Genomic DNA, 144,179 nt, shown 5'->3' on the forward strand with positions numbered 1-144,179 from the left:
GCTGAAAGTGGATTTGATGGTGGCAGCGGTGTCGTTTAGTTGAACATGTTATCTGTGGTTCTTAGGAGCAGTGTTATGGTCCTAGTGCCTTTATATAATTCCTAGTTCTAGGAACAACCTTTTGCAAACTTCTAAACTCTCAGTATATGTTATGTTTATGGCATCCTTAGTATGCCTTAGTATTCTGTTAAGTATATTTATGGATGACTGTACCAGTGAATTCCGATATGTATACTACTCATCTGATTGCTCTTTATTATTATAACTGTGATGTTTTAATTTAGTAGTATTTAATTGGGACGCCACACAATGTCCTATATCTTCAAAATAACAGTCTTGTCTCAATGTCTCTATTTTCTATAATTAAAAAATTGATAAATAATTATCAATTTCTTCCTTAAACAATGTCATACTAGTCACAAGTTGCAAAATGATTTCTTTATTGTTGTAGAGGGGCAACACTTCCCATTAAATAGGCGCAAAATCAATGCTAAAGCAGTATCTAAATAACCTTGATGCGCCCAACGAGTATCCGTAGTCAGCTTCATCACTCTTTGAATTGCCAAGGATACAAAAAATTATCTAATCTATCCCCGCCAAAATATGCTCTCAAATAGTATCCCAGATAATCAACAGCCACGATCCGAATGAAGCCAGTGGATCTCCGTGCTTTATAACTCTTTGTATAGCCACAAGCCAAAAGAAACCTCTAACACTCAGTCAAGTAATCTTATTTTTCATCTTCACCATCAGAAAGCAGAAAATCTTGTATTTGTTCCCTGAAAACAAGAATATTGCCACATAATCTCTGATGTCATGAACAAAGGTCAAGACATTAAGTTCCTATCATAAAATAAATAGCATCTTTCAAGCATACTTCAAAGAAATCCATAATCACAATTAAAATATTGACCATAACTCGAGCAATGTGCATACACCGAAAAGATGCATAGGTATATCAAGTAATGTCTTCAGTGTAACCAAAGGCATCAACAAGAGAAATAATCCTTTAGGTAAGAAACCCCAAAGACTGGACAACCTGACCTAAATTAAAGTATGGCTGTTTCCTAATGATAGTCAAAACAATTTGATTCAGGAATTTCATTATCACAATTTATTCTAAGACATGGAGTCAAGGCGGGTCGGTATTTTGACGAATACTTGCAAAGCCAAAGAAACAGGTTATCCAAAATTCTGATATTCATATAATTTCTTTTACCATTGCTTGTACTTTCACTTAACAATGACATATACTAGTCAAAATTATCGATAAGAAAACAGATTATGTCAACAGATTTGTAGGAATCAACAAGGCTAGAAGTAACCAAGGTCTGAGTGGTACGAGTTATTAACAAATTTGAAATACAATCAACTGATATTGATAGCAAAACAAGCTCTCACCTTAGCAGACTCAAATTACCATCGCTAGATTGCTTTGCTCGGCCAACCATTGATTGAGGTAAATCCATATAAAATTGTTCAATTGATGTTGAATCACTTGGAAGAATCTGAAACTGACAACTTGAACAGCAGGTATTGTAAAAATTGTCACTACTTCTGTGGCTATCCATATTGCTCCGATCAACAATCTCACTCTTGTTGAGTGGGCTGTTGCAGAGAGTACAAAAAGATTCAGAGGAAACAGACTCATTTGATTTGAGATTATATCTCTTCTGTCGTCTTCGAGTCGCCAAAGGAACATTTCCATCAATGATCTCTGGTATCCTATTGAATTGAAAAGGAGTGAGTTTACCAGCTGTTCTTACAATTGTGCTCTCTCGAGATGGGTTTTCTTCCTGCAAAATAGGTATTCATCTACTTATTTTCTCATTAAATTTAAGTTCCTGCTAAAGTAAATCATAAAAACAAAAAAGGCATCTTCCATAAAAGCAAGCATTAAGCCACACAATATGCAAAACCATAGCCTAAAACATCAAGTGGGAGAACTTGACGCAAAGGCGAGTCATAAAAAAACGATGGCTCATATTAAAACACCCACAGTCACAAGAACTGACTTTCTTTATATATCATTACATGTCTCCAGGATATATAAAAGGGTTAAGGGCACACCAAAGTATACCTGCAATAAAGACACAAAAGACGATACCAAGCTATTAATGCTAGAGCACGGACCTGTAGACAACTTCACAGTCTTTAGACTGCCCTGCCAAAAAGAGATGAGACACATACATTAAGTAAGATTTATATAATTCAGTCGACAAACATAAAAGACCACACATGCAAAATAAAGTAAAATTATACAAAACTTATAACATAAACAAACAAAAACACCAATCTCTATTCTCGTCAATGTTTAACATGTCTGGAGGACTACAAACCCATCAAGGTGGCAAAGCATGTTTATCTCTTGGGCAAAACAGTCACGCAGAGGAAGTACAACAGGAACTTCCAATCTAGCATCAACATATTGTATATCTGCAGGCAATGAGTATCCTTGACCCTGTTAAAACAAGACATCTGAATTGATTATACAAGGACATTCCTTATTTAGAAGGAAAGAGAGAGTAAGAATATAGACAAGGTCCCAAGGATTACTAGTATAATTTTATCAAGAGCAATGAGCCAATGACACAAATCCTAAAATAATCCACATAGTTATAGAAACCTTAACTTGCAAAAAAAAAAAAAAAAACAGAGAGAGAGAGCTAATAGTATTAGACTTTTTGATTTCATGTCACCTTTAACTCAGATTGCTCCATTCAATACTTCAAATAGGCAAAGTTAACACTCAGCATGCATTTTCGATCCAATCATATCGAGGATCACTTTTCAGAGAAAGCTTTTTTATTGCAGATCAGGCAATCAAGAATATAACAGCTGAATTCTACTAAGCAAATGAAGAAAAACAGCAGTGATACTCCCCATCAGTAAACACAGCAACCAGATAACATTTCTCCTTAAACAAAACTTTTAACTGTCTAAGAGACTCTTATGCACTTCACCAAATGTATATATGGGGAGTTAATGCATCAAATGAGAAGCATATAAGAGTATGTGTATAATTTCAACAACTAACTCTTTAAATATAATGCTTCAAAATCTATAAAGCTTGGTTGCGTCAATGGGAAGCCGTTTCCTCACTTCCAATGCACCACTTACATGGAGACCCTACAGGTGCAGTACAACATGACGTCAGACACATTATCTTGTACCGCACGTGGCCTAACCTTTGAACTGCTGGAAGTGACGCAGCCAGTCCTTGAAAACGCCGAAAGTGATGCAGCTCAACCCTTTGGATGTATTGCAGTGGCACAGGAAACGACAGAAGTGAGCCTTTTTGGTGGCAATGGAAGTGATGGCGGTAAGCCTTTGCAATGGCTTTGTTGTGTCTCCTCTTCACATCAGTGGCTGATAAGTGTGAAAAATACTGATTATTCATGTTTGATTAAACCTCTTAATTGTATTCATTCATATGTTTTGTGGAAAGATTTAGAATGTTTTTAGGTTTCTTTTAAGATAGATATACTTTGTCTTTTTCTGGGGATTATTGTATTGGATATTGTATTGGAAAGTGAAGGATTGGAGAAGAAGAGAGAGTTGCACTGTTAGGACCTTGTCGCCCAACAACCTTTTCAGTTCCCCCAGAGAGAATCTCATCTTGCCCATCGAGAAGACAATTTCTAAAGTGGTTAAAGTTTCAAAAGTTACACGAAATAGGAAGTTATGGAGTGTGGGAATGCAAGAGACTGAAAAACACGGGAAAGGCTACTTTAGGGCAAGAAGAGATCAAATTCTTTCATTCATTCCATCAATTTCATCCAACTTTTGTGCTTTAGATGCTTAGGAGTGACTAAACTCCTCTTTCATTGGGGTTGGATGTAACGAACTTTACTCTTTGTACATATGTTTTATCTCAATTATTCACGTGCATGATGACAATCTTTGCTATTTGGTGGTATCTAATCATTGGAAAATGAATTGGAACTTAACCTTTGATAGCATAGCCATGAGATTGGATTCTAGGAATAGACATAATATCTAGGTCATTCTAGACATCGTATCTTATTGCAAGTCTTGTGTTAAAATAGTTAAGGAATTAATGTTTTGGCACATTGACTTAGAACTTGCCTCTAAGGAATTAGGACTAGTATGCTTATGATGTGGATGTTTGAGCAAGATAGAGATATTGTGTAGGAAATATTGCATTAATTTATAACTTTAATGTTTAGTAATTGTCTATGTTATTCTAGAGAATCAAATCAACCATTAATGTCTATCACCGTTACTAAAATCAGTAAATAATTATAATTAGACAAACAAACGCAAATCCCTTGGGAAAACAATACTTGGACTTCCATTTTACTACTTTTAACAAATTGGTACACTTGCCAAAGAGTAAATAAGTTTTTTGTGTCGTTGCCAAGGATTTGTTTGTTTTTGTTTTGTCTGATTGTGTTATTTACAAGTTTAGGCTTATACACTCATTTGTATATTCATCTTTTTTTGTATTTGTGTATATATGTATTTTGTATCTGCTTACTTGTCTTTTTAGTGTTTCTTGTTCTACATGAGAAACAGGACTAAAGCTGATAATCTACTATTTAATCTTGAATTGAAAGAAGAGCTCATAGGAACAACAGTAGAAGAAGAAGGCAAAATCAAAAGGTTAAAGAGGAAAATGAGACAGCATCTACTTTTGAACAGTCTATCTTCTCCTCAACTGATCAAGAGGAGGAAGAAATGGTCGGTGATGGTCATGGTAAGAGACAAGTCCGACGTGCTATGGAAGATTATGCTTCATTCTTTGCACCTCATAACTTCAGCAACATTACAACTTGTGGTAAATGCTGCCAACATGGAGATGAAGTCGGCCTTGATTCATTTAGTCCAGAGTAACCAGTTTACTGAACTTTCACATGAAAATCCATACACACATGGCCACTTTTTTGGAGATATGTAACACAGTTAAGATTCACCAAGTGCCAAATGAGGCTATTAGTCTTTTCTCTTTCGCTTTGGTTGGGAATGCCAAGGTTTGGTTGAACTCCTTCCCAGAGAATAGTTTAATTGACTAGGAGGATGTTCTGGCCAAATTCTTGAACAAGTACTTTCCAAGATCAATAAAGGGAAGCAAGAAATCTCATCCTTTCAATAAGAGGCTTACGAGTCAAACATGGAATAGGTTCAAAGGTTTGTTACGGAAAACCCCTACTCATGGTTTTGACATGCCTGCACAACTTAATCTCTTCTTAGAAGGTTTGCAATATCATACTAAGTTAATGTTGGACACCTTGACTAGAGGCAACACCACCACCCCCCCACCAAGATTCTGGCCTGCCCCGCCAAGAAATTTACTCATCAAACTTGGGTCCCATCATGAGAAAATCATCAGGTGTGTTAGGAAATAGCCAAAGACAACTTATGTAAGTTGTCCATGAGACAATGTGTACTTCGTCGAATTGCCTGCTATCCTCCTATCTAGCAAACATGTGGCCCATAGCTGCTTGAAAGGAACCTTCAGAAAAAGTAGAGGAGCCACAAGATGAACTCAAAAGATGTGATCGAGCAGTAGCTCTAGGTGTAGGAACAAGATTAACTAGTGGGTTCACACAATGCTTGGAGATGAACCTGCTAATTATGGGGGTTGGAGGCTAAGTAGCACTGGTGTGTCAGAAACAACACCTTTTGTCTTGCATAAAGCAGTGATGAGTGTTGGAAAACCCAACTTGGAAGCAATACTAACAATGATGGCAATCTCCTGTGAAATGATAACCCCAATATCAATAACATATATGATCCCATAAATCAAATAAGAGATATTTGAGTATTGGGAGAAATGTTGGTATAGGAGAAAACACTAAACATTTGTGTCAAGCGAAAAGTTAATTACGGATCTTCGTCTCATGCTTCTCAAATTGATTCCATGGACGAAGACGTTTCCTTTTAGTATGACCAACATAAATTTACATCCGAAGATGTTGCAAAAAGATTTCATGAGATCATACCTTTCAGGATCTTACCAAAGAGGCTTGTCAAATTGAAGGAGGGGGAGTTTGATGACTTCAGGATGGAGTTAGGGAGACGACAATGGCATCGAGTGTTGGGGAACCTTCCCAATGAGATTGATGAGGTTCTAGTTAAAGAGTTTTATGCCAATGCTTACAACTCTGATGGTTATTTGCCTCGCCAAGCCAAGGTCAAGGGTGAAATGATTAAATTTTACTACAAGGCATTAAATACTTTCTTGCGGACTCTTGTATGGTGTGTTCCTATCAACAGAAAATACAAGAGTCCGCAAGAAAGTATTTAATGCCTTGTAGTAAAATTTAATCATTTCACCCTTGACCTTGGCTTGGCGAGGCAAATAACCATCAGAGTTGTAAGCATTGGCATAAAACTCTTTAACTAGAACCTCATCAATCTCATTGGGAAGGTTCCCCAACACTCGATGTCATTGTCGTCTCCCTAACTCCATCCTGAAGTCATCAAACTCCCCCTCCTTCAATTTGACAAGCCTCTTTGGTAAGATCCTGAAAGGTATGATCTCATGAAATCTTTTTGCAACATCTTCATATGTAAATTTATGTTGGTCATACTAAAAGGTAACATCTTCGTCCATGGAATCAATTTGAGAAGTATGAGACGAAGATCCGTAATTAACTTTTCGCTTGACACAAATGTTGAGTGTTTTCTCCTATACCAACATTTCTCCCAATACTCATACATCAAATATCAATCTTGAGCGCTCTTATTTGATTTATGGGATCATATATGTTATTGACATTGATATTGGGGTTATCATTTCACAGGAGATTGCCATCATTGTTAGTACGGCTTCCAAGTTGGGTTTTCCAGCACTCATCACTGCTTTATGCAAGACGAAAGGTGTTGTTTCTGACACACCAGTGCTGCTTAGCCTCCAACCCCCCATAATTAGCAGGTTCATCTCCAAGCATTGTGTGAACCCACTAGTTAATCTTGTTCCTACACCTAGAGCTACTGCTCGATCACGTCCTTTGAGTTCATCTCGTGGCTCCTCTACTTTTTCTAGAGCTTTCTTTCAGGCAACTATGGGTAAAATGTTTGCTAGACGGGAGGATATTTGGGATAGCCAATGGGCAATTCGACGAAGCACATGGTGTGTCGTGGACAACTTACATAAGTTGTCTTTGGCTATTCCTAACACACTTGATATTTTCTCATAACGAGACCCCAGTTTGATGAGTATGTTTCTTGGCCTTAGGGCAAGCCAGAATCTTAGTGGGGGGTGATGGTGTTGTCTCTGATGATGATGTTGATGATGATATTGATGATGATGTTGTTGTTGAAGAGGATCCTCCTGAGGATGATGCCTGAGATTTCTAGGGATAAAATTTGTTATTTTTAAGATTCTGTTTAAAATGCTCCTTGGTGTTGTTTAGTTATGTGTAGTTTCGTTATGGGTTTAGTACTTTGACAAGTGTGAAAAATACTTATTATTCATGTTTGATTAAACCTCTTAATTGTATTCATTCATGTGTTTTGTGGAAAAATTTAGGATGCTTTTAAGTTTCTTTTAAGATAGATATACTTTGTCTTTTTCTAGGGATTATTGTATAGGAAAGTGAATGATTGGAGAATTAGAGACAATTGCAGACCTTGTCACCCAGCGAGAGTGGTTTGTCGCCCAATGGGCTTGTCCGTTCGCAAGCAAGAATCACATCTCACCCAGCGAGAAGACAGTTTCTGAAGTGGTTAAAGTCAAAAGTTACTCAAAACAGGAAGTTCTGAAGTGTGGGAACGCAACAGAGATTGAAAAACATGGGAAAGGCTACTCTAGGACAAGAAAAACTCAAATTCCTTCATTCATTCCATCAATTTCATCCAACTTTTGCGCTCTATATGTTTAGGAGTGACTAAACTCCTCTTTCATTAGGGTTGGATGTAACGAACTTGCACTCTTTGTAATTTTCCTATGCAATATAATCTTTGTCTTTGTTCATATGTTTTATCTCAATTATTCATGTGCATGATGGAAATCTCTGCTATTTGGTGGTATCTAATCATTGTAAAATGAATTGGAACTTAAACTTTGATTAAACAACCATGAGATTGGCTTCTAGGAATAGACGTAATCTCTAGGTAATTCTAGACACTGTATCTTAATGCAAGTCTTGTGTTAAAATAGTTAAGGAATTAATGTTTTGGCACATTGACTAAGAACTTGTCTCTAAGGAATTAGGACTAGTATGCTTATGATGTGGATGTTTGAGCAAGATAAAGATATTGTGTAGGAAATATTGCATTATTATGGTTCATGAAATTCAACCTTAGTGAAGCATACCCTAAATTATTTTATAACTTTAATGTTTAGTAATTTTGTACGTTTTTCTTGAGAATAAAATTAACCATTAATGTTTGTCACCGTTGCTAAAATCAGTAAATAATTATAATTAGACAAACAAATGCAAATCCTTGGGAAAACGATACTTGGACTTCTATTTTACTACTTGTAACGAATTGGTACACTTGCCAAAGAGATAACAGTGGCAAATGCTGCCACCGTGGCTCTCTTCTTGTGGGAAGGCGTAGTGTCCTTAGATTCAAAGATGGGACTCCAATGGGACTTGTTGTGACATGATCTAGGAAGGTAGGGACGATGGACTGCATGATGGCAGGGTGGTCGCTGGCATGTAGGAGCTAGAAACCAGGGTGGGGTTTCTGCCCACAAATTCCTCTTTTATTTACATTTGTTGCCACTATTTGTCCTTTTATATGTATTAAAAAATTAATTTTACTAATCAATCTATTAATTATGTAAAAAACTAGATAAATGACTAATTCAATATGTAGTTATCTTCTTAATTAATCTTTGAAGGTAAAGAAAATCAAATAATTTATGAAATAGATTTTATTTAAATTGTCCGAGCTTCTTAGGTCGAAATTGACAGAACAAAGCACATGAGAAACTCCTCAAGCAAGCAATGCTTAGAGTGAAGAACATTCAATTTGGCAAGCTGATTCACAAATCATGAAAATAATTCTTAATCAGTCAACCGACAATAATGACTGACTAAGTAAAATCCAGTAACAAACCTTCACGGTGGCTGAAATGACATGGCAAGCAATCCTAGAAATGCATGATCCCAAAACGATCCTGTTATACCCACATTCTGAAGCAACCTGTACAATCATAAAATTTTTCAAACAAACTCGTTTTCATATAAACAAATGTATGTCTACAAGCTTCAGAGGCAACGATAGTAAGCTATGATGTACATAATAGTAAGCTATGATGTACATAATAGTAAGCTATGATGAACGAATATGATAAATGTATTGTATATGATATTTACAAGATACATTTATTTTAAAAGTAATAGAATACATGATAATGATAAATATATGATTGTTATTATGTAAATTCAAATTAAAATTAACAAATGTATGAAACGTTGTTGTCAAAATAAATAAATAAATAAATAAATATATATATATATATATATATATATATATATATATATATTATTAAGTAAGACAGTCATCCAGAACCAGAAACATACCTTTTGCAGCGCCAACATTCGCATACACAGCAACATATCCTCCCTTCCCGTCGGATCAGTGACCGTGTTCATTACCTTGATTAGCCTATCCTTCCCATCACCAGAATCCGACGAGTAAATCGTCTCAATGGGAACAATATGCAACTCCTTCCTCGGCGGAACTAAACAAGACACAACCTCTCTAATAAATTCAACAGCTTCCTCCATTTCACTGGAAGGAATAGACAAGACGGCACTCTCATCAATAAACACAACTCCAACACCAAACACCGGCAAAGACCTATCCCTACTCGCATCAAAGTTCCTCTGAGCCCTCTCTTGCATGTCATGCACAAATTGCAAAGCTACCCTAAACAGAAAAAAAAAGAAACACACCTTTTATTCTCCATTAAATACAATAATCAAAATTTAAATTAGCCGAACATTTCAAATAATAAATTAAAGACATTTAAAGAGAAAAATAAAATAAAAAGGGGATTGGGTTTTGAACTGACCTGGAAGAAGGGCCACCTGAGAAGGCAACGAGGACCTTATCGGTGGGCGTGATCATGGCGTTTGAAGTGACAGCAAAACGAAACTTTCCGAATAAGTTGGTTTTGAAGCAATCGGCGCAGAAACGGCCGTCGTCGATTCCGCCGTAGCCGGAAACAGCGACGTTGATCTTGCACTTGATGCAGACATTGGTAGGGATTGTTGAATCGGTTTCTTGGGATTTGATTGGTTGGTTAGATGTTGCGTCTTCGTCTTTGTAGCAAGAACCGGATTGGCACCCAGAGCCATTGCACGCCATCGCGGTGATTGCACTTACCTTGTTAGGGTTTTGCGGGGTTTTAATTTCGACTATTTTAAGAAAACAAAATTAGGCATTGCAGCAGCAAATATTACAAATTTTTAGGAGACGTTCTTTCCTATTATTTTAGTTTGTATTGAATCATTAATAATTTGAGTTCCATTAATTTTTAAATGTTTTTCAAGAAATAATTTAAGTCTTAAAAAAATTATTTAGGTTTATTTTGGTTTAATTTTTTATATTTTGTTATCTCTGTTTATCCTAATTAATTATATGATTTGTAATTATAATGATAATCGTATAAATAGAAGTAATCGATGTATATAATGTAAGAAATTTAAATTGAAGTAGTTAATTTTTTAGATAACTAATTTAAAAACGATTGTTGATTGCTTAAAACAAAATTGTGTGAAAACTCAATACTACTCTTATGGTGATTACATTTTTTGTTATATGATTGATCAATTATATATAGATAACAAATAACATGATTATTATTTTTATATTATATAATCTAAAATTTATTTTTATCATTGATTTAAAAAAATTAGAATATATATTATAGAGCTTTTTATTCTCAACTCTCCTCGTCCAATCACTGAAGTGTTCCCCTAAGGAAAAAATATATAATATTCCATAACAAAGGAATAATAACTTAATTATATTAAGTTTTTAAATATGTTGCATTCCAAGTTCTTGGTTAAAAACTTTATGGGTAAGATATCTGAGCTTGTGTTTTGAATGGAATCAACAATTTGATATTAAGCATTCCAATTTGTTGCAACCTTCCATTATTTCTTGTATGACTTTACCAAAATTTATTAATACTGTCACCTTTATTATTTGTTTTTTTAGTCATGTGTTATAGCACATAGCTACTATATTTTTAGTAGTCTTTTCTCCTAAGTTTGTCTCATTTTCAATTTCGTGGATTCATCTAGGTATCGTTATTTTTGTCAAATAAATCTCTTAAGATATCTTTCTTAGTTTAAGTAAAATCATGATTCTTGTACCGTATGATTCTTGATCAGGCGATTCAAGGATAAGCGATCGAAGGTCGCCCGTTATAGATGGATAATTCTGTGGGTTGTTGATTTGACAATTTCTCTAGAGTGATTTTAAGGAGCTCACGACCCGAGCGGCCACCACCGTTCATTCTAGTGGAATTTTGTCACCATAACATAATTATGAGACATTCAACAGCATGCACGACCCTTTAGTCGAGCGGCTGCACCCAAACTAAATCTGTAAATTAAAGTAATACAAATCGATAATCAAGTGTTAAAAATAATTAGACCGTGATTAAGAAAAACATAATCAGAGACTTATAGACAGGTACCCCGATCGTTTGAACAACCGAGCGGGACGGAACGAAAGGAGATCGAACGGGAGTTAAATAAAGGAAAGCGAACGATAGGAACTGCAACGAATAAAAAGTAAAAACTGAGTGTTTTTAGATAGATGCTAGATCCATGTACCCGAAACAATATCCAACTCATATATACCTCGAAAAAGTTTTTCATAATAATAGATGACCGAGAGAACAATGATAACTCTAGAAAAATCTACATAGTAGGTATTATCTATAATATTAATATATATTTATAAACTTTTATCTTACATTGACAAAATTAAATAAAAAATAAATAATTATTTTCATTTTTAAATAAGTACGTAAATATAATTTTTTCATTTTTAGTTTATTTTCGAGTTAATAAAAACCTACAATTATATTTAATTTTAATATTTATAAAAAATAGCGTGCATATATATAAATTAAGTAATTTGAGGTGGCGTATAAAAATAGTTTTAGTTCATAATAAATATTTTCTGGGTACTTAAAATCTACTAAGATCAATAAAAACAGTAACAATATTCAAAAGTATTAACATCTCATATAATGAACATGACATTTGGATGGAAACACAAAAAGCTAAGATAAAACCAAACGAAAATGGAGACTTGAAATATGAAAAATGATACTTTTTTTTTGCTAAGGTTTAAAAAGTTACCCATATTTATATTTAAAAAATATAATTATTTATGCGGTAAATGTTTTACTATATTTACTTATATAACTAATTAGGTTAGATAATCATTTAACTTTAGATAAATATAATAAAATATTTATATTTTTATTACAATAGAATAATTAATTAAAACAATACAAATTCTATATTTTGTAAAGTAATTTTTTAGTAGTTAATTTTCTTAAATATTTTAAATTCATTTAATTATTTTTAAATAATTTTTTATATTATTTATAATCTTATAAAATAATCATTTTATAATTACTAATTTTTGAATTTTAATTCATAACTGTTTTTACTAAAATTTAAGTAGAATCATGTAGCAGTTTTCTTGGTAGCTTTATATAATTAGTTTTCTTTATTTTTGTTGGGATTTCAAAGACTTATAAACGTACCCTTTTTTTTCTAAGTAGAAGGCTAAAATATTTTTTTTATTTGGAATGAAAAAAAAGGCAAAATAAGTTTATCATACAAAAAATTTGACAATTTGTTTTGGTTTTGTATAACAGTTAAAAATGGACTAGTTTTCATATAATAATTTTTCATTTCTATTTGAGTTTTAACTAGTTTTGTTACATATATGGGTGTCAACAGGCGAATATGATATGAATAGTAACTTTCACGTGCTGGATAAATATTTGTCACGTACTCGTACCTATATGTATAAGTATCTGTTATCGTTATGTGAGTACTCGCATATTATTTTAATATCCACGGATATCCATATATACTTGCGAGTATTTACAAAATGAGTATTTAATATTTAATAAAAAAATTAACCATAAATTTAAATAAAAATACAATGCATAATCTTTATAAAGTTCAAACAAAGTGACAATAACTCATTTAAATGATGAATAACAACTTACAAATAAATGGAGATTTTTTAAAATCAACTGATAAAAACTAACCCATTGATAAAAAATAACCAATTTAAAATCAATGTGTTAATGATTTAATAATTTTTTTAATTTAAATTAGAGTATAGCGGATACATGTATTCAAGGATCGAATACTATAATACTCGTATCCATTACCTGCGGGTATCAATGTCCAATATCTATTTCCTATTGTTGCGGGGTTTTTTTTTCATGGATACTCGTATATATAGATTTTGTTGACCTCCCTAAGTACCTAAGTATATTGTTAATGATTGCATGGAAATTGTTTATTTAACGTGCTTTATTTTTTATATATCAGAAGTTTTTGTTTTAATACAATTTGTTTCTAACTTAGGCTTTTAATTCTGTAAGTAATATTTGACGAATGTTATTTCATTGCATTTTGGTTTGTAAACCATTAAGGTACGACAAAATATTAATTTAATAACGTTTTATTACCAACTAAATTTATGATAGTTTTTAGGATTAATTATGCTATAAGTGTTTGATAAATTTCACAATTTCGAATTGAATTTTTAATATTTTTTTATAGTCAGATTCAGTACATAAATTTTGTTTCAATTGAATCTTTGTTATTAACTTATTAGTGATCTGAGTGATAAGTGGCTGATGTGATCATTATCTTGCTTATCAGTGATGTGATTATTACGTGACTGACGTGGTTATTATGTTGCCATGTTACCTTGTTCAATTATCGTCACATATAATTTTATAATTTTATTATTTTAAAATTATAATTTCATAATTTATAATTTTATAATTCTACAAGACAATTTTATAAATATGACACAATGTGACGATGCGACAATATGATGACATAATGATATAACGATAGCATGATATAACAATATGATGATATAACAAATGATTATATAACAATATGACAATATAATAATATGATGATATAATGATATGACGATATAACACTATGAAGCTTACAATATGAAGATATAATGATACGATGATATAACAATATGCACATACGACAATATAACGATATAACAATAACACAATATAACAGTAAGACGATATATGATATGACGATATAATAATATCACAATATGACAATATATGATAACACGATATAATGATAAGTTGATATAATGATATAACGATATAATTGATATAATGTTATGACGATGTGACAATATGATAATATTACAACATGATAATATACCGATATAACGATATACCAATATAACTATAAAATTTTAAAATTATAAAATTATAAAATCATAAATTATAAAATTATAATTTATAAAAATTTAAAATTAATAAAATAACATTGTGACATAGCAAAATAATGTTAATCACCTAACAACTACATTACTGAGTTAACAGAAAAAAAAAAGTTATCTGCGAACATTCAATTCTTGAATTCTTGAATTTTTTATTTATTATGTATTCAGTAAGTTATTAAAATTTATTATCAACTCAATTGAAATTTTTTAAATTATCATGAACTTAATATTAAGCTTAATTTTTATTTTTTAAAAATTACTTAATAAACAATTTTTTTTATTATAACTTAATAAATTAGTCGCTAAAAACCGCAAAACGTATTAATCATAGAGTTCAATTCCTTTTTATTTTTTTATTATTATATCTTGATTTAGTTTTTTAAAATTACAAGAATTTGTAATAAAAACTGAAAATATTCAAAACGTATGAAAAAAAAAATGGAATTTGGCAATGTTAATCTTAATTCTTCTCTCGTAATCGACTACCTTTCCCTTTATTTTATAGAGGAAGTAATGCAGTGGTCTTTTATTATGAAAAAAGATTAACCAAACCAGAAAGAAATTTTCTAATTATATATTCATAAATGCTATTAACGTGACACTCTTTTATATTGATTATAAATCACAGAAACTGGAACTTTCATATCTTCTTCTCACTATTTTAATATTGTTTAGCACTACTTGTACGCTTAAAACATCATTACAATCTTAATAACAAAATCGTAACTTCAATTACAAAAAAAACAGAGATCAAAGCAACATAGTGGATCTGCGGAACCTGTGGTAAGTTTTGTGCAAACGTAAGACCAAGTACAAACTACTGACGCTTTTCAATGTGGAACACAAATTCTAAAAGCAAAGAATCTGTCTGGAAGCTAAAAGTCCTTCCACCACTTCAAAATGAAAAAATCTCAAACTTTCTCTCTCATCCTCATCATCATCATCATCAGATATTCACTCCTCTTCTCTCTCCTCTACAACCACTTTTGAGGAAATCCACTTCCACCAATCAGATTTCAAGAGACTCCATCGCATGAGAACCCAACAGATAGAGAGATATAGCAATGGTACTCTAATAGATAGTGCAAACAAGGACGTGTCATCCACCTTGTCACTCTCTTACATAAACACTGTGACACTCACAAAAGCTCAAAATTTTTTAATTTCTTTAACAATCCATTGGGCCACGTGGTCTTAACTCTCACCACCAACTGAAATTACTAATTGTTTCAATTCTCTGCTTCTTATTTTTCTCTCAGTTTCATCCACACAAAACACATAAAATCCAACAGCTACTCATGGTTCCAAGAACCCACATAAGAGAAAGAACACACACCTTTGAAAAGGGTGCATAACTTTCGGAGCAGAACTGCACAAGCTCCTGAGTGCCCCAAGTTTTTCTTTCAAAGCAATTTTCTCTTTGCTTGACTTGTTTTCCTTTCCCTTCTCTAGTCTTCAATTTGTTGTAAGAGGAATTTGTTGTTTCCTACATAACTTGATTATCAATGGCTTCTTTAGTATCTTCATCGCTTACTCTACCAAGCTCTAAACCTGACCAGCTTCATTCTCTTGCCCAAAAGCGTCTTTTTCTTCATTCTTTCCTTCCCAAGAAAGCTGGTTATAATGGTAGCTCAAAATCCTCTCTGAGAGTGAAATGTGCTACCGTTGGCAATGGTCTATTCACCCAAACCACCCCAGAAGTTCGTAGAATTGTCCCAGAGAATGACCAAAACTTGCCAACGGTTAAAATTGTGTATGTGGTTCTTGAAGCCCAGTACCAATCATCTCTCACTGCTGCAGTCCTGGCTCTCAACAGTAAAAGGAAAGATGCTTCCTTTGAGGTTGTGGGTTACTTGGTTGAGGAGCTTCGAGACGCTTCAACGTACAAGACTTTCTGCAAGGACTTGGAGGATGCTAACATCTTCATTGGGTCTTTGATTTTTGTGGAGGAGCTTGCTCTCAAGATCAAAGCTGCAGTGGAGAAAGAAAGGGACAGGCTTGATGCAGTTTTGGTGTTTCCATCAATGCCTGAAGTGATGAGGCTTAACAAGTTGGGTTCTTTCAGCATGTCACAGCTTGGCCAATCTAAGAGTCCCTTTTTCCAGCTTTTCAAGAGAAAGAAGCCTCAGTCTGCTGGCTTTGCTGACAGCATGTTGAAGCTTGTGAGGACATTGCCAAAGGTTTTGAAGTATTTGCCAAGTGATAAAGCTCAGGATGCCAGGCTCTATATACTGAGTCTGCAATTTTGGCTTGGGGGATCTCCTGATAACTTGCAGAATTTCCTGAAAATGATTACTGGATCTTATATTCCAGCACTGAAAGGTACAAAGATCGAGTATTCTGATCCGGTTTTGTACTTGGACAATGGAATTTGGCACCCTTTGGCTCCTTGTATGTACGATGATGTGAAGGAATATTTGAATTGGTATGGTACTAGAAGGGATGCAAATGAGAAGCTGAAGTCTCAGAATGCACCTGTCATTGGTTTGGTTTTGCAAAGGAGTCATATTGTGACTGGTGATGATGGACACTATGTGGCTGTGATCATGGAGCTGGAAGCTAGAGGGGCTAAGGTCATTCCCATTTTTGCTGGTGGACTTGACTTTTCTGGGCCAGTGGAGAAGTTCTTCATTGATCCAATTACAAAGAAACCATTTGTGAATTCTGTTGTATCCCTCACTGGCTTTGCTCTTGTTGGAGGGCCAGCAAGGCAGGACCATCCAAGGGCGGTTGAAGCTTTGATGAAACTTGATGTTCCTTACATTGTTGCTCTGCCACTGGTGTTTCAGACAACAGAAGAATGGCTCAACAGCACTCTTGGTCTGCATCCAATACAGGTTGCTCTTCAAGTTGCTCTGCCAGAGCTAGATGGAGGCATGGAGCCAATTGTTTTCGCTGGTCGAGATCCTAAAACAGGTAATCATGATCTCTTTTCTTTACTACCCACTTTCAACTTTTTGAGATGGCTATTATGATGCAGATGTCTTAAGTTTTATGTTTTAAGCATTAATCTTTAAAAAGGAATCTGGGAGAATTTTCTTTTCAGAACTAATAAATCAACATTTCCATAAAAGCATGATATTGGAATCATTTGAGATATTCAAAATTTATCATTTTTCAGATTTTCTCTGTTGTTTATTGATTAATTGGGGTAATTTCAGGAAAATCTCATGCTCTTCATAAGAGAGTGGAGCAACTCTGCATCAGGGCAATCAGATGGGCTGAATTGAAAAGAAAATCAAAGGTATTTAACCAAGCCTGCTACATATTTTGCAATTTTGCGAGCAATAATCCTAAACTTGTACCATTAACTCATGGTTTAGTATCTATTTTGTCCCTACATTTTTTCAGATTTCTGTTTTTATTCCCTAATTTGAATTTTGACTAGTCAAAGTCCAGAGCTTTTTTCTGTTACCACATGTATTCCTTGCTATAAAGTAACAATATCAATTAATGACGTAATAGTGATTTTGGCAGCCTGGTGACTTGCCATGTGATCAAGGAGTTTGACGGAATAACCATGTGTACTTTTTAATTTCTCATCAACTAGTTTGATGTCATTAACTTGTCTGAACATGTGAGATTAGAAACATAGTTTATATAACAAATTACACCTGAGAATCCTGCAAGACTTTTTGATGATATGACAAGTCGCTTGACTAAATAAAGTGTTGATTTGTCAAAATTTATATTAGGAACTAGAATAAGAAATCGGAGAAAAGTTCAGACAAATTATATAAGCCCTTTTCTTTTATTTGTTTGATACTCATTATGGAAATAATCTGGTAAAGATTTAAGCTGATACCCAATACGACTTTTCTTTATATTTTCTCTGTATCTATTATGAAGTTAATTTCAATGAAATAGAAGATAATGTCTTAGAAAAAGTATTTTCCTTTGACATATACTCAAAGGAGAAATGACTTGCATGTAATGTCTGAGTGAGAATTCTGTTGTTTGAAAGCATAATTTACAATGTCTTTTTACAGTAAAAGACAACATGTACATTCTATTTAAGTCTATATTTATTTTGTTCTGGATTTGCGAGTATCATTGAAGTCTTATCTTTAACCTCGTTGTTTACCAAACAAGTATATAGAGAAATAGAGAAGTATAAAACGGTAGAGACTAAGCTGGGAAACAGGGTTTCCTATTAATGAATTTTTGTTTTCTGCTATACTTTATATTGCACTCCTGTAGTTGTATTTGACTGGTTACATGCTTCAAGTTTCAACCTTGTTAGCTCTCTATTCCTTCTCCTTTTTGAATAGAAGAACATCAATACTAGGAAATAAAGAAAACTAAGTTGTGGAACAATGTTAATTTTTTCATGTATTTTGTTTTTATGGTGTCAAAAAAATTCCCCCATCTTATTGTCTTCGATCTTGGTTGTACTGTAATCCATCTGTATGCAGTGAACTGAAGTAATTCTTTCTTACATTCATCAGCATTTTGAATTTGCACCATTTTATCATCTATGCTCTCTGGCATTGTTAATGGAATTTGCTAAATAAATCGCATCCATGCAGGAAGAGAAGAAACTAGCAATCACCGTCTTCAGTTTCCCTCCGGACAAAGGAAATGTGGGAACTGCTGCCTATCTCAATGTCTTTGCCTCCATATACTCAGTTATGAAAGAACTAAAAAAAGATGGTTATAATGTTGACGGCCTTCCAGAGACTCCAGAAGCTTTGATTGAAGATGTAATTCATGACAAAGAAGCTCAATTCAGCAGTCCAAATTTGAACATTGCTTACAAAATGAACGTCCGAGAGTACCAAAATTTGACTCCTTATTCCACGGCACTAGAAGAGAATTGGGGAAAACCCCCTGGCAATCTGAATGCAGATGGAGAAAATCTGTTGGTATATGGGAAGCAATACGGTAATGTCTTCATAGGTGTTCAACCTACATTTGGCTATGAAGGGGATCCAATGAGGCTTCTTTTCTCCAAATCTGCTAGCCCTCATCATGGATTTGCAGCATTTTATTCCTTTGTTGAGAAAATCTTCAAAGCTGATGCTGTGCTTCATTTTGGGACGCATGGTTCCCTTGAATTCATGCCTGGAAAACAGGTGGGGATGAGTGATGTCTGTTATCCTGACAGTCTAATTGGTAATATTCCAAATGTGTATTACTATGCTGCAAACAATCCTTCTGAGGCCACCATAGCCAAGCGCAGAAGTTATGCAAACACCATCAGCTATTTGACTCCTCCTGCCGAAAATGCTGGACTTTACAAAGGTCTTAAGCAGTTAAGTGAGCTCATCTCCTCATATCAGTCCCTCAAGGACACTGGCCGTGGGGCACAAATTGTGAGTTCAATTATCAGCACAGCTAAACAGTGTAATCTTGACAAAGATGTGACACTGCCAGATGAGGGTGTAGAGATCCCACCTAAAGAGCGTGATCTGGTGGTTGGAAAGGTGTATGCCAAGATCATGGAGATTGAGTCTCGACTGTTACCTTGTGGGCTTCATATCATTGGAGAGCCCCCCTCAGCTTTGGAAGCAGTTGCTACACTGGTGAACATTGCTGCACTTGATCGTCCTGAAGATAATATTTCTTCTCTTCCAGCAATATTGGCCGAAACTGTTGGAAGAGATATAGAAGATGTGTATAGAGGAAGTAACAAAGGAATATTGAAGGATGTAGAGCTTCTTAGGCAAATAACAGAGGCATCACGTGGAGCAATCACTGCCTTTGTGGAGCGCACTACCAATAGTAAGGGTCAAGTTGTTGATGTAGCTGATAGGCTTAGCTCAATCCTTGGATTTGGCATAAATGAGCCATGGATTCAGCACTTGTCAAACACCAAATTTTACCGAGCTGATAGGGAAAAACTTAGAGTCTTGTTTATGTTCCTGGGAGAATGCTTGAAGTTGGTTGTGGCTGATAATGAAGTGGGAAGTTTAAAGCAAGCTTTGGAAGGTAAATATGTGGAGCCAGGGCCTGGTGGTGACCCAATAAGAAACCCTAAAGTTTTGCCAACAGGAAAGAATATTCATGCCTTGGACCCACAGTCTATTCCTACAACTGCTGCAATGCAGAGTGCCAAAATAGTGGTAGACAGGTTGATTGAGAGGCAGAAAGCTGAGAATGGTGGAAAATATCCTGAGACAATTGCACTTGTATTGTGGGGAACTGATAATATTAAAACCTATGGTGAATCACTGGCTCAAGTCTTGTGGATGATTGGGGTGTTGCCGGTTGCTGATACCTTTGGGAGGGTAAACCGGGTGGAACCTGTAAGTCTTGAAGAGCTTGGAAGGCCTAGGATTGATGTTGTTGTTAATTGCTCAGGAGTGTTTAGAGACCTTTTCATCAACCAGGTATTACTTCACTTGCTTTTTTTCCATTAATGAAGGTTTTAAGTTTGGCACAAGATCTTTGTTATATTTATTTTATTAGGCTTTTAGTTGCTACATTGCTTTGGTTGCTCATTTATTTATTTATTTGTTCATTACTCAGATGAACCTTCTAGACAGAGCAGTGAAAATGGTTGCTGAGTTAGATGAACCAGCAGAGCAAAACTATGTAAGAAAGCATGCGTTAGAACAAGCTCAAGCCCTTGGAGTTGAAGTTCGAGAGGCAGCAACAAGGATCTTCTCCAACGCCTCCGGCTCCTACTCCTCAAACATAAACCTGGCTGTGGAGAATTCCTCATGGAATGATGAGAAGCAGCTCCAAGACATGTATCTTAGCAGAAAGTCTTTTGCCTTTGATTCTGATGCCCCTGGTGCTGGCATGACTGAGAAAAGAAAAGTCTTTGAGATGGCTCTCAGCACAGCAGATGCCACATTCCAAAACCTTGATTCATCAGAAATTTCCCTCACTGATGTTAGCCATTACTTTGACTCAGACCCAACTAATCTGGTTCAAAATCTAAGGAAAGATGGGAAGAAGCCCAGTGCATACATTGCAGATACAACTACTGCCAATGCTCAGGTATAAATTGTTCCATTGAATCTCCTATTTTCAAGCTTGGTTTGACATTTCTCCAAACTATAGAAAATATCCTCAGATCTCACTGAGTCTTGGATAAACTGTGCAATAAATACCTACAGGAGAAGTAAAATTAATTAAGCTTCTCTATAAACTAAAATAAAAACTTACACACTTCAACTAAGAATTTGTTATGACCTTGTGGATACATAATGTTTTCAGGTTCGCACACTTTCTGAGACAGTTAGACTTGACGCAAGAACCAAATTGCTGAACCCAAAGTGGTATGAAGGCATGTTGTCTACTGGGTATGAGGGTGTTCGTGAGATTGAGAAGAGACTGACCAATACAGTGGGATGGAGTGCAACATCAGGCCAAGTTGACAACTGGGTGTACGAAGAAGCCAACACAACTTTCATTCAAGATGAGCAGATGCTGAACAAGCTCATGAACACTAATCCAAACTCCTTCAGGAAGCTGGTGCAGACATTCTTGGAAGCCAATGGACGTGGTTACTGGGAAACTTCAGAAGATAATATTGAGAAGCTCAGGCAGTTGTATTCGGAGGTGGAAGACAAAATTGAAGGCATTGATCGTTAAAGTTCATAGCTATATTATTGAAAAGAGAATACAACATTGAAGAAAAAAGAACACCTTTCTAATGTGATTTTGTTTACTTTTCTCAATTTTTTGAGATCAATTCTCTGTGCAGTGCTGAACTCCAACCCATGTTAACAAATAAAGGTTTCGGTTCAAAATTGATGGCTTCGATTAGTTTCTTGCATGAAAAGAATTTGATAATGAGTATAAACTTAATTATTAATTTTAATAAGATAATATTAAACTTTGTTAGGAATAATTCATGTGTGAGTCAAAGTTTCACATTAGATAAAAGTGATAAAATTATACATCATATAAGATGAAAGATCCATAAGTTTATTGTCGGTTAAAAGTAGGTCATATCACATATATAAAATCTCACCCACTGAAAATCGTTATATATAAATCCATATCTGGTATCAGAGTCGATGGTTCAGAATAACTGGACCACTATAAAAGTACCACCACCATAACCACAAGAGTATAAGTAGGTCACCATACACCTGGGAATATATACCATATGAAAGAGAGACTCACTCTTGGATCTTGGAGGGAGATTGTTGGAAAATCCTTCTATGAAAAATATACCCATCAAACTTTCACATGTTATCTACTAAAAAGACAAATTTTCTGCACAACAATGGTTGATACAATTAAATGTAACTAATTGTTAGCGTTCTATGAGTTTCTTTATCAAATCCATCCCAAATGGTTCTTAATCTCATAAAGAAGTATGTGAAACTAAGATCTCCTTCCTTTAATGATGATGCTTCCATTTGTAGTTCCGAAATTCTCAGAAGATTTCTTTGGAAGAACTACTCCTCAAATCTACTCCTCAAGTCTGTGACACGGAATGCACGATCCAAGAAACGATCATATTATTACATCTCTTCCAAGCCTGGTAAGAAGCATCTTCTTTTGATGCCTCGGGTGCAGTACCATTAATGAACTCTGACTTGTTCTTGGCGCTTCAAGCCATAACAAAAGATCTGCTCCAAGAATGGTAACTAGAGGTGTCCAGAAGGATTCTCTCCAGGGTGAAGATAAAGATGACTTTGTAAAGAAATGGTTTGCACTAGTTGAGTGGGATTAGGCTGCACCTATTCTGCACTCATCTTGGAAAAGAGAGAAAAAGAAAAGAGAAAAGAAACTAAGAAAGCAAAACAAGAAAAAAAGAAAAAGAAAAGAACAGCGGATGCACAGCAGAGCCCTTCAAAAGAAGAGCTCTGAAACCATCTCAACCATCCTTGATCCAGTTTGCATGACCTTGTCGAATTCCATATGCAAGTGCTACTGATTTCAGTGTAAGCCATTGTAGACATGAGGGAAAGAACGAAAACAGAGGAGAGAATGAACATGAAAAAAAGACGTGTATTGTTGATGTGAATAAGAGTATATGGTCTCTCTTTACAAAAGAAGAAGGAGGACATATATATAGGAGATGGAACCGGTCAGGAAAAGAAACAAACACCAAGAAGGTTTATTTCGTAAGATGATTTTTGATCTCCTCACACAAGTATCTCTGCAGTTCTGAATACCAATCCCTGTGAACAAATAAAGGTTTGGGTTCAAAATTGATGGTTTCTATTAGTTTCCTGCATGAAAAGAATTTAATAATGAATATAAACCTAATTGTTAAGCTTAATAGGATAATATTAAACTTCCACATATTTTATCTACTAAAAAAACTAAAATTTTCTGCATAACATTGGTTGATAGTATTTAATGTAACTAATTGTTAGGATTGAATGAGAGTTTGAGTCCCACTCAAACAAGATAAGTAGTATATAAAAAACGACCACAAGCCTATTGTTTTAAGGATTTGAATCAATGTGTCTTGATCTTTTAAATCATTTACTACCAATTGGTACCAACTTTTCCTGATGTTCATTGTTGTATTGAACATGGAACAAATGAAGCTTTGCTGCCATAGTAGTCCTAGTTAACTTAAGTGTCCATTAATTTATTTAACATTTTAATTAAAAAGAATAAACAAGAAACTTCTTAAAAATATCAAGTAGAAAAATGAACTATTAAAAAACATAAAATACTAAATTGAGAATTTTAAAACTCTCTTAATCCATTTAACGTTTTAATTAAAAAAAAAATCAAAATAAACATTATAACAAATCTAAAATACTAAATTGATTGACTGTCATAAGATATACACTAAAAGTAACACTTAGCCTTAAACACTGAAAAACAAATTGACTTTGACTCAATTGGTTGACTTATCATAAGACTATACTGGTGTCATAGACGTGGAGGCACATTCCTCACAAACATAAACTTCTATAGCAAATACTTTCTGCTCTTTCACTAAGAACATGGCTGAATATTTTGTCTTCGAGATCGCTGAATCACTGTTAGGGAAGCTTGCGTCTAATCTTTATGAAGAAATATCTCGAGCCTTTGATCTGTATGAGGATGTGAAAAGTTTCAGAGACACCATGTCAATTGTAAAAGGCGTGCTGTTGGATGCTGAGGAGAAGAAGGACAAGAAGCATGGGTTGCGTGAATGGCTCAGGCAGATTCAAAACGTATGCTTAGATGCTGAAGATGTGTTAGATGGATTTGAGTGCCAAAACCTGAGAAAACAAGTTCTCAAAGCTTCAGGCACCACCAGCATGAAGGTAAACCACTTGTTTTCTTCATCTAATTCCCTTGTTTTCCGTTTTAGGATGGCCTGGCAAATAAAAAATGTCACACGTAGATTAGATAAGATAGCAGCTGATGGGAACAAGTTTGGTCTTGAGAGGATTGTTTTTTATCACAGCCCTATGCAAAGGAGAGAAATGACTTATTCTCATGTTGATGCTTCAGGGGTGATTGGAAGGGAGAAGGAGAAGGAAGAAATTATCAAGATTTTGATGCAACCCCACCCTCGTGGTGATGGTTATGGAGATCAAAATGTTTGTGTTATTCCCATAGTAGGTATCGGAGGGTTGGGGAAGACCACACTTGCAAAGTTGGTGTTCAATGATAAGAGAATGGATGATCTTTTCCAGTTGAAGATGTGGGTGTGTATCTCTGATGACTTTAACCTAAGGCAGATAATTATTAAAATCATCAACTCTGATTCTGATCCAACCATTTCTGTTGTTCCTCAAGAAAGCATGAACAACTTAGATATTGAGCAGTTACAAAGTCGTCTTAGACACAAACTTTCTTGTCAGAAGTATCTACTAGTCTTGGATGACGTATGGAATGATAATCGTGCAAAATGGATAGAGTTGAAAGATTTAATTAAAGTTGGTGCGTTGGGAAGCAAAATCATAGTGACAACACGAAGTAACTCAATTGCTTCAATGATGGGCACCGTTCCCTCCTATGTTTTAGAAGGTCTTTCTGTGGAGAATTGCTTATCTCTGTTTCTGAAATGGGCATTTAGGGAAGGTGAAGAAAAAGAACATCCAAATCTAGTGGATATTGGAAAAGAAATAGTGAAAAAATGCCGAGGAGTTCTACTAGCAGTGAAAACTTCAGGAAGTTCCCTGTTCTCAATTTTTGATTCGGAAAGATGGGAAATTATGAGAGACCACGAGCTATGGAACCTGAAACAACAGGAAGATGACATTTTACCTTCTCTAAAGTTGAGCTATGATCAAATGCCATCCTATTTGAGGCACTGTTTTGCTTTCTTTTCTCTTTATCCAAAAGATTTTGGCTTTACCAGTGCTGAAATTGCTAACTTTTGGGCCACACTTGGATTACTTCGATCTCCATTTGGAAGTCAGAAGATAGAGAATGTTGGAAAACTATATATTAATGAGTTACATTCAAGGTCATTTTTGGAGGACTTTGAGGACTTTGGCACAGTTTACTATTTTAAACTACATGATTTGGTACATGATCTTTCGCTGTATGTTGCGAAAGAGGAGTTTCTAATGGTGAACTCGCATACTAGCAATATACCCAAGCAAGTAAGGCATATATCAGTTGTTGAAAATGATTCACTAAGCCATACTTTGTTCCCCAAGTCCAGAGGTGTGAGAACTATAATATTTCCCGTTGATGGAGTGGGTGTTGGCAGTGAATCTCTTTTGGAAACTTGGATAAAAAGATACAAATACTTGCGGCATTTAGATTTAAGTAATTCCACTTTTGAGACACTTCCTAATTCAATTGCTAAATTGGAGCATCTGCGAGCTTTCAGTCTTGATAATAACTGCAAAATAAAAAGACTTCCGAATTCTTTTTGCAAACTCCAAAACTTAGAAATGTTGTCTTTAAGAAGATGTTTGGGGCTTGAAACATTGCCTAAAGGATTAGGGATGTTAATCAGCCTCCGAAAATTGTATATAACCACAAAACAGTCTATTTTGTCGGAGGATGACTTTGCAACCTTGAACAATCTTCATACTTTGATTTTTGAATACTGTGACAATTTGAAGTTTTTGTTCCAAGGGGCAGAAGCTCAACTCTCGTCCCTTGAAGTTTTGATCATTCAATCATGTGGGAGCCTAGAGTCCTTACCTCTGCATATTCTCCCTAAACTTCATGTTCTGATAGTAACAAGGTGCGTGATGCTAAACCTGTCATTGAACAGTGAAACAGCTATCCAAAGATTGAAGATGAAATATCTGCATATTGAGCAATGTCCACGGCAACAGACGCTGCCTGAATGGATTCAAGCAGCTGCCAACACTTTGAGAACATTGATAATTTTAAATTGTCATTGTCTTGAGGTGCTTCCCGAGTGGCTTAGCACACTCACTCAACTTAAGATGCTCCATATAGTTAACTGTCCTCAGTTGTTGGATTTCCCAAGTAACATGCACTGCCTAAGAGCCCTTGAAGATTTGATCATAGATGGTTATCCTGAATTGGGTCGAAAATGTGAACCACGTTCTGGTGAGTACTGGTCCTTCATTGCTCACATCAAATGTGTTTCCATTGGAAAAACAAGGAAAATGAAACTCCTTTTTCAAATGCTTTCACGACTGGGCTTGAACTGCACTCAGTAAAATTGAAATGCTCATTGAGGCTGCATTTAAATTCTTATAATGTATGAAGTCATCTAACATAAATATTATTTTGTGGCTATCTTGACAGATATTTACACTTTTATGGCTCATCTGTTGAACGTTACAACAATTAATTTGACATAAAAGATATGGGTTAGTTGGATTTTTTTGTTGTGCATGTCTCTCTTAACATGCAATCTGTTCTGCTTTGATTCTGTTAGATTCATATTCTTCCGAAATAACAAAAAAAGAAGAAGAGTTCTATCTTTGAACTACATATTATAGATTTCGATTCTATTCATGTCATTAATTTGTTCAGAATCCTTCCATTTTAGATCTGCTGTGTGATTGACTTGCATTAGTTATCATAGTTGTCTTAGGATCATAGTTTTCGCTATTTCATTGATAGATTCTTTTTTGTTCAGCAAATAGAAGGAAATTTGATGGGACAATAATAACAATAACCAAAAAATAATAAAGTATGCAATGTAAACAATTCTCCCATAATGAAGAGAAATCTAAAACAAAGCAATGACTTTCTCCACCAATAATGTTGAAAAATTAATCTTTCAAATTATTTTAGTTTGATTTTAATTTAGAAAATAATGGGCTAATGGGTGGAGGAATCGGTTGGTCTGTCTTAGGCTTACCAATTTGACTGAGGCAAGCCGGAAAAAAGGACTAGCCGATTGAAAATTCCAATCCCAGTAAACTTTATTTTGGCATCTGACAAATTAGCCCACAATCCATCATCCATTTTTACCTCTAACTTTTTATTAAAAAAATGTAAGTACAGGATTTGAATACTAAATGAAAAATAATTATTAAAAAAATAAAAATGAGAAAAAAAGAAAAGAAAAGAGGACTTATAATTCTAAAGACAAATATTCATGCCAAGAAGACAATTTATGATAGTAAAAAGATATAATTAAAAAAAAATTGCAAATATTCTTATATTCCGAAATATCATATATCATTTGCATTCCAAAAATTCACTTACAACTTTTTTTCTTGAATTAACAAGTTTTTTAAATCAATGATTACGAAAAATACTTATTTTACCCACAAACAAATATATGTAAGAAATAATGCATGAGAAATACTTCTTTTACTCGTGAAAAAAATATTCCTGGAAAATGTTGCATAAAAATATCTTTTTTATCGATGAAAAAATATTTATGAGAAAAAAATATGAACTTTTTACTAGTAAAAAAAAAATCTGCGAGCAATAATCCATGGAAAACACAATTGTACAAAAAGAAATCGTGGGCAAAATTGAGTGGGTGATAAAAATTTTTCTTGTAATGAATCATTACATTTTATTAAAAATTATATAAATAAATTAAATAGTGTAAAAATAATCAATTTTATAAACTTTAAGTTTATATATATATATATATATATATATATATATATATATATATATATATATTAAGTTTTTATAATATGTGTTGCACGACACAAAGAGTAACTGTATTATATTCAGGTGTTTTTTATAATTGATACTGTTGTTCGTAAGCACTCTATATTTTAATGGATTTTTATTTTTGTCATACGTGATCATCACCATCATGCTATGCTAGCTCACTAGACATTGAAAACAAGGGAGAAAAATTGCACATTGAGTTTGAGAATGTCTAAATATAAGATTAAAATCAATTTAAAATTCTTAAATAGTCTAATGTGTTATATGTATTTGAAATTACATTAACTGATGGAAATAAAATATGTAGATAACAAAAGGTTCATAAAAAAAAATATGCAACCTCAAACATAAAAACCGAAATCATATAGTGCACACTGAAATATTTAAGTATAAAATGGCATACTGAAGTTGTGTATGTATATAAATATTAATGACCCACAAAGCAAAGTAGTTAAAAAAGCAAATATACCACTATTACACAAATATATCATGCAGTCTCTCTAATTTGCAATGCCATATAACTAAAAGCTCCAACTAATTTTCAGCAGAGAAAAAGTGGAAAACCATAAAAAAAAAAAAAAATTATGGAGAACTCATCCAGAAAATAATAAATGAAGAAAATAAGGAGCTTCTTATTACTCCCGCTCTTCCTCTAATCCTTCTGGTTCATCAATGAAAATGTTTTTGATGTGTGATATTCTGGGCCAAAACTTTCCAACATGAGGCGCATATTTTTTACATAAGTCAGGACAACCTTCAATCCTCAAATTTTCAAGCGCAGAGAGGTGAAGTATATTATCTGGGAGAGATACAAACTTTGGACAATTTTTTATAGTAAGTGTTTTCAGATGAATCAGAGTTGCTAACCAATCTGGAAACGTTTCTATGTTGTGGCAGTTGGAAACATACAAGCACCGTAACGAGTTAGCAGCTTCCTGAAGCCATTTAGGCAAGACCACCAGCTGTGATAAATTTATAAACCCAATAAATTTTAACTTCAGCTTGGAGCTTTCTTCTTCATGGTCGCCCTTCAACAGTTCCAAGTCCAAATTTCTACAGTTATTAACCATTAATGTTTCTAACTTAGGAAAATTTTGATCATTTAGCAACAAATATTTTAGAGTCTGACAGTGCCAAACAAGCAATGTTTTAAGAGCAGGAAATTTCACCCCTCCAAAGATGGACTCCACATTATTGCATGATTCGACAGTCAAGAATTCAAGGGACCCCAAGTTGGCTATCTCACTAAGAGGCAAAATAGATTGTTTTGTGCTAAACTGAAAACACCAGAGACTGATTAGTTTTCTTAATCCTTTGGGCAATGCTTCCAGCTCCATGCATCCGTTGACTGACAACACTTGCAAACTTTGGAGCTTGCAAATAGAGTCGGGAAGTCTCTTAATACAAGGATTTCTGCTGATGTCCAAATATCTTAAATGTTTCAACTTAGTAATCGTACGAGGCAAAGTCCTGAATGTCGAACCATGTAAATCCAAAACTCGCAAACATTTGAACTTTGACAAACATATATTTAGTAAAGCTTCATTGTTGGTAACTGTTGCACCAATTGGAAACAATACGGTTCTCACAGCTGCTGTTTCTTTAGTGACTAAATTTTCAAACAAACTGCTTTTGGTAAAAGACAGATGCCTAACATTATCTGAAATATTTTGACTGTCAGAAGTTACCTGTAGACACTCATCCTTTGCAACAAATAGGGCGAGATCATGCACCAAATCATGTATTCTAAATCCATAAAAAGTGTCGAAGTTTTCAAAATCTTGAAGAAAGGATCTTGAAAGAAGTTCATGCAAATATTGATTGCCCACATCTTCACGTGTCCTATTCGTTGTTGGTAGCGCAATTAGTCCAAGTGCCTCCCAAAGCGCAGTTATCTTATAACTATCAATTTGATGATCCTTTGGGTAGAGGGAAAACAATGCAAAACATTGTCTCAAATAGGACGGCATGAGATCAAAACTTAATTTAAGGGCAGGTAAAATGTCATCTCTTTTCTGAGGCAAATTCCAAATTTCGTTGTCTCTCACATATTCCCATTCACTAGCCTCAAATTTCAAGAATAGTAAACTCCCTAATGTTCTCACTGCCAAAGGAACCTCTTTGCATTTTTTCACAATTTGTCTCCCAATATTTAGTAAGTGAGGATGTTTTTCTTCCTCTCCTTCTTTAAATGCCCACTTGACAAACAGAGACAATGAGTCCTCCTCAGAAAGACCTTCTAAAATGTGAGAGGGAACTGTGCCCATCATGGAAGCAATTGAATGACTACGTGTTGTCACAAGGATTTTACTTCCTGCTGCACTTACTTGGATTAAATTCCTCAACTCAACCCATTTAACACGGTCTTCGTTCCAAACATCGTCCAAGACGAGTAAGAATTTTTGACCGAAAAGTTTGTTTTTCAGTTGATTTTGTAGTTGTTCCAGATCCAACATGTTCAAATTCATTTGGTGAGAAGGAGCATCAGCCGAAGCTGAATCATTGGCGGAATTGATGATTTTGATGGTCAGTTGTTTAATGTCAAAGTCATCAGAAACACACACCCACATCTTCAAAGGAAAATGCTCCTGGATCCTGCTGTCATTGAAGACGAACTTTGCAAGCGTAGTCTTTCCCAAGCCTCCAATCCCCACAATGGGGATAACAGAGATACTTGTATCATCATCATTAGGATTTTGCTGCAACAAAAGCTCTACGATCTTTTCTTTGTCATGTTTCCTTCCTATCACATCGGAATCACTCACACGGGAGTGCGTCATATCTCTCCGATGAACAACACGAGTGTCAACATCAATTGTTTGAAGACTAAACTTATGCCTATCAGCTGCAACCTTGTCTAGTCTGCTGCTGATATCTTTGATTTGTTGAGCCATTTTGTAACGAAAAACAAGTGGATTAGAGGTTGAGAAGAAGTTACTCACCTCGTCTTTGGTGCTACCATGGGCTTTGACCACTTTGTTTCGCAGTGTTTGGCACTCAAATTCATCCAAAAGATCTTCGGCATCAGAGAAGACAGTTTTGATCTGAGTGAGCCATTCGCGGAGCTCATGGTTGTGCTCTTGCTTTTGCTGAGCATCTAACAGGACAGCCTTGATTAAAGAGAGGGTCTTCGTAAGGTCTCGAAGATTGTCATATAAACCAACCACTCGAGAAGCTTCCTCAAAAGCACGAGAAACGAGCTTAGCTAAGAGCGACTCTGCGATGCTGAAGAGAAATGATTCCGCCATAGATCTTTGAGATGCAAATGGCAGAGATGAGATGGGAATGCAAAACAGTGTTTCTAAGTCAACTTTGTTGACGAATGGATTCCAGAAACTGCTCAATTATTAATGCCACTTGCTTTGCTGCCACTTTTCTATTTATAATATTGCAAGAGGAACAAGACCATGAAACAAAGCAAAGCAAAACATTTGCTGACACTGTTTTCAGCAACGGTTAAAAAGAAATAAGAGGACAAATGATAAATAACTTGATATTAGTCCCACAAATTTTTATAATATGATTTTCAGCAAATAAAAAATGTTAAACAAAAGAATTTTGATATTAATTTATTTTTAATTAGTAAATTAGTAAATTTTGAAAATTATAAAAAGGATGCAAAGAAATTTATATTTCAATAAAGAGATCGGTTAGTTTCTTTAATCACTCTGTAAGTATTTTCTAATCCAACTCAAAACAAAACAAAAAATAGAAAAAATAATTGTAGCTTTAAATAAAATTAATTTTAAGAATTCATATATTGATATCCCGATTGCGATTAAACAATCGTTTGAGCAATATTATTCTATTACAACCGAATATTTTGTGGGACTAACCCTCTTTAGTACGAATATAAAAATAGACGGAAGGTAGTGGCAGAAAGCCTCACGATGGAGAAAACAATATTCTCTCTTGAACAAGTTGGAAATCATATTCATGATTATTATGTTAACTGTTTGATGTATATTTATGACTCGATTAACAACTAAACTAAAATTAATAGTCACAATGCATTGTGGCTAAGTGCACCTATCTTTTTTACAGAAAAATTAATGCAAAACAATAGTTGTAATGTTTTAACTGAAAAGCAAATGTAAAATCAATATTGTCATAGAACAACAATTAAAGTTTATCGATTTACGCTTGTATTTTTAATGTATTTGTCTTATCCTATTCGCACTAATCTATCATTTTGTTAAATAACAAAAAAAAAATTCAAATATGAATCATTTGCCCCCGAGATAATTATAAAGAAAAAACTTGCATTCATCTCTGTTGAAACGATAATAAATGATATAATTTAGAGTTAAATATGTTTTTAGTTTCTTAACTTGTAGTGAAAATTGGAATTAGTTTTTTTTTCTAAACTTTAAATCAATTTAATCTCCCATTTTTAAAATCTAAGTGGATTTATTTTTTTAACCAAATTTTGGTAAGTTTATTTGATATTTTAAACGTGTTTTTCAACTAATATTAAAGTGAAAATGAGTTAAATGATATAAATAATTCAGATACTATCATGAAACACATTTGAAACGTTAAATAAACTTCAAACAAATATGATTAAAAGGATTAATACGCATCTCTACAGTTGGAGACTAAATTAGTCTAAAATTTCAAAAGAGGAACTATTTCTAATTTTCGTTAAAAGTTAAGGGACAAAAAATATATTTAATCCTATAATTTACTTTTGTAAACAATATATTTCGATACACCTAATAAATCTCAGATCCCTTAGGAGTTGATGTAAATATTCTATTAAAATTATTGTAAACTATAAATATTATTAATACATTTATAAAAGTATAATATCATATTTTTTATAAGATAAATATAAGTTATTTTTATATTTATTCAATTAATAGTTATTTAATTAATATAATTATTATTAGTTTAGTTTTGTATACTTAATACATGAATTGAAAATTATTTAAACTTTTGTTGCGAGAGAGGAGTTTGTAATGGTGAACTCCCATACTCGCAATATACCTAGGCAAGTAAGGCATATATCAGTTGTTGAGAATGATTTACTAAGTCATACTTTGTTCCCCAAGTCCAGAGGTGTGAGAACTATAATATTTCCCGTTGATGGAGTGGGTGTTGGCAGTGAATCTCTTTTGGAAACTTGGATAAAAAGATACAAATACTTGCGGCATGCATTTAAATTTAAGTAATTCCTCTTTTGCGACACTTCCTAATTCAATTGCTGAATTGGAGCATCTGCGAGCTCTCATTATTGACAGAACTTCAAAATAAAAAGACTTCCTAATTCTATTTGCAGACTCCAAAACTTACAAAAGTTTTCTTTTAAGAAATTGCTTGGGGCTTGAAACATTGCCTAAACGATTAGGGATGTTAATCAGCCTCCGAAACTTGTATATAACCACAAAGCAATATATATTGTCAGAGGATGAATTTTCATGTTTGAACAATCTTCATACTTTGGTTTTTGAATACTGTGACAATTTGAAGTTTTTGTTCCAAGGGCACAAGCACAACTCCCGTCCCTTGAGGTCTTGATCATTCAATCATGTGGGAACCTAGAATCCTAACCTTTCCATATTCTCCCTAAAGTTGAGGTTCTGATAGTAACAAGCTGCTTGATGCTAAACCTGTCCTTGAACAGCGATAGACCAATCGAAAAGTTAAAGATATTTGCATATTGAGCAATGTCCACAGCAACAGATGCTGCCTGAATGGATTCAAGCAGCCTCCAACACTTTGAGAACATTGTCAATTTTAAATTGTGATTATCTTGAGATGCTTCCCGAGTGGCTTAGCACAATGACTCATCTTAAGATGCTCCATATTGTTAACTGTCCTCAGTTGTTCCATCTACCAAGTGATATGCATCGCTTAAGAGCCCTGGAAGGTTTGATCATAGATGGTTGTCCTGAATTGGGTCGAAAATGTGAACCACGTTCTGGTGAGTACTGAGTACTGGTCCTTCATCGCTCACGTCAAATGTGTTTCTATTGGAGAAACAAGAAAAAGGAAACTCCTTTTTCAAATGCTTTCCCGATTGGGCTTGAGGTGCACTTAGTAAAATTGAAATGTTGCACAACATGGAGGCTGCTGTTGAATTTCTGATCATGAATGAAATTGTCTAACAAAAGTATTATTTTTTGGCCATCTTAACAGATATTTACACTTTTATGGCTGGTCTGTTCAATGTTTCAAGAATTAATTTGTGAAAAAAATATATGGGTTAGTTGGATTTTTGTTGTTGTGCTTGTCTACCTATAACATGCAACCTGCTATGCTTCGATTCTGTTAACTTCATGTTCTTACCAAACCACACAAAAATAGAGTTCTATCTTTGGACTACATACTATGGATTTGGATTTTATGCATCTATGTTAATAATTTGTTCAGAATCCATTCATTTTAAATCTGTTGTGATATGCTTCTGTTTTCTGTTATTAACTGATATATGCTATCAGTTTTCTCTTCTCGTATATTTGAAGGAAGATTCTTTTGTAAGTTAATTTTTGATTCACAGAAATAAGAATTTTCTTTCCTTTTTCTCTCTATACGTTTTCTATCACAGTAATAGTGCTCATCAGGTTTTATAGGTGGTTTATAAAGATCTAATATAATTAATTACCATATCCAATAAGGTACCAGAGCCAGTTAAATCTTGCTCTGCTTCAATTGTTATGTTCTTCTCTTTTCTTACGGAGTCTCAGACCACGGAAACACTCAGCGCCATGGATCTGTTGTTACGAAAAGGTTAACCCGTACCGGGATACAAAATTCCTTTACAGGATTATGCCGTATTTCCTATTATTTGCATCCAGGAAAAAACCCTGGAATGGTTCTTATAAAATTAAACCTGTTCAGAAAAAACTGCCTAATGATTCATATATTATAGCTGATTACGCTGGAACTATCAAATTCTCTTAAGATTTTATCAATTTTATCGAGAGGATGTGGTTCCATATATTTATATGATATTAGTCTTATGTATATAAGACATTTGACACTACTTTAACTCAAAAACCTTAAAGCAATGATATTATGAGTTTTTATTCTTATATAGTGTTTAACTTTGTCTATTCTATCAAATGTGGGACTTTAACTTACACTTAGACTATTCCCAACATTTTCCAAGTCCAGAGGTGTGAGAACTATAATATTTTCCGCTGATGAAGTGGGTGTTGGCAGTTTATCTCTTTTGGAAACTTGGATAAAAAGATCCAACTACTTAAGGCATTTGGAGTTAAGTAATTCCTCCTTTGAGACACTTCCTAATTCAATTGCTAAATTGGAGTATCTGCGAGCTTTCAGTCTTGATAATAACTGCAAAATGAAAAGACTTCCTAATTCTTTTTGCAAACTCCAAAACTTACAAATGTTGTCTTTAAGAAGAGGCCTGGGTCTTGAAACATTGCCTAAACGATTAGGGGAGTTAATCAGTCTCCGAAAGTTTTATATAACCACAAAACAGCTGTTTTGTCAGAGGATGAATCTGCAAGATTAAACAATCTTCAAACTTTGATTTTTGAATATTGTGACAATTTGAAGTTTTTGTTCTGAGGGGCACAAGCACAACTCCTATCCCTTGAAGTTTTGATCATTCAACCATGTGGGAGCCTAGAGTCCTTACTTCTTCATATTCTCCCTAAACTCAAGGTGCCTCCAACACTTTGAAAACATTGTTAATTTGAAATTGTGATTGTCTTAGGATGCTTCGTGAGTGGCTTGACACAATGACCCATCTAAAGTTGCTGCATATAGTTAACTGTCCTCAGCTGTTGCAATCCCAGGTGACATGCATCGCTTAAGAGCCCTTGAAGGTTTGATCATAGATGGTTGTCCTGAATTGGGTCGAAAATGTGAACCGCATTCTGGTGAGTACTGGTTTTTCATCGCTCACATCAGATGTGTATCCATTAGAGAAACAAGAAAAAGGAAACTCTTTGTTCCAATGCTTTCACAACTGGGCTTGAACTGCACTTAGTAAAATTGAAATGCTGCTTATCATGGAGGCTGCAATTTAAATTCTGATAATGTATGAAATCACCTAACATAAATATTATTTTGTGGCTATCTTGACAAATATTTACACTTTTATGGCTCGTCTAACAATTAATTTGACATAAAAGATATGGGTTAATTGGATTTTTTTGTTGTGCATGTCTGTCTTAACATGCGATCTGTTCTGTTTTGATTCTGTTAGCTTCATATTCTTCCGAAATAACAAAGAAAAAGAGTTCTATCTTTGAACTACATATTATGGATTTCGATTGTATTCGTATGTCATTAATTTGTTCAGAATCCTTCATTTTAGATCTGATGTATGATTGACTTACATTAGTTATCATAGTTGTCTTAGGATCATAGTTTGCACTATTTCATTGATAGATTTTTTTTGTTCAGCAAATAGAAGGAAATTTTGATGGGAAAACAATAACAATAACCAAAAAATACTAAAGTATGCAATCTAAATAATTCTCCCAAAATGAAGAGAAGCCTAAAACAAAGCAATACTTTTCTCCACCAATAATATTGAACAATTAATCTTTCAAATTATTTTAGTTTGAATTTAATTTTAAAAAGTAATGGGCTAGTGAGTCGGGGAATCAATTCTCTGTCTCAGGCTCACCAATTTGGATGACTAGGCAAGCTGGAATAAAAGGGCTAGCTGGTTGAAAATTTCAAATGAACTTTATTTTGACAATCCGACAAATTAGTTCACAATTCACCATTCATTTTGTTACCACTAATTTTTTATTGAAAAAAAATGTAAGTACAGGATTTGAATACTAAAAAAAATAGTTATTAAAAAAATATATAAAAAAATAGAGAAGAGGACTTATAATTCTAAAGACAAATATTCATGAGAAGACGATTTATGATATTAAAAGGACATAATTAAAAAGAAAAATTACAAATATTCTTATATTCCGAAAAAGAAATATCATATATCATTTGCATTCCGAAAATTCACTTACAACTTTTTCTTGAATTAACTAGTTTTTTATATCAATGACTACGAAAAATACTTATTTTACCCACAAACAAATATTTGTAAGAAATAATGCATGAGATATACTTCTTTTACTCGTGAAAAAAATATTCGTGGAAAATGTTGCATAAAAATATCTTTTTTATCCATGAAAAAATATTTATGAGGAAAAAAAAGCACTTTTTACTAGTAAAACAAAAAATCTGTGGGCAATAATCCATGGAAAACACACTTGTACAAAAAGAAATCGTGGGCAAAATTGAGTGGGTGATAAAATTTTTTCTTGTAGTGAATCATTACATTTTATTAAAAATTATATAAATAACTTAAATAGTGTAAAAATAATCAATTTTATAAACTTTAAGTTTATATATATATATATATATATATATATATATATATATATATATATATATTAAGTTTTTATGATCTGTGCGTTGTACTTGCACGACACAAAGAGTAACTGTGTTGTATTCAGGTGTTTTTTATAATTGATACTGTTGTTCTTAAGCACTGTATATTTTAATGGATTTTTATTTTTTGTCATACGTGATCATGACCATTATGCTATGCTAGCTCACTAGACATTGAAAATAAGGGAGAAAAATTGCACATTGAGTTTGAGAATGTCTAAATATAAGATTAAAATCAATTTAAAATTCTTAAATAGTCTAATGTGTTATATGTATTTGAAATTATATTAACTGATGGAAATAAAATATGTAGATAACAAAACGTTCATACAAAATTTATATGCAACCTCTAACATAAAAACCGATATCATATGGTGCACACTGAAATATATAAGAATAAATGACATACTGAAGTTGTGTATGTATATAAATACTAATGACCCACAAAGCAAAGTAGTTAAAAAAGCAATATACCACTATTACACAAATATATCATGGAGTCTCTCTAATTTGCAATGCCATATAACTAAAAGCTCCAACTAATTTTCAGCAGAGAAAAAGTGGAAAACCATAAAAAAAAAACATTGTGGAAAACCATAAAAAAAAAACATTATGGAAAACACATCCAGAAAATAATAAATGAAGAAAATAAGGGCTTCTTATTACTCCCGCTCTTCCTCTTATCCTTCTGGTTCATCCATGAAAATGTTTTTGATGTGTGATATTTTGGGCCAAAACTCTCCAACATGGGGCGCATATTTTTTACATAAGTCAGGACAACCTTCTATCCTCAAATTTTCAAGCGCAGAGAGGTGAAGTATATTATCTGGGAGAGATACCAACTTTGGACAATATATTACAGTAAGTGTTTTCAGATGAGTCAGAGTTGTTAACCAATCTGGAAACCTTTCCATGTTGTGGCAGTTGGAAACATACAAGCACTGTAAGGAGTTAGCAGCTTCCTGAAGCCATCTAGGCAAGGTCACCAGCTGTGATAAACTTAAAAATCCAATAAATTTTAACTTCAGCTTGGGACTTTCTTCTTGATGGGCGCCCTTCCACAGTTCCAAGTCCAAATTTCTACAGTGATAAACAATCAATGTTTCTAATTCAGGAAAATCTTGACCATTTAGCAACAAAGACTTTAGAGTCTGACAGTCCCGAACAAACAATGTTTTAAGAGCAGGGAACTTCACCCCTCCAAAGATGGACTCCACATTATTGCATGATTCGACATTCAACATTTCAAGAGACTCCAAGTTGGAGATCTCATTCACCGGCAAAATAGATTGATTTGTGCTAAACTCAAAACACCAGACACTGCTTAGTTTTCTTAATCCTTTGGGCAATGCTTCCAGCTCCATGCATCCGTTAACTGACAACACTTGCAGACTTTGGAGCTTGCAAATAGAGTCGGGGAGTCTCTTAATGTAAGGATTTCTGCTGATGTCCAAATATCTTAAATGTTTCAACTTAGTAATGGCACGGGGCAAAGTCTTGAATGTCGAACCATGTAAATCCAAGACTCGCAAGCATTTGAACTTTGATAGACACGTATTTAGTAAAGCTTCACTGTTGGTAACTGCTGCACCAATTGGAAACAATACGGTTCTCACAGCTGCTGTTTCTTTACTGACTAAATTTTCAAACAAACTGCTTTCACTAAAAGACAGATGCCTAACATTATCTGAAATATTTTGACTGTTAGAAGTTACATGTAGACACTCATCCTTTGCAACAAATAGAGCCAGATCATGAACCAAATCATGAATTCTAAATTGATAAAAAGTGCCGAAGTTTTCAAAATCTTGAAGAAAGGATCTTGAAAGAAGTTCATGCAAATAGTGATTGGCCACATCTTCACGTGCCCTATTCGTTGTTGGTAGCGCAATTAGTCCAAGTGCCCCCCAAAGCGCAGTTATGTTATAACTATCCATTTCATAATCCTTTGGGTAAAGGGAAAACAATGCAAAACATTGTCTCAAATAGGACGGCATGAGATCATAACTTAATTTAAGGGCAGGTAAAATGTCATCTCTTTTCTGAGGCAAATTCCAAATCTCGTTGTCTCTCACATATTCCCATTCACTAACCTCAAATTTCAAGAATAGTAAACTCCCTAATGTTCTCACTGCCAAAGGAACCTCTTTGCATTTTTTCACAATTTGTCTCCCAATATTTATTAAGTGAGGATGTTTTTCTTCCTCTCCTTCTTTAAATGCCCACTTGACAAACAGAGACAATGAGTCCTCCTCAGAGAGACCTTCTAAATTGTGAGAGGGAACTGTGCCCATCATTGAAGCAATTGAATGACTACGTGTTGTCACAAGGATTTTACTTCCTGCTGCACTTACTTGGATTAAATTCCTCAACTCAACCCATTTAACACGGTCTTCGTTCCAAACATCATCCAAGACGAGTAAGAATTTTTGACCGAAAAGTTTGTTTTTCAGTTGATTTTGTAGTTGTTCCAGATCCAACATGTTCAAATTCATTTGGTGAGAAGGAGCATCAGCCGAAGCTGAATCATTGGCGGAATTGATGATTTTGATGGTCAGTTGTTTAATGTCAAAGTCATCAGAAACACACACCCACATCTTCAAAGGAAAATGCTCCTGGATCCTGCTGTCATTGAAGACGAACTTTGCAAGCGTAGTCTTTCCCAAGCCTCCAATCCCCACAATGGGGATAACAGAGATACTTGTATCATCATCATTAGGATTTTGCTGCAACAAAAGCTCTACGATCTTTTCTTTGTCATGTTTCCTTCCTATCACATCGGAATCACTCACACGGGAGTGCGTCATATCTCTCCGATGAACAACACGAGTGTCAACATCAATTGTTTGAAGACTAAACTTATGCCTATCAGCTGCAACCTTGTCTAGTCTGCTGCTGATATCTTTGATTTGTTGAGCCATTTTGTAACGAAAAACAAGTGGATTAGAGGTTGAGAAGAAGTTACTCACCTCGTCTTTGGTGCTACCATGGGCTTTGACCACTTTGTTTCGCAGTGTTTGGCACTCAAATTCATCCAAAAGATCTTCGGCATCAGAGAAGACAGTTTTGATCTGAGTGAGCCATTCGCGGAGCTCATGGTTGTGCTCTTGCTTTTGCTGAGCATCTAACAGGACAGCCTTGATTAAAGAGAGGGTCTTCGTAAGGTCTCGAAGATTGTCATATAAACCAACCACTCGAGAAGCTTCCTCAAAAGCACGAGAAACGAGCTTAGCTAAGAGCGACTCTGCGATGCTGAAGAGAAATGATTCCGCCATAGATCTTTGAGATGCAAATGGCAGAGATGAGATGGGAATGCAAAACAGTGTTTCTAAGTCAACTTTGTTGATGAATGGATTCCAGAAAGTGCTCAATTATTAATGCCACTTGCTTTGCTGCCACTTTTCTATTTATAATATTGCAAGAGGAACAAGACCATGAAACAAAGCAAAGCAAAACATTTGCTGACACTGTTTTCAGCAACGGTTAAAAAGAAATAAGAGGACAAATGATAAATAACTTGATATTAGTCCCACAAATTTTTATAATATGATTTTCAGCAAATAAAAAATGTTAAACAAAAGAATTTTGATATTAATTTATTTTTAATTAGTAAATTAGTAAATTTTGAAAATTATAAAAAAGATGCAAAGAAATTTATATTTCAATAAAGAGATCGGTTAGTTTCTTTAATCACTCTGTAAGTATTTTCTAATCCAACTCAAAACAAAACAAAAAATAGAAAAAATAATTGTAGCTTTAAATAAAATTAATTTTAAGAATTCATATATTGATATCCCGATTGCGATTAAACAATCGTTTGAGCAATATTATTTTATTACAACCGAATATTTTGTGGGACTAACCCTCTTTAGTACGAATATAAAAATAGACGGAAGGTAGTGGCAGAAAGCCTCACGATGGAGAAAACAATATTCTCTCTTGAACAAGTTGGAAATCATATTCATGATTATTATGTTAACCGTTTAATGCAAAAAATAGTTGTAATGTTTTAACTGAAAAGCACATGTAAAATCAACATTGTCATATAACAACAATTAAAGTTTATCGATTTACGCTTATGTTTTTAATGTATTTGTCTGATCCTATTCGCACTAACTCTATCATTTTGTTAAATAACAAAAAAAATTCAAATATGAATCATTTGCCCCCGAAATAATTATAAAGAAAAAACTTGCATTCATCTCTATTAAAACGGTAATAAATGATATAATTGAGGGTTAAATATGTTTTTAGTTTCTTAACTTTTAGTGAAAATTAGAATTAGTTTCTTTTTAAAACTTTAAATCAATTTAGTCTTCCATCTTTAAAAAACTAAATAGATTTATTTTTTAACCAAATTTTGGTAAGTTTATTTAAAATTTTAAACGTATTTTTCAACTAACATTATAGTGAAAATGAGTTAAATGATGTAAATAATTTAAATACTATCATGAAACACGTTTGAAACGTTAAATAAACTTCAAAAAAATATGGTTAAAATGATTAAATATATGCATATCTACAGTTGAGAGACTAAATTAGTCTAAGATTTCAAAAAAGAATTATTTCCAATTTTCGGTGAAAGTTAAAGGACCAAAAACATATTTAATCCTATAATTTACTTTTGTAAACAATATGTTTCGATACACCTAATAAATCTCAGATCGCTTAAGAGTCGATGTAAATATTTCTATTAAAATTATCATAAACTATAAATATTATTAATACATTTATAAAAGTGTAATATCATATTTTTTATAAGATAAATATAAGTTATTTTTATATTTATTCAACTAACAGTTATTTGATTAATATAATTATTATTAGTTTAGTTTTGTACACATAATACATGAATTGAAAATTATTTAAACTTTTGTAACGTTTTTTTATCCTCAGTAAATAAACAAGGCTTGAATAATCAGAAACTCAAAAGTTACATGGTCTTAAGCTCATCAATTAATTGAGTTATGGTGAATAGGGTTGTGCATAATTTACTAAACTATACTAAACTATAGTTAATTGTACTATATTAAATTAAAATATACTAAACTATTCATAATAATAATTGAACTGTACTATAAAATAGTTCAGTTTTAAGAAACTAAACTTATGTTAAGTTAACTAAGTTAACTATTGAACTATAGTAGATTGAAAGAGCAAAATACCTCAAATAAAATATTGGTATTAGGATAAGAATTGAACTTATGTGTTTTATGTCTTACGTTCTATTCTTTCTCTTTCATATTGAAATATTTATTTTATTTTATCTTAATTTTTTTCTTTACTCTTTCTTTGAGAAAATATAAAATATTTATAATTAATTTATTAAAAAAAATTATAAATTAATTCAATATCTTATTTTATTTTGAAAGAATTTTACTATGTAATGTTATTTTTATGTTATGATTTTACAGAAGTTATTTTTAAAAATTAAATTTTGTGATAGCTAACATTTTTATAATTTTTTATTTATATTAAAGTTTTTTGTAACTTAAATATTAAAATTAGTATAATAAATATAAATATTGGTACTAACGTATTTTTTATTTTAAAATCTTATGTAATATTATTTTTTAGTTTTAAAATATTTATTATGTGGCATCAACTTTTTTAAAGAGAAATTATTTTAAAAAATTCTTAAAATATTAATTTTAGAACTTCATAAAATTTCTATAACATTTTTCACACAAATATTAATGAATACAAATGTTAAAAAAAATATTAATTTTCAGAATTTTCTAAAATAAATTCTTTTAAAAAATTTTACGCAACATAATAAACATTGTAAAAGTAAAAAGTAATATTACATAAGATTTTAAAATATAAAAAATAATTTAATACCGATATTTATATTTATTATATTAATTTTAATATTTTAATTACATTTTAAGTTACGGAAAAATTTAATATAAATAAAAAAATTATAAAAATGTTAATTGGTGTATTGAAGTATGATGCATATTTCAAGTATTATTTTCTAAGCACTTTCAAATTATAAACTTTAAATTATTATTGTGTAGTACAATCATATGTAATTAGTGCAATTCGATTCAAAATAGTGTAATTCAGTTCAAAAATAGTGTAATTAAATTCAAAATCAATGCAATTCGGTTCAAAAATAGTACAATTCAGTTCAAAAAGAGTGAAGTTTATTCAAAATCAGTGCAATTCGGTTCAAAAACGGTTCAAAAACAGTGTAGTTAAGTTAAAAATTAGTGCAGTTCAGTCCAAAAATAGTGCAGTTCAGTTCTGATGTAGTGCAATTCATAAAACAGTTCAGTTTATAACAGTTCAGTTCAGTTTATATTATAGTGCAGTGCAGTTCAGTGCAGTGCAGTTCAGTCCAGTTTATTTTTAAAACTAACAGTTCAGTTCAGTTCATCTGAATTGTTTTTCAGTTCAGTGCAGTTCATGCAAACAGTTTTTTAGTTTAGTGCAGTTTTTGGTAGTGTAGTGCAGTTTGGTTTATTTTGCCCAGCCCTAATGCGAATCTTCTCATCGTGGCTGTAACCATTGTGATTTGTGAATCTTTTAACCGTCAATTTTCAGTATATTTGCCTCTTTTGTGATGTACATGTACTTCACATTGGAAGCAATTTATCAGGTAAATTTATTTAGAATACTCATGAAAATATGTTTTTCTTCAAGTTTTTTCGATTTTTTCACAAGAAGATTCATTGAAATTAGTACATACATCCTTCTCAAGAAGATTTTTTAGTACTTTTATTAGCATTTCCAAATTGTTAGGTTTCCCTTCTCTAACCTCATAATGTTGTCTCAAATTACAATTAGGACCTTGGATACTCAAGCATTTTGGCCATAATGGATCGAAAAGGTAAGACTCTTTAGTGGCTATCATTCCAACCAAAAAGGCAGATTCTTCTTGCACACTCATATGAAAAAAGTTTCCATTTTATCTTTTTGAATTGTGTTTGTGCAATCTAAAATTCATTTTTAACTTTTACGATCTGAAAATCTGAAAAGAGTAAAATGAGAAGTTTATTTATAAGGGAGTAGAGGAAGAAATATATGGAGGTGGGGGAAGAAACTACCCCATGCAATCCTCGAAGATTAAGCACCGTGTAATTCGCTATTAAATATTAATTAAGAATTGAATAAGAACGGTTACTCTAGGGTGACATGTGTTTTTGGTGGAAGAGTAGAATTGCGTGAAATAATATTAAACTTCCACATATATTATCTGCTAAACAGACAAATTTTCTGAGCAACGTTGGTTGATACAATTGATTGTAACTGATTGTTAAGGTTCTATGAGAGTTTGAGTCCCTCTCGATCAAGATGAGTAACATAATCTATTGTCTTAAATTTTTTTTGGATCGTATGTTTTTCTGTCTCTTAAGTAGTTTAGTCATGATTATTGAAAGCAAATTTTTCCTACCGTTCGTTAGTGCGGGTTGAACTTAGAAGGAACCGAGGAAGCTTTGTTGCCATAATCCTTGACTTGTGTGTCCTTTAATTTATTTAACATTCTAATTAAAAAGAATACATATGAAATATCTTAAAAATATCAAGTAAAAATAATGAACTATTAAAAAACATAAAATACTAAATTGAGAATTTTAAAACTCTCTTAATCTATTTAACGTTTTAATAAAATAAAAATAAACAGTATAAACCATATAAAATACTTCAGACTAAAACTCAACAGGTTGACTTTCATAGTATAAACGACAAAATGTACTTAACCTTAAAGTGAAAAAAGTTGCCCTTGAGAGACATCTAATACTATATACAATTGGGAACTAACAAAAGGTAAGTTTTTCAATTGAATAATATATCTGAGCTACTTCTCATTTCAAATTTTTATCTACAAAAGGAAAAAACGCTGATGTGTCAAGCTCTCAGCATTTTGAAGGTAGAAAAAAAATTGAAAAACAAATGGAAAAACGAAAGTTTTTATTCAAACTTCATTCTCTCTCTTCCTCACTCTTCTCACCTTCCGCATTCTCAATTCTTTCTCTCTCTTTCTCATTTTCTATGCTTCCGCCTTCTCACTTCTTTCTCTCTCTTTCTCATTCTCTCTGCTTCCGCCTTCTCACTTCTTTCTCTCTCTTTCTCTGTCTCTGTTGCTCCGCGTTCATCATGGTTTCTCTGCCTTTCTTAGCTTCTTATCTAACATCTTCTTTTGTTCATCTTCTTCTTTTGATCGAGCTGTTTTTAAATCGCAAAAAACCGACTATGGAGATGCTTTATATTTTTTTCTGAGCTTTCTTCTGTTCATCTTCTTCTGTTCATCATGTTTTTTTTGTTTACAGGCTTCAACTGAAGATTACAAACACATGCATGTGAGATTTGCCGTTCATAATGAGAGATTTTGTTTTTTTGGAGATCTTTATGTTTTTTACTGAGATCTAAGTGATTCTTGGCTTGATCTTATGTTTCAGGTGTTTAAATCCTTGAAATGAAGAGTACAACCACATCCATGTGTTTTAAACTGCAAAAACCGACTATGGAGATGCATTATTTGTCTAATTTCTTCAGATCTGTAGTTATTTTTGTGGTATCTCTGTTTTCGTCATTCTTCGCAGATGAATGAAATGAGAAGATCTGAAGATATCGTTTTTTTACTCAGATCTGAAGATGTTGTATCTTTGTTTTCGTTTGTGTTTTTACCTTTCTCAATACTTTCTCAGATCTAACTTTTTTGTTTTGCGTTGATGGTATTTTTCTTTTTTTACAGGTCTAATATGGGTCACTGCGACATATGGTTTTTTTACCCAGATTTCGTTTTTATTTTCAGTTTTCTGAAGCAAACAACTCATATTCTTCTTATATTTACTTTGATCTAACTATTTTTTGCGTTGATGGTATTTTTCTTTTGTTGACAGGCTTCCAATGAAGAGTTCAAACACATGCAAGAGTCTTTTTCGCTGTACAACTTAACTGGTACGTAATTTTTTGGTTTGGAGTGATGTTTTGCTCTCAAATCTACTTTGTATTTGTTTTATTTTTGGTTTGGAGTGATGTTTAGCTCTCAGAATCACGAGCACTGTCAAGAACACCAAAAAGGTAAAAACTTTTCTACTATTTTTCGTTCTTCTACCATATTTATCTTCTTTTCTTTGTCATATTTATCTGTTCGATGGATGTATTGCTCTCAGATCTACTTTTCTTTGTATATGTTTTGCTCTCAGATTCATAACCATCAAGAACATTAAAAGAGATTTTTTCTTCTTCTCCAAGATCCGAGTACTTTTTTATGTTTTTTTTGTCTTTGATGGATGAATTTATTTGACAGATGAATGAAATGTGTCAAGAACACAATAAAGGTTAAAGGTTGAAACTTTTGTTCTTCTCGCAAATCTTTTCTTCTTCTCCCATATCTGATAATTTTTTTATGTTTGTTTTTTCTCTGAAGAATGAATATTTTCTAGCAGATGGATGAACTTTCCAATAACACAATAAAGGTAGGTCGAAGTTTTTTTATTCTTCTTACTAATCTTTTCTTCTCCAGATCTGAATATTTTTTTTATGTTCTTTTTTCTCTGATGAATAAATGTTTTCTGTAAGATGGATGAACTATTGAGGAACATAATAAAGGTAGAAACTTTTGTTCTTCTCGCCAATCTTTTCTTCTTCTTCCAGATTTGAATTTTTTTGTGTGTTTTTTCTCTCTAAATATATGCTTTCTCGCAAATGGATATGTTTCAAGAACGCAATAAAAGTATAAGTTTTTGTTCTTCTTGCGAATCTTCTCTTCTTCTCCCAGATCTAAATACTCTTTTGAAGTTTTTTTTTTCTCTGAGGGATGATTTCTTTATGTCAAATGGATGAAATGTTTGAATAACACAATAAAGGTACAAACTTTTCTTATTCTTGCGAATTTTTTCTTCTTCTCCTAGATCTCAAACACATTCATATTTTTTTTAATGATTTTCACTTTCGATTTTTTATTTATGAATTTTTATATTTTTGAATTTTTAGTTCTCTTTGACTGAAGTTTTTGTTCTACCAAAACGAAGGTTATCTTTTTTTCTTTTCTTCATTTTCTACATTAGAATTTGTTTTTTCCAAAGGTTCCATTTCAAATGTTTAAATTTAATTTATTTTTTTATTATTCGTTCCATTTTAATAACTCTAACGTTATTATTTATATTTATGGTTGGAATAGTCATATCAACACATTTATAATTTTGTCTTTATATTTGAATTAAAATTAATTTATTTTTGTTTATTTATTTAACCATAATTTTTGCTATTTAATAAGTTGTGTAAGTGCAGGATAAGCAATAAATATGAACCATCATGGTGTACAATTGTGACTGTTAGAATAACCATCATTATCGTATTCTTTTTATATAAACTACGAATGTTGAAATGTATTTATATCTCTCAATCTATTCGCATTCTATGAGTAGCAATCTTCTCCCACTTCATTCTCCATCTATAAGTAACAATCTTTTCCGTCTTCTCTTACTATTCTTCTTCATTACCAATCTATTGTTATGGTTAAATATCAGTTAAAATTAACGTTTTTTTATCACTTTTTCTATGTTGTATACTGTCTTAAAAGTCGTAAATTATGAATAAATTTATCAACACTTATCTGTATCCATTGTAATCAAAGTAATGCCAAGAAATAAATATTTAAATTTAATTAACTTAATTAAATATTACAAGTGAATAAGCAAAATAAATAATTAATAAAAATAAAGTTTGGATGAGAAATATTTATAACAAAATAAATTCTTAAGAAGAAATAAAGTTTGGAGATACCTTTATTATGATGTATTCATATTTGTCAATAACGTTTAATGGTTAATAACGTTTACAAAGTTTAGTGGTCAATAACGTTTACAAAGTTTGAACTTCAGGAACGATAATCGCTGATTTTTTAAAGTGATGAAGACAAAATCAACAAAGATATCATAGTTATTTATCTGTTTGATTAATTTTTTCTATTTCGTTTATTTTTCATTGCAAGTTTTTTATTCTTATTTAAAAGACCTTTTATGTTTACAATGTTTCATGTTTTCTATTTTATATTTTAAAATAATATTGTTTTGAATTCTAATTTTAACCATTATTTAACCATTATTAACTATTTTATATTACTTACTTTAAATACATTTATTTACCAAAATAAAAATTAAGACTTTTATGTTTTGTTTTACCTAGCTTATTGAAGAAGCTTTTTATACTTTTCAAAACTTAATTTTTCTCCTTCAAAAATTAAAAGATATTGAGAAGAATAAAAACAACTTTTCAGTTTCTCCAAATACTACTTCCAAGGTAAACTTTTGAGAAGAATAAAAACAACTTTTCAGTTTCTCCCAACACTAATTCCAAGGTAAACTTTTGTCTCTTCCAACGTGTTTTTATCATTAATTTGCATTAATTATGAAGAAACAAATGACTTTTCATGTGTCTCAATGCAATGTTATATTTGAATTTATTGTATTATAATTTTAAATGAAAAATGTTTTAAAAGATTTACCTACCTTTTTGAAAAAATTTTATACTGGTTTCAAAAATCTTCTCACCTTCCCATAAAGTAAAAGTCATTTTGAATTATCAAATCTCTAATGATATTTGATCTAATATGTAATACATAATATTGCAAAGCTAACAATATTATTCTGAGTCATAAGTTTAACCATTATTAATCGTAAATATTACAAATAAATAAATAAATAGTAAATAGTAGGCAATAATTAACTTATAATAAAGAAGAAAGATAGAAAGAGAAATAACAAAGAATAGACAAAAATAAAGAGTTGAAAAACTTTGATGATTCTTAATAATAAAATAATATGTTATAATTCATAATAATATTCAATAATAATATAATAATATATTTTGCATTAAATTAGTGCACATATTTTCATGTATTGATTCTAACACACACATTAAATAAATGTTGTTTTCTAATATACGCCTTTTTCCAACACACATTCTCCCATCTCTACCAACCATAAATATTTTGTATGAACATTAAATTTTATCAAAAAAAATAGATATGCACTTTTCATTTCCTTTTTCATTTTTTCAAATGTTTGATACAATGAACTTTTATGCATAGATGTCCAACGTTTTTTCAAATTCCATTATTTGGTTTACAAGGTCAAATTTATTCTTTTATTCTTCTTTCTTTGATTTCTTTGATATGTGCAGAAAATATGGGTAAAAGACAAAAACAATGCATACTATTTTGAAATTCAAAGCATTGTTAGTGGCTTTCCTCAACAATATTTTTCAAAATAAATTTTTTTAGTACACTTAAGATGCATATTACCAAATTTAAAATTCGAAGTGGTAATAAAGTTTGAATTTGAAATTTAAAATCGCAAAAAAATATAATAATATGATAACAAAGATTGATTAATTGTTTAATTTTAAATTAATTGATTTGGTACAACATAAAGTCAATATAAATTAATTCTGACACTGACATATTTTAAAAGTATGTTTGTAAAATAATAGTCTCATTTCTCTATGTATAAGTGTTTGAAAATGACAATTTCATAATTAAAATTTTAATTTTTTTAATATTATAACTGATTATTCAAGTGTTTCATAATTTAAGTTTTTCATAATTTAAACCTTTTATTTATTTATTTTACGACCTTCGTTCATTTATTTTACAAACTTTCAAATATATACGACATTCATACATACAAATTCTAATATATGTTAAAGGCATTGTAAAATGTATTTTGAAACTAAATATAAATAGTTTATTGACAACCGATATGTTTTCTGCTTTTTAAATTAGTTTTTTGAAACTAAATATTTTTTGATATATAAAATAATAATGTTTGGATTTAAAATTTGAAATTGTAAAAAACCGTAAATAAAATTAAATTTAACATTTAAAATATAAAACATGTACAAAAATTTAAAGTTTTTCTAATAAATATTCTTAATGTTTCTCATAAAAAATACAAAAATTCATAACGATATAATAATTATTATAAAATATAATAATATTTAATAAAAATATAATTATAAAATAACATAATGATATCAACCTAATAATAATAATTAAAATATAATGTAAAAATTACAAATTTTTTTAACTTTAAAAATATGAAAATACTCAACATTTAAATTTTAATCTTATTTTAATGTGAAATTTGAAATATATATAGTAATAAAGTTTGAATTTGAATTTTGAAATTTCAAAAAGCTATAAAAATATTCCACTTAAGCTACAAAAAATATTTCAAAATGTAAAGTGAAAAGGCAAGGAGAGGTAAAATGGCCGGGCTGGTACGTTTTGACACCCTACAAAAAATTGTAACATTAAAGCCTTTTTAATGAATTTTTAAATGTTTTTGAACAACTTTCACATATTTTTGACATTTCACAAAAGCTTAAACAATAATTTAAAACATAATTTTTATAACATAGACATACGTGTATCATTGCAAAGTGAAAATTATAAATTCTTGAAACTTTTAAAGATTTAAAATTCACTAATGATTTCAATTTCAATATTTTTTTTCTAAATTAAGATTCATATTGACAAATTTAAAATTCAAAATATAAAGTAATAAAGTTTGGATTTAAAATTCTAAACTGTAAAAACTATAGAAATATGGTAACAAAATTTAAATTTGAAATTCAATATCCAAAAAGAAATAGAAAAATGACTCCAAAAGAATAGTCTATTCTTTATATCTTTCTACATTGGATTTACATATGTAGTTTTTGATCGTTTATATCTTGATGTTTTGTTTGCATCGTCTGTCTAACCTTTGTATTTTGAAAGAATCCATTATTTACATTTATATACACGGCCTATCATTTATAATTTTATATTGTCTACTCTTTATATTTTTTTATTGTCTATTTTTGTATTTTTATAGAGTCTGCTTAACAATTTATATATCGTTCATCATCTTTGTTATTAAAAAATTAACTATTACATTTTTCTACATTATCTATTAAATATTTTATTTAATTTCTTAATTTTAATTAACTCGATTTTAATATATTATTTAAAATAATTATATACAATATATTTTGTTAAAAAAAATATATAAATAATTTAAATAAATTTTTATCATAAAATTAATTAAAAATTTATTTAGTTTTATAAAAAAAATTATTAAATTTAATTATATTTTTTAATTTTTTAATTTTTAAAATCTTGTGCCCCGTGCATTGCACGGGTAAAAGTACTAGTAAACTCAATTGGTTGATTTGTTATAAGACTATACGGGTATAATGGACGTGGAGGCACAACCCTCACAAACATAAACTTCTATACCAACTACTTTCTGCTCTTTCACTAAGAACATGGCTGAATATTTTGTCTTCGAGATTGCTGAATCACTGCTAGGGAAGCTTGCATCTAATCTTTATGAAGAAGTTTCACGAGCCTTTGATCTGTATGAGGATGTGCAAAGTTTCAGAGACACCTTGTCAATTGTTAAAGGCGTGCTGTTGGATGCTGAGGAGAAGAAGAACAAGAAGCATGTGTTGCGTGAATGGCTCAGGCAGATTCAAAATGTATGCTTAGATGCTGAAGATGTGTTAGATGGATTTGAGTGCCAAAACCTGAGAAAACGAGTTCTCAAAGCTTCAGGCAGCACCAGGATGAAGGTAAACCACTTCTTTTCTTCATCTAATTCTCTTGTTTTCCGTTTTAGGATGGCTCACCAAATCAAAAACGTTAGGCGTAGATTGGATAAGATAGCAGCTGATGGGAATAAGTTTGGTCTTGAAAGGATTGAGGTTGACAACAGACTTGTGCAAAGGAGACAAATGACTTATTCACATGTTGATGCTTCCGGGGTGATTGGAAGGGAGAGTGACAGGGAAGAAATTATCAAGCTTTTGATGCAACCTCACCTTCGTGGTGATGGTTATGGAGATCAAAGTGTTTGTGTTATTCCCATAGTGGGTATTGGAGGGTTGGGAAAGACCACACTTGCAAAGTTGGTGTTCAATGATAAGAGAATGGATGATCTTTTCCAGCTGAAGATGTGGGTGTGTATCTCCGATGACTTTGACATAAGACAGATAGTTATTAAAATCATCAACTCTGCTTCGGATCCAACCATTTCTGTTGTTCCTCAAGAAAGCATGAACAACTTAGATATTGAGCAGTTACAAAGTCGTCTTAGACACAAACTTTCTTGTCAGAAGTATCTACTAGTCTTGGATGACGTATGGAATGATAATCGTGCCAAATGGATGGAGTTGAAAGATTTAATTAAAGTTGGTGAGTTTGGAAGCAAAATCATAGTGACAACACGAAGTAACTCAATTGCTTCAATGATGGGCACCGTTCCCTCCTATGTTTTAGAAGGTCTTTCTGAGGAGAATTGCTTATCTCTGTTTCTGAAATGGGCATTTAGGGAAGGTGAAGAAAAAGAACATCCAAATCTAGTGGATATTGGAAAAGAAATAGTGAAAAAATGCCGAGGGGTTCCACTAGCAGTGAAAACTTCAGGAAGTTCCCTGTTCTCAATTTTTGATTCGGAAAGATGGGAAATTATGAGAGACCACGAGCTATGGAACCTGAAACAACAGGAAGATGACATTTTACCTTCTCTAAAGTTGAGCTATGATCAAATGCCATCCTATTTGAGGCACTGTTTTGCTTTCTTTTCTCTTTATCCAAAAGATTTTGGCTTTACTAGTGCTGAAATTGCTAACTTTTGGGCCACACTTGGATTACTTCGATCTCCATTTGGAAGTCAGAAGATAGAGAATGTTGGAAAATTATATATTAATGAGTTACATTCAAGGTCATTTTTGGAGGACTTTGAGGACTTTGGCACAGTTTACTATTTTAAACTACATGATTTGGTACATGATCTTTCGCTGTATGTTGCGAAAGAGGAGTTTCTAATGGTGAACTCGCATACTAGCAATATACCCAAGCAAGTAAGGCATATATCAGTTGTTGAAAATGATTCACTAAGCCATACTTTGTTCCCAAGTCCAGAGGTGTGAGAACTATAATATTTCCCGTTGATGGAGTGGGTGTTGGAAGTGAATCTCTTTTGGAAACTTGGATAAAAAGATACAAATATTTACGGCATTTAGATTTAAGTAATTCCTCTCTTGCGACACTTCCTAATTCAATTGCTGAATTGGAGCATCTGCGAGCTTTCAGTCTTGATAATAACTGCAAAATAAAAAGACTTCCGAATTCTTTTTGCAAACTCCAAAACTTAGAAATGTTGTCTTTAAGAAGATGCTTGGGGCTTGAAACATTGCCTAAAGGATTAGGGATGTTAATCAGCCTCCGAAAATTGTATATAACCACAAAACAGTCTATTTTGTCAGAGGATGACTTTGCAAGCTTGAACAATCTTCATACTTTGATATTTGAATACTGTGACAATTTGAAGTTTTTGTTCCAAGGGGCAGAAGCTCAACTCTCGTCCCTTGAAGTTTTGATCATTCAATCATGTGGGAGCCTAGAGTCCTTACCTCTGCATATTCTCCCTAAACTTGATGTTCTGATAGTAACAAGGTGCGTGATGCTAAACCTGTCATTGAACAGTGAAACAGCTATCCAAAGATTGAAGATGAAATATTTGCATATTGAGCAATGTCCACGGCAACAGACGCTGCCTGAATGGATTCAAGCAGCTTCCAACACTTTGAGAACATTGATAATTTTAAATTGTCATTGTCTTGAGGTGCTTCCCGAGTGGCTTAGCACACTCACTCAACTTAAGATGCTCCATATAGTTAACTGTCCTCAGTTGTTGGATTTCCCAAGTAACATGCACTGCCTAAGAGCCCTTGAAGATTTGATCATAGATGGTTGTCCTGAATTGGGTCGAAAATGTGAACCACGTTCTGGTGAGTACTGGTCCTTCATCGCTCACATCAAATGTGTTTCCATTGGAAAAACAAGGAAAATGAAACTCCTTTTTCAAATGCTTTCACGACTGGGCTTGAACTGCACTCACTAAAATTGAAATGCTGCTTATCATTGAGGCTGCATTTAAATCCTTATAATGTATGAAGTCATCTAACATAAATATTATTTTGTGGCTATCTTGACAGATATTTACACTTTTATGGCTCGTCTAACAATTAATTTGATATAAAAGATATGGGTTAGTTGGATTTTTTTGTTGTGCATGTCTCTCTTAACATGCAATCTGTTCTGCTTTGATTCTGTTAGCTTCATATTCTTCCGAAATAACAAATAAAAAAGAAGAGTTCTATCTTTGAACTACATATTATGGATTTCGATTCTATTCATATATGTCATTAATTTGTTCAGAATCCTTCCATTTTAGAACTGTTGTGTGATTGACTTGCATTAGTTATCATAGTTGTCTTAGGATCATAGTTTGCGCTAGATAAAATTAGTGCTTTGTTTTTCGGGTTTCTTTTATTGTTGGAGAAAATTATTGGTTTGTTTTAGATTTCTTTTCCTTTGTTTTCGTATATGAGAGAATTATCATTTTAATGTATTGGCCATTTATATGTACTTATTTGTGTTTTTTATTTGACTTTCTTGTATTTATATTTGATCTTAGTAAAACTTGATTTAACGTTGAGTTGGTGATTTTTACTTCCAACATTAAAAGTATTGGTATTCTCTTTGATGATTAATGTTGTCATCTAATTTTGTTGTTTGTTCCTCATAAATTCTTGCAAGTTTGAAAAAATTATTTACATCAAATACTTTAGTATAATATAAAAAATTTAATCTTTCAAATTTAATTAATTTAATTTTAATTTAAAAAAATAATGGGCCAATCAGTTGGAAAATTAGTTGCTGAGCCTTTGACTCACCAATTTAGCTGGCTAAACAAACCGGAACAAAAGGGCTAACTGGTTAACTTATAGCCTACAAAATCCAATTTTATCATTTTTAATTTTTTATTGAAAAAAAAATGCGTATGTAAAGAATTTGAATAAAAAAAAGAGTAGTTATTCCAAAAATAAAAAAATGGAAAAAGAAGAAAAGAAAAGAGGACTTAAAATTTTAAAGATATTCATGCCAAGAGGACAATTTATGATAGTAAAAGCACATAATTCAAAAAAAAAAATTACATATATTCCAGAGAAGAAATATCATATATCATATGTATTCCGAAAATTCACATACTACTTGTTCTTGAATTAACAAGTTTTTTAAATCAATGCATAAATATAATCAATTTTATAAACTTTAAGTTTATATATATTAAGTTTTTATAATCTGTGCATTGCACGACACAAAGAGTAACTGTATTATATTAAGGTGTTTTTTATAATTGATACTGTTGTTCTTAAGCACTATATATTTTAATGGATTTTTATTTTTGTCATACATGATCATGACCATCATGCTATGCTAGCTCACTAGACATTGAAAATAAGGGAGAAAAAATGCACATTGAGTTTGAGAATGTTTAAATATAAGATTAAAATCAATTTAAAATTCTTAAATAGTCCGATGTTGTTATATGTATTTGAAATTACATTAACTGGTGGAAATAAAATGCAAAAAATAAAATATGTAGACAACAAAACGTTTATAAAAAATTTATATGCAACCTCTAACATAAAAACAGATATCATATAGTGCAAAAAGTAGTTATATATGTGTTTGTATCATGTAATGTGTGCCCATGAAGCTCGCGCATTCAGACTTCTATGTCTGTCTTCCATTTTATCGTCTCAGAAGTGAAGACAATATCATCTGACTTAGGCACACCGAAATATATAAGTATAAATGAATAAATGAAATACTGAAGTTGTGAATGTATATAAATATTAATGATCCACAAAGCAAAGCAGTTAAAAAAGCAAATATACCACTATTACACAAATATATCATGGAGTCTCTCTAAATTGCAATGACTTAACTAAAAGCTCCAACTAATTTTCAGCAGAGAAAAAGTGGAAAACCATAAAAAAACAACAACATTATGGAAAACACATCCAGAAAATAAATAAATGAAGAAAATAAGGAGTTTCTGATTACTCTCGCTCTTCCTCTAATCCTTCTGGTTCATCAATGAAAATGTTTTTGATGTGTGATATTTTGGGCCAAAACTCTCCAACATGGGGCGCATATTTTTTACATAAGTCAGGACAACCTTCTATCCTCAAATTTTCAAGCTCAGAGAGGTGAAGTATATTATCTGGGAGAGATACCAACTTTGGACAATATGATATAATAAGTGTTTTCAGATGAGTCAGAGTTGTTAACCAATCTGAAAACGTTTCAATGTTGGGGCAACTGGAGACATACAAGCACTGTAAGGAGTTAGCAGCTTCCTGAAGCCACTTAGGCAAGGTCACCAGTTGTGATAAACTTGAAAATCCAATAAGTTTTAACTTCAGCTTGGGACTTTCTTCTTCATGGTCGCCCTTCCACAGTTCCAAGTCCAAATTATTACACTTGTCAACAATCAATGATTCTAATTCAGGAAAATTTTGACTATTTAGCAACAAAGACTTTAGAGTCCGACAGTCCGAAACAACCAATGTTTTAAGAGCAGGGAACTTCACCCCTCCAAAGATGGACTCCACATTATTGCATAATTCAATATTCAACACTTCAAGCGACCCCAAGTTGGCGATCTCACTGAGAGGCAAAATAGATTGCTTTGTGCTAAACTCAAAACCCCAGAGATTGCTTAGTTTTCTTAATCCTTTGGGCAATGCTTCCAGCTCCATGCATCCGTTAACTGAAAACACTTGCAGACTTTGGAGTTTGCAAATAGAGTCGGGGAGTCTCTTAATGTAAGGATTTCTGCTGATGTCCAAATATCTTAAATGTTTCAACTTAGTAATGGCACGGGGCAAAGTCTTGAATGTCGAACCATTTAAATCCAAAACTCGCAAGCATTTGAACTTTGATAGACACGTATTTAGTAAAGCTTCATTGTTGGTAACTGTTGCACCAATTGTAAACAATACGGTTCTCACAGCTGCTGTTTCTTTAGTGACTAAATTTTCAAACAAACTGCTTTCAGTAAAAGACAGATGCCTAACATTATCTGAAATATTTTGACTGTTAGAAGTTACATGTAGACACTCATACTTTGCAACAAATAGAGCCAGATCATGAACCAAATCATGTATTCTAAATGAATAAAGAGTGCCGATTTTTTCAAAATCTTGAAGAAAGGATCTTGACAGAAGTTCATGCAGATATTGATTGGCCACATCTTCACGTGTCCTATTCGTTGTTGGTAGCGCAAGGAGTCCAAGTGCCCCCCAAAGCGCAGTTATTTCATAACTATCCATTACATAATCCTTTGGGTAAAGGGAAAACAATGCAAAACATTGTCTCAAATAGGACGGCATGAGATCATAACTTAATTTAAGGGCAGGTAAAATGTCATCTCTTTTCTGAGGCAAATTCCAAATTTCGTTGTCTCTCACATATTCCCATTCACTAGCCTCAAATTTCAAGAATAGTAAACTCCCTAATGTTCTCACTGCCAAAGGAACCTCTTTGCATTTTATCACAATTTGTCTCCCAATATTTAGTAAGTGAGGATGTTTTTCTTCCTCTCCTTCTTTAAATGCCCACTTGACAAAAAGAGACAATGAGTCCTCCTCAGAAAGACCTTCTAAAATGTGAGAGGGAACTGTGCCCATCATGGAAGCAATTGAATGACTACGTGTTGTCACAAGGATTTTACTTCCTGCTGCACTTACTTGGATTAAATTCCTCAACTCAACCCATTTAACACGGTCTTCGTTCCAAACATCGTCCAAGACGAGTAAGAATTTTTGACCGAAAAGTTTGTTTTTCAGTTGATTTTGTAGTTGTTCCAGATCCAACATGTTCAAATTCATTTGGTGAGAAGGAGCATCAGCCGAAGCTGAATCATTGGCGGAATTGATGATTTTGATGGTCAGTTGTTTAATGTCAAAGTCATCAGAAACACACACCCACATCTTCAAAGGAAAATGCTCCTGGATCCTGCTGTCATTGAAGACGAACTTTGCAAGCGTAGTCTTTCCCAAGCCTCCAATCCCCACAATGGGGATAACAGAGATACGTGTATCATCATCATTAGGATTTTGCTGCAACAAAAGCTCTACGATCTTTTCTTTATCATGTTTCCTTCCTATCACATCTGAATCACTCACACGGGAGTGCGTCATATCTCTCCGATGAACAACACGAGTGTCAACATCAATTGTTTGAAGACTAAACTTATGCCTATCAGCTGCAACTTTGTCTAGTCTGTTGCTGATATCTTTGATTTGTTGAGCCATTTGGTAACGAAAAACAAGTGGATTAAAGGTTGAGAAGAAGTGACTGACCTTGTCTTTGGTGCTACCATGGGCTTTGACCACTTTGTTTCGCAGTGTTTGACACTCAAATTCATCCAATAGATCTTCAGCATCAGAGAAGACAGTTTTGATCTGAGTAAGCCATTCGCGGAGCTCATGGTTGTGCTCTTGTTTTTGCTGAGCATCTAACAGGACAGCCTTGATTAAAGAAAGGGTCTTCGTAAGGTCTCGGAGATTGTCGTATAAACCCACCACTCGAGAAGCTTCCTCAAAAGCACGAGAAACGAGCTTAGCTACGAGCGACTCTGCGATGCTGAAGAGAAATGATTCCGCCATAGATCTTTGAGATGCAAACGGCAGAGATGAGATGGGAAGGCAAAACAGTGTTTCTAAGTCAACTTTGTTGACGAATGAATTCCACGTCTACTCAATTATTAATGCCACTTGCTTTGCTGCTATCTTTCTATATATAATATTAAAATCCGAGAGTTTGTGCGGTTGTGTCCCTCAAATTTTTATAATATAATTTTCAGCAGATAAAAATGGTTAAACAAAAGAATTTTGATATTAGTTTATTTTTAATTAGTAAATTAGTATATATTGAAGAAAAAAAAATGCAAAGAAATTTATATTTTAATAAAGTTATCAATTAGTTTCTTTAACCACTCTGTAAGTATTTTCTAATGCAACTCAAAACAAAACAAAACAAAAGATAGTTAAAGTAATTGCAGCTTTAAATAAAATTAATTTTAAGAATTCATATGTTGATATCCCGATTGCGATTAGACAATCGTTTGAGCAATATTACTCTATTACAGATTATATGTAGAATTGCGATGCTGAACCGAATATTTGGTGAGACTAACCCTCTTTAGTGCGAATATAAAAATAGACGGAAGGTAGTGGCAGAAAGCCTTACGATGGAGAAAACAATATCTTCTCTTGAACAAATTGGAAATCATATTAATCAGGGACAGGGACAGATGTTAATTAAGTAGTTAGATGTTAATTAAGTAGTTAGGAGAGAGAATGATGTTAGTTAATTAAACCAAAGCAACACAAAGCAGATGCAGAAAACCTGGTTAAGAATAAAAGATGTTGAAGGATGAAATTTAAAAATCAAAGGAAATAGCTGAGGTCTCTGTGCTGATATCTGTCATAAGTAGAATTTAAATACAATCATGTTTATTTCACAAATTTATATTTAAGAGACAAACGCTTGAAATTAAAATACCTACTAATAACGGCTTTACAAACGATCAACTATTTTTTATATACAAGTCATTGGTGTAAAGTATCCATTAGTTCTATTCCTCCATACTGTTTTGTGGTCTCTAAGGATGATTTTGATGCTACAAATCCTGCAATTTCAAACGAATCTGCTTCTGCATTTGGAAGAGGAGTTTCCCTTCTCTTGTTTCACCAATGGAAAGGTGTTTGATATGAGCAATGAAGGACCAGTACTCACCAGATTGTGGTTCACATTTTCGACACAACTCAGAACAGCCATCTATGGTCAAATCTTCAAGAGCACCGAGGCGATGCATGTCACTTGGGAGATGCAACAGCTGGGGACAGTTAACAATATGAAGCATCTTAAGATGAGTCAGTGCTGTAATCCACTCAGGAAGCATCTCAAGATTATGCAAATTTGAAATTAACAACGTTTGCAAAGTGTCCGCAGCTCCTTGAATCCATTGAGGCAATGTAAGTTGCCTTGGACATTGCTCAATGTGAAGAAACTTCATCCTCAATTTGTGGATAGGATTTTCACAGTTCAAGGATAGATTTAGCATCTCACACCTTATGACAAACAGAACCTTCAGTTTAGGGAGAATATGGAAAGGAAAGGACTCTAGGTTCTTACATGATTGAACAATCAGAACTTCAAGGGATATGAGTTGTTGTTCCCCTCGGAACAGAAACTTCAAATTGTCACAAAATTCAAAACTCAGTATGAAGATTGATCAAGCTTGCAAATTCATCCTCCGATAGATTAGACTGTTTTGTGGTGATAAACAATTTTCGAAGGCTGATTAACATCCCTAATCCTTTAGGCAATGTTTCAAGCTCCACACATCCTCTCAAAGACAAAGATTGCAAATTTTGGAGTTTGCATATGGATTGAGGAAGTCTTTTTATATTGCGGTTATGTTCAAGACTCAGAGCTCGCAGATGCTCCAGTTTAGCAATTGAACTTGGAAGTGTCTCAAAAGAGGAATCACTTAAATCTAAAATACGCAAGAATTTGTATCTTGCTATCCTTGCATCCAAAAGAGCTACACTGTCAACACCAACTCCATCTGTCGGAAATAATATAGTTCTCACACTACAGGACTTGGGTAACAAAGCATGCATAAGTGAATCGTTTTCAACAAATGATAAATGCCTTACTTGCTCTGGTATATTCCGGGTGCCTGAGTTTACCACAAGAATCTCTTCATTTGCCACATACAGGGCAAGATCATGTACCAAATCATGCACTTTGAAAAAGTAAAGGTGGCCAAAGTCCTCAAAATCCTCAAGAAATGATCTCGAATGTAACTCGTCTATATACTGTCTTGCAGCATTCTCCAGCTTTTGACTTCCAACCTCAGATCGAAGTAACCCAAGTGACAACCAAAGATTAACAATTTCAGCACCAGTAAAGCCATAATCTTTTGGGTAAAGAGAAAAGAAAGCAAAACAGTGCCTCAAATAGGAAGGCATTTGGTCATAGCTCAACTTAAGAGCAGGTAAAATGTCATATTTTTCTTGTTTTAAGTTCCAAATGCCATGGTCTCTAACAAATTCCCACCTTTCTAAATTAAAATTTAAGAACAGAGAGCTTCCTAAAGTTCGCACCGCTAATGGCACTCCTCTACATTTTTTCACAATTTCTTTTCCGATCTCTACTAGATTTGAATAATTTTTTTCTTCGCCTTCCTTAAATGCCCATTTGTTAAACAGAGCATAACAATTCTCCATGGAAAGACCTTCCAAAACGTAAGAGGGAACAGTGCCCATCATTGAAGCAATTGATTTACTACGTGTTGTCACCAAGATTTTGCTTCCTACTGCACCCACTTTAATTAAATCTTTCAACCCTGTCCATTTTGCTCGATTATCATTCCATACGTCATCCAAGACTAGCAAATACTTCTGATCAGAAAGCCTGTGCCTGAGACGACTTTGTAGCTGCTCAATATCAAAGTTTTTAATGTTTTCCTGGTGAGCAAGAGCAATAGTTGGAGCAGAAGCAGAAGCAGAAGCAGAGTTGATGATTTTAATAAGTATCTGCCTTATGTCAAAGTCGTCAGAGATACACATCCACATCTTCAACTGGAAAACATCATCCATTCTCTTATCATTGAACACCAACTTTGCAAGTGTGGTCTTTCCCAACCCTCCAATACCCACTATGGGAATAACACAAACACTTTCATCTCCACAACCATCACAAAGAGGGTGAGGTTGCATCAAAAGCTTGATAATTTCTTCCCTATCACTCTCCCTCCCAATCACCCTCGAAGCATCAACATGGGAATAAGTCATTTCTCTCCTTTGGACAAGTCTATTGTCAACATCAATTCTCTCAAGACAAAACTTGTTCCCATCAGCTGCTATCTTATCCAATCTACGCCTAACATGTTTGATTTGATGAGCCATCCTAAAACGAAAGACGAGAGAATTAGATGAAGAAAAGAAGTGATCTACCTTCATCCCTGTGCTTCCTGAAGCTTTGAGAATTTGGTTTCTCAGGTTTTGGCAGTGAAATCCATCCAACACATCTTCAGCATCGAAGCAGACGTTTTGAATCTGCCTGAGCCATTCCCGCAAGCCATGCTTCTGTTCCTTCTTCTCCTCAGCATCTAACAGCACACCTTTAACTATTGACAAGGTGTCTTTGATCCCTCGAAGATCCTCATACACACCATAGGCTCGAGAAGCTTCTTCGTAAACATAAGAAGCTAGCTTGTTTAGCAACGATTCAGTAATATCAAAGACAAAACACTCGGCCATGATCTTCAGGAAGTGCTGAAACGGAGTTGTGTTAAGTGTGATGTACACTTGTTTTAAGATATATAAAATGCACTGCACAGGGAAATACATAATTGTTTTGGGGTATGAAATATTTTCTTGAGGTAAATAACCAATTTATTTTATTTTTAAGAGTGCAAATAGCTGATAATTTATTCTTAAGAGAAAAAATTACCTTTTTTAGCACACATAATTTTTTTTTATATTTTAATATTTAATGACTAGTTTTTTTAGAATCAATTTAACACTAACTCGTAAAATTTATAAAATTTATTTATGAAAGTTTAATTAACATTTTGATCCAATATTTATTAAATTTATTCAATGTGATTCTATATATTTTATTTTTTTAATTCAGTTTTATTTTATTTAAAAGGATTCCATGTTTCGCATATTAAATTAGTTCATTAAATTGGTACTAAAATTGTTTGGATTTTTTATTTTTTTTCTAGTCCTTTTTTTTAGTTGTTTTCTGGGGATCTTTCTTCCTACACCTCCAAGCATTTCTTTGCACCTCCAAATTTTTTTTAAATTCCCAAAATACCCTTTGACTATTTAAGGAAATTCACGTACATCACACCCCCAAAAATACTTTCGGAAGTCGACTTTCAGAAGTCAAAATATATGACTTCCAGAAGTGAAAATATATCACCGGAAGTCGATTTCCGGAAGTCAAAATATTGTTGACAAAAAGAAGAAGATGAACATCTTCCTCTAATAAGGAATTTTGATGATGATGATGACTTATGAAGAAGTATGGAAGACTTGATGATGATGCATGGAAAATGTTGAAGACTTAAAAGAATGCTTCGATTCAAGAGATTAATTGAAGACTTAAGAGTTTAGTTGTTTAAAGTCTTGTAATATGTGTACATTATTTAAGATAGTTAAAATAGTAGGTCAAGAGTCAAAAGGCAGAACCCAAACAACAGAGCACTGAGAGAAAATTCTTATTTTTACAAAACGCACTGTGATAATCGATTATCACTTATGATAATCGATTATCATAAGTTTTCTTTTAAATTTTTCAGAAACTGCTCTGAAATAATCGATTATTTCAGAGGATAATCGATTATCAGTACGAAACAATGTTTTTCAGAAACTGCTCTGGAATAATCGATTATCACTTATGATAATCGATTATCTATGACAGTTGTGACTTAACCTTTCATATTCTTAACCTAATTTCTAAATAGGCCTCTATAAATAGAGTGGTTGGCTTCCATTGTAAATATACAGAAGTTAGAGAAGTCTGAGTACTTGAGAACTCTCTGTGGGAAGGCTTTGAAAAACCTAGTGTGGGTAGAGCGATAACTTTCATCAAGTGGGATCTTGAGGGATTGAGTGCTGCTGCTGTTGCTAGGAGAAGCCGATCATCCTTTGTGTGATTCAAAGGAGGTGTTCATTCCTTGTGTGATTCAAGGAAGGTGTTTTCATCCCTTGTGGATTTCAAGGGAGGTGTCTTCATCTCTTGTGTGATTCAAGAGAGGTGTTTTCTAAACCTTAATCTTTCTTATCATTGATTGTAAGTTTGGTTTATTTTAGTGATTTAGTTAATCTCGTTTTTAAAAGATTAACAACTGGACGTAGGGTCTTTTGATCCGAACCAGTATAAATATCAGTGTGCTCCTCTTCCCTTAAACTCTTTATTTATCTGCACTTGTATTTAAAGTATCTATTACTTTAAGTTAATTAATTAAATTTTGAGAAAAATTTTAAAACCTGTCAAGAATTTTTAAAAATCCAATTCACCCCCCCTCTTGATTTTTGACCATTGTTTAGTCATTCCGCTGCGCGATACCAACAATTGGTACCAGAGCTTGCTTTGATAGTTATTCAAAATTTTCGAAAATGGTTGGACAAAATCAAACCTTTGCCGAGGGTGCGTCTATCAACAGACCTCCTCTATTTACTGGTGAAAATTATCCTTTCTGGAAAGTTAGGATGCAAATTTTTCTGGAATCTGTTGATCGAGGTATTTGGGATGCTGTTTTAAATGGTCCATTTGTTCCTGTTAATATTGTAAATGATGTGCAGGAACCAAAGCCATTCTCGCAATGGACAGCAGACGAAAATAGAAGAGCCCAGTATGATGTAAAAGCCAGAAATATAATATCATCTGCACTAACTCTTGATGAATTTTATAGAATTTCAGTTTGTACAAGTGCCCAGGAAATGTGGGAGATTTTACGAGTAACCCATGAAGGAACAGATGATGTTAAGCATGCAAGGAAGAACTCATTAATTCAAGAATATGAGATGTTTCGAATGCAACAAGGCGAAACCATTTATGATGTGCAGAAGAGATTCACCCACATCGTTAATCATCTCTCTGGGTTAGGTAAAAATTTTGATATAGATGAATTAAATATTAAAATTTTGAAATCTTTGAACAGGACATGGCAGCCAAAGGTTACGGCGATCACTGAATCTCAAAATCTTACAACAATGTCCATGGCGGCTCTTTTTGGTAAATTGAGAGAGCATGAACTTGAACTTGGGCGTTTAAATGAAGAAGAGGACCAAAGAAGGAAAAAGAACATAGCTTTCAAATCTGAGATTGTAAAAAGCAAAAGCCTCAAAGAAGATGATGACTCTGATGATAAGAATATGAGTCTAATGATAAAGAAGTTCACAAAGTTTATGAAGAGCAATGGCAAAGGTCATCACAAAAGGTATAAAAACGAAAACCAAAACTTTGTTTCAAATTTCAATTGCTATGGATGTGGTGAAACAGGTCACATAAAAGCGGACTGCCCAAATGCTAAAAAGGGTAAAGAAAAGAAGGGCAAAAAGGTTTTCAAGAAAAAGAAATGGGAGGATAACGATTCAAGTTCTTCTTCAAGTTCTTCTTCAAGCTCATCCAGCTTTAGTGAATCTGATGAGGAAGCAAATCTATGTTTGATTGCTGAACATGACTCTTCTGACAGTGAGGTAAGTTCTTGTAGTAATGACAATGATTATGATTCTTTGTATGGTGCATTTCAACAACTACTTCATAAATCTAGTAAGTTAGATGCTGCTCACAAGAAATTAAAATATGATTTTAAGGAGTTACAAAGTAAGTTTGAAAAATCTCTTGAAGAAGAAGAAATTTTGAAAAATAAAATTTCAATTTTAGAAAATAAAGAGACTGAAATTATTGAATGTGCATCTTGTAAAAGCTATATGTTTGATTTAAATATTCTAGAAAAACAACTTGAAGATGCATTAGAAATTAAAAGTGTTAAAAAGCCTAATTCTAAGAAAAATGACTTAAGTAACAATAAGCAAGCTCCTAAGAATAAGAATAAAAGAGCCCATAGGGTATGGGTAGAAAAGGTAAACCTTATTCTAGGAATATAAATTGTGTAACATGTTTTTATTGTATGCTAAAGGGGCACACTTCAAATAAATGTAGAATCAAACATTTTGATGTCCCTAATGGAAGATATGCTTGGATTCCTATTATAAAGTAACATGCCTCTAACCTCAAAGGACCCAAAGAAGTTTATTGGGGACCAAAATTTTATTGTTCTCTATCTCACAGGTTATTTAAAAAAAAAAAAAAATCAAGAAAGTCCCTTTGGATGTTCAAAGATCTAGTATATTTATCAAACCTTTGGTATCCTGGTGAGTTATATGATCTTATAATGGGTTTGAGAATATTAGATATGTGAAAAAGTGGTAAAAATCATTAATTTCAGTGTTTTCCGAAAAACTCCGCTGTGATAATCGATTATCTCAGGTGATAATCGATTATCAGTAATCGATTATCTCAGGTAATAATCGATTATCAGCAAATCTAGAAATTTTTGTTCATGGGTATGAACCAATAATCGATTATCTTAAGCTGATAATCGATTATCTTGCATAGTAGGACACATATTTTCAAATTTTTTACCGTTTGAGTGAGCTTTTCAAAAATTTAGACCATGAGCAACAACTAGGTACTTCGTAAATGCAAATTAAACGTTGGAGTTCATTTTGTTAATATAACATTTCCTTTTTTAAACCCATATTTTTTAATCTTTATAGTCTCTCTTTCATTTAGGGGGAGTCTTTGATTAAGGGGGAGTATTTGTTCTTGAAATGTTTGTATCAAAAAGGAGTTTTTATATCTTAAACAATTTTTTAAGGGAACTTAAGTTATCTGATTTAAGGGGAATTGTCTAAAGAATTCATTTTTGATTATGATCAAAAAGGGGGAGATATATTTGTGTTATTATCTTGTGATAAGTTGTACCTATTTAAAGGGAAGATATATGTTTATTGATATCTTGTAATATCTTATGTTTTAAAAGGAGAGAAAAATTAATTATCTTTTATTTTGATTAACTACTCTTTTCTCTTAAGTTGTTTATTAAGAACAGGACATATCACAAGTCTTCAGTAATTTTTGATCATCATCAAAAAGGGGGAGATTGTTGACAAAAAGAAGAAGATGAACATCTTCCTCTAATAAGGAATTTTGATGATGATGATGACTTATGAAGAAGTATGGAAGACTTGATGATGATGCATGGAAAATGTTGAAGACTTAAAAGAATGCTTCGATTCAAGAGATTAATTGAAGACTTAAGAGTTTAGTTGTTTAAAGTCTTGTAATATGTGTACATTATTTAAGATAGTTAAAATAGTAGGTCAAGAGTCAAAAGGCAGAACCCAAACAACAAAGCACTGAGAGAAAATTCTTATTTTTACAAAACGCACTGTGATAATCGATTATCACTTATGATAATCGATTATCATAAGTTTTCTTTTAAATTTTTCAGAAACTGCTCTGAAATAATCGATTATTTCAGAGGATAATCGATTATCAGTACGAAACAATGTTTTTCAGAAACTGCTCTGGAATAATCGATTATCACTTATGATAATCGATTATCTATGGCAGTTGTGACTTAACCTTTCATATTCTTAACCTAATTTCTAAATAGGCCTCTATAAATAGAGTGGTTGGCTTCCATTGTAAATATACAGAAGTTAGAGAAGTCTGAGTACTTGAGAACTCTCTGTGGGAAGGCTTTGAAAAACCTAGTGTGGGTAGAGCGATAACTTTCATCAAGTGGGATCTTGAGGGATTGAGTGCTGCTGTTGTTGCTAGGAGAAGCCGATCATCCTTTGTGTGATTCAAAGGAGGTGTTCATTCCTTGTGTGATTCAAGGAAGGTGTTTTCATCCCTTGTGGATTTCAAGGGAGGTGTCTTCATCTCTTGTGTGATTCAAGAGAGGTGTTTTCTAAACCTTAATCTTTCTTATCATTGATTGTAAGTTTGGTTTATTTTAGTGATTTAGTTAATCTCGTTTTTAAAAGATTAACAACTGGACGTAGGGTCTTTTGATCCGAACCAGTATAAATATCAGTGTGCTCCTCTTCCCTTAAACTCTTTATTTATATGCACTTGTATTTAAAGTATCTATTACTTTAAGTTAATTAATTAAATTTTGAGAAAAATTTTAAAACCTGTCAAGAATTTTTAAAAATCCAATTCACCCCCCCTCTTGATTTTTGACCATTGTTTAGTCATTCCGCTGCGCGATACCAACAAATATATCATCGGAAGTCGACTTCCAGAAGTCAAAAATCGTTACCGGAAGTCGACTTCCGAAAAACAAAAATCATTACCGGAAATCGATTTCCAGAAAACAAAAAAAATTACCGGAAATCGGCTTTCGTAGGTAAAAAAATTAAGTGATTTTAAATATTTTTAATTCTTTCTCAAATGTATATTTTCTAACTTATTTTATTTTATTTTTTAAAAACATATTAAAAATTATAAAACATATAAATTTTTAAAAGAATTACTTTAAAATTAAAAAAAAAGTAATAAAATTATTAAATAAAAAATTTTAAAAAAATTTTAAAAAAATTAAAATAAAATCATAAAACTTTAAATTTTAAAAAAAGTGAAAAAAAAAAATATATATATATATATATACATAGGAACCAGAAGTCGGACGTCCGTGTATATATATATAAACGGAAGTCAAAATCTGTTTATATATATATATATACCGGAAGTCGACTTCCGTGTATATATAAATATTTTTTTTTAATTTTTTTATAATTTAAAGTTTTATTATTTTAAAATAAATTTAAATATTAAATAAAATAAAATGAAAGAGAATAAATAATAAAAATATTAAATAAATATTGAAAATATATATATGTATATATAATTTTTTTTGTTTTTAAGTTAATGATATTATTTTAATTTAAAATATTTTTCAATTTTATTTTTTTTTATTTATTTTATTGATATTATTATAATTTCTGTTATTTTTAATTTGTGTTATTTTAATTTTTTAATTTTGTTTAAAATTTAAATATTTTATTTTAATCAAATTTTTAAAATCATTTCAATTATATATCTTTTTATATTTTTAAATTTAAATTTATTTTTATATAATTTATTAAAAATTTAATAAAAATAAAAAAAAAATAAAAAAATCATATTTAAATTAACATATATAAATAATGAAATTTAAAATTAAAAAAAACGAATATATATATATATATATATATATATATATATATATATATATATTTGTATATATATTTTCTTTTTTATCTTTTTTTTAATTTAAAGTTTTATTATTTTAAAATGAATTTAAATATTAAATAAAACTAAATGAAGCAGAATAAATTTATTATTTTTTAGTTTTTTTATTTAAAGTTTAATATTATTTTAATTTTACTTATTTTTATATTTATATTTATTTTTTAGTATATTAAATAAAAATAAAATTATATATATAGATATTAATATTGAAAAAAAAAGTATATATTAAGAAATTTGAAAACATAAAAAGTAAATAAAATAATAAACTAAAAAAATCATTAAAAAGTTAAAAAATATAAGTTTTAAAAAGAATTAAAAATATTTAAAATAAAATTTGATTTTTGACTTACGGAAGTCAACTTCCGTAGAATTTTTTTAACTTCCGGAAGTTGACTTCCGGGAATATTTTTTGACTTCTGGAAGTCGACTTCCGGTGATGATTTTTGATTTTCGGAAGTCAACTTCCGGTGATATATTTTGACTTCCGGAAGTCGACTTCCGGTGATATATTTTGACTTCTAAAAATCGACTTCCGGTGATATGTTTTGTCTTCCGGAAGTCCACATAATTTTGGGGATGTGGTGTCTGCGGGTCAAAGGATTTTTTGGGAATTTAAAGAAAGTTTGGAGGTGTAGAAGAAATTTTGGAGGTGCAAGAAGAAAGACCCTTTTCTGGTCATTTAAAAAAAATAGTTTTTTTTTTCTCTTTATCTCCGCCTGTGCCTCTACCTCACACTTCACTATTGTCCACTCTAAAGGTTAGGTTAGTATTGCAAATGGGTTGTGATGATGATTTTGGTCATCCTCTTGGACCTCGATTATAGTTATTTGTTAAAAATAGTGTAAGTGTGAGTCAAAAAGTTTCATATTCGATAGAATAGACAAAGTTAAACACTATATAAGAATAAAAACTCATAACACTATTGTCTTAAGGTTTTTGTGTAAAACTGGTGTCAAATACCATAAAATTAATGTCATATGGAACCACAATTTCTCAATAACTATAACCATAATCCATATATATAAACCCAACACTATTAAAAGCAGACCTTATCATCGGATGCAAAATCAATTCCACTTCAAGCTATGTCCTTTATGTCCTTTAGAAGGTCCACCAAATTTGTTATTTTCTTAGAATGGAACAAAAGTCAAGTCCACCACAAATTTCACTCTAGAATTCTTCTGTGGTGTTTTGTTAAGATTTGTATCCTTCAATAAATAAAGTGTAAAGGGTAAAGAAACCCTAAATGAAGGAAAAAGGAAAAAAATGATGGTGAAGAGAAGGAGAAAGAGAAAAAAGATGGTGGAAGGTGAATGGTGGAAAAGAAAAGAAGAAAGAAAATAGACATAGAATCAAGAGTGTGATCCATATCTTATGTCATAAAAAGAAAATAATTTTGGATAAATGTTTTCTTCCAAAAGTAATACTATTTTTACAAATATACAAAAGATTAATTAAATAATAAATTAGTAAATATAAAACACAATAAAACATTAATAGTTAAAATTTTTAAAAAGAAAGTGTCACGTTTAAAAAAGAGAATTCCATTAATTTGACATACAAGAGATTAATCATTTTTATGATCACTTATATTTTAAACAAAAAGCAAACATATCAAATCTTTAAATACATTATATATATATTTTTTTGGAGCAAGCGAAACAGTATAAAAGGAAAACTTCCTTAATTTGGCAACCAAATAGTAATGTAATTAATCGTTTATTACTATATTGCTTCCCTTTTTCTTTTTCTTGTTAGCGTCTCTTCTTTAAAACACATGGTAAGTATCACATAATAGATGGTCCAAATAGTCAATAATTATGTTTTCTTCTGCTCAGATTTTCTTTATGCATTTTGACTTTCATGATTTTAAACTTGAAGCCTTCAATGTGACAAGTTTTGTAGATCTGTCAGATATATATATTTTTCATAAAGTATAGAGAAATATTTTCAAATATTATAATTGTTCAGATAAGTTTTCAAAGTCGTCAAACGTAGCGTATGGTTTAATAGACACGACATATGCAAAGTTTGTAGACAAAGAAGAAAATTCAAACAAACTATGTCACCTCACACGCTATATGTATATGCATAACATGCGATTTTTTTACAAAAATAGTCGCTTTTGAACAATTTATTACAAAAATGCGATAGTTAATTAATAAATTATACCGTAGAAGATAAATCACGAAGATCTAGTACAATTTCTATACTAAAGTCTTTATAATATAAAGATGATTTCTTCACGAAATTAAGAGAAGGTGAACTTGTCATTGAAAATAATGACTTTTGTGAACTACTCTTTAACTACAATTGTCATAATTGAGAATGACATTAAATTTGAAAGAAATCGTTAGGTATAATAATGATTTTTGACTAACTATATTATTTGATTTTTTTTTATTTTAAGATTTTGTAGAGAAGTCATTTACAATTAGGGGTGACAATATAGGTTTGTTTGTCGGACCAGCCTATAGACCCGTAAAAATAACGTGTGGTTTTCCATGATAATGAACCTATAAGCCTGCAACCGTGTGCGGGCTGTCTCACATTCTGCACAGGTTGACACATAAGCCTGTATAAAAGAAAAAAATTTGCACTTATGTATATTATTTACTTTTTTTCTAAACTCTTGCTAACGTTTCAAATTCTTGTATAACTGTAAAATACAAGTATTATGTATTTCTTAATGTGCTAAAATTCAAGTAATCAAATTATATAAAATTAAAAGAATATATATATATATATATATATATATATATATATATTAAAATTATGAATCGGAAAAGAGAAGTCGTACCCTTATGCACAACTTCTGTGTAATTAAACAAATAATACAAAAATAATAAAGTCAAAAATCATTAAAGTCATTAAAGTGTGGATATCGTTAGGTTACATGATGAATTTCATTTTAAATTTTCAAATTAAATGTCGTCACCACGATGACTTTAGCTCAATGATGATTTCAATTTTTTTTTAATTCGAAAAGAAGTTGTCTCACGTTATACAACTTTTATGTAGTCATGACTTGTCTATAAAATGTAATCTAATAGTTAATAGGTATTTTTGTGATAAATGGGTCATACCATTCTTATAAAATCCCATAATGTAATGTTCGTACTATGTGCTAATACAACTAATACTAATACTTAAAATGAATAATCATCTTCCCTTAAAATTAATCATATTAAGTATATCTTGAATCTAACACATTTTCTGTCCTTTATATCACTAAAAAAACGAATCTTACTAATGATTCTTTAATCTTCAATGACAAATTACTTTCTCCTTAAAGAGTAATAATACTAACTAAAAAGTCACACTACAAAATTTCTGTTTAATTTTGCCAGAATATTAAATCACACAAAACATTTTTTATTATAAAACTGAATTTACAACGGTTGTTGTTAGGGATGTCAAAAAAGATTCGTATCCGCTGATGTTCATGGATAAAATCCGCAACGGGTAGGAAACAAGTATTAAAAATGGATATTCGCTATTCGCGGGTACGGGTATTTTTGATACCCGCATGTTAACGGGGCGGGTACGGGTATCATAGTATTTGTACCCGTGGATACTCGTACCCGTTAAACTTTAATTCATAAAAATATCCTTACATATATATATATATATATATATATATATATATATATATATATATATTAGCAAAGAATATTTGGACCTAATTTTTTCTAGGTCGCACAACCCATACTCGTTGTCTTCTTTCAGGTACATCCCTTGACATTCATTTTTCTCTTTTTTTTTTTTGAAATTGGACATATTATCAAACTCTATATAGATAATGAAGTTTATGATATGCTTGTTGTCAATTGATGGAATCAAAATAAGAATACTTGTCACGTCACGTGACAATTGAGGTTTATTATTTATTTATTTTGTTTATTTTTCAGGAATCAATTGGAAAAATTGAGTTTGTTGATCAAAACACTAATTAAATTTTTTTTATTGTGTTGAACGTCATTTTATATTTCTTTTATAATCATTTGGACTTATATGAACTTGAGTTTATTTAAACTTTATTTAAAATTTATGACTGTGATATATTTTATTTTATTTGAATTTATGATTAAATATTTATTTTTAAAATAATTTTGTAAGGTATCCGTGAATACCCGTAAATATGAAAAAAAATAGACGGGTATCCACATAACGAATATCCGACGAACGGGTACGAGACGAATATTTATTCAACGGATAGGATAGAGTGCGGGAGAACTATTACCCGTATTCTATACGCTCCGTTCACATCCTTGGTTGTTGCCATGAAAGAATCCATACAACTTGAAATTATATGTGAGAGAAGGGTGAGTAAACAGAATAATGAGGTATATTAAAGTCACTGATTACTATGACTTTAAATTCAAGATATATCATATTATCAATCAAACTTGTATACCAACTCTGTTTCAGCATTTTCGTGAAGAACATGGCCGAATATTTTGTCTTTGATATTGCTGAGTCACTGCTAAGGAAGCTTGCTTCTTTTGTTTGTGAAGAAGCTTCTCGTGTCTGTGAAGTGTACGAGGATATCAAAGGGATCAAAGATACTTTGTCAATTGTGAAAGGTGTGCTTTTGGACGCAGAGCATAAGAAGGAGCAGAGACATGGATTGCGTGAATGGATCAGACAGATTCAGACTGTATGCTTGGATGCTGAAGATGTGTTGGATGGACTTGAGTGCCAAAACCTCAGAAAGCAAGTTCTCAAAGCTTCAGACAGCACAAGGATGAAGGTAGCTCACTTCTTTTCTTCATCTAATTCTCTTGTTTTTCGTTTTAGGATGGCTCATCAAATCAAACACGTTAGACGTAGATTGGATAAGATAGCAGCTGATGGGAACAAGTTTGGTCTTGAGAGAATTGATGTTGACAACAGACTTGTCCAAAGGAGAGAAGTGACTTATTCCCATGTTGATGCTTCGGGGGTGATTGGGAGGGAAAGTGATAGGGAAGAAATTATCAAGCTTTTGATGCAACCTCACCCTCATGGTGATGGTTGTGGAGATGAAAGTGTTTGTGTTATTCCCATAGTGGGTATTGGAGGGTTGGGAAAGACCACACTTGCAAAGTTGGTGTTCAATGATAAGAGAATGGACGATCTTTTCCAGTTGAAGATGTGGGTGTGTATCTCTGATGACTTTGACATAAGGCAGATACTTATTAAAATCATCAACTCTGTTTCTGCTTCAGATCCAGCTCCAACTATTGCTCTTGCTCACCAAGAGAACATTAAAAACTTTGATATTGAGCAGCTACAAATTGTTCTTAAACTAAAGCTTTCTGGTCAGAAGTATTTTTTAGTCTTGGACGATATTTGGAATGATAATCGTGCAAAATGGATAGAGTTGAAAGATTTAATTAAAGTGGGTGCAGTTGGAAGCAAAATCTTGGTGACAACACGAAGTAACTCAATTGCTTCAATGATGGGCACTGTTCCCTCGTACGTTTTGGAAGGTCTTTCCATGGAGAATTGTTATGCTCTGTTTAACAAATGGGCATTTAAGGAAGGCGAAGAAAAAGCATATTCAAATCTAGTAGAGATTGGAAAAGAAATTGTGAAAAAATGTAGAGGGGTTCCACTAGCAGTGCGAACATTAGGGAGTTCTCTGTTCCTAGTTTTTGATTTAGAGAGGTGGGAATTTGTAAGAGACCATGAAATATGGAACATAAAACAAAACAAAGATGACATTTTACCCGCTCTTAAGTTGAGCTATGACCAAATGCCTTCTTGTTTAAGGCACATTTTTGCGTTCTTTTCTCTTTATCCTAAAGATTATGGCTTTTGTAGTGCTGAAATTCTTATTCTTTGGGAGTCACTTGGATTACTTCAATCTTTAGGTGGAAATCGAAAGCTTGAGAATATTGCAAGGCAATATATTGATGAGTTACATGCAAGATCATTTCTTGAGGATTTTGAGGACTTTGGCCACTATTACTATTTCAAGGTACATGATTTGGTACACGATCTTGCTCTGTTTGTTGGGAAAGAGGAACATCTAATGGTAAACTCATTTACTCGTTATATACCTGAGCAAATAAGGTATTTATCAGTTGTTGAAAATGATTCACTTAACTACGTTTTGTTCCCCAAATCCAGCAGAGTGAGAACTATTCTATTTCCCTTAAAAGGAACCGCCGTAGAAAGTAAAACTCTTCTGCATACTTGGACAACAAGATACAAACACTTACGGTTTTTAGATTTAAGTGACTCATCTTTTGACACATTGCCTAGTTCAATTGCTAAATTGAAGCATCTGCGAACTCTCTTTCTAGATAAATGCAAAATAAAAAGACTTCCTCATTTTCTATGCAAACTGCATAATTTGCAAATTTTGTCTCTCAGAGGATGCATGGAGCTTGAAACATTGCCTAAAAGCTTAGGGATGTTAATCAGCCTTCGAAAATTGTATATAACCACAAAACAATCTATTCTGCCTGAGAATGAATTTGCAAGCTTGAGAAATCTTCATACTCTGAGTTTTGAATATTGTCCCAATTTGAAGCTTTTGTTCAGAAAGGAACAACTCGCTTTACTTGAAGTTTTGATCATTCAATCATGTAGGAGCCTAGAGTTTTTACCTCTTCATGTTCTTCCTAAACTGGAGGTTCTGATTGTATCAAGATGTGAGATGCTAAATTTGAACTATGGAAGTCCAATCCACAGATTGAGGATGAAATTCCTGCATATTGAACATTGTCCGAAGCTGCATACATTGCCTCAATGGATTGAAGGATCAGTTGAGACTTTGCGGACATTATTAATCTTGAATTGTCACACTCTTAAGATGTTTCCTGAGTGGATCACAACAATGAGTGGTCTTAAGAGGCTCCATATTGTTAACTGTCCCAAACTGTTGTGTCTCCCTGGTGAAATGCATAGCCTCACTGCCCTCGATGATTTGACCATAGAGGGTTGTCCTGAACTGTGTAGAAAATGTGAGCCAAAAAATGGTGAGTTCTGGTCTTTCATCGCACACATCAAACGCGTTTCAATTGGAGAAACAAGAAAAGGGAAACTCCTTGTTCGAATGCTGCAGCAGATGCGGCTAAGATTGCGCGATCAGTAACACTGAAATGTTGCATAAAAAACCATGCTGTGGCTGAATTTTCCATTTATTAAGAAACTGTTCAGCATTACTGAGTTTCATGATCCCTTTTATGTTGGGTTAAATTTCATCTCACAACTTCTTTTGTTCTCTTCTTAATTGGTTTTCCTGCTCTGCGTCTATGCCTAAAACTCGAAATCTCATTTGTGCTGCTTTGGTTCAATTAGCACATAAGCTTTTTTCCGATCACATGTATTGAAACCATCTCCATTTTTGAACTACATGTTTTTTAGTTGGGCTACTTGAAGAACTATTGTAATTATTTTTTCATAATTCATCCATTTTAGTTCTCCTATCCACGTTGAATTACAAATAGTTTTCTAACCAAGCTAGATACATGATTGTACTATTCTATTTGTTGGGTTTCTGTAAAAATAATCAAGAAAATAAAAGAATAAGATTGGAATAAAATAACTTTTATTCAACTAAAAATTCACGTGGTTATGCACATTATTATTGTGATTTTGAGATTCTTTGAATGACTTATATTGTGTTGAAGGAATTTCTATACGAAAAGATAATTCTATTTCTATTTTATTAGTATTAAATTCGTTTGAGTAATTAATCTCAACTCAGGTGACCTTTCTTTACTTATGAACTTCAAAATAAAATGATTTTCTTTGCTGGACTTTTGTTATGAGATGCACAATAATTATGGAGTAAATTAGTTTAGTCAAGTTACAATCAAATGAAGCGTTTGATTCTTAATAAAACAAATTTTGAAGGAAAGATAATTGTAATATACATCAATTGTTTTATAATAAAATTCAATTAAATCAAATCACAATTAAATCATGACGATTGAATTGATATATCGTAGAGTTGCATCCTAAATATCATTTATAGCTTTTGATATTGAAGCAAGTGCTCATGCTTTTTTTTTTTTTTTAACTAAAACAATTTTGGTTTTAAATTAGTCAAGTTACAATATTAGGAACTTCACATCTGCACTAGTTAACATACTAACTTTGTTCGCAAAACTGAACATTTATGTGTAAAGAGAAGCAAGAATTCCAACTAAAAATAATGCAATATACAACATGTAATCCAAAAGAAAAAAAAATCCGAATTACACATTTGTAAGACAAAAAGATAAATTCTGATGAGACATATTCGAAAGTACAAATAAATATTTCAAATTACCAAGTCCATAATTCATAATTACATTTATAGATAATGTGTTATGAAAATGTCTTCAAAATTATTAATTTAGATGCAAATTCTTTTGATAGTTAGAACTTTTATAACTAATGTTAGAGATTAATTTAGATTCTAATTTACAAACTAATTATAATTTTTTATTAATAATAGAGATTATTATAGATATCAATAAATATTAATTTATAAATTAACATCTAAATTAATTACTTAGTGAGTTGATATTTAATAATTCTCTTGTTGTAATGTAAAATTAATCCATGATTACCATTGATATTGATTTGTTATTGTCGATTGCTTAAATTGAAAGCTTTCCAATTCCGCAATAAAAAAAAAAAAAAAAACCCAATGTGGGTGCACCTATGGTATTGCTCAAATATTTTGAAATAAAATACAAAACTTATCCAAGAGAACTAACTAACTTCATCTTCAACACCTTCACCTCCATCTGTATAACTTTCACCAAATCTAATGACTAAAGCAAGAGCTGAAAAAACAGCAATGGAAGTTCTTGGAAGTTGAACGTGGACATAAAATAGAAAGGTCAGAATTGACATTTCGGAAAAAATTAGGGGCAGGAGGAGGCAAAAGTCCTAAAGTAGATACCGGTCCCAAATGTTTCTAGATCACATGGTTCAATACTTAATCAATCATTGCCTCACTAAAGAATATCCCTAAGGACACAAGTATTATAGTCATTCCCAAGGTTAAGACAACATTAAATCAGTAAAAATTGACTTTGGGTGTTGACTTGTGAAGAGATTGTATGAGCATAGAGGCACAATCGGCACGAACAGAATTTCACTCCAAATCCTTTCCGCTATACGAAAAAACATGGCCGATTATTTTGTCTTCGATATTGTTAACTCACTGCTAGGGAAGATTGCTACTTATGCCTATGAGGAAGTTTCTCAAGCCTACGGTTTGTACGAGGATGTGCAAGGGATCAAAGACACTTTGTCAATTGTGAAAGGTGTGTTGTTGGATGCCGAGGAGAAGAAAGAACACAATCAAGCCCTGCGCGAATGGCTAAGGCAGATTCAAAACGTTTGCACCGATGCTGAAGATGTGTTGGATGGATTTGAGTATCAAAGCTCACGAAAGCAAGTTGTCAAAGCTTCAGGCAGCATCAGGGTGAAGGTAGACCACTTCTTTTCTTCATCTAATTCTCTTGTTTTTCGTCTTAGAATGGCTCATCAAATCAACGATGTTAGGGAGAGATTGGATAAGATAGCAGCTGATGGGAACAAGTTTGGTCTTGAGAGGATTGATGTTGACAATAGACTTGTCCAGAGGAGAGAAATGACACATTCCCATGTTGATGCTTCTGATGTGGTGGGAAGGGAGAGTGATAGGGACGAAATTATCAAACTTTTGATGCAGTCTCACCCTGATGGGGATAAAAGTGTTTGTGTTATTCCCATAGTGGGTATTGGAGGGTTGGGAAAGACCACACTTGCAAAGTTGGTGTTTAATGATAAGAGGGTAGATGAACTTTTCAAGTTGAAGATGTGGGTGTGTGTGTCTGTTGATTTTGACATTAAGCAGATAATTATTAAAATCATAAACTCTGCTTCTGCTTCTTCCTCAGCTCCAACAATGGCTCTTGGTCACCAAGAAAACATCAACAGCTTAGATATTGATCAGCTGCAAAGTCGTCTTAGACACAAGCTTTCTGGTGAGAAGTTCATCCTTGTCTTGGATGATATATGGAATGATGATTATGCGAAATGGATAGAGTTGAAAAACTTAATAAAAGTTGGTGCTGTGGGAAGCAAAATCATAGTGACAACACGGAGTAACTCCATTGGTTCAATGATGGGAACCATTTCTCCATATATTTTAGAAGGCCTTTCTCCACAGAATTGCTTATCCCTGTTTGTGAGATGGGCATTTAAGGATGGTCAAGAGAAGCAACATCCAGATCTGATGGAGATAGGGAAAGAAATTGTGAAAAAATGCCGTGGGGTTCCACTGGCAGTGAGAACCTTAGGAACTTCCCTCTTCTCTGCTTCAGATATAGAGAAGTGGGAATTTGTTAGGGATCATGAGATATGGAATTTGAAGCAAAAGAGAGAAGATATCTTACCTGCACTTAAGTTGAGCTATGATCAAATGCCATTCCATTTGAAGCACTGTTTTGCTTACTTCTCACTTTTTCCCAAAGATTTTCGTTTTATTAACACAGAAATTACTAATCTTTGGGCGTCACTTGGACTACTTCAATCACCGGATGGAAGTCAAAAAGTGGACAAGATTGCAAGACAATATATAGAAGAGCTACATTCAAGATCTTTTCTTCAGGATTTCACTGACTATGGACTCTTCTATTTTTTCAACGTACACGATTTGGTGCATGATCTTGCTCTCTATGTTGCGAAGGAGGAGTTTCTGATGGTAGATTCACGTACTCAAAGAATAGCTGAGCAAGTTAGGCACTTATCAATTGTTGAAACTGATTCTCTTGACCATACCTTGTTTCCCAAATCCAAAAGTCTGAGAACAATTATTTTTCCCGTTGAAGGAGTGGGTCTTGCTAGAGAAACTCTTCTGCAGACATGGTTATCAAGATACAGATACTTACGGATCTTAGATTTGAGTGATTCTTCTTTCGAGACCCTTCCAAATATAATCTCTAAACTGGTGCACCTGCGAGTTCTTGATCTTTCTAACAACCGCCAAATCAAAAAACTTCCTCATTCTATTGGCAAACTCCAGAATTTGCAAGTTTTCTCAGTCAGCGGATGCATGCAGCTTGAAGCATTGCCTAAAGGACTTGGGATGTTGAAGAAGCTTCGAGAGCTGAAAATAACCACAAAACAATCTTTTCTGTCACAGGAGGAAGTTGCAAAGTTGAGCAATCTTCAAACCTTGAGCTTTGAATACTGCGTGAACTTGAAGTTTCTGTTGGAAAAGGAACAACTCGCTCAGCTCAGTTCCCTTCAGATATTGGTTGTTCGATCATGTGGGAGCCTAGAGTCCTTACCCTTTTACATTCTGACTAAACTAGAGGCTCTCTTTGTCGCAGATTGTGAGAAGTTAAATTTGTTTTTGGACGAGGAAGCGCAAACACTGAGGATGAAGTTCCTACATGTGGAGAATTTTCCGTGGCTAACTAGACTTCCTACATGGATCGAAGGAGCTGCAGATACTTTGCAGACCTTGATTATTTATAATCTCTCTATCCTTTGCTTACTTCCTGAGTGTTTACCTGAAATGACTCATCTTAAGAGACTCCACATTTCTGAATGTCCTTCACTTCTCTTTCCTTCAACTCACATGCATCGCCTCACTACCATTGAAGATTTGAGCATAGAAGGTTGCCCTGCCTGGAATAAAATAAGGGACAAGCCTTATTTTACATGACAACAAGACCAAGTAACCAACATCAGAGGATGCAATGCCATCGTTATGGTGACGGAGCTTCAACCAACTTTCCAGGTTTTCTTGCTTACACCTCTGAATACCGAATCTGCGGATCGACTCGAGGCATTGATGTCATCGTCGTTATTGTAGACAGCAGTATGCGTCTCAGGGGTGTCTCGGCACGTGTGTGTTCCGAACGTCGACGTGTGAGCTTTTCATTCGAAGCCTGTGTGTGTGACCAAGGAATCTGACGTGTGATGTGATGGTATCTATCAGAAAGACAACTCCAAACTTCTTAAGCCGTTTCCATCCAAAGCACAGTCTGTGTAATTGATGAAAACCCACAAGTGTGTTGCATGGCCCCATGCTAAGTAACTCAGGTAGGACTAATGTGCCATCAACAAAGTCCCATCCATCTTTTTCATATTTTGCCTCCAATTCTGAGTTTGAGTATTAATTTAAGTAAAAATTATAGAAGTTAAATAGTATATAAGAAATAAATCCACCAATTTATTATCTTAATATTAAAGATAAAAAGTTTTATATAGGTTTCACTCATGTCATATTATCGATAAATCTCTCCCGTAAATCTCCTAAGAAAAAACAAGACTGCCCCGATTCATGCTAACGAACAAAATCTCTCACAAGATTTTTCTTTGTGGTAAACTCAAATTGCTCGATATTTGAGGATGTTAAAACATATTAAAGTCAATCGATAAACCCATCCAACCTACCTAAATGAAGTGGGAAAAGTTGTCACATTAAAAGCAAATTAGTTTATATCTGTTTTGTGATAAAGGTATATAGTAATGATTTTTTTATATTTCTTATTTATTTGTTTGTAGGTATTTTTCAACATTTTTTTTATTTTTCATCGTTCTTTAGTTGTTCATAGTTCAATTTAATCTACAAATTCCTACAAATTAAGTTGAATTTAGATTTTCAACCGAAAAACAAGTTCAACCTTTCTCATAACATCTTTGAAAGGTACGTTAAATTAGGTTCACAACCTTTCTCAGTACTTTGTAACTTCGTTCACCTAAGGCCTAGTTCTTGGCACGAATTCTTATGTGCAATAATCGATCTCGACAATTTTTTATCATTGAAACGAAACAATGTTCATTCTTATAGAAGAGAACCCCAAAGAACAGGTTCTTAAAGAATGTAGAAATCAAATTTAATATCCACTTAACTAATTGAAAAAGGGAATTTGAGAAATAAAAAAAAAGGATAAAAGCGATGAAAATAAATATTATACAAATTAAAATCAAATCAAAACCAAAAAATCTATAACAAAACATTTCAAGAAAAAAATTCAATAAAAAAAAATATGAAAGGATGTAGACACAATCTCATATTATTCGAGTTATGGTATGTTTCGTATACCTTTGTGATTTTATATAGCTATTATACAAGCACGTATATTCTAATTTTATTTCAAAATTTTATTTACACTTATTATAATCTGAAAAAATATATTATGATTAAAAAACAAGCTTAGTAGCTATTTAAGAAAAAAATAGTTGTCAAAAATATCTTTTTTCTTATTTATTTTCCGTCGTGACTTGTTTTACCTGAGCAAATCTAAATAAAAAAATAAATCACGACTATGAGTGGATACGAAACAATACTTCTACAAGCGCTGAAAGACTACAAATTTTGTAAATTAGATACCACTTGGTTATTCGAAAGTTATAGCTATATCAATTAAGACTATCCAGCTTGTTACACAAGCCACCTTTACTACATAAGTATTAAATCAATTCTCGAGACACATGAATGAAAAATAGTAATCGGTCTTTTTTCTCTAAATTCTCTTTGTATCAACTACATTATTTCTGGAACAGATCCATTCCGATCTATAGTGAATATTAAAATTTCGTACGTAATTTTGGGAGGTAACAAATCGGGCACATTGTAAGCAATAATGAAGGCTATAGGTTTCAATGAAATTTGAATCCAAGATCAATCAGTTGAGAAAAAGACATGGTTTCCCATCTTGAGCACAACAAATATTTGATATAACATAGTTGCTCCAAAAACATGTCAAAAATATAAATAAAAAAGTCTACAGAAATGTTTGGTTTTCTTACAAATTCAAAAACTTACAGAAATGTCATAAATATAGCTTAGTTACCACTGAATTCAAATCCAGATTAATAGGACTCAGCAAGTCGGTGAACCGAAACGGGGTACATTTTACCCAAGCTTATGACAGTGTTCTTTCGATTAAGTATTCCTTTAAGTGAGGAAGTTTTAAACCTGGAAGATCCAATCTATAATTTCATCTGCCCAGAAAGTCCTTTAAATGAACCATAAAGAGACTGTGATCTTCTAAATGTAAATATATTATCTATTCTAGCCAAGTGTGGTTCTGAGACTTCGGCTTTGTACTCAGATGAATGCCGGTTCCCATGAATTCGCACACTTAAAGTTTTCTTTCTATCTGCACCAACTTTCACATATTCATTGAAGAAATCTATCAATTCTTGACGAGTGAGCTGCCTTAATGCTTCAACCTGTTCCAAATCCATACAATAGTGTCACTTATGCCATTCAAGTGTAGTGCAAAGCCCTTCATTAGTTGAATATATTTGAGTTTCATCACTAATTTAAATTTTCAAGTCAATTCATCCAACTTTACGTAAATTCATACAACGGAAAGAAGTATATACCTCATGGTCTCTCCTATCAAACCTCAAAGTACCATCGTTAATCTCTCGCCAGAAAAATGATGATTCTTCCCTCAAATTTTTGTGTTTCTCTAGCTTCACATCTATCAAAGCATTTACATTACTCTGCATATATGCATTACGGAAGTCACATGAATGAGGTATGTAGAACACAATTACCAACACAGATTATAATGATTTGTTAAGCTCGAACTGTGAAGTAAATGCTCAATATTGGTTTTCAAGTAACACTACAAGTCCAATTGCTGCTATATTGCATAGCCAAATTGATATATATATATATATATATATATATATATATATATATATATATATATATATATATATATATATGATAATGATGACTAAAATCAAATATGTTGATTCTAACTCGCTTAATTTGAACTTATATTCATGGAAAGTAAATCACAGATAAAGCAATATATTTAGCAAGCATAAACTTATGCCAGTTATGAGTTAATGTTGCTATTCCACTTTAATACACACTGTTTCACCTACAAATTTGTACAAATTCAAGTTCAGTTTCAGTATAATAATGGCTCTAAGAATATCACAATTTAACACATTGACTTGATGACTTCCTCTAAGAGAGTAATGATTCATCCACCGATTTGGTTACACCACTGTTCAGTATATGGATTGGCCATATGCTGTACTCACAAGTCCCCTGTATATTGTGTTCTCTTATGTGGTTGGCTTGTAGCCTATTGGTGAAGATCCCCACATTGTTTTCTCTCTTTGAATTTCCCAACAAGTGTTATCACAGCCTCTTATAGCAAGAGATGCTGAGTCTATTACATCACCTTTACTAGCCACTATCAAACTACCTACAGATATTATGTAATCCTAGACATGAGGGTGTGTTAGAGATCTTATATTGATTAGAGATATAACCAAATTATAGAATATAAGTAGGATGTAAGGTTGGGTTAGACACAAAATCCGCTTTCTAAGATGGTATCAAAGTTTATCATAGCAATATTTATTAGACCTATCATGTCATATACTATTAAATCACCCACAAATATCTATCTTATGCATGAGATGTCTAATCCTTGGCATGAAAGTGTTTTAGAGAACATTGACTAGAAATATAGCCAAATTAAAATATAAAAATGGATGAAAACCTCACTTTCCAAACCATTTGTGTAGAATTGAGTTAAGACTCAAAGTCCAATCCCTAAGATGGTATCAAAGTCAATCCTACAATGTACTCAAATTTTTCAGTCAATAAGGAATCTGTAACACACCACCTTGTGTCGAATAATGGATACAATGAGTATGGAAATAGATATTTATCGGTGGTTGCTCAACAGATCTAGAGAGAATAGACTTTGGAACCTTCTCAAACTATATAAGGAAATAAAGAATTTCTATACCTAGTCCCACAAATATAAATTGGTTTTGTGAGGTCAGATTAGGCTTAATATCCACTTTCAAATACATTACAGTTAATAGTGATACTGAGAAAGTTTCGTGCATTTTTATGCATGTTTATGATTTACCTACTCAATTTTGGCCATTCCTAGTCGTGTTACAATTGATGTGTAAATATTGTTTTCCTTGCTTAATGCTTGATATCAATGATGCACATAAAGTCCTAAGCGTAGACACTACTTGTGTACATTCCCATCAAGTGGACACGTAGATATCCTTTACCATTCATAAGATCTATGTTTTGTAATGCTTCCGGAGAGAATTTAATTAAAAGCTCACAAGGTGTAGGACAAGCGTATCTATGGAGAAGTATTATTATTGAATATTTCAATCATGATTAAGGAAAAGCATTTGCAGCAAACTAAATAAAATATTAATAGATCTATCAAACCTTGAACTCATCAATCGTCATCTCATAAATCTTGGTCTCAAACATTTTGAGAAATGCCTCGATCCTTTGCTCAATGTTCCCCGGAGACTGAGAAGAAAGTATAAATGATGGGCTTAAGATATGTCATAATTTAAAAATTAATTTAGACTATTTCCAAATTCCGAGTACGAAAATACCTTTTCTGTGGATTGGATAATAAACTGTAGTCCACGTATACCACAATCATTCCTAGACATGTTTAAAATTGAAGTTAAAAACAAGTAAGTTTTCCAAGCTGAATACATACAGATGCCATCAACATACCTCTGCAAGAGCACAGTAATGTACCCCAGCTGCTCAACCGATCGTAGCTGATGAAAGGTTGGTTGCTTTGCAACAAGAGCAAAAAGCTGAAGTTTAACATTCAGCTTAAAGTCATCACGACCAACCTACAAATTTAATAGGAGGGCGATAAGAAACAATAGCTTCAAAATTTCAATGAACAAACTAAAATCTGAGCAAATGGCAAGGTAAAAAAGGTAGGAGAATGATACATGTCTAAGTATGTACATAATGAAAATTCATGTAATAGAATATCCGCCCAGTCTAGACCAAATTAAAATAGTACGAAATTAAACACTTCAACAAGTCAAAATTAAGGATTATTTCACATTGGATATGCCAAAAATTTGTTGTCCAGGGATATATGATCCTCAACAGAGACATTGAGTGCAATACGATGTAATTATCATGAACAATTGATATAGAAGGTAGGGTTCCTATCAAGATGATATTCAGAAAGTCAATTTTCATGACAACACTAAAGAGACTAATTAAAGCAATATACTAACAGTACAGCTTTTAAAAGCCAGGTTCATCAAAGTTACTCGGTCTGTTGGCATCATTTGAAATATATTCACAGCTAAAATAAAAATAGGCATAAGTTAACAATATGCTTTTCCAGTCAAAAGTCATATTAGGATGGAGTGATGCATATTGGTCTAGGCAGCCAGACATATCTTAATACAAATGATGAACAAAAGACTATTATAAAACTTACTTGTATATAGTGCAGAAGAGCAGAATTCTCATTTTCAGGATTAAGACATTCTGAAGGGTAGAAGTAATTCATGCCACTTTGAAGTTTAACAACTCTATTCGCCAAATGTTGAGATGAGAATAAAGGTTTGCACAGAGGTTTTGAACAATTAAAGAGAACATTTTCTACGTGCTTGACCATTGACTCTGCTTCATGGCTTTCAATGTTCCCTGTACAGAAAATTTCGCTCCAGTTGAAATAAAAGTAACTCTTGCCATCCATAAAGAGAGAGAGAGAGAGAGCGAGAGGCCTAAGAACCTGCTATATAGAACTCTAAAAAAGTCCTGGAGAGCATTAATGGTACAAATTTGGCAACATCTTCAACTTGAAGAGCAGGAAGCACATCGAGTTGTTCTATCCAAGGCCAGGTATGATCTTGTAAGATCAAAGAGCAATAGTACATAGCCTGCTGATAAGGTTGTTGGTACTTCATATTCTGATATTCCTTGGTTACCATTTCCTGATAAAATTAAATATGAAAAGCTAAATAAATTTGACTAAAGAAATTAATAAATCAAGAGAAAATTTATTGTAATAATGTGGATACATAATTTATAAATCAAATACTGAACACATAAGTTCATACTCATTTGTAAGCATATTTTCTTATTATGATACAAACTAGCGTATGGCTCCCTGGATTTCACGGAATTATATGCTTGTACAAATTGTATGAATTTCAATTTATCTACTTTTTTTTCTGTATTTAGTATTTAATTTCAGATTCATTCGTTTTTCAATATATAGGCCTTTATCATGCATGGTAGTTGAGTTGTGATACAAATTATGAACTGGACGGCCCATTTTCTAAGTCATAAATCATAAGATTCATGAACACCAATAAAACATGACTGTAAGAGAAACTTAACACAAAGAAACACATACACATACACATATACATATATTAGCATTGTGAAGTTAAATAGCTAACAAAGTTACATGTACGTTTAAAAATAATTTATACTTTAGTTTCCAAAATATCATGGTTAGAAAATATATTTATTTAAATTTGAAAACAAAATTATTATTGTTGTGAATTGTGTTCATAGATGAAAATATTTCATTTATAATCATTCAAAACATAATATAGAGAAACTTAACAATGGCCAATAATGGAGAATATCCTTAATAATTAATTGTAAATATTTCCCTAATTACTAGGATTAGATCAGATCTTTTACACTCCTTAAGTTGTAGCGTATATATGCCATATGAGTCAAGCATGTTACAAATGTTGTCAATCGGAAGCTCTTTAGGGATTTAGTGGGCATGTCTGGAAGTTGGTCACTGGAGTTGACAAAGTCAGTGATGAGTATAAGAAGCACCAGCATGAGGCACACCTTAGACATGAAATTGCTAATGGATTTAAAAAATTTGATGGAATACTAGAGTATATGGAAGAAAGTAATTGCCAATGTTTGAAGGAAAACCACAGTGTATAGAAGAGAAGAATCCATCAATGAATCAGCCTTGCCAAATGGTACACAACATAAAAAAACAATTCAATCTCCAAATGACAAGAATAAGATTAAATCCCATGTGAGAAGTGTAAGCTAAAGTACCTTGATGACAGAAAACCTGTCAGATTTCACTTCAAATGTTGCAATCTTTTCAACTATTGTTTCGAGTAGAATCCTTAACTTGTGATTATAACCGAAGAGTGTCACCTAAAAAATATGGCATTTTAATTAAGAGAATGAAGGGCAGAGTAAAAACTAAGTTCTGTTCTATTTTCATTTATACTCCCACACAAATTTCATAGTACAAAGCAGCCAAAGAACTTGAAGGTTTAATTAGTATACAAAAGGAGTTAATCGATAAATAAAACTCTATGGGTTTATCATAATGAGAATTGGAAATCTTCCAAATTAAACGTCCATGTTATACCTCCCTGGTATAATAAAAAATTTAACTCTTTATTATGGTTTGAAATATCAAACTCATGATTATCAGGATCCAAATTGTCAACCTTTACCTGATGTCTGTTATTTTAATCAACTATAGTAGTAAAGTGTAGAACTGAACTCAGGTATATTTTAAACAATTAAATTTCAAATCACTTAGGATCTTCTATATGTTACAATTGAACAAAAAAAAATGCAATAATGCATATTATTGATTAAGGAAATGTGAGAAACACTATCTTTTCAATACTTGTCATTATTGGTTAAATTTACATCAGTCTCACTATCTTTTACTAGGCCTCAATCCTATCCAGTTTCATCTAATAAAGTGTTGAAAAGAGTGTGAAAGAAAGCCTCTTGCTAGCATTCATCAACGGTGATTGTAGAGTCATATTTAACGTTCAAATTCAGAAATTGTAATGTTGCAAACTAAAAAACATTACAAGAGTACCTGGAAACCACCATCTGTGTGAGTTATGCTATAATATAGACCAGCAATCTGAGCATAATAAGCTAAGAAAAGAAATTAAGAACTCCTTCAACTTGTATTTAGCAACTTAGTAGACACAATATGAAGAAATAATTAAGTATGAAGCAAAGTCCATCTATACCTAGAAACCTACCATAGTCATTCAAGTAATCCATCAATAATTGTGTGAAAATATGCACCAAAACCTCAGCCTCAGGAGAGCTTCCAGCATATGGGCAATTGAAATCAATCTTAACGTTAGCCTTAGGTGTAGAAAACAATGTGTCTGGCTTGTACCATAAGGCTGAATAAGTTGACCTGCTTAACAAAACTGGAAACTTCACCTGTTTCCAAGTATTAATAATATGATCAAGATAACCATGGTGCAACACCCCACCCCCACCACCACACTCATACATATAATTAAAAAATATATTATACCTTTTCTTGCACAATTTTAAGTGACAAGTCAGTTGGAATGAAGTTATTAGGAGCTGGAAGATGCATGTTTTCATTAGGAGCAGAAGCCATCCACCCCTGCAAATACAAGCATTATGAGGTCTATCAAGTTCCATCTTTTCATAACAATTTTGACATATCACTGAAAATAGAGACATAGTGATTTCCATGTGAAAAACAGAAAATTATCTAAATGAACATGCCAGTCCAAAAATCAACATTACTATTCATATAAGCACATACCTGAATAACAGAGCCAGTGATCTTTTCAAGGGAATACGCAGTTCCATACCATGGCTCCACCTTATCAGTATGCCCTTCAAAATTTTTAGACTCCCAAAAGATTCTGCGTGAGAATGAGTTCTAGTTTAAATTTAATCATAATTAAGTCACAGCAGTACTGACTGATACAGTATCTCAAACACTTTAATCAATTTTTTTCTTTGTTGAGTGAAATAACGGCTTTGGAGACCTTCATATAAATAAACATATAGCCTTGATTTAGTTACACTTACCGAAAGTTGTCTGGAGAAAGCTGATCTAGTACCATATGGATAACATTTGGGCTAAACTTAAAAGGCAAGGATGATCCTGTCAACCAATCTTTCACAGGATAAAACTGTAAAATAAAAGATCCATTAATAATTTAATTTCAATCAAGAAGCCCCCCTGCAAAGTTATTTACTTATCAAGCGAAAGAAAAATGGAGTACCTGCATATTTGATGCAATATTAACAACATAGTCACTGGGAGGAATTTTGTCCTGATAATGGAACTTGGTCTCGCAAACTGCTGAAAGCTTCATCAACATAGACAAATCCATAGATATTGTTTAGACCATGTGTGGAACAAAAAAAGAAAAGAAATTGATACCAAAATGTTAATGTAGTTCAACAATTTTCCAGTGGGAAACTATAGACCCACAACCACAGGTTAGGCATACACAAAATCACAATCATCAATGAAGATTGCAATTGTAAGATCACATTTGTCCTTTTCTTTTTTTTACTTACATGACATGTTACTTTTAAGCTTTTAAAAAATGAGCTTTTATTCCCTTAAAAGTTAAAAATTGTTCATTCTTTAAACTAGATCCATACCTCTTGAAAAATCCATTCGCAAACACCAGAGTGTTGTAGAAGCTCGATGTATTTGAACAACAACCCAATGATATCTTCTGCGTGCTCTATAAATAAATAAAAAGGGTAAAAATGAGTTCAAAGAATCAATAAAACCATAGATAACAAACCTTGAAATTAATAAAAGGGTGGTAGTAGTAATAGTAGTGGTAGTAGTAGTAGTAGTAGTAGTAGTAGTAGTAGTAGTAAATTTAACAATTGCATAACTGCAATCAAGAGCACAGGCACAAGTTAACAAAGTTTTAAAAGAGGATAAATATGTGCAACAAACAAGAAAACATGGAGGAGAGAGAGAAAGAGAAAGCTAACCGTGACCAGAATCAGTAAGATCAATTACAACTGAAAAGAATCCGAAATCCAAACTCCAATCTGATTCACCTGCAGACAAGCCTGTAGCCCATCCTGCAAATGGAATTTTTTTCTAGGCGATTAAAAATGAGAAATTTATAACATGTAGAAGCTAGAATATATGTATAAGCATGTATCAGAAAAGCATTTATTCAAACTCCACAGAATCATATGCTTATCAATGATGAAGGTAAGGAAATCCAAAAGGCTTAAGCATAGTGCGTCTTCAATCAGCAACAATTCCATGTAAAAAGAAAGGGACCGAGTGAGAAAGGAGGTGTAAGCGAAAAACGTTTTCTTCTGCAAACAAACTTACTACTAGCTCAGATAACTATATCCATATACACAGCAAACAGAGTTGCATTACACTTGCATATAATACAACTTTGAAGCCTAAAACCCAAAATTACAAGATATTCCATTATTCCATACAGGCCATTGTTAGACCTCCCACTGAAATTGTATATACTAGATGGAAAAGAAGGGCATAGAAATCAATATTCTGTTAAAACAGAATAAGGTGAAGGTAGTTTATATAAATAGGAAACAAAATTAGACAGGTTTAAGTTTCAGAAACTATTGTGTAAGTCAAGACTTACACAAGTCTCAAGAGGGCAGGATTTTAGAAAGACCTGAAAGAACCTAAGTTATAACTCACTCTTATTAACCGATGAAATTTTTTGTCCTTCACAATGAAGGAGAGTTCTTGCAATTAAAGTCTATTCTTCTACATTCAACTAACCATTTCCTATCAACCATCTTCCAAATTTATTTATTTTTTTTCTCGAGCAATATTCTTGTTAAAATTTAAGTGTATCTTCTGGTAGACAATGTTATTGATTAATTACATTGTTACATGATATGATCCTAAGGAGGTATGATGAGTCCATGACTCACCAAGAAGCAATGGAGGACCTTTCAAGAAGAGTGACTAGAAGCATGACTAAAAGGGAGGCCTCTAACCCTTCTTTATCTTTGTTTCCCATTTCTTTATGTTGATTTTTCCTAAGTTGACTTTTGTTGACCTTTGGTTCACTTGTTGACCATAGTTGACTTAACTTAACTTGATATGTTGACTCTTTTGTTTGTTTGTTTTGTAGGTTAAGCTTATGCCAAAGTGGAGGAGAATAACACCACTTGGAGAGGAGGATAGCCCACCATTAGGACCACTCATGCTAGGCACAGATTGGGAGAGAGAAGAAGCTTGGAGTTGACCTTCATTCTAGAAAGTCAAGGCGCCTCCTAGGAGAGTCTTGGAGACCAAGCTAGGGTTGTCTCCTTTTCAAGACACCTTATTTAGACCTAGCTTCTAGAAGGTTAGTTTGTCTTCTTGTAGGAACACCCTTATGCTTTGTTTTTTTGCTAAGACCCCTCACCATCACCTATATAAGGGGCTCTTCAAGACTTGTAAAAAGGATGAATATTTGGAGTTTATCCACACACTTGTTCGACCTTTGTGAGTGCTCTCTTAAGGAGTGTCATCTTCACTTGCCTTATCTTGAGCTAGCACTCAATAGGCGGCATCCCCACTCATCTTGGGCTGGCGAGCCTTCGTGCCCCCCTAAGTGGCGTGCCATCCTTGAGCTTTCCCTCCCCCTTTCATGTCTTCCATCTTTGTTCATCCTTCCTTCTATTTTGATGCACTTTAGTTTCAGCAATTTACTTGTTTTTGTTCTTGTTTTATTTATGTTCTTATGGTAATTCAACTTCTCTTCTTCGCTAGAGCTCCTTGAAGTGAACCTTCACACCTAGATAACATTGTTATCTTAATTTCCAGTGAGAATCTTCATGGAGTTTTCTTAATCACCAAAACAACATATAATACTAAACTCAAAATGGGTCTTTATCAAGGTCAATGTAATTTTTAGTTTTCTTCGTAATCTTTATCTTTTCAATTAAATATAAGAAATAAAAATCCATATAATGGGAATTAATGGTAGCATTAGTACAAGTTAATTAATAGGATATTAAATATAGCTTATTGAGAATTAATGTGGAAGTTAGAGGGTCTTGTCTAACTCATCCTGTAAAAGGATGTACTTGAAATATGATGGAGATACATATCAACTCTATCAGAAAATTGAATTTTCTCTTTGTGAAAACATTTTGGAATTCTGAGTTATAAGAACCCAACTTTGATCTTATCAAGGTAGCGATCAATCATATGACTTATCACTCACCTTCTCATCTTTCTTGAATGAGGCATGAATATCACTACTCAAACTGAATATCAGAATGAACCTCCCTTGTTTTTTACATTAATTGGTATCAGAGTTTAGGCTCATCATATTCAATGAGGTTTTTATTCTTATATGTCTACTTTTAATTTTTTTGGAATTATGGCAGAGACTAGTGCTAAAAATTCACTTCAACTCAATGCACATAAGAAATTGTTTGTTGATGATTTTGTTTCACAAATGGAGGAAATTGAAAGAAAATTTCAATAAGAGAATTAAAGAAAAGAAAGAGCAAAGGTATAGACATAAAGAGGGAATGATTGATGAGCATTGGAAAAGACAGTCGTAACTGTGATGGAAGGAAGATGGAGAAAAAGAAAAAGTAGAGATAGTAGGAAGAGAATTAGTATTGAAAAAGAAATGAAAGAGAAAGAGTTGAGAGAAGAAGAAATGAAAGAGAAGCATTTGAGAGAAAACAAAATTCAAGAAGAAAATATAGAAGAAAAGAGAAAAGAAGAAATAAACGAAAAAGATGTTACCAACAAAGAGAAAAGAAAAAATAATAATAAAGATGACGTTTTTATGTTTGTGCAGATATTCTTATTTTTATCATTCAACAATGAGAAGAAGAATTTCTCATGAGATATCTCAACAAGATATCATTTGATATCAATCAATCAAATATTGCATGCAAGAACTGTAGTTCAAAATTGGAAAACTAATAGAAGGATGATCTTAGATCTTGGTATTATCTTTCCCTCGGAAAAAGTGTACTCATCACATTTTAAGTATGAATGTCCTTGAAGAGGGAGGAAATGATGAAAATCAACATAATTTTTAGTTTTCTAAGTAATTTTATCTTTTTAATTAAAAATGGGAAACAATAATCCATATAATGGGAATTAATGGCAGTATTAGAGCAAGTTAATTACTGCTGGATACTAAATATCACTTATTAAGAATTAATGTGGAATTCAAAGGGTCTTTTCTAATTCATCCTATAAAAGGATACACCTGTAATACGATGAAGATATGCATGAATTCTAATAAAAAAATCAACTTTTTTCTTTGTGAGAATTTTTTTTGAATTTTGGGTTATAAGAACCCAAATTTGATCTTATCATATCAACCTCATGTCTTATTACTCACCTTCTCATCTTTATTGAATGTGCAGTTAATATCCTTCCCCAAATAGAATATCAGAATGGTTCTCCCTTGTTTTTTTCATCATCACAACTATTAGTTTTGTTCTGTTTTAGTGTAATTGTCCAGCACTATTAGGCTTGGTACATGGATACCATGGTGAGTGACCCTTTTAATGGATCTAAAACTTAGTGTGAATTGCAAACTCCCATGAACCGTTAAGTCTTTCATTGCAAGCTGCTTACAAAGAGAGTTTTATAGGATTGAGGTAGGCCTAATCCCATTTTCAAAGAGGATCTATCATTAGTCTTGCAAAGCTAAAGTTTGATTGGAATGGTGTCAACCTGTGCACAGATCATGGCCTAGAGTGGGTCGTGACAAAATTCCAGTCCCCATCCAACATAAATTTACTTCAAAACCAGTTTTTACAAAATTGAAATCAGAGAATTGCAGAGAAAAAAAAACTTCTAAAATGAGTATTTAAAATATTTTATTAATACAGGCAACTGTTATTGGTTAGCCTTCGTGCAACTGTTAGACAATGTTATTGGTTAGCTACGTTGTTACAACTTTTTAGTTTAACTGCCTGTGAAGCAGTTACTGGTTGTTTCCTATGTGGTTAGTATAACTGTTTTAGTGAGACAGTCATAACTAGCCTTGTAATTGTCATGGTTTCCTTAACCAAGGAACCATAACTCCATGGAGACAAACCAGGATAAGTAGTCCTCTGGTTAAGTTTTGTCATGGTCATAGTAAAAGTAGCAGAAATAGGAAAAGTCATTCCAGAGACAAAAGAAAACAAACATATTTGAAGATTGAAGGAAAAACCCTAAACTATGAGGAGACAAACTTGATCAACTATCCAAGTATGTCCAAATAGGAAGCCAAAGACAGAAAAAAGCCCAAAAGACACCAACAAGATGAAGGCAGTGCTCCAATGTGAATTTAACACCACCAAGTTGATATGTGGGACACGTATGCCTGGTGACAAGCTGGTGAAGATCAGTGAGTCTTAAGGCTTTTGGTCATGCAACCACAGGGGTTTGGTTGTGGTGGTCCAGTGACAGGAGTAGATAGACAGGGCACTTGAAACCAACTTGAAATTAGATAAAAAGAAAAATCAGTGAGTTCTTGTGCTCAGCTGATCTATATTATTATTATTATTATTATATATATATATATATATATATATATATGCATATGTGTGTGTGCATCAGCAACCACAGGGGTTTGGTTGTGGTGGTCAAGTTACGGGAGTAGATAGACAGGGCACTTGAAACCAACTTGAATTTAGATAAAAAGAAAAATCAGTGAGTTCTTGTGCTCAGCTGATCTATATTATTATTATTATTATATATGTATATGTATATGTATATGTATATATATGCATGTGTATGTGTGTGTGCATCTGCAACCACAGGGGTCTGGTTGTGGTGGTCCAGTGACAGGAGTAGATAGACAGAACACTTGAAACCAACTTGAATTTAGATCAAAAGAAAAATCAGTGAGTTCTTGTGCTCAGCTGATCTATATTATTATTATATATGTATATGTATATGTATATATATGCATATGTGTGAGGGTGTGTGTGCATCTGCACATATATATGAAAAGAATACAATACAATACAAGGAAAAGTTATCTTCTATTACCCTCAACCCTCCTTAGGTTAGGTACATTCACCCAAAATGCAGTTTTATGGAAGTTGTACAATACAATAGTAATCATAATTTTAACAATTTGAAATAGTGTGATCTATTACAAAGTCGTTCAGAACTAATTCTATTCTACAAAACAGACTAGTAAGGTAAATATTGTCCCCACTTATATACCTTATTTGACACTATCTCTAGTAGATGTAGGACTTCATTTTTTTAAATATACACCATCATGTCCAGCACAATTGGGCTTGGTACATGAATAATGGAACTAAAACTTGATGTGAATTGCAGAGTCTCATAAACCATTAAGTCTTTGAATGCAAGTTGTGCCCAAAGCTGGTTTTGAAGAATTAAGTTACACCAAAACTCATTTTCTAAAATGATCTATCGTTTATCTTGTCAAGCTAAAGGTTGATTGGGATGGTGTTAACCTGTGCACAGATCATGGCCTAGAGGGGGGGAGACAAAAATTCCAGTCCCCACCATACACAAATCTGTTTCAAAACAAGTTTTTACACAGTTGAAATCAGACAGTAGTGCAGCAAAACTAACATTCTAAAGTATGAGTATATAAAATGTTTTCATTAATATATGCAAGACCTAAGGGCAAGTCTCTTGGTGCAACAGTAAGCATGCTGCTTTTTGGAGGTTGAGTTCAAATACTACAAAATACTTTCAAAGACAAGGCTTCGGACATCTACCCTCACTAGGCAGCCCTGCTGGGCGAGACCCTCATGTAATGTACTAGATCACCTCTTATAGTCAAGATTATGTTTTAAATCTCTGATAGTGGCACATAGCAACCAGTTCCAAAAACACTACCAAGATAGTACATTGCAAAGTAACCATTATTTTTTTTTAGAGTTTGTGTACAATGTGTACCATATTATATAGATATAAAAAGTAATAGGTGTCCTAACTAAAAAACAAAAGTAAATACCAGTAAAAGTCAAGAACAAGTTTCCTAAATAGGAATCATTGTTGTCTACTCATTCCAAGTTTCTTTTATCATTTTCACCATTAATACATCTGTAGTTTTCATATTTTGAAACTACAATCCCAAAAATAGCCTTCCAAAGTTGCCCAGGGATTTTTTTGGAGTCAACACATGACACCACTATAATGCCCGCTACAGCTACTATTCAGCCTGCTATTTCGGCCTTTTATGGCTGTTACACTAAACCATTACGATATAGCAGCCACTGTAGAGGGAAGTGGTCGCTCTGCAACAGATGAAGTAGACAATAACCACAAAACTATTAATGAAATGTGCAACAGATTGAGAGTACCCACCCAATTTTTTCAAGATGTAATATAAAGACCCTTCTCCTTCATGACCAATGAGATGCCCAAGATACCTGCTTGGCCCTTCAGTGTAATGATGGATTTCAGGGGTTATTGGCCATGCAATTCTCAATTTGTGACCTTGCTTTATTGGGACAGTCCTGACAAGAATCTGAAACAGATACCCAAAATAAGAAATAGATTAGAATCCATTGTAAAGAAATTGGTTAGTTTTTACCATTTAGATCTAGAAAATCTGCACCTGCAAATGTTCTGATTTGCATGGCTGACCACAAGGATGGAAACAACTTTTGTCGGTGTTTCTAATATCCTGGAACTTTTCTTCTACAAGGTTTTGAATTTTATCAAGGCTTTCTGAAAATATCCATGCACAAATAGTTAGATTGAAGCTATTAAAAAAGGATAAAAAATAATTCAACCGACATATTGTAAGCAAAATATCTGTTACCATTTGTGTATATAACTAGATGCATTAAATTAGCAGAATAGTTTTCATCATAAAACTTCAGAAGCTCCTTCCTTGGGTCTAATCCTTTTGCTTTAGGTTTAACTTCCAAAGTGTCCCAGTTCCCTAAAAATTAGAGCACTGCAGTAATGATTATGATGAAAAGCATATTGCAACAATGATAGCTATTGCAAATAATCGAGCTTCATTTGGATAAACATATTTCTTTTAGAACAAATTACTATTAACTAAAGTTTTAAGCATTAATCACCAGAGTTATTTATGTTCAGAATCAAACCAATGAATGACATGATACTAATGCACATAACATGAAATTCATATTATTTAAAAAAAAAAAAACATAATTGGCATTTGGAACTTGATTATTTTTTAAAATAAACTACAGGGAAATTATAAGGAAATATCTTCACGTTGGCTCAGAAGTCAGCACCTATCAACGTGATAAAAGAAAACACAGAGATCCAAAAATATCTAAAATCATAGAATCTGCTGTCTTCATATCAAAATATAGCAATGAGATGACATTCCCAATGTGCTTCAAAGAAGTTTGTAGCAAAATGCTCCTTTGATTTTATCCATAGTAGACAGATTTTATTTGAATTTTAATAAACAATAATGCATTTAAGCAGATAGAATAACAAAGACAGATTCTCTAAAGTAATGAACTTAACAATGAACAAAGCATGTCACAAGAAGCATTACAAAGCATCAGTCTGAAAATACTTCTAATGTTTTGCTTTGACAGTAAAATATTCAACATGTATCTGACAAGCCAAAAGGACAAGTTCAATAAATAGTAAATCTAGCTCCTGGCCTTCATTATCATATTTATCAAGAAGCCAATTGTTCTTAGTGTTAAAAACAATTAGGAAAAAATATCATAACGGATGCTTTAAAAGATTTTGGACACATAACGGATAGCTAACAGTCAGTTATTTGACAAAATAATGCAACCACAAGTAGGATGGTGCAAAAGTTAAAAGTTCAATTGTATGAGTTTAAAAGACAAAAGAAATTAAATATGCCACTGACCTGTGCTAAATTTATGATATGGATGATCTTCATCACTGAGATGTTTCTGAAGCTGCATAGATTGTAATGTTTCAGGGAGGGGAGAGACCAAGAGAGATTACAACAATTTCTCCATAAGAGGCTTAATAACAAAATTTGCAATGCCAGTAAAGCACCCAATGATCCAAATACATATTGGAAGAAAAAACATAAAGTATATAAGGAGGATAAACGAAACAGGGAAAGGAAGAAAAATGGATGAACTCCAAAGACAACAAATTAGTCCAACCTCTTTGAACATCAAATAAATTATGAATCTATTCTGTGGTTAGTAAAAAACGTTATTAAGATTAGTCAATCCTAGACTGATTTTTGAAAGATGTTAAGAACTGGACTTTAAGCTTAACTCAACCCCCCCCCCCCTCAAACCGGCTTGTAAGGTGGTTTTTCATCCACTTATACATTGTGAATTAATCTTATCTCTAGTCGATGTAGGACTTCCAACAAAAGACAAGATTGGTAATACTACTGCTCTTTCTTACACTTATCAATCTATTCAGAAAGAGAAGCAACCATAGTTCTTCCATATTTAGAAGCAACAAACTATTTTCATGAGACCCTAGCCTCAAGCATTAATTACCAAACTGACTTTCAATTTTCATCACACTAAAAGCACCATAAGTAAAAGCCACACTACACACGGAAAATGGAAGAAAAAGGACAAAACTGTGATCCTTAAAGTAAAAATATAAGGAAAAAGAAAATCTAAATGATGATACACTTTCCAACACACTCTGACCTGGGAAGTCTAATAGTGCAGCACAAGTGAAGTGACACATGAGGCATATGCACACAGATGACACATGAACTGGATAACCATGTGTTAGCACCACATTGCAATAAATGAGGTACTTCCAGCATTTTAGACCAATTTAGCATCTAACAGTTGTAAAGAGCTACATGGATGCAGGAACTGTCTTGAATATCATAGTAATCAACCTTGGATAGTTGCAGCTAGCCAACCCAAAGAAAGATATAACAGTATCGCACATAGTAGGATGGCTGCTATTCTGAATTTTTATATATACATAAATGTTTTGGATTATACACACAATTGTTGTTATACATGCATAAATGCTCTAAATTTAATGGGGGTGTTACTCAAAATTCATAATGCATTCATAATTTACAATAAAAAGTCATACGATTTTAAAAGCAAAAAGATACATTAAAAGTCAAGAAAACAAACAATCTGAAAGACATTGATATTTTAAATGCAATATATCTTAAATATCAATAGAAGGTTGCAGAGAGAAAAGAACAGAGGTTTGGGGTTCAAAGTTCAGAACAATCATATAGAGAGACGAATAAAGGGTGGGTGAGTTAAGAAGAAGCACTGGAAACTATATCCTATACGGGAATTTTTTAAATTCTAAAGAATAGGGAAATCAAAACTTTGCCTCTAACCCACCCCACACCCCCAACGAAAACTGAGGCTGTTGTGATGGCAAAATGGGTTTTGCAAAAAGCCTTACTCTAGATCCACAATGACCACGGAATTGCAACAACCACTACATCCACTATTCAAAAAGGCACTGATACAATGTAACATTCTGTGGCCACTCTGCACCACTATATAATTAAGAATGAGTATTACACTATATCCCATCATAAACAAAAATAGAGGAGATCTCCTATACTACTGTAAAATCTGTCTCCTAAAAGCAACACTGAATTACATCTCAAACAACCAACCAACCAACTTTACCACAAAGCCCCCCTAAAGATGATTTAAAAGCAATAGCACATACATACCTGGTTCATTCTCCATCCATCAGATAATAAATTCTTCTTGTTTTCTGTAAAAGAGAAAGCAGAGGAACAGTATGCCAATAAGAAACAAGGAAATAAAACAAAAGACATCAAACAACGAAAAGATTGTCTAACCAGAATCAACAGCTTTAATTTCCCTCATGGTGGCATCAGGAGACATCAATGGTTTAGTAAAGAACTGAGCAAACCTGGAAGACAAATCATACTGAGCTAGAACTTTTATAAGGGATTAAAAGAGGAAACAATAAAGAGCAGGACCTACCTGTCCAGGGCCTCTTCAAAGCCGTCTGTGTTAACTTCAAAAAAATAGTTGGTGTGTTCAGATGCTGTAAAAGCATTGGTGCTTCCTCCATGCTGTATTAGAAAGGCAGACACAGCAATGAAACCAAAAAAAAGTTGATTGACAAAAATTTAAGAATATTTTAAAAAAAATAATAAATCAATAGAATTGCTCCAGCTTTCTAAGCCCCAAATGATGTTGGTATTTAATACAATATAAAAAATTGAAACTCTAAACCATTCTTAAAAGTAGAATATGTATCAGCATAGATACTAGCAGAGTAGGAGACTAGATGCATGAAACTAAAAACATAAAATAAAACAATGTAAGCTCAAAAAATGCAGCTATGAGAAATTAAACTCTTGTACAGTTTGCAGAAAAAAAAGAAAAGTTAAATACAGATTTCCCTCCATTCCATTCCCTTTGCCCTTCTACCAAACAAGCACTTGGGAATACTTGATAGCAAAAGAAACCACATTCTGACCGCTTCACCACAAGAACCAAAAAACCAGGTCTTAAATCCTAAACCCTCCAAGTTTAAAAACATGGCAAATTCATTATGGCATTTAATAAATACAGTCCAGACATGACAAAACAATCATTTTAAAAAGGTAAAATATCTATACAGTTCATTTTGACCTAGAAGTATCTCCCTTATATTATAACATGTAATCAGGAAACACATCTCTGTTTCTTAAAGTCATACTCACCTGTCAAGAAATTCTAATACAGATATTTAAAATCTGCCATTTTTCCCACTCACCCACTTCCCCTTCCAGATAATCATGTTACAAATACTCAATCATGTTAACGCTCCACAAGCAATTCAGGATTTGTTTCTCCTTATTCAAGTAATGTTTTTGACAAAATTTCAACAGTGACTGACATTGTTATCCATAAGTGCCAATAAGATTAGGAATTAGGATATATGAAACAACCACTAAATATTTTCTTCAACTTTTTCATTTCATAGAATGATGGATAAATAAAATTGAAGAGCTAAAGTACATCAGGAAAAAAAAGGTTAAAAATAATTGTTGCCTATTTCCATAATGAGTGGTGTCCAAATTCCAAGTCACTTTTCACAACTTAAAGGAGCAGACATCACGATACCTCACTAATATACTTGGAGTAGCTATCTTCAACTGGGTATTTTTCACTCGCATAAAACAGCATGTGCTCTGTCAATCAAAAACGCAGAAATAACCAGAATAAAATTCTTGAAATAAATTTCATTTCAAACAGAAAAAATAAATAGGTAAACTATCAGCACCCCACCCGCCATTAAAATATAATTCTTGGTATAAATAATAAAGTTCAGATGCTAGAATCTATTATCTTATTTTTCTTTATTCCTAGCAGCAATGCATAACGTTCTATATCTCGAGTATTAACCCAAAGTGCTCCAACTATTATCTCCTCTCTTTTTTGATGTCTACACTTTATCCTATCTTCTTATCAAGTATCTGGATTGCTTAACGTTCCATTCAAATCCTATGTCTTATTTCCCTCTCTTGTAATACAATACCGGTTATGTCAGTTTGAAATAAATTGTCGCAGTTTCATCACGTTCCCAGACAAATATGGCCGATGTCGCCAAAATTGCAGTAGCGGAAACTAAAAAGGCCTTAATATTGAGGCCAAAACCATGCTCATATTATAAAATACAATTGCACTGTCAAACTTCAAACAAGAAATCCTCTTCAGACTCGTAACACATCGACCAGAATCCTACACAATTCGAAACTTATACCCGACAGAGTACGGTCAAAGCTGGAAAAGGAAAACAATACCGAGGAAATGGGCGAGGCCTTCGAGGCCAGCAGGATCACTGAAGTAACCGACGCCAACGTTCATGGAAGCAGCACACTGCAACGGAAAAAATGGAACCACAGAAACCGAAATATCGTGAAGTGAGCGAGTGAATTGATACGGAAAAAAAAAAGAATCTGATCCTATCGGAATCAGAATCAAGATCGAAGATGAAGTCGACCTTATCGGTAACGGGGTCGCTAATGAGGAGCACTTGGAGCGAGTTGCTAAGCACGACTCTTCTGTAATCCCTCTTGTCGATGCGAGCCTTCACGATTTCCACGTCGTCCTTCACAGCCATCTTCTCCCTCGCTCTGATTACAACCCTAACTCGTTCTTGTTCTGACTCGGTGGCGATGGAAGGTGGTAATGATTGCGTTTTTCTGTTATGTTCCTTGCGCTTGAAACTCGAATTGAGAAGAGTGCTGCGGAAGATTGATATTTCGTGATGACAAGGAAAGACGACGACGACGAAGACTCTGTTTTGTTCTGCTCTCTACTTTGATTCAATTTTACTTTTCCTAACTCATATTTCGCTATTTCGTTCAACGTGGATTGATACTCGTGTTTTGTTGTACTGGTAACTGAGTTGGTTTCAGTGTATTTGTAATTTGATCAAAAAATATAAATGAAAATTAAAAAATAAAAATGAAAATTAAATAAAAATACAATAGGTTTAATTAGTTGGATTGTATCCATTTTTGTTTGAATATGTTTGCTCATAGTAACACATCAATTGAGTCTCAACTTTTAAAAAGATATATAATTAGGTCTCTTTCATAACAAAATTAAGCTTAAATACATTTTTGGTACTCATTTTCGCAGTGTTTGTTGCGGATGGTCCTCCTTTTTAAAAGAATCTTTAAAATGATCCTCATTTTGACAGAATCTTTAAAATGGTCCTCATTTTTTACCGAATGTTTAAAATGGTCATCATTTTCGCAATTCGTGTTTTATTTGGTCATTTTCTGTAACGGCGTTTAAATCATTATATAGGTATGTTATGGTCTCAATCTTCTTCCTTTACTTCTAGTTGTAATCGTTGGAGGCAACCGTATCACTTCGTGCACTGTTGGTGGTTCAACGAGAAATGGATTAAACTCAATTTGTAGCTGCGGAGAGATATCAGCTTTGAGGATGGCAAGAACTCCAAAGAATATTGGTAGAAAATTTTAGGTACAATCTGTTTTTATTTTTGTGTTAATAATAAATTGGTTTTAATTTTTGGTTTATTGATTTACAGACTGGTGGTTCCAATAATGTGGACTGCAACTTTTTCAAATGGTGGTGTTGATGAAAAGAATGTCATCATCATGACACAAATGAGACAGATTAATGAATGATTTGGAGAAGTCATTGAAGGTTGCGGAGAAGAGGCTGCAATTAGTAATAGGGTTCACTTGTGTTGTTTTTGTATTATTCACAGTGTTATTATGTGTAATCTTTTAAAGTCCAATATGTTTTGTACTATTGTTAAATAAAGAAATGAATTAGTTTGATTATGTTGATATTAGTCCCAACATGTTCAAAATGATATATTAATCTGAGCATTTGAAGTAAGTGATATTGATCTAAACTTGGGAAAAATTAAATTGATATAAGTCTAAAAGAAGTTAAATTCATAAAGTTAATTCATGCTCATCAAAATGCACTACATCAATGTTTGACAAAAGTGAAATTGAACGAAGTTTAAAGAAAGTCAAAATGCAGTACATAAATAATGAATTCTACATCAGAAATTCCAAAAAATAACTAAGACGTTTGTAGCTGCTATCATAGCCTCCTCCTAATATGTAATTTCATCCTAAACTCCTGAGATGGTTCTTCTGGTGTTGGTAGTGGTGCTGCTTGACTCTTCACTTCATTCCTTGGTGGTTGAGTTGTTTGAGTTTCAGCAGTTGGTGCATTCTCAACAGTTTCGGCAGTTGGTGCATTCTCAACCGTTTCGCCAGTTGGTGCATTCTCAACAGTTTGGGCATTTGGTGCAGTCTCAACAGGTGTTGCAGTCTGCTCATCCACTACAAATCGGGGTTAATCCATTTCTCGTTGAACCCCCAACAGTCCACGAAGTGATACAATACGATTGCCTCCAACGATTACAAACAGAGGTAAAGGAATAAGATTGGGACCGTAACATACCTATATAATGGGATTGTAGGAAGGAGAAGATTGTAGCAACACCAATTGGGGATGGAGGAACAAGATTGTCAAAACTCAACAATTGTCCAAACATTCCTTACCAAAACTCTAGCTCACTTATTTATTCCCAAATATCTAATTACCACACATGTACAGTACACTTAACACATCCTAATACAAATCGTGCCACCTGTACAATGCTCCGTTAATGATTTAAACGACATTACAGAAAATGACCAAATAAAACACGAATTGCGAAAATGAGGACCATCTTAAACATTCTGTCAAAATGAGAATAATCCGTAACAAACACTACGAAAATGAGGACCAAAAAATATTTAAGCCACAAAATTATTAACATCGATATTTAAAATGAGTTACAAAATTAAATATTGATATTTATATTTAAAATTAGTGATAAGAATCATGAATAAAATTTACAGCTTTAATAATTTTTTTGTAATATATATCTAATTGAAAGACTTTTTAAAAGTTAAGATTTAATTGACACACTTTTAAAAATAAATACTTCACACATCTAAATAAATATGTGTATCATCCAATTAATTAAAGCAAAGTACAACCTCATAAAGTTCGTTAAAAGAGAGACTAAAAACACATAAAAGATTAATAATTACTACGACAAAAAAATTAATTTGAGTAAAAAGTACGTTAATTTAAATATTAAAAAGTAGGATACGATAGAAAACAATGTGATCAATCATAGATTGCGTCTATTGTTTAGATTAATTATGTTCAAGACAATTAACTACATTATAAATGATTGTTTGAAAATATTAATGAAATATAACCAATAGTGGACAATTTAGAAAAAAACAAAATTAGAAATCAGCATTATTGCGGCGGCTGGCCGACGGAAATTCATGCTGATTGTGAATGAAGTTGTCGTCTGTGAACTATACTCGGTCAATCTTAGTTACAAAAGGTATAAATATAAAAGACAATAACACAAAAATTATTATTATTGTTATTATTAATATAAATATAAAGTTTATGCGTATTTTTTTAATGAGTTAGGAAAAGTAAAACTTTGTGATATCATAAGTCTTTGTCTGTTGATCATGAGTTTAGTTATGATTAACATAAAAAAAATTATTTTAATTATATATATTAATATAGTTAGAAGATAGCTTAAACTTTTTTTTATGATTTCTGTCTTGATAGATGTGGTTTTCCAAATTTTAGATTATCTTATTGTGTTTCTTGTTTTTCAACGTATTAAGAATACTGCAAATGATTGATACAACCAACTTGCAAGTTAAGATTGCAATCTGTAACATTCTTTTTTTTGGATTAAAAAATATCACAGAATCACATCTTTCCGCAATCTGCTGCCTTTACTGCGTTCAGGAGACAAAAACTAAAATTTATTCCAAAGCTAACGTGATACGTTTATTATATCTACCCTGTAATCACCATTTAATATATCATTAAAAATGAAAGATATGAAGTTGTACATAATAGCAAAGCACCCCGATTAAAATGACAAAAAATAAACAAATATTTCAAGGCTTATGTGTGTCCTTAATGCATTATCTTCGTCTTTTTATTCCTCTAATTTCTCTTAAACAAAAGTGCCAAAGTTTTCAAAATCTTGAAGAAATAGATCTTGAAAATCATACTGATATTGCAATATTATGATAGATCTTTCGAGAAAAATATCAAATTTTTCAAAATTTTGAAGAAAAAAATATTGAAAACTATACTAATATTGTGATAAATATTTGGAAAGGGTAGTCGAGATAAAACATTAATGAAACATCAGTTCAATTCATATATAAAAAATTAATATCTTCAACAATAAATTTATGAATCTTTAACATTTTTAATTTTATTATAAAATTTAAACTTAAACTTAAATTCTCAACATATCGATTAACCGTGTCTTGAGTGTCTTATGATTGTTTGGTAATACAATGAGTCCAAGCGCCCAAAGCGGAGCTATTTCATCATTAGGCGGTACATAAATAAAGTTGGAGCAATTTAAAACTCTGCATCAAATAGGATGGCATGAGATCGAAACTTAATTTAAGAGCAAGTAAAATGTCATTTTTTGTCTGGGGCAAATTCTAAATTTCATTGTCACTCATGTTCCCATTCACTGGCATCAAATTTTGAGAGTATAGTAGACTCCCAACTGTCAATGGAACACATGCATTTTACAATTTGTCAATTTATCTCCCAATATTTACCGAGCGATGCTTTTCTTCCTCTCCTTTAAATGCTCACTTGACATAGACCGTGAATCCTCTTCAACAAAGACTTTAATGTTGAAGACCTACCTAACTTACTAAAAAAATATAAAAAACAAAGATTTTTGTGTTGATCCTAGGGGTACGCATGGATTGGATTTTTAATGATCCAATCCACATCAATTTTAGATCCAAATAATTGGATTAGATTTTTGACCAAAATCCATTTTTTTAGCAAAAGTAGTTTGAATTTTTTTAAAATTCAGATTCAAATATTTGGATCAAGATTTAAATCCAATCCAAATATTTGGATCAAGTTCAAAATCCAGAATCCATTTTTAATAAAAGAAATTTAAATTGAATTTCTTAAAACTTTTGTCATTAAGGCCCGGATGACTAGGATGAGACCGACGACCCGGACGGACCTGACGACCCGGACGACCCAGACGGACCCGACGACCAGAACGACCCAGACGGGCCTGACGACCCGAACAGGCTCGATAACCCAAACGGGCCGGACAACCCGAACAGGCCCGAAAACACGAACAGGCTCGACGACACGAACGAGCTAGACGACCCGAATGGGGCCAACGACCCGGATGGGCTAGACGACCCGGACAAACCCGTCCAAATAGTCGGGCCCAATCAGGTAGTTGGGCACGTTCGAATTGTAGGGCCCGTTTGGGTCGTTGGGTACGTCAAGGTCATCAGGCTCGTCTGAGTCGTCGGGCCCATCCGGGTCATCGAGCATATCTGGGTCGTCGGGCCCGTCTAGGACGTCGAGCCTGTCTGGGTTATAGGGTTCGTCCGGGTCATAAGGCTCGTTCGGGTCGACGCGCCCGTTCGTGTCATCATGCCCATTCGGGTCGTAAGGCCCATGTAGGTCGTCAGACCCGTCCTAGTCGTCGGGCTCGTCTGGGTCTTCGGGCCCGTTCGAGTTGTCGGGCCCGTCCGAGTTTTTGGGCCTGCTTGACCCGTTCGGGTCTTTGGGCTGCCTGACCTATTTTCGTCATTGGTTCTGTATGGTCCGTTCGGGTTTTCGGGCCGCGTGACCCTTTCAGGTCTTCGGGTCTGCCTGACCCGTTCGGGTCTTCGGGCCTGCCTTACCCATTCGGGTCTTTGGGCCTGCCTTACCCGTTCGATTCTTCGAGCCCGCCTGACTCGTTCGGGTCTTCGGGCCTGCCTAACCCGTTCAGTTCTTCGAGCCCGCTTCACCCATTCGGGTCATCGAGCCCGCTTGGCCCGTTCGGGTCTTCGAGCCCGCTTGGCCCGTTCGGATCTTCGAACCTGCCTAGCCCGTTCGGGTCTTCGAACCCACCTGGCTCATCAGGTCATTGGGCCTGATCGACTCGTTCGATTTGTCGGGCCCGCCTATCTCATTCATATCTTTAGGCCCGCCCAACCTCTTATGGTCGTCGGGCCTACCCGATCCGTATAGGTCGTCGAGCAAGAACCGTCCAAGTCTGAATTTAGCATAGTCCATCTCAACCTTTAGTCTAACCCAACTAAAAATTTAAATTAAAAATTTGGATTAGATTTTTTGGATTATCCATATTTAAAAATCTTGATTTATAAAATGGATATCCAATCTATAAGATTTAAAAATGTAAATTAGATTGAAATCCAGATCCATTAAATGGATTTTAAATGGATTAGATTTTTAATAAAATGGATTATAAATGGATTGGATTGGAGCAAAAGTGGATTGGATCAAGAAAATTAAATTTTTTGCCTACCCCTACTTAATGTCAAAGTCATCAGAAACACACACCCACATCTTCAATGGGAAGCACTCCCGGATCCTTTCATCATTGAACACAAACTTTGCAAGTGTAGTCTTTCTCATGCCTCCCATCCCCACAATGGGGATAACAAAGAGACTAACATCAACATCATTAGGATTCTGTGGCATCAAAAGCTTTATAATATTTTCTTTATCGTGTTTCCTCTTTATCACATATATATCACTCACACGAGAGTGTGTCATATCTCTTCGATGAACAATGATTACCTTCATTGATGTTTAAAGTGTTCTTTGAACATCAAAACTGCCTTATCTTTGACATTGCTGGCCGGGAGGTTCTAAGGGTTAAAATGAGAGGTAAAAGCTTCTCATTTGATCCAACAGAGGAGAAGAATGTAGCCTATTACACTCAAGCCAATCTCACAGAACTCTGGCACAAGAGACTGGGTCATTGTCATCTTGAAAGAATGTTGAAAATACATAAGAATGACATGTCTTCAGGTGTACCAACACTTTCTGAAAATCTTTCAAATTGTAATGCTTGTCAATTTGGTAAACAAAACAGAAAGTTTTTTCCCAAATCATCTTGGAGAGCCTCTCAAAAGTTGCAACTAATTCACACTGATGTGGCAGGACCTCAACTGATGTGGCAGGACCTCAAAGAACACCATCACTACAAGGTAGTCTCTACTTTATTTTTTTCATAGATGATTTTACAAGAATGTGCTGGATTTTTTTCTTGAAATTCAAGCATGAAGTGGCTGGAGTATTTATGAAGTTCAAGAAAATGGTGGAAACTCAAAGTGGCTACAAGATTCAATTTCTACGATCAGACAATGGGAAGGAGTATACATCAACAAAATTTAATCTATTTTGTGAAGAAGCAGGAATTGGGCATCAATTGACAGCTCCTTACACTCCTCAACAAAATGGGGTAAGTGAAAGGAGAAACAGATCTGTGATGGAGATGGCTAGATGCATGTTGCATGAGAAGGAGCTGCCTAAAACATTTTGGGCAGAAGCGGCTAATACAACAGTTTTCTTGCAAAATTGGCTTCCAACCAAGGCCTTGAAAGTTAAAACTCCATTTGAGGCTTGGTATGGGTATAAACCTTCTCTAACCTTCCTTAAAGTATTTGGTTGTGTCTGTTTTGTATATATCCCTCAGGTTAAGCGTGATAAACTTGACAACAAGGCTACTCCAGGCATCTTTGTGGGTTACAGTTCTGTTTCGAAAGCCTACAAAGTGTATCATCCTCAAACCGGAAAGATAATTATCACTAGAGATGTACATTTCAATGAAGGTCAGAAATGGGATTGGAAGAACTCACAAAGTACAACAGAATTCTTTCCAATTATAGAAGATAATCATCATGGAGAACAAACCACATAACTGTTACAAGATGAATTGGAAGATGATCCTCCAATCAGAGGAACTAGGCTATTGCCTGACATCTATCAAAGATGTAATGTAGCCATTTGTGAACCTGCTAGCTGTGAGGAAGCACTAAGACTCCCAAAATGGAAAAATGCAATGGAGGAGGAGATGTCTATGATTCAAAAAAACAAAACGTGGGAGTTGGTTGACAAGCCTGAAAACAGAAAAGTCATTAGAGTCAAATGGGTTTTCAGAACAAAGCTTAATGCAGATAGTTCAATCAACAACTACAAGGCCAGACTCGTGGTTAAAGGGTATGCACAAATCTTTGGTGTTGATTATTCTGACACTTTTGCTCCTGTGTCTAGATTAGATACAATCAGATTGGTGTTAACTATAGCTGCGCAAAAGGGCTGGAAAATATTCCAGTTGGATGTCAAATTAGCATTTTTAAATGGAGTTCTAGAAGAAGAAATATATGTGGAGCAACCAGAGGGATTCGTGAAGCATGGTGAAGAAGATAAAGTTTATCTACTAAGAAAGGCCCTATATGGCCTAAAGCAAGCTCCAAGGGCCTGGTACAGTAGAATAAATGATCACTTATTAAGCATAGGCTTTACAAAAAGCTTATCTGAATTCACTCTCTATGTGAAAGATAAGGGAAATAGTTTTCTCATAGTTTCACTATATGTTGATGATCTTTTAGTAATTGGAGATGACACAAAGTTGATTGACGAATTCAAGCAAGAAATGATGCAAGCATTTGAAATGACAGATCTTGGTCTCATGACCTATTTTCTTGGAATTGAGATCAAACAAGGTGAAAATCAAGTATTCATTTGCCAAAGAAAATATGCAAAGGAAATATTGAGGAAATTTCAAATGGATGAATGTAAAGCAGTTAGCACACCAATGAATCAAAGAGAGAAATTCATCAAGGAAGATGGTGCTGATAAAGTTGATGAAGGATACTACAGGAGCTTGATTGGATGTCTAATGTACCTAACTACAACAAGGCCAGACATTATATTTGCTGTAAGTCTCTTATCTCGATTTATGCATTGTGCTAGTGAGGTGCATTTAAGAGCAGCAAAAAGAATATTAAGGTATGTGAAAGGCACTCTTGATTATGGTGTCAAATTTGAGAAGTATACAAATTTCAAGTTGTGTGGATTTTATGATAGTGATCGGGCTGGATCTTATGATGACATGAAAAGCACTTCAGGGTATTGTTTCAACTTAGGTTCAGGAGTTTTCTCATGGTGCACAAAGAAGCAAGAGATTGTAGCACAATCCATTGCAGAGGCTGAATTCATAGTAGCAACAGCTGCTGTAAATCAAGTTCTATGGCTGAAAAAGATTCTATATGATTTACACTTTCAGCAGAAAAATAAAATTGAGGTTTTTGTTGACAACCAGGCAGCAATTGCAATTGCAAATAATCCAGTATGTCATGGGAAAACAAAACATTTCAACATCAAGCTCTATTTTTGGAGGGAGATGCAACAAAATGGAGAAGTGAACTTAGTTTACTGCAAGTCTGAAGATCAGTTGGCTGACATGTTTACAAAGCCTTTGCCCGTCAGCAAATTTGAATTATTGAGAAAAAGAATTGGAGTGTGCAGCAGTTCCTAAAGCAAGGAGGAGTGTTAAATATCTGCTTTTTGTAACTGCATATCGTTGTTTAATTTTTTAATTAGTCAATAGGTCTTCCTAAACTTTAGGTGCAAGTATGTTTATTATTCACGTTTCCTGAAATCATGATTATGTGGTTACTGTCAGTTTTATTTTTTATTATAAATGTATTGCTGCTATGTTGAATGAAACAAGTCCTTTCTTCACATCAGTCTTATTATACTGTACACTTTACCTTGCTCTGTTTTTTCCTTCTCCCGGTTAAATTATTTCCCTTTCAACTCCAACATGTGTCAACATCAATTATTTGAAGACTAAACTTGTGCCTATCAGGTGCAACCTTGTCTAGTCTGTTGCTAATATCTTTAATTTGTTGAGCTATCTTGTAACGAAAAACGAGTGGATTAGAGATTGAGAAGAAGTGATTTATCTTGTCTTTAACGCTGGCATGAGCTTTAACCACTTTTTCTTTTAGTGTTTGGCACTCAAATTCATCCAAAAGATCTTCAGCATCAGAAAAGACAATTTTAAGGTAAGTGAGCCATTCGCGGAGCTCATGGTTGTGATCTTGCTTTTGCTCAGCATCTAACAACACAGCCTTCACTAAAGAGAGAGTGTTTGTAAAGTCTCGAAGATTGTCGTATAAACCCACAACTCGAGAAGCTTCTTGAAAAGCACGAGACGCAAACTCTGCAATGAGTGACTCTGCGATGCTCAAGAGAAATGGTTAGCTGTGAGAAATCGAAAAGGCAAAGAAAAAGAAGACAAAAGATTAGTTTTGTGCCCAAAGGCTTAAAGTGGTGTAAGAGGGAGTAATGATGAGCTTGTCATTTGTTGTCGCAGATGAACAATGTTCATCACACGCACCACACTTACGATATGCTTTGCTTATTTCTGAAAAAATAATTAAGAAAAGAAAACTTTATATCTTATTATATATATATATATATATATATATATATATATATAATATAATATAATATAATATAAATAGATTATATATTACCCAAAAAGAGCACCAGTCCTCTGAAGAGAAGTGGAGAGACAGGATTGATGTTAAAAGAATAAAATTGGAGAAAGATCCACGTGCAACAATTTTTGGATGCTCAAGTTACTAAGAACATAAAAAAAATGAGTATAATTGTATATGAGATTGACTATGAGTACTTCCTATAAGAATGTCATGTACGTGCAACAATTTTTTGATGCTCAATAATAAGAACATAAAAAAATGAGTCTAGTTGTATATGAGATTAACTGTGAATACTTCCTATGAGGATTGGGATTTATAGACGTGTGGATGGGTAACAAAATTAATTGATAATATTATTGAATGAGAAATTATGTCTTACTAATATTAACATATCATGAGTAGGATGACAACGGGACGGAGCGGGCACGGGTTTCGTTATCCCATATCCATCTCTGTAAAAAAAATTCATCCTCATCCGCATATTCAAATTCAACGAGTATCAGACTTTTGTCTCATCCCCATTTTCACTGGATAACGGGTATAATCTCGTACCCATACCCATTTTTTTACTACTTCAATATTAATTTTAATTCATTTTTATAAAATAATAAAAAATTACGATAAAGGAAACATAATATTATCAAATATTTAATATTAGAAGGATGGTTGGTTATTGGATATCAAATACTTTAAAATAAATTATAATTGTTTACATTTTAAATTATAATACCAAATAAAATTTCATGAAAACCAAAACAATTATTAAATTTGCAAATATTAATGAAACATAGTTGATAAAATTTAAAAATATTTTTTAAAAAATATAAAAGAAAAACAAATATGCAAATTAAAATATATTTTAAATGTTTGTTTACTTCAATCTTTTAAATTATAATAAATCTTTTTTTATACACTAATAAAAGTTATAATACATCATTTGATAAAAATGATCCAAAGAACGAATAATAATCAAAATAAAAGTTTAAAATAAATTATAATTGTTTACATTTTAAATTATAATACCAAAAGAAAATTTTTTGAGAACCAACACATTTATTAAATTACAAACATTAATGAAACCTAGTTGATAAAATTTAAAATATTTTTTAAAAAATATAAAAGGAAAAAAAATATTCAAATTAAAATATATTTTAAATGTTTGTTTACTTCAATCTTTTAAATTCTAATGAATCTCTTTTTTATACACTAATAAAAGTTATCATACATCATTTGATCAAAATGATACAAAGAACAAATAGTAATCATAATAAAATTTTAAAATAAATTATAATTTTTTACATTTTAGATTATAAATAAAATTTCATGAGAACCAACACATTTATTAAATTTGCAAACATTAATGAAACCTAGTTGATAAAATTTAAAAATATTTTTTAAAAAATATAAAAGGAAAACAAATATTCAAATTAAAATATATTTTAAATGTTTGTTTACTTCAATCTTTTAAATTCCAATGAATCTTTTTTTTATGCACTAATAAAAGTTATAATACATTACTTGATCAAAATGATACAAAGAATAAATAATAATCATAATAATAAAATTTTAACATAGATCTTGTATCTTTTGAACTTCAATTATGTTAGATGGTGATAAAAAAATATTCATGACAATTACATTAAATTTTTATATTGTAGTAAATAAAAGTTATTTATACAATTATAGTGAAAAAATTACACTATGATTGATAATGAGTTAGAAAATAAAAAATAATTAGATAAAATATATCGAAATAGTATTCTACATAATGAAAATAAACAAAAAATAAAAATATTAAAAAATTAACAAATGTTTACAAACAATTTGAGAGACTATTGAAAGAAATCGTACAAAAGGAAAACAAATGTATAATTAAGGGTATGATAAGTTAAAAAATATCTTAGAGATCTAAGAAAACTTTTGAAATATAAACATATATACTAAGTGGTTGAGAAATAACAAAAATTGTTTTAGTGAAATAAAAGAATTATCCAAATGAAACAAAAACTAATAATAATAATAATAATAATAATAATAATAAGTAAAGGATTTTTTTTATATTATTTAGTAAACGAAATGTTTGTGCTATTAAATACTTAAATTGAAAGTATTAAACATTTTCATGTGAAAGGAAAATATACAATAAATAAAAATATTAAAAAATAATAGAAATATTTAAATGTGAGACATAACAATTTTTAATTGACATACATTTTTTAACAAAATATAATTGAGATGCGAATGAGTTTCATAACAAACCAAATAATTAGCAAAAATAAAAAATAATATATATATATATATATATATATATATATATATGGTTACTTAATTAATTGAGAATATTTTAATAATTTAAACGGGAACAGATATTATGGCGGGGATATGTGCATCTCCATACCCATCCCCATACCCAGTTGAAAAAGTGGGGATTCCTCATACTCATACCCATACCCATACCCATACCCAGTCAATGCAGAGATTCTCCGTGTCAAAACAGGGACGGATTCGAACAATATCCACATAGACAGGTTTATTTGTCATCTCTAATCATGAGTAATACCATTGATTTACATAATATACTTTAATAATATCATTGATTAACCAATTATGTCTCAATAATATTATTGATTCACATATTACATTCAATTTACTCAATATTTAATTTATTATTGTTATATATGTATATAATTATTAGATTTAATGAGATTTGTGACATATTATACATATAATTGTATTTAGCATGGTTTATAATTGTATTTGGCATGGTGTAATATTTCGTGATATACTATAATGTATTTATAATGTATTTATTACGATAACAATATTTACATGTAGCATGATATTAATAATGAAAATAATTATATTGAATTAATATTATTTTTTACAATATATAAATATATATATATATATATATATATATTTAATAAGATTTGTGACATATTATATTTATAATTGTATTTCTTATGATGTCATATTTTGTAATATACTATAATAATTGTATTTGTTATAATAATAATAATATGTACATAAAGCATAATATTATAAGAATAATTATGTTGATTTGATATTATTTTTTCAGCTTGAATGAAGGGGAACTACAAAATAAATAAATAATATATATATATATATATATATATATATATATATATATATATATATATATATATATATATATATATATATATAATTATGTCTTTTGAGTCCTTTCTAAATTTATATGATTTATTAATTCTCACAATTTACAACTTTTTAATTAAGTCTCTCACGTTAGATCTTACTATGAACTGTATAATGTAGTAGCTACCTTACACGATTATAGTGCTTGAATGTTGTCACGTGATACTTTAATATTTTATTACAAGTAACTTTGATGACAAAGATCTTAGTGTATTTAACAAAAAATATTCTTAAAATAAATTAAAAAGATAAAATTAAAAGATAAACAATATATAAACTTATAAAATATCAAATTAGATAATTATAAAATTATAAAATAAAATAATAATTATAATTATAATTTCATAATTTTTTAATTATCTAATTTTACTGTTAATATCTTTATATTCTATAACTAAGTCATTATAAATTTACAAAAGTATAAAATATAAAATTAAAAAGTTATATAATTATATTTGAAAAATTTAAAAATAATAAAATTACGAAATTATAAGATTAAAAAATTATAAAATTTTGAAATTATGATATTATGACATTATAACGTTGTAAAATATAAAAAATATGACTTGTAAAATTAGATAATTAAAAATTATGAAATTACATTTTTTATTTTATGTTTAATAATTTATTATTATCTAATTTTATAATTTTGTATATTTTTTATTATCTTTTAATTTTATATTTTATAATTTTAATTTGCTTTAATAATAATTTTCGCTAAATACAATAAATCTTTGAGAGAGATCCTCATGATTAAATGTTTTTAATATTATGTGACGACATTTAAGCGTATTGACACTGTAACTAACTGTCACGTCAAAACTTCAAAACTTGAAACCTTTTAAAACAGAAACTTAATTGAAATAAAGTTTTAAATATTTTAAGTAGAGCTGTCAAAATGAGTTGGAACCCGCGAGCTAACCCGGCTCACCACGGGTTCAGACCGGGTTGGGTTGAAATTTTTTTATAAATTTCAATAGGGTTGATTTTTTACCCGGCTCATCTAGAACTCGGCTCATGCGGGTTGGGCCCGTGGTGAGCCGGGTTGCCTCACCAACCCGCAGATAAAAGGGTCACACAAGTGTTTTTTTATTAAGTTGGGCTTTATATTTTGGTCATGTTAGGTTGTTTTTTTTTAGCCAACGCATAAATAACTCGTATTTTTTTTATTTTGGTTTGTATTTGGATTGTATTAAAGTTTATTTAAATTTTAATTAGAACTATAACTTAGTTTTGACTGAAAAAAAATAAAAAATTTGTATTTTTTCTAATTAAGTGAACTCGTGAGTCAACCCGTTTAACCCACCAACCCGTGGTGAGCTAGGCCGGATTCGAATTTTTTTAGCTCGCTAAAAAATGAGCCGGGTTGGGTTGGCTCACTAAATCATCAACCCGTGATGGGTCGAGCCGGGTCGGACCGGATTACCCGTTTTGACAGCTATAATTTTAATGACTCAATAGACCACAAAAGTCTACTAGATACTCAGTTGAAAGTTCCAACATTATCTTGGACTTAAACCATAATTAAACCATATATATATATATATATATATATATATATATATATATATATATATATATATATCAATTATCATAATTGTATTTAATATGGTGTAATATTTTGTGATATACTATAATTGTATTTATTACAAGAGTAATATATACATATAGTAAAATATTATGAGAATAATGATGTTGATTTAATATTATTTTTCACCTTAGATGGAGGGGAAGTGCAAATAAACATGTCTTCGTGATATTATCCAAACTCGTCCATGTTGTGATGAGAAATCTCCGCATTGACTAAATACATGTATAAATATAGGTAATATCTGATTTTTACAATTGGATATGGAGATGAGGATGAGTATGTACATACACATGTCCAACAGTGAAAAGAAATACTTGGTTGAGCCAAAAGTGACTTGAAAAAAAAATACTTGGTTGAATCAGAGGTGACTTTGGAAATAATACTTAGTTCAACCAAGAGTGACATGTTGAAGGAGTACTCATAACCAGAAGTGACTATGAGCTCAAACAATACTCAAAGAGTTAGTTAAAAGTGACTACAAATACAAAGAATATTAGATTTTACGTTGTGGCATTAGTTTATTTAATAAAACTCAATTGATTTTTTTTAGAACTCATAGTTAAAAGAAACTAATTAAAAATATTTAAATTTATTTTTGATATAAAAGTATTATGTATACTCTCTTTCCATGTATTTCTTTATGTTGCATATTATTTATATTTTCACTAACATAGAACAAGGGTCGTTATTTGAAGAATAATGATATTTTGATCGATTTTTTTTATTCACTTTTAATTTATCATTTTAATCACTTTTAGATTATTACATTACATTACACAACTAAAAAAATTAAAATAAATAATTAAAAAGTGATTAAAATATCAATTAAATATAAATAAAAAATGTCGGTCAAAATATCATTATTCTTGTTTAAATACATAAATCTAAAACGTTTTAACGAGTAATTCAATCAAGAATCAAAAGTTGTGTCTACTTTCATATGGTGAAATTGTTTTCCGTTGATGACAAAAATATATAAAATCGTCATCTGAACATTCTTAGATAATATTCGCGAAACGTTTCAAAAAGTTTTAAACATACAATTCAATATTTCCTTATAATTTTTTGTTTTCACAATAAAATTTTGAGTACTCGTAAGGAAAAGAAATTAATAAAAAACCAATTAAAAATACTTAAATTTATTTGATAAATTTAAAACTTAATTAAGAATTTAGATTTTTGTAACACAGGATAATCATATCACACCTTTTTAATAAAGTCCACCATAAAAAATGCAAGACGTAATTTAAGCTTGTTTTATATATACGATAAATTATAATTTTTTTTCTCTCTTTCGATGGGATACTAAATTGTTAATGATTAATTTATTCAAACACAATAAAAGATAGCATTTGTTATTTATCTATTTGTTTTATTTTTTTCTATCTTAATTAGAATGTGAATTTATTTAAAATTCACATTCTAAATATTGAGACTGATGATAAATATAAATTTCTAAAATAAAACAAAAACTATTTTAAAATTTAAAACGATGCCAAAAGAACTCATGTTATTAAATGCAAATTTTATGAGAATAAAGGTATTTACAACGATAGAAAGTGATCGAAAAACAAAGAAGAAAGAAGAATAAAATAGTTCCAGAGGGTACAGAAGTTGACTTTGAGACAAGAGTTTTGCGTTGTTCAGATCTCTGGTGTTTGGGTTGATGATCATGGCCGAATCATTTCTCTTCAGCATCGCCGATTCACTCATAGCAAAGCTTGCGTCTCAGCTTTATGAAGAAGCTTCTCGGGTGATGGGTTTGTATCAGCATCTGCAAGAGTTTACAAGAACTCTCTCATTAGTCAAAGCTGTGTTGTTGGATGCTGAGCAGAAGCAAGAGCACAACCACGAGCTGCGGGAATGGCTGAAGCAGCTGAAGCGTGTCTTCTCCGATGCCCAAGATGTGCTCGATGAAGTTGAGTGCCAAACGCTGCAAAATCAAGTTGTCAAAGCTCATGGTACCACCAAAACCAAGGTTGGTCGCTTCTTCTCAACCTCTAATCCACTTGTTTTTCGTTACAAGATGGCTCAACAAATTAAAGATATCAACAACAGACTAGACAAGGTTGCTGCTGATAGGCATAAGTTTGGTCTTCAAACAATTGATGTTGACACACGTGTTGTGCATCGAAGAGAGATGACACACTCCCATGTGAGTGATTCAGATGTGATTGGAAGGGAACATGACAAAGAAGAGATCATACATCTTTTGATGCAGAAGAATCCCATTGATGTTGATAAAAGTCTCCCTGTTATCCCCATTGTGGGAATGGGAGGTTTGGGAAAAACCACACTTGCAAAGTTTGTGTTTAATGATGCCAGGATAAACGAGTGCTTCCCATTAAAGATGTGGGTGTGTGTTTCAGAAAACTTTGACATTAAGCAAATGATTGTTAGAATTATCAATTCTGCTAACGATTCTGCTTCACACTCTCATGCTCCTGGTTTCCAACAGAATTTGAACATACTAGACATGGAGCAGCTGCAAAATCAATTGAGAAACAAACTTGTTGGTGAAAAGTTCTTACTTGTCTTGGACGATGTATGGAATGAAGACCGTGTTAAATGGGTTGAGTTGAGGGCTTTAATACAAGTAGGTGCTGCTGCAGGAAGTGCAGTTCTAGTGACTACTCGTAGTCACTCCATTGCATCCATGATGGGCACGGTTTCCTCTCACATTTTAGAAGGTCTTTCTTTGGAGGATTCAATATCTCTGTTTGTCAAATGGGCATTTAAAGAAGGAGAAGAGGAAAATTATCCTCATTTGATAAATATTGGCATAGATATTGTGAAAAAATGTAGAGGGATTCCATTGGCAGTGAGAACTATAGGGAGTTTATTATTTTCCAAATTTGAAGCAAATGAGTGGGAATATGTGAGAGACAGAGAAATTTGGAATTTACCGCAGAAAAAAGAGGATATTTTACCTACACTCAAATTAAGTTATGATCTTATGCCATCCTATTTGAGGCAATGCTTTGCTTTGTTTTCCCTTTACCCAAAGGATTATGAATTCGTTAATTTTGAGGTAGCTAATCTTTGGGGTGCACTTGGACTCCTTGGGTCTCTGAAAAAGAATATGACACAAGATGTTGCCAATCAGTATTTCTGTGAACTACAGTCAAGATCTTTTATTCAAGATTTTGTGAGCTATGGGACAGTTTATACATTTAAAATACATGATTTGGTGCATGATCTAGCCTTGTTTGTTGCAAAAGATGAGTGTCTACTAATAAATTCCCACGTTCAAAGTATACCTGAGAGTATTCGTCATCTGTCATTTGTCGAAAACGATTTGGATGACAAATCAATCAGTTCAAAATCAGTAGGTGTGAGAACCATTCTCTTTCCTAAGGATGGTGTTGGTGCCAAGAGTGAAGCTTTCTTTACATTGGTTTCAAGGTACAAATACTTGCATATTTTGAATTTAAGTTATTCTTCAGTTGAAACTTTGCCTTATTTCATTGGGAAGTTAAAACATTTGAGATCTCTCTGTCTTTATAATAACAAGAAAATCAGGGGACTCCCTGATTCTATTTGTAAGCTTCAAAGTTTGCAAGTGTTGGACCTTGGTGGATGCATGGAGCTGGAAGCATTACCCAAAGGATTAAGAAAATTGATCAGTCTTCGAGATTTTGTCATAACCACAAAGCAAGCTGTTTTGCCCGAGAATGACATTGCAAACTTGAGCTCTCTTCAGTATTTGACTATTCAATGTTGTGATAATGTGGAGTCTTTATTCTCAGGGATAGAACTTCCTTATCTGAAAGCATTGACTGTTAATAGCTGTAAGAGGCTAGAAGCTTTGCCACTTGACAGTAAGCATTTTCCTGCATTAGAGACGTTGTGTATTGGGAACTGTGACCAATTGGAATTGTCCAAGGGTCATGAAGACCAGAAGTTCATCTTAAAGTTAAAAGCAATACTATTTACTTCAATGCCACAGATAGAGACATTGCCTCATTGGCTTCAAGGATCTATTAAAACACTACTATCCTTGAGACTAGAACACTGCCACAATCTTGAGGTGCTTCCTGATTGGCTACCAATGGTAACTTGTCTGAAAGCACTTGACATCAAAGATTGCTCGAAGTTGCATTCTCTTCCAGATGGCATCAATTGCCTCACTGCCCTTGAACGTTTACAAATCATAGACTGTCCTGAATTATTCAGAAAATACACGCTGTAAGTCGGAGAGTATTGGACCAAATGTCATACTTAGCATTGTTGAAAGAAAAGATCTGGAATAAAAAGTAAATAGAAGAGGGAGTGAAAAGTTTCAACTACCTTGATAAATGTTGAAGGTCTTTCCGTTCTTTTTTCTAGGTTCTGTAATGCAGATTGTTTTTTCTAAAGCACTTTTTAAATTATTTTGATTTATGTTTTATGGGTGATAGTTGTTCCTTGAACCCATGGATCGCACTATGGGTGATTGCTTGATGTAGACCATGATGATGACATCTCTTCTATGTTACTCTTTCCTTTTTTTTCTTGTATAGAAATTTAGATTTTAGTGAATGAACGGTTCATTTTAGAGCCTCCTTGTCACTTATAGTTTCAAAATCTCTTAATCTTGTGAATCTTATACTTTATGATCTGCCTTTCATTTTATTGGGAATTTAAGTTTGAGTTTAAGTTCCACAACAAGTAGAAATAAGAAAGTTGAACACCTTATAAGAAAAAAGACTCATAAATTCATTTTCTTTTGATTTTGAGTTAAAAGTAGTATCAATTTCTTATATGGGTTAGACTTAGATCACATTTATGTAATCTTTTCCTAATGAATTTTCTCTTGAAAAAAAAGAAAACATCAATGGTATAAGAACCAGTCTAGGAAAATGGAATTATAAATTTAAGAGTTTTAAGCTGTTGCAATTGCATGTAGGTTAGAACCTCAATATGGGATATGAAAGAGAAATTTAAGTTACCAATCCAAAACAGGGTATATAAAATTAGAATCTTGGTGATAAATGTTATTAAATGAAGCAAATCACCATGAGCAATTCCGATTGGATAGCATACACTTTAATTCAGTGTTTACTCATGTATGCTTCTCTAGCATTTTGTAATTGCAAAAACAAAGTACAAAGCCAGAGGTAACGGAGAAAAGCATGAGCAGGAGTAGTTATATATGTTATGTATTTCCCATTACGCTCATGTCTCTTTTTTTTTTCACATATGAAGAAAATTGTTTATAATTGTATCTAATTGATTTCATCCCCTTTATTGTCAAGCCTGTTAGAGCCTGTTAATGAATGAAATTTTGAATAACTAGAAATATAGTTATAGATGAATACATATCAAAAACATTCACTTGTCACTCAAGTATAATTCCAAGTCATATAAAACAGAGTTTTGCTATTGAAAAGTTTTGTTTCCTACTAAAATTATCATTTTTGGCGTTTTAAAACTTCCTTCTTATTAAAAAATACTTTTGCCATATCAGCTAGAAAAGGTGAAAATTATATTCATGATTTAATTACTTAATTATTTTTCTTTTCAAATGATATATCCTACTGTGTTGATATAAATGTCTTTCAGACATATGTTATAATAAGAGATACCAATTTGGACATATCCTACTGTGTTGATATTTATGTCTTTCAGAAATATGTTACAGTAAGAAATATGTTATATCCTACTGTGTTGATATATCTTACTTCCTTGTATTTCTGTGATTAATAATATCTTAATTTGATGTTGAGAGATCTTGAATAGCAAATTATGTTACGAGAAAGATCTCTCCATTATAGTTATGGGAATGAAAAATCAGAAGAAAAACAAAATTAGTTCCTCCACGAATTAAAATTAGTTTATGCATTATCTAGTTTATATAAGTTGTTTCCTATTTGATTTTTCAAAATCTGATTTTTAATTCGTATATGATCTAATTTTAGCTTAATCATTGTTTTAAGGTTTTTAGCTTGTGTTTTGGTTTCGTATATGAATTTGTTTATGACTTAATGTAAAAGGCCTTTGAAGTTTTTTTCCATTGAAGAACCACACAAAATCTACTTTTATCCTGGTTCTGATTAGCATATGAGCACGAACTATTAGTGAGATCATGACTTCACTTCACCATTCACATGATATATTTCTTTACACCAAGGTAAATCCCATTCTTGAACGATATATTTTACTTTTTTCCATTTTTCAAATTTGTTGCCATTTAAAAATACAACTTTTAATCAAGAGGCAAGTTTTAGTCCAACATGGCTATAGTATGGTCAAGTCCAAACCCTATCTGTTTGTATATGATTGATTAAATTTTTTATTTTTTTTAAAGAATAGACTTATTATTGTTTGGTGTAAAACAATGACACTGCAAAATATCTTTTCTAGACTCTAGTGAACAATGTAAGACGTGTAATGGCTGAGGCAGATCAAACATGTCTTCTCTGATGTCGAAAATATGTTGGATGAATTTGAGTGCGAAACATTGCAAAAACAAGTTGTCCAAGCTCATGGAAGCACCACAATCAAGGTAGCTCATTTCTTCTCAAGTTCTAATCCTCTTGTTTTTCATTATAGAATGGCTCAACAGATCAAAACAATCAAGAAGAGATTAGACAAGGTTGCAGCAGACAGACACAAATTTGGTCTTGACAGAATTGGTGTTGATAGACGTTTTGTACATAGAAGGGACATGACATACTCTTACGTTATTGATTCGGATGTCATAGGAAGGAATCAAGATAAAGAAAATATTATACAGCTTTTGGTGCAACAGAATCCGAATAATAATGACAAAAGGCTCTCTGTCATCCCCATTGTGGGGATTGGAGGCTTGGGAAAGACCACACTGGCAAAGATTGTGTTCAATGATACGAGGATACATGAGTTGTTCCCATTGAAGATGTGGGTTTGTGTTTCTAATGCCTTTGAAATTAAGCAAGAGATTATTAAAATCATAAACTCTAACAATGATTCTGCTCACCAACAAAATTTAGACAAAGTAGATGTGGAGCAACTGCAATGTCAATTAAGAAACAAACTTGCCTGTAAAAAGTTCTTACTAGTCTTGGATGACGTGTGGAATGAAGATCTTGTGAAATGGGTTGAGTTGAGGGATTTAGTACAAGTAGGTGCTGCAGGAAGTAAAATTCTAGTGACTACACGCAGTCACGTGACGGCTTCCATGATGGGCACGGTTCCCTCTTACCTTTTAGAAGGACTTTCCGAGGAGGATTCATTGTCTCTGTTTGTCAAATGGGCATTTAAAGAAGGAGATGAGAAAAAGTATCCATATTTGGTAAGTATTGGGAAAGAAATTGTGAAAAAATGCAAAGGGGTGCCTTTAGCAGTGAGAACATTGGGAAGTTTATTATATTTGAAAGATCAAAAAGAGGAATGGGAATTTGTGAGAGACAACGAAATATGGAGTTCAATAAAACATGGCAGTGCTATGTGGCCTGCACTTAAGTTAAGTTTTGATCAAATGCCATCCAATTTGAGGCAATGTTTTGCTTTGTTCAATCTTTACCCATGTGGCTATGCATTTGATAGTTTTGATGTTACATCACTTTGGGGTGCACTTGGTCTCCTTCCATCACCAAACAGAAACCAAATATTGAAACACGGTGGTGCAAATCAATATATGTGTGAACTATTTTCAAGATCTTTTCTGCAGGATGTTGTTGACTACGACATTGGATTTGCCTTTAAAATACATGAGTTGGTGCATGATATTGCATGCTATTTGGGAAAAGGCTCTATAATTGTAAGATACCCCTTTGTATTTAGACCAGAACACAGGTATGTCCAGCATCTATCGTTTCCTGAAAATGTTGGAATTGAAAATTTTCCAGTCCACAAATTTGTTTGTGCGAGAACCATACTATTTCCTACCCCAGGAATAGGAGCCAACAGTGAAGTTTTTTTGCTTGAATGCGTTTCACGGTGCAATAGATTGCGATTCTTAGATTTAAGTGATTCTGTGTCTAAAACTTTGTCTCCTTACATTGGTAAGTTGAAACATTTAAGATATCTCAGTCTTGAGAATAATAAAAGCTTAAAGAGACTTCCTGATTCTCTTTGCAATCTGCTAAAGTTGGAAGTTTTGATACTTAGTGGATGTACAGAGCTTGTAGCACTGCCTAAAGGTTTAAGAAAAATGATCAGTCTTCAACATTTGGAGATAACCACAAAGCAATGTGTTTTTCCAGAGGATGAGATTGCAAACTTGAGCTCTCTTCAGACTCTCAGAATCGAATTTTGCAACAACGTGGAATCTTTGTTTGGAGGGATTACACTCCCTACTCTTAAAGTGTTGTGTATTTCCTGTTGCCAGAGTCTAAAGTCCTTGCCACTTGATATTGAACATTTTCCTGAATTAGAGACTTTGTTAGTTGACAACTGTGATGTGTTGGAGTTGTCAAAGGAACATAATCAAAATTTCCACTTGAGGTTGAAGATTGTAAACTTCATTTCATTGCCCCAGTTATTGATCTTGCCTCAATGGCTTCAAGGTTCCACTGATACATTGCAGTACTTGTTAATTTCAAGCTGCAACAATCTTGTGGGGCTTCCTCAATGGCTATCAGCTATGAATTGTCTGAAAACACTGTGTGTCACAAGCTGTCCTAATATGTTGTCTCTCCATGATGACATCCATCACCTACCCACCCTTGAACGATTGGAAATTGATGGTAATCTGGAATCGTGCCAACACTTAACCTTTGATGAACCAGATGAAGAAGTGGAGGAAAAGATAGAAGAATTGGAGTAAGGGAAAAGTAGTGGTAAGCTTTAAAACAGTCACCACAAAAACTGGTTTTTCTATGTTTTGGGTTTACATCATGTATGTTGTTGTTTTTTAGGGCCTTTTAATCTTCTGGTAATGCCACAACAAGGTGAACTATTTTTTTGCTGGCTATGTGCTTAAACTAGTTATTCAGATTGAACCAGTGTTTAATTCGCTATTCGATTTATTTGGTTCTGATATTAAGTACGAAGCAGCATAATTTCGGTCCTAATATCTTTGTGCAAGGTGTTACAAATTACAAATGATTGTTTAATCAATAAGGGGGGAGGTAGTATCTGAATTACGAGGGGAGAAGAAGTTGTATCAGGAGTAACAATATTGTTTCACGATTTCTCTCTTCTTTTTAAGAATTCCTTTAACTGTTATGAGTATTTATAGAAAGGTTCCCATTCATGATTGTGCATATATGGGGTTTGAATTTGCAGCCTGCGAAATACCACGCGTCACCTGATGATCTGAGAAGGAAAAAGATGAGTCAAACTTACTTTAATTATCTGAGTCTTGCAGGTCTATTCTCGACAGTCCCTTTGATTTCAGGATCCAACTTTTAGCCGTTGCTTCTAACCACCGGCGGATCTTAGTTTTGTAGCACATAATTTTTTGTATGGTTTTTAATAGGAGAATGCTAAATTAAGAAATAATTTAAAAAAATATTAATTAGTGTATGTAGAACACCGATTAAGATATAACTAATGATATTTAATATTATCATTTTTACATTAAAAACTGAAATAATTAATTTTATTAATTAAAATAATATAAATTTATATAATAGATTTTATAAAAATAAAAATATTTTTTAAACAATATCTTTGACACAAAATAAATTTTTTAGAATTTTTAAGATCTCTTCTAAAATGTAAGAAATAATATATCCCTGACACTTGAAAAGTCTATTGGTGTGGGAAACGTTTGAACAGTACAGTCTTTAATTTAAAAAAAAAAAAAAACTCTTTAAAATTTATAGTTTTTTCAAATTTATAGACATAAAGTCAATTTACAATTTATGAGTGTACAATATATAAGTGAGTGAAAACCTTACCTTATAAATTAATATTGTAAGATTGAGTTAAACTTAAAATTTATTTCTCAATACTAAAAAAATAAATCAACTTAAACAACTTTCACCTCCTCACTATAAGCCTCGGCCCAGCCACCACTCGCCGCCACACTAATTCATTATCAACACAAAAATGCATCAAAATAATAAAAAAAAAACACACTATAAATTTAGAATGTACTAACTCAAAAAAAAAAACTCACTTTTAAAATAATGATGGTAAAAGGTATAAGCTCTACCAAAAAACCTTGGACTCAATTAGGGATGGCAAAGCGGGTCAGTCCGACCCGTTTTGGCCCGTCCCGCGTTTTGGTCAGCAAAGTGCGAGCCGGGTTGGCCCGTCCCGCAGTTTGATTTCGGATTCACTTTTCTTACCCATCCCACCCCGCGGATTGGTATGCATTTGTGATAAGTGAAAATTTTTTTTTTTGAGCAAAATAATTTTTTTTATTTTTCATAATAATCGATATTCATTTTCTATCGAAATAATTTCAATTAGTTTACCTAATCAAAAACAAGAAAAATAATAACGAAGATTATAGCTAAAATACAATAACAACATGTCACCTTACAAGACATCTACTTAAAAATGCACAAAAAGATATTCCATATTCAAAAATTAAAATCATTATCTTATATATCATGATTATACATAATAATAATAATAATAATAATAATAATAATAATAATAATAATAAATAGAAAGAACTTAAAGAAACAACTGAATGATGTGAGTGAGAACTAAAAAAATGAGAACATATAATTTTGTAAGTGGGCCAGTGGGCCAGTGGGCCAACCCACCACGCCCCACCTTTAGCCCGCGAGGGTTGAGGGCCTATGCGGGGTGGGTCACGGGCCAACAGGTTCAACATTTCAGCCCTCCCCACGTTTTTTTGTGCGGGCCAGCACACCTGGCCCGCCCCAAATTGCCATCCCTAGGCTCAACTATGACCGTAGTCGCTCTGCCTTCTAATGACCAGTGACGGACCTTTGATTTTTATTTTTTCTTATAAAATATAATATTTAATATTAATAAATAATAAAATAATAAATTAAACATAATAAAGAATAATAAATTTTATTGAGAGATTTTTCTTATTTTAAGTTTCTCATGTATTGTATTCATTTATTAGTCTTGCATCTTTTTTTTTTTTAAATTAGAAAGTTAAATATAAATTCATTCTCTCACTCTTAGTTCTCGTTCATTCTCTTTTAAGATAAAAAAGTTAACTCTCTCCCTTCTCTTAATAGAAAATATTTAATTTTTCTTTTTCATCTTATGAGTTTTTTGTATATTTATTTTTTTATGAATATGAAAAGAAAAGTTATGTATTATATGTTTATTCATAACCATTTCTTAAATGTGACTTGATTATCATATTTTTTTAGTAATTACGTCTCTTAATTTTTTTATTAGATTTTGATAAATTATTTTTTAGTCTTAATTTTTTTAATTAGGTATATTGATGAAAAATAAAATAATATATTCATTTTTTGTAAATTAATAAAAACAATACAAATTTACTTTTACACTTATTTTCAAGCATGATACTAGAAATTCAATTATTGAATTAGAGAACCATTTATTAAAATTCAAAAAATTATAAGTGAGATTTTTTTTTTCTGCATTGGATGCAGGTAAGTGGAAAAAGAAATCAGGTGGTGGATGGAGCTCCAAAATCCTCTAACTAGGCACCATTGCTTAAGAACACAACAGAATTCTACAAAGAGGAACAGCAAATTTCATTTGAAAGAATTAGCAGATATCGCAAATGGTTTTTCCATATATGCTTAAGATCAGGCAAAGAGGTTTTGGATAATTATACTTGGAGCCAATGAAAATACACTTCCAGAATCAACAATCTCAAAATTTTAAAAAATGACATCCCGACTAATCAATATCTATATATAAGAAAAATAAATTTATATGTAATATATAATTTATTTTTAGATTACATGATTCAAAAATAAATAAAAAACAATAATATAAAACTTTTTGAATTGTATAACTTAAAATTAAAAAAATTAATTTTAAAAGTATGTAATTCAAAATATATTTTAAGATTATAAATACAAAACTAAAACATTATTTTCAATTATAAAAATATATTTTGAAATATTTAGTTTAAAACTAATCATTTTACTTTAAAATTATACAATTCAAAATATAATATCTAATTTTTTTTAACGTTAAGATTGTACAATTAAAAAAAAAATCTTATCTTTCTATCCGAAATCCTTCCAAAAACATATATGATAAAATAATATGTTTTATATTTGATGTAGAGGTGTAGAAAGAAAACATGCATTTACAGATGCAATCGTCTTCTATGAGTGTGTATTAGGGCTGGGCCAAGATTTGGAGATTGGTTGGGCTAAGTCCATTAACCGCATAGAAGCTATTTTTGACAAAAATGAATGTGCGTTTGGATAAGATTTAAACTAACGTCACGTTATGCAGGATTTGTGAAAACATATTTTCTCCTTTCTCTACTCGGCACAGTGATGGGACAAAACGAAAACAGACACATAATTAGTTTACTTCCAGTTGTAAATTATTGATCTAACCTTATCCTATGTAAGAATAGGTGTGTGTAGGATATAGGTTGTATGAGGTAACATTTTAACTTCATTTTCTTGACCTATTCATATTATTAGATTCCAAAAATATTACTTTTAAATTATCAGTTTATTTAATCTGCATTAAAATATAAATATTAATTAAAACAAATAAATACTTCATTTCAAAAGCATATTAATATTTTCGTTGTAAGAGTATATTAAGGCAAACATAAAACAAATATTAAATCAGTAATAATTAGTTTTTTGAATTTCTGCATGTAAAGTAGTCCTGCATATCCTCTTAGAAGGTTTAAGCACTCTTTATAATGTATCCTCTTAACTTTCGTTTCACACCAAACGAGTCATGATTTTTTATTGAATTTTTTTTTAGTCATGGTCAATACTAAAAATATATTATATTGATACTTTAAAAATATTTTTAATATGTTTTAAAATTAATGACTATCTTTGATACATAAAATATAATATATGTATCGAATACTATACGTATTTGATGTAATGTGAAAGATATAAATGTTTCGTTGCCACCTTTATAGAATTCTAGGAGTGAACTACATAATTCAGAAGTTACATTTGATTTTTAAAGGGTTAACTATGTTTTTGGTCCCTAAACTATTAGCCGATTTTGGTTTTAGTCCCTCTTCTAACGTTTGGTCTAATTAGGTCCTTATCTTTTCAAAATTCATGAAATCAGTCCTTAATATCTAACGACGTTAGTGTTTTCTTTGACGTAGCAAACGGTGATCTCTGTCATCATTTCATTTGTAACATGTGACAAATTAATTAATTTAAAAATTTAAATTAAATTTCCACCTCATCTTATTTCTCAAGCATTTTCTTCTTTTCCATGTTACAACACCCATCTCAACTTTTCACGTTCTCCATTTCCAGCACCACCATCCACCATCCTTTATGACCCGACCTTCATCTCATCCTTTCCATTTTTCATCCACAATTCTGGCTTTTTTTAATAAAAAATATCCATTACAAAACAAACATATTTATCGTATTCCTTAACAACAAGCTCATATCTTTCTCCTTCTAACGCACACATCAACTAAATTCATCTTCCATCATCACCACACATCAACTAAATTCATCTTCCATCATCACCACCCCCTCACACCACAACAGAAAACACCATTCTTCCTCCATCACCACAATAGAAAATCCATCTCTCATTTCAAAAATCAACATTATTAAATCAACATTATTAATTAATTTGAAACATCTTTTCATAGACAATATCCATTGACTACACATATTTAGTAGAACAAAAAATTCATAACTAACAACAAAAAATTCCATTCAAAACTTAAATCATATCGCATAAACATAAATCACCGTAAGCATCAATTACCCAGACATAATCAGAAAATGAATCTGCAATTGAACCTAGGGTTTTTACAAACATCACCCTTCCCAAATAATTCACGTCCAAACCAGTCTCCGCCGATCAATTCACTGAATATGAAATTCAAGGAAACAGTAACTGCTAGGCAAATCATGGTGGCGAAGAAAGTGCGGAAGAAGGAGTGGGAGGTGTAAGACCGTGGAGGGGGTAAGGGTTAGGGTTAAGGAGGGGAGCGGCGACATATGGATATGTGATGGCGAGCGACGGAACGTGCAACGATTGAAGGCTTGGGGAAGAAAAGATGCTTTGCGTCAGTGGCATTTCCATATGGCAGCGTCAACATGGCCTTGGATGGTCGAACCGGGGGCGGAGAGGCGAACCGTGGAGGGCGTCATTGGTCTATGGTGGTATTGGTGAGGTTGTGGTGTTTCCAATCTAAGGCTTGGAAGAGAAAGAGAAGAGGAGAAAAGGGAGATCCGAGTAGCGACGACATTGGCGGGTAACACTTTCAACGATGAGGCTTTCGATTACAAACGTCTCTGGTCAAATGGACGGAGCACGAATGAAGAAGAAGTACCTGCAATGCCCGATTGTGTGCAATTGTAAAAGAAAAAGGGGGAACGCTTTTGTGATGTGATCTGGGTGGAGGTAGGAGAAGTTGTGTCTCCCAGAGAGATTTGGGGAAGGAAACCCTAGTTTGAGAAAGAAGAAGAAGATGCGGTGGAAATTTAATTTAAACTTTTAAATTAATTAATTTATCACGTGTTACAAATGAAATGATGACAAAGATCACCGTTTGTCACACGTCAAAGAAAACACTAACGCCGTTAGATATTGAGGACTGATTTCATGAATTTTGAAAGGATAAGGACCTAATTAGACCAAACGTTAGAAGAGGGACTAAAACCAAAATCGCCTAATAGTTTAGGGACAAAAACATAGTTAACCCATTTTTAAATTATGTAATTTAATATACATTTTTAAGTTTCGAACTGCACAATTAAAAAAGAACGAAATGTAAAGTGTAAATTTTAATATTTATTAAGTGTAGAAAAGAAGTATGGAAGTGAAAAAAGAAATATTTCTTAATTAAAATACTGTGGGTGAGTGGGAGTTACCGCATTTGGAGCTCTAATTCTAGGTGTAACGACTAAACTCTTCACATATCATCTTGGTAAAAAAAATTGTTTTATTTAATAAAATTATTAGGTCAAACATATCCAAATTAACAAACTATAATATAAATTTCATATTATATGTTTATGTCATATATATTAGTGCTAATTAGGAATTGTCATGGTTCGCCAATCGACCACCCATTCATTCCAACAGAACAAGAACAGTTAAGTTGGAATTTTCAACTTATTTTATTCCAACTAGTTTATCCTACCAGATTGATGACTAAATAAAAAGTAATTTAAATGATTAATATTTTATGTTATGTTATTTTAAGTAGGTAAATATACAATAATATTATAACTTAAATTATTAAAAATTATAAATTAAATATTAATTATTAGTTATAATAGAATAATTTAATACTTAAATATAATCATTATTTTAATTTAACAATTAATTAATCAATTAAAAATTTTAAAAATATTTATATAATTAAATATATTTTTAATGTTTATTTGTATAAACTAATTTAAAAAAATAATTAGTTCGACATATCAGTTCACCAACACGTCTTCTTTGATGAAGTGAGTTATAAATTTTGATATATTTTGTTACGATGAGTTAATTTGGTCTAGTTTATTTTTAATTGACCAATGACGATCGGGTCAAAATGGAGTGAACTATTTTAGAGTGTCAATTTAATGATACAACATTTGTTTTATAAATGTTTAAATGAGATTTTTGAAAAATTGGATGAATGAGATAGGGAAAGGTAATAGGTGGGGGAAGTAGCTAAGAAAAATCCAAATGGGAAAGCTTAGGTGAGAGAGAGAGAAAGAAAAGTGGTTTTGATGCGGTAGGGAGGTGAGACAAGAAATGATAGAAGGTTCATGATGCATGTCTACTAAAGGGAGAGCCTGGTCTCAATCACTACAATATGCTTTTTCATTGCTTTTGGATCTTAATCTCCCAATTCACTTTCTCTCACACCCATCATCCATGCACATGCAATTGCTACAATCATGTCTTTCCAAAACATTTTCTTCTTCTACTTATGATCAATGCATCATATCATACCATTTCAATGCCCCTTTTCCGATTTCTTTTATAACCCTCTCATTATTGCTGCATCACACCCGTTTTACTCATAATCATACCATTAATTTGCTTTCCGCATCACTTTTCTTCGTAAACCTACCCTTTTCAACTATTAAATAACTCTCAACTACTCAACTCTACTCAATGGAATATATAGTATCATCATTTCACTAAAAAAATTATACAATGGTTCCCATTTTTTGCTCTCATCTTTTATCTCTGACATGACTGACTTAGTGTGGATCATTGATTTTTTTTAAAAGAAAAGATAGTGGTACATTAATTATTAGGAATAGTCCAAGTGTGAGTCAAAGTCTCACATTGGATAGAAAAGACAAAGTTAAACACTATATAAGAATAAAGACCCATAACATCATTACTTTAAGGTTTTGGGGGTAAAAGTGGTGTCAAGGATCTTATATATGTAAGACTAATGTCATATAACCATATGAAACCACAATCTCTCAATGACCATAACCAATGACCATGACTATAACCATACCCATATATATGAAAAAATATATAAACCTATCATTTTACTGATAAAATTATACTATGACTCTCATTTCTTAACTTTCATTTTTGATTTCTGACGTGATTTAGTGTGAGTCATTATTTTTTTTTTTTAAAAAGATAGTGGTACATTAATTAATAACTCAGTCAGAAAATAAAGAAAGAAAATAAAAAAATAAGTGTCATAATATCATTATCTATTTCACTAATGGAATTTTAATTCTAAATTTAAACCATGCTTTAGGTTTTAAATCGCAATCCTTAATTATTATAATTGGAAGTTTATTCAACATCATAGTTTTTGCTATATGTATATTACATATGTGGTGAATGTATGTGGTGAATGTTGTTATTGTAGTTTTATGACTAAATTATACAACCTTTATTAATGAGATTTGACTTCACTGAAGATTATTCTCAAATAGTTTAAGGTGGATGTAATGTAAGATTAATGTTAATATAATAATAAATTAAGTTAGTGACAGTGGGTGGTCTTTATACGTTAATAAATTAAGTTATTAATTATGTTACTGACTTTTAGATGTTGTGTTTCATGTTATTTTGTTTATTGTAGAATGTTCTTAATTGACTATATTTCATGAGAGGAAAATTTGGAATTTAAATCAAAGATGTAGAATAAGTTTCCGCTCGACCAAGATTTAGTAAGCATTTCCCATGTTTCCTTCATGCTTTCCATTTTCCATGTCTTACTTAACTTGGTCCCCAAAGGACCATGCTTTACACATTTCCTTATTTTCTTGGTGATGCCTTTCTTAAAACGAATTAAACGTGATTAAATGTGCTTAATTGAAGCTCGAATAAAAACCATATACTGGTTTTACAAATCTAAAATAAATTCAATCTATAATTACTATACAAAGAAATTGCAATAAAATAGAAGTAAATTTAGTCCACAGTTTTACAAGCAAAGAATCCGTATATAAAATACATAGTAATAATTTGATAAATATTATTCACAGGTGTCATTTTTAAATCACCTTAATTGTCAAAATTAGGGCACTTATTTATAGATAATAAATTAATTTCTCTAAAATTTAAAATAAATGTAATAATTAGTTATTCAACGAACTAACCAAAGCTATAAAAGTCAATTATAAAATTGAGGATAGTTGATCGCACAAGCAATCGCATTGATGCCAATGAACGAGACTAAAATCAATTCAAATTGTCATGACAAAATCTTCTCAATAAATATGTTGTTTTAGAATTAGATAAGTTATAATCTACTTCAACTAGTTTATAGATTGTAGCTAGTAGCTTATTCAGTTTATATCTTTTATTTTAATATATGTCCATTTTCATATTATTCTTGATTTTTTTTTGTCTATTATTACGTATCTCAAATCTATTGAGATAACAATTTTTGCTAGATTTTTTTTTTTATTTTTTCAAATTTAAAAAAATTATAAATTGAAGCAACAAATATTTCATTAGAGGAAGTTAAGTGAAAATTACACGCAACAAAAAATATAAAAAATAAATTTAATGTAGCATTAATTTAAATTAGAAGGTAAAAAATTTCAATGTATTAAATATAAATAAATTTAATTTAATTGATACTCGTTATATAATCTCATTTAAACAGAATAACTTCTCCAAATAAAACAAACACGTACAACTTTTTAAAAAATAAATAAAATAATAAAACATTTAATAAAAATTCAATTATTTTAAAAAATATAAAATTATAATAACATAATAATAGATTTTTTAGTTTGAATATAAATTCCATTTATACGTAGTTGTATCATTAAACGCTTATCACTTGTCAAAAACTATAGCAATTGGTCAAGGCACAACTTTTTTTATTTAAGAGTGTAAAACAAGCCTAAGCGTCACGATTTGATTATGACCCGGTCCACTTGGGCTCCCTCTTCAAAAGAGTCCAAAGAAATTGAATTTGTGACATTGATTCTGACACCAATTGTTAGAATCCAGTATTCAATTGTGAGTCTAAGTCTCACATTGACTAAAAATGAGAAAGTAAAATATTAATGAAGATTCATAAATTTATTATCTTAAGATTTTGGGTTGAGAGTTATATCAATTCCTTACTTGATTGGACTTAGGTTGTATTAATGTTGTATCTCCTTAATGAACCTATAAAAGTATATTAAAAAGATTTTGAATACATCAACACCTGATAATGTCAAATAAATAACAATAAAAAAATGCTAAGTAAATAACAACACCAAAAAATGTTAAGTAAATAACAACACTAAAAAACTAAAAAAAATATGGACTCGCTAATTTAGTTCACGTTTCTAATCCAATAAATCAGGCTACCAACTTAGATTCTGAGTTAAAATCTTATTTATTATCTGAAAGCTAACTTATTATATATCAACTAACTTTCCCAAAAAAAAAAAGTACAAATGTGTTACATCGATGGATTTCACGAACGAGGCTTGATAATACTGTTTCTGAAAAAAAATGAGGTTGTTATAAGCAAGGTCCACAAAACTAATGAACCAGTTCGGAAACACGAGCCCGTCTGTCCACCCCAATTTGGAGGTAATTTTATCATTCATTTGAAGAAAAAAAAATCCTTTAACATCCTTAAAAGTTGCACTCATCTTGTTCAACTCTAGGTATATTTGTAACCGTAATTACATAAGATTAAAGTTACAATAAGAACAACTTTTGAAAATTGGAAGAAATCTTGGAGGGATTTGGGGTACCTAAATAGAAAAATGACTTTACGGCCAAAAAAAGAAAAGTGATGAAATTTGTTTTAAAAAATAGTGTTAGGACAAGAATGATGTTGTCCTTGGCTTTTGTAAGGGAAAGTTAATGTAGAGGGAAAGTTTCTGAAGGAAGAATATAAATTTTGCAACATTGTTTTAAAGTTTCTTTTGATATGATAATGTATAGTGGTGGCCACCTTACTGTCATATGGACATGTCTTGGACCTACCTGTCTGCAAGATGCCTCTACACCCTTGCCCATTGCTTTGGCCCCACTCACCATATCACATTATTTCATTTTCTCTTTTCCTTTTACCACTTCAATTTCTCACTTCCTACTTTTCAATACTAATCAAAATTCAGCATTTAGATAGAATTTGATGGATGTTTCTAAGAGTTTTATAGAGGGTTGTTATTTTATAAGATGTTCTATTTTTTCATTCATAAAATTTAGGTTTATTTTTAGATTCCAACAAAATTCTTCTCAAATGTAAGTCTGGTTACAATGGGACAAAAACATTAATCACAAATACCCTACTTTATTTGTATCTTGTTTATTATAACAGGAGATACTTTTGATATAAGAATCATACTAGATTTGGTTTAGTCCGTCACCAAAACAAATATTTGACTCTAATATCATTAATAAATCTTTTGAAAATATTCTCTATAAAATGACATTAATAAAATATAATTCAATTCACATAAAAAATTAATAATATTTTTGATCTAAAATTTTAATTTTAGGTTGAAAGTAATATTAATACCGTATATAAATTAAACTCATATCTTATTATTTTATTATTATGCCTCTCTAATGAATCTTAACTTGGAAGATCCATGAAACTTTTATGAGAGCAATTATAATTCAACAACTATATAAATTTAGTATTTGTGGATTCTTTTCTTCATATTTAATTTTTTATTTATATATTTGTATCGTATTATTAACAGATTTTATGTTGTTGTTGTTAAGTGGTATTATATTAAAGCAATAACCACATTAATATTAAAGGGATGAATTTATCGGATTAACTTATATTTTAATATAATTGCAATGTTTACTTGTTGTGATTTTTGTGATGGCTTTGTTGAAATTCAAATCTGAGCTAATAACATCTGTTGTGAATGAGATCGTTGGTCGTTATCATGCTTTGTAAGAGAAAACAGTAACACTTTCCCCTTTCTCCGCTTTCTTTGCAGACACATGGTCCACAACCATGTTCATTGATTTTGACTTTTTTTCATCACTTTTGTCTGCTAAATTATAATCTAATGCAAAATCATACATGTACATCCTAATTTTGGACGCAGGGTTCAAAAGAAAGATAAAGCTACAAAGAAAGACTGAAGAATACAGTATATAAAATCAAATGATAAAGTTAAAGAAATAAAACAAAAAGTTCGCAAAGATATGAAAAAAAAAAACGGAGAGTATAATTTTTATATTTTTTAATTAAGATATATTGTTTAATTTTTTATAAATAGAGTGATGTAAATATTAAACATCATTTAAAAAAAATGTAAGATTACATAATTTATATAAAATAAATTTCATCGTCTTATTATTTTTTACGAATTATAAAAATTATTTGACTAATATAAAATAGTACTGTGATTAATATAAAACAACGAATGATTTTTATTATTTTAATGAAAAATGTATTAAGTAAACTTGTCATACTCCCTTACTACGTCCACCATCATTATTTATAAAGGATTATCTCCATAATCACTATAATTATTAGTTTAAAAGAAAAACTCAATTAAAAAATATATCAATTGTACATTACAATTAAAACTTAATTAAACCTGTATAAAATAACCTTTTATATAAAGTATACAATGCTAAGTTGTGCTAAGTTGTGCAGTAATTAATGATGGCAATGATGACACAGAGAGAACAATTAAAGGACAAAATATGCTTTCTAAAGCAGTGTGCTTTTTGACACTACTGAGTTTTTTAAACATGAATAGTAATTAATGGTGTACCTAGTTAATGTGATGTATTATCTGCCATTTAAAAATGACACACACAGAGAGAATTAAGGTAAAACATAGAATTTTGCCACTTGTTGGCAAGCATATGGTTTGTCTCACACTACTTTGCGCAACCATGTCATTTTATTTTCTCCATTCAAGAGATTTCGCTTTCCAATGGCAATATTGCATTGATTCCAATAACTGTTAGAGTTGTGTTCAATAATAAAGATAAGATTCTGATATCAGCACGAAGGTGAAGGTAGAAATCAAGAATCATAAGACTAACTCAACAATTTGATTGCTCAATCATGCTTGAAATAAAGTTTAGGTGAATTGTAGGTAGCAGATACATTTAAATACCTTATAATTGACATTCTATAGTATATGTAAAACTTCGTAGTTTGAATGCTTTGAATTCATAGGATTAGAAGTTTCAAATATAAGTGAGAGAAGTTCAAAAACACATCCAAGTACCTTATAATTGACACTGTAACTTGGTGAATGGTGATGGAATCACTGAAGCTACATGGTGCACTATAACTGAGATATAAACCGAATGTTACTAATTATCTTTCTGATTTAACATGCACGGAAACCCTTTTATAATGCACATACTTGTTCATATTTCGCTTTCATGATTGAAGAAACTGCATTCATGAATGCTAGAAATGTAGGCTAAGTTTATAGGCAAGGAGAAAATTTTGATCATTTAGGTGAAAATAAGATGCATGAATGGGAGCAGTGGATAGGGGCCCAGAAATACAGAACCTCTATGAAAATTGTTTAGATATATTTATTCAAGAAAAATTGAAATGTATTCTGAAAAAGGGAAGTCTCATTCCCTATATAAAATAAGCCTACATTGAGGGAATCCTAGGATTAGGTAATGTGATATTTGCAGCACAACTTTATTGTCTTCTCAAATCCATGATAATTTTGGGAAGAAACAATAGGCACAGCAAATTAATTTCCCATCCGGGCCCTTATTCCCCTCCTTCTATGACCAAGAAAACATTTGCTAGGGTTCTGACATCCCTCCACCATCTCTGCTATGAATTTCTGAATTACTTTAAATATGTAACAACAAATTAAACACTACACACATTCACAACACTGAAAACACAGAAACTGTCTATCATTTTCTGTATGTGGTCAATATCAGCATTTTCTTACCCATAACAAGTTTACAAATTTGGAGTTACAGATACTAGTTAGAAGCATTGCGGACTTTATGACTCAAACTACACTTGTATGGATTACAAAAACTATTGAAATGACAGTGAAAATCAAGCACACATCAAAGAATGTGAGTTTGATTTTCTATTGCTATTGAGCCAACTTTTGTTTGCTATTTAACATCAGAGTGAAGGGGGGCTAAACTTTATTTTATGAATGAAAAATGGTTTTTTCTATTTAGATTTTCATTTGGGTAACTTTTCTTTACGTGGTTTTGATTTTTCACCAATGGAAAGTAGAACATTAGAAAAAAAAGATTTGATTTTTGAGGATGAGAATTAATGGCGCCCGATGAATTATGGTCCGTCCCAAACAGAAAACGCTGTGGTAAAGTGTGCCCCACATGCAATGAGACAGGAGTTTTATGCAGCTTTCATTCAGTGATGACTGCCCATTTCTCGTGATGCCTACATCTACATGGCAAAGAATTTCATTCTCATTTCTCTCTCTCTGAGACATAAGAAAACACCTGGTCCGTGAACCCTGCGATAAAGCATTGCACTCTTTCTCTCTTAGCTCCTTCTCCCATTTCATCACTCACTGTTCACTCAAGATTGGAGACGTTTCCCTCTGCATCGTTGTAGTCACTTTCTCTGTTACCTCTGCACTTCATGTTTTCTTCTGCTACCAAGTATGGCAATGTTTCATATGCAACCCACGGTTCATAATGCTTCCTCTTTTGTCTCTTTTATTTATCCTTCTTGTTTTCCTTCCACCGAAAGTGAAAGCTTTCTCTTTTTCTTTTTTTTCTCTCCAATGCTTTTCTTTCTTTGTTCTCTGGAACTAGGTACTACCACGACTTTAATGGCATCACTGTTTTTCATTTTTCTCAAATCTCAAATGGGTTTTCTCCTAGATGTTGATATCTTTCTGGGGTTGTTTACTGCATTTCAGGGCTGGTGAAAGCTTCTAAAGGTTTTTCCCTTGAAGCGGTGCAAGCAACAACGGAGGGGATACTTGGCTCCAAGTCCTCACGTTTAATAAGAAAAGGGAAAGTTCATCGTGGACTTTTATGGTGAAAAGAACAAGAGACAAGAGTTGTTAATGCTGTGGTACAGTGTTTGGTAGAGTTTTGATAACGATTTTGGCTCTTGGAGAAAAACACTGTTGAGTGGAGTGGAAGCATTTACACTTCACTTCAGCAGAGAACGGTGTACAGTGATGGAAGCTCTGTGCTTGTTACACATTCTGCTAGCTTGGTGTCTGTCATGTTTTGAGCTTGTTGGTGCTGAGCTTCAGGAGCAAGCTATATTACAGGCCATCAACCAAGAGCTTAGAGTCCCTGGATGGGGGGATGCCAACAACTCAGATTACTGCACTTGGCAAGGTGTCAACTGTGGTAACCACTCAATGGTGGAGAGCTTGGATCTGTCTCACCGGAATCTTCGAGGTAATGTAACTTTAATGTCTGAGCTCAAAGCATTGAAGCGGCTTGATCTTTCAAATAATAACTTTGATGGATTGATTCCTCCTGATTTTGGAAATTTATCTGATCTCGAAGTTTTGGATTTGTCTTCAAATAAGTTCCAAGGTTCAATCCCACCTCAGTTGGGTGGTCTCAGAAACCTCAAATCATTGAACCTTTCCAATAATGTGCTTGTGGGAGAAATACCAATGGAACTTCAGGGCTTAGAGAAATTGCAAGATTTTCAAATTTCTAGTAACCATTTGAGTGGTCTTATACCTTCCTGGGTGGGAAACTTAACTAATCTGAGGCTTTTCACTGCTTATGAGAACCGTTTAGATGGCAAGATTCCAGATGATCTAGGCTCAATTTCTGAGCTTCAAATACTTAACTTGCACTCTAACCAGCTTGAAGGTCCAATACCAGCTAGCATTTTTGTTCCAGGGAAGCTGGAAGTTCTGGTTCTCACCCAGAATAATTTTAGTGGAGAACTTCCTGAGGAAATTGGGAATTGCAAAGCCCTTTCCAGCGTTCGAATTGGAAACAACCATCTAGTAGGTACCATTCCTAAGACCATTGGAAATCTTAGTAGCCTAACCTACTTTGAAGCTGATAATAATGATCTTTCTGGTGAGGTTGTGGCAGAATTTTCTCAGTGTTCTAATCTTACTCTCTTGAATTTGGCTTCAAATGGATTTACTGGAACAATTCCACAAGACTTTGGACAACTTATGAATCTTCAGGAATTAATTCTTTCTGGAAATAGCCTATTTGGCGATATTCCAATATCAATTCTGAGTTGCAAAAATCTTAACAAGCTTGATATTAGCAACAACAGATTCAATGGGACAATACCAAATGAAATCTGCAATATCACCCGGTTGCAGTACTTGCTGTTGGATCAGAATTTTATAAGAGGAGAGATCCCCCATGAAATTGGTAATTGTGCAAAACTTCTTGAATTACAATTGGGCAGCAATATCTTGACTGGAACTATTCCTCCTGAGATTGGGCGCATTAGGAACTTACAGATAGCTTTAAATTTGAGCTTCAATCATCTTCATGGACTTCTGCCCCCTGAATTGGGAAAACTGGACAAACTTGTTTCACTGGATGTTTCAAACAATCGGCTATCAGGTAATATCCCACCTGAACTTAAGGGAATGTTGAGCTTGATAGAGGTGAACTTCTCAAATAATCTGTTAGCAGGCCTGGTACCAACATTTGTACCATTCCAGAAGAGTCCTAGTTCAAGTTTTTTGGGCAACAAAGGGCTTTGTGGAGAGCCTATAAACCCTTCATGTGGAACCCTTTATGATGATCACAAGGCTTACCATCACCGGGTTTCTTACAGAATCATACTAGCTGTAATTGGTTCTGGTTTGGCTGTTTTTATGTCGGTAACTATAGTTGTCTTGCTGTTTATGATCAGAGAGAGGCAAGAAAAAGTAGCCAAAGATGCTGGGATAGTCGATGAGAGCATCAATGACAACCCAACTATAATTGCAGGGACTGTTTTTGTTGATAATCTCAAACAAGCAGTAGACCTTGATGCTGTTGTTAAAGCAACTCTGAAAGACTCTAATAAGCTCAGCAGCGGAACTTTCAGCACAGTTTACAAGGCAATCATGCCTTCTGGGGTGGTCTTATCTGTTAGGAGATTGAAGTCTGTAGACAAGACAATAATCCACCACCAGAACAAGATGATTAGAGAACTTGAAAGACTGAGCAAAGTTTGTCATGATAATCTTGTGCGTCCCATTGGCTATGTCATTTATGAAGATGTTGCTCTTCTCTTGCATCATTATTTTCCAAACGGAACACTGGCTCAGCTTCTTCATGAATCTACCCGGAAACCTGAATATCAACCTGACTGGCCCTCTAGATTGTCCATTGCCATTGGTGTGGCAGAAGGTTTGGCTTTCCTTCATCATGTGGCAATCATCCATCTTGACATTTCTTCTGGCAATGTTCTCTTGGATGCAAATTTCAAACCATTAGTTGGGGAGATAGAGATTTCAAAACTTCTGGATCCAACCAAAGGCACTGCAAGTATCAGTGCAGTTGCTGGTTCCTTTGGTTACATACCTCCAGGTATGCTAATTTCTGGCATGCAATTCTCCCATCTATTCGCGCTATTAACTTTTACAGTATATAGTCTTTGCATTATCATCTCTTTACACATAGTTAATTAACTTTACAATATTACATTAAAATTCATGTTAATGATGATTTATAACTGGTTGATGAGGGTAACTTTTGTATACAGTCATTACATACAAATTAAACTCTACTTTTGTTGTGTTTAGCATGCTTCATGTTACATTTCTTCTGCAATGCAGAATATGCATATACTATGCAAGTGACAGCACCAGGAAATGTTTATAGCTACGGTGTTGTTCTGTTGGAGATCCTCACAACTAGATTACCAGTTGATGAGGATTTTGGTGAAGGTGTAGATTTGGTGAAATGGGTTCACAGTGCTCCAGTGAGAGGGGAAACTCCAGAGCAGATATTGGATGCCAGGCTTAGCACAGTTTCTTTTGGTTGGAGGAAAGAAATGCTTGCTGCTTTGAAGGTTGCATTGCTGTGCACCGACAACACACCAGCCAAACGACCGAAAATGAAGAATGTAGTGGAAATGCTGCGAGAGATAAAGCAAAACTGAGAACAGCAAACAAACTACTCAAGATTTCTATTCTGTGC

At 32.5% G+C, this 144,179-nt stretch overlaps 12 protein-coding genes and 2 pseudogenes across 13 annotated transcripts in view; 8 read left to right on the forward strand and 6 right to left on the reverse strand.

Moving 5' to 3' along the window:
• Nucleotides 1–331: 331 nt before the first annotated feature.
• LOC114162354 (cytoplasmic tRNA 2-thiolation protein 2) lies at nucleotides 332–10,358 on the reverse strand. The gene is made up of 7 exons (XM_028046213.1): nucleotides 9,998–10,358; nucleotides 9,504–9,852; nucleotides 9,037–9,123; nucleotides 2,340–2,461; nucleotides 2,081–2,159; nucleotides 1,402–1,796; nucleotides 332–779 (listed from the first exon to the last, which is right to left on the reverse strand). The coding sequence occupies exons 1-7, from the start codon at nucleotides 10,291–10,293 to the stop codon at nucleotides 731–733; spliced, it is 1,377 nt and encodes a 458-aa protein (XP_027902014.1). The 5' UTR covers nucleotides 10,294–10,358; the 3' UTR covers nucleotides 332–730.
• Nucleotides 10,359–15,724: 5,366 nt separating this feature from the next.
• On the forward strand, nucleotides 15,725–22,169 carry LOC114173568 (magnesium-chelatase subunit ChlH, chloroplastic). The gene is made up of 5 exons (XM_028058053.1): nucleotides 15,725–17,382; nucleotides 17,628–17,710; nucleotides 18,996–20,798; nucleotides 20,938–21,414; nucleotides 21,634–22,169. Exons 1-5 carry the CDS (start codon nucleotides 15,972–15,974, stop codon nucleotides 22,009–22,011), a joined length of 4,152 nt encoding a protein of 1,383 aa, XP_027913854.1. The 5' UTR covers nucleotides 15,725–15,971; the 3' UTR covers nucleotides 22,012–22,169.
• A 2,000-nt stretch (nucleotides 22,170–24,169) lies between these two features.
• Nucleotides 24,170–27,139, forward strand: LOC114178347 (disease resistance protein RGA2-like). The gene has a single exon (XM_028064191.1). The coding sequence runs from the start codon at nucleotides 24,339–24,341 to the stop codon at nucleotides 26,976–26,978; it is 2,640 nt and encodes an 879-aa protein (XP_027919992.1). The 5' UTR covers nucleotides 24,170–24,338; the 3' UTR covers nucleotides 26,979–27,139.
• A 1,647-nt stretch (nucleotides 27,140–28,786) lies between these two features.
• On the reverse strand, nucleotides 28,787–31,755 carry LOC114178356 (disease resistance protein RGA2-like). The gene has a single exon (XM_028064202.1). It carries the CDS (start codon nucleotides 31,650–31,652, stop codon nucleotides 29,040–29,042), a length of 2,613 nt encoding a protein of 870 aa, XP_027920003.1. The 5' UTR covers nucleotides 31,653–31,755; the 3' UTR covers nucleotides 28,787–29,039.
• A 6,422-nt stretch (nucleotides 31,756–38,177) lies between these two features.
• LOC114178363 (putative disease resistance protein RGA1) lies at nucleotides 38,178–41,167 on the reverse strand. The gene has a single exon (XM_028064215.1). It carries the CDS (start codon nucleotides 41,061–41,063, stop codon nucleotides 38,469–38,471), a length of 2,595 nt encoding a protein of 864 aa, XP_027920016.1. The 5' UTR covers nucleotides 41,064–41,167; the 3' UTR covers nucleotides 38,178–38,468.
• A 10,844-nt stretch (nucleotides 41,168–52,011) lies between these two features.
• On the forward strand, nucleotides 52,012–54,834 carry LOC114182496 (annotated as a pseudogene).
• A 1,632-nt stretch (nucleotides 54,835–56,466) lies between these two features.
• LOC114182505 (putative disease resistance protein RGA3) lies at nucleotides 56,467–59,410 on the reverse strand. The gene has a single exon (XM_028069391.1). It carries the CDS (start codon nucleotides 59,311–59,313, stop codon nucleotides 56,701–56,703), a length of 2,613 nt encoding a protein of 870 aa, XP_027925192.1. The 5' UTR covers nucleotides 59,314–59,410; the 3' UTR covers nucleotides 56,467–56,700.
• A 704-nt stretch (nucleotides 59,411–60,114) lies between these two features.
• On the reverse strand, nucleotides 60,115–63,008 carry LOC114182492 (annotated as a pseudogene).
• A 10,936-nt stretch (nucleotides 63,009–73,944) lies between these two features.
• On the forward strand, nucleotides 73,945–76,928 carry LOC114178837 (disease resistance protein RGA2-like). Of its 2 annotated transcripts, XM_028064966.1 has the most exons (2): nucleotides 73,945–75,298; nucleotides 75,400–75,519. In XM_028064966.1, exons 1-2 carry the CDS (start codon nucleotides 73,989–73,991, stop codon nucleotides 75,416–75,418), a joined length of 1,329 nt encoding a protein of 442 aa, XP_027920767.1. In that variant the 5' UTR covers nucleotides 73,945–73,988; the 3' UTR covers nucleotides 75,419–75,519. The 2 variants fall into 2 exon arrangements, with proteins under 2 accessions (XP_027920767.1, XP_027920759.1); XM_028064958.1 differs by having other exon boundaries at nucleotides 73,945–76,928.
• A 1,566-nt stretch (nucleotides 76,929–78,494) lies between these two features.
• LOC114164003 (putative disease resistance protein RGA3) lies at nucleotides 78,495–81,629 on the forward strand. Its single transcript, XM_028048456.1, has one exon. The coding sequence runs from the start codon at nucleotides 78,660–78,662 to the stop codon at nucleotides 81,189–81,191; it is 2,532 nt and encodes an 843-aa protein (XP_027904257.1). The 5' UTR covers nucleotides 78,495–78,659; the 3' UTR covers nucleotides 81,192–81,629.
• Nucleotides 81,630–83,164: 1,535 nt separating this feature from the next.
• Nucleotides 83,165–103,372, reverse strand: LOC114179662 (insulin-degrading enzyme-like 1, peroxisomal). The gene is made up of 26 exons (XM_028066077.1): nucleotides 102,979–103,372; nucleotides 102,779–102,854; nucleotides 102,099–102,166; nucleotides 100,968–101,059; nucleotides 100,820–100,893; nucleotides 100,688–100,731; nucleotides 98,894–98,945; nucleotides 97,844–97,966; nucleotides 97,637–97,749; nucleotides 97,384–97,546; nucleotides 91,071–91,163; nucleotides 90,723–90,808; nucleotides 90,335–90,421; nucleotides 90,138–90,241; nucleotides 89,866–89,968; nucleotides 89,605–89,700; nucleotides 89,318–89,507; nucleotides 89,146–89,207; nucleotides 88,353–88,457; nucleotides 87,049–87,250; nucleotides 86,752–86,960; nucleotides 86,016–86,140; nucleotides 85,889–85,940; nucleotides 85,713–85,799; nucleotides 83,867–83,989; nucleotides 83,165–83,710 (listed from the first exon to the last, which is right to left on the reverse strand). Exons 1-26 carry the CDS (start codon nucleotides 103,096–103,098, stop codon nucleotides 83,468–83,470), a joined length of 2,892 nt encoding a protein of 963 aa, XP_027921878.1. The 5' UTR covers nucleotides 103,099–103,372; the 3' UTR covers nucleotides 83,165–83,467.
• Nucleotides 103,373–119,210: 15,838 nt separating this feature from the next.
• LOC114193542 (putative disease resistance protein RGA3) lies at nucleotides 119,211–122,168 on the forward strand. Its single transcript, XM_028083382.1, has one exon. It carries the CDS (start codon nucleotides 119,314–119,316, stop codon nucleotides 121,837–121,839), a length of 2,526 nt encoding a protein of 841 aa, XP_027939183.1. The 5' UTR covers nucleotides 119,211–119,313; the 3' UTR covers nucleotides 121,840–122,168.
• Nucleotides 122,169–124,020: 1,852 nt separating this feature from the next.
• LOC114190605 (putative disease resistance protein RGA3) lies at nucleotides 124,021–126,571 on the forward strand (the record flags this gene model as incomplete). Its single annotated transcript, XM_028079560.1, has 1 exon — nucleotides 124,021–126,571. A coding segment is annotated over one exon (2,358 nt), but the record flags the coding sequence as incomplete, so codon positions are not given.
• Nucleotides 126,572–140,395: 13,824 nt separating this feature from the next.
• LOC114191745 (leucine-rich repeat receptor-like tyrosine-protein kinase PXC3) overlaps nucleotides 140,396–144,179 on the forward strand; it is a 4,213-nt gene continuing 429 nt past the window's right edge. The window contains exons 1-3 of the mRNA XM_028081118.1: nucleotides 140,396–140,699; nucleotides 140,963–143,567; nucleotides 143,816–144,179. The exon at nucleotides 143,816–144,179 is cut by the window's right edge and continues 429 nt beyond it. Of these exons, the coding sequence (XP_027936919.1) occupies nucleotides 141,230–143,567; nucleotides 143,816–144,141 (2,664 nt within the window). The 5' untranslated portion in view covers nucleotides 140,396–140,699; nucleotides 140,963–141,229 and the 3' untranslated portion in view covers nucleotides 144,142–144,179. The remainder of the gene's footprint in view (nucleotides 140,700–140,962; nucleotides 143,568–143,815) is intronic.

Source organism: Vigna unguiculata, chromosome 1, assembly GCF_004118075.2.
Source record: "Vigna unguiculata cultivar IT97K-499-35 chromosome 1, ASM411807v1, whole genome shotgun sequence".
Classification (NCBI taxonomy): Eukaryota; Viridiplantae; Streptophyta; class Magnoliopsida; order Fabales; family Fabaceae; genus Vigna; species Vigna unguiculata.

Coding starts and splice junctions, on each gene's coding strand:
- LOC114178356 (XM_028064202.1), bottom strand. CDS start 31,652: ATGGCGGAATCATTTCTCTTCAGCATCGCAGAGTCGCTCTTAGCTAAG.
- LOC114178363 (XM_028064215.1), bottom strand. CDS start 41,063: ATGGCGGAATCATTTCTCTTCAGCATCGCAGAGTCGCTCTTAGCTAAG.
- LOC114179662 (XM_028066077.1), bottom strand. CDS start 103,098: ATGGCTGTGAAGGACGACGTGGAAATCGTGAAGGCTCGCATCGACAAG. Junction 100,894..100,967: donor TTTGAAGAGGCCCTGGACAG/GTAGGTCCTGCT, acceptor TTTGTCTTCCAG/GTTTGCTCAGTTCTTTACTA. Junction 83,711..83,866: donor TTGATAGGAGAGACCATGAG/GTATATACTTCT, acceptor GATTTGGAACAG/GTTGAAGCATTAAGGCAGCT.
- LOC114193542 (XM_028083382.1), top strand. CDS start 119,314: ATGATCATGGCCGAATCATTTCTCTTCAGCATCGCCGATTCACTCATA.
- LOC114173568 (XM_028058053.1), top strand. CDS start 15,972: ATGGCTTCTTTAGTATCTTCATCGCTTACTCTACCAAGCTCTAAACCT. Junction 17,711..18,995: donor AATTGAAAAGAAAATCAAAG/GTATTTAACCAA, acceptor GCATCCATGCAG/GAAGAGAAGAAACTAGCAAT. Junction 20,799..20,937: donor GAGACCTTTTCATCAACCAG/GTATTACTTCAC, acceptor TTCATTACTCAG/ATGAACCTTCTAGACAGAGC.
- LOC114162354 (XM_028046213.1), bottom strand. CDS start 10,293: ATGGCGTGCAATGGCTCTGGGTGCCAATCCGGTTCTTGCTACAAAGAC. Junction 2,160..2,339: donor ATGCTTTGCCACCTTGATGG/GTTTGTAGTCCT, acceptor TTGGCAGGGCAG/TCTAAAGACTGTGAAGTTGT. Junction 1,797..2,080: donor CTTTTGTGTCTTTATTGCAG/GTATACTTTGGT, acceptor CCTATTTTGCAG/GAAGAAAACCCATCTCGAGA.
- LOC114182505 (XM_028069391.1), bottom strand. CDS start 59,313: ATGGCGGAATCATTTCTCTTCAGCATCGCAGAGTCGCTCGTAGCTAAG.
- LOC114164003 (XM_028048456.1), top strand. CDS start 78,660: ATGGCCGATTATTTTGTCTTCGATATTGTTAACTCACTGCTAGGGAAG.
- LOC114178347 (XM_028064191.1), top strand. CDS start 24,339: ATGGCTGAATATTTTGTCTTCGAGATCGCTGAATCACTGTTAGGGAAG.
- LOC114178837 (XM_028064958.1), top strand. CDS start 73,989: ATGGCCGAATATTTTGTCTTTGATATTGCTGAGTCACTGCTAAGGAAG.